Source organism: Sipha flava, unplaced genomic scaffold (genome assembly GCF_003268045.1).
Source record: "Sipha flava isolate LNK unplaced genomic scaffold, YSA_version1 232_pilon_pilon, whole genome shotgun sequence".
NCBI lineage: Eukaryota > Metazoa > Arthropoda > Insecta > Hemiptera > Aphididae > Sipha > Sipha flava.
The window spans coordinates 1,184,412-1,297,932 of record NW_020272869.1 but is presented as its reverse complement, the minus strand read 5'-3'; the positions used below and the strand labels follow the sequence as shown (position 1 = coordinate 1,297,932).

General features: G+C 31.5%; 4 protein-coding genes across 4 annotated transcripts; 2 read left to right on the top strand and 2 right to left on the bottom strand.

Moving 5' to 3' along the window:
* The first annotated feature begins 1,011 nt into the window (after nucleotides 1-1,011).
* On the top strand, nucleotides 1,012-1,416 carry LOC112683649. Its single transcript, XM_025554774.1, has 2 exons — nucleotides 1,012-1,191; nucleotides 1,288-1,416. The coding sequence occupies exons 1-2, from the start codon at nucleotides 1,012-1,014 to the stop codon at nucleotides 1,414-1,416; spliced, it is 309 nt and encodes a 102-aa protein (XP_025410559.1).
* Nucleotides 1,417-6,201: 4,785 nt separating this feature from the next.
* LOC112683644 (NADPH oxidase 5) lies at nucleotides 6,202-87,627 on the bottom strand. Its single transcript, XM_025554765.1, has 20 exons — nucleotides 87,360-87,627; nucleotides 79,925-80,384; nucleotides 36,156-36,250; nucleotides 28,469-28,580; nucleotides 13,344-13,444; nucleotides 13,090-13,210; nucleotides 12,164-12,314; nucleotides 11,365-11,575; nucleotides 9,334-9,560; nucleotides 8,884-9,072; nucleotides 8,604-8,797; nucleotides 8,200-8,521; nucleotides 7,962-8,136; nucleotides 7,736-7,902; nucleotides 7,515-7,650; nucleotides 7,211-7,436; nucleotides 7,036-7,152; nucleotides 6,766-6,975; nucleotides 6,471-6,674; nucleotides 6,202-6,399 (listed from the first exon to the last, which is right to left on the bottom strand). The coding sequence occupies exons 2-20, from the start codon at nucleotides 80,324-80,326 to the stop codon at nucleotides 6,202-6,204; spliced, it is 3,558 nt and encodes a 1,185-aa protein (XP_025410550.1). The 5' UTR covers nucleotides 80,327-80,384; nucleotides 87,360-87,627.
* Nucleotides 17,444-23,582, top strand: LOC112683645. Its single transcript, XM_025554766.1, has 5 exons — nucleotides 17,444-18,104; nucleotides 20,984-21,422; nucleotides 22,056-22,367; nucleotides 22,514-22,860; nucleotides 22,936-23,582. Exons 1-5 carry the CDS (start codon nucleotides 17,515-17,517, stop codon nucleotides 23,219-23,221), a joined length of 1,974 nt encoding a protein of 657 aa, XP_025410551.1. The 5' UTR covers nucleotides 17,444-17,514; the 3' UTR covers nucleotides 23,222-23,582.
* An 18,014-nt stretch (nucleotides 87,628-105,641) lies between the features above and the next one.
* Nucleotides 105,642-110,217, bottom strand: LOC112683684 (probable cytochrome P450 6a14). The gene is made up of 4 exons (XM_025554822.1): nucleotides 109,012-110,217; nucleotides 108,293-108,517; nucleotides 107,624-107,875; nucleotides 105,642-105,869 (listed from the first exon to the last, which is right to left on the bottom strand). The coding sequence occupies exons 1-4, from the start codon at nucleotides 109,931-109,933 to the stop codon at nucleotides 105,688-105,690; spliced, it is 1,581 nt and encodes a 526-aa protein (XP_025410607.1). The 5' UTR covers nucleotides 109,934-110,217; the 3' UTR covers nucleotides 105,642-105,687.
* Nucleotides 110,218-113,521: the final 3,304 nt, after the last annotated feature.

The window sequence follows — 113,521 nt, the reverse complement described above, 5'->3', positions numbered from 1 at the left end:
AGACCTAAAGATCCCAAATATCAACAAAACCGCCTCAACATACTACAATATATTTCGCTAAAAAATAAAATCATATTAAAATCCACTCAACATTAAGTTGACTTCAAAAATGTTACCCAAAAATTCTACCGGGTGCCTTAAATGAAAGTCTTCCAAAGACCTTTTGTAATTAAATTAAGTAAATCCAAAAATTGTAGCTGTGCGCCTTCCTTAAAATCAACAAAATTAATTTATTGTGTATTTATATTAATTACTTATTATACAAATACTGTATTAGATTGTAAATAATTCAATAAAAATAATTTAAAACAAGGTTTTTTTTAAAAAAATACATACATTTTATAAAACGAATACATATACTATTTAGTATTAAAAATAAATAATACACCATTTTTACTAAATAAATGTAACATTTTTGCAATACTTCATGCTAGTCTTGTTCATTTTAATACTTGTTTATATTTTTATTATTTTAATTAAACGCTATACGAATATATAACGGGAATGGATTTTAATTTAAATAAATATTTTTATGTAATAATAGCATCGGAAAGTTTTCGATATATGTATACGTTTCATTTAATTTCAAGTAATCTGATGCTAATTTATTTTAAATATTTTAGAATAATTAAATTTTTTTACAAATAAATACATAAATTATATAATATTGTAGAATTTCCGTGTATAGTTTTGTTATTTTACAAATAAATATACGTATTCTGTATTATTGAAGATTTCCATTTTTATTTTAGTATTTTGCGATACGATTAGGTTTCTGTACTGTACACCTTTGACATCAAACGACAACGATTCAATATCTTATCTAGTTATCTAAGTAGTAGGTAGTAATTTCAGTATATGAGTATATGCGTTCACTTTTCGATCACGTTATTTTCGTATTGTGTCCGTGTGTGTAGTTTGTATAATATAATATTATTAACTATTTAAATATGCCCAAAGTAGCTCGCACAAAAAGGTCAAAAGTTAGTATTTATTTGGAAGAAATTCCGAATGAAACTTTTAGGAGTGATGGACAAGTTTTATACTGTCAGTCTTGTGATAAATCAGTATTTATCGACCAACGTGGTCAAGTTATTCAGCACATCAATACCAGTAAACATAGAGTCAATAAAGACAGAAAGCTTATATTTCAACAAAATTTTATTTCTACATCATCCGCATCTACCAATAGTAAGTCAGTTTTTAATGATGATTTGTGTCGTGCACTAATACGTTCAGACATTCCTCTTTTTAAATTGAAAAATGTTGCATTTAAAAATGTTATGGAAAAATATACTGGTCATAAAATTCCCGACGAGAGTACACTTAGAAAAAATTATGTTATTGGGGTGTATGAAGAAATTATTTCGAAAATTCAAAATATCATTGGAGATGGCCCTATTTGGGTTGGAGTAGATGAAACAACAGACGCCGACGGTCGATGTATCGCAAATGTTACTGTAGGAAAATTGAGCACTGAACCATCTAAACCATTTTTATTGTGCTGTGAAGAATTAGATAAATGCAACCACAAAACTATATGTCAATTATTTAATAATGCAATGGGTGTTTTGTGGTCGAATGGTATAATACACAATAATGTACTTTTACTTTTAACGGACGCCGCGCCATATATGTGTAAGGTGGGAAAAGTGTTGGACACATTTTATCCAAGAGTAATACATTTAACTTGTCTAGTACATGGTTTTCATAGTATAGCTGAAACAATTAGATTTCAATTTTTAGAAGTTGATTAGTTAATTTCCAACGTAAAAAAAAATATTTTTAAAAGCGCCAAGTCGTATACAAACATTTAAAGATTTGTACCCGGATTTAACTCTACCTCCCGAGCCTATTATAACTCGATGGGGTACGTGGTTATCAGCTGTATTATATTATTCAAATAACTTTGAAAAGATTAAAAACGTTGTCTTAAATTTAGATCCCGAAGCTGCAATGGCAATAAAAAAAACTGTTGAGCTCATAGACAGTAAAAATTTGCAAAACAATTTAGCATTTATTTCGACTAATTTTGGATTTTTGGTTAATACTATTTCAAAATTAGAAACTTCTAAAATGCCACTAACGGAGAGCTTAGAAATAGTTTATAATGCCATAAAGCAATTAGAACGGGTTCCTGGAGAAATTGGAGTTTTGAACAATTCAAAATTTAAAAATGTATTGGAAAAAAAACACAGGTTTTAATACTGTAATGCCAATAAGACACATACTATTAAACAAAACTCCAAATAACAATTATTCAGAAATTGAATACACTCCAAAAGAAATAATGTGTATGAAATATGAACCTGTCACGTCCGTTGATGTGGAGAGGTCATTCAGCCGTTACAAAGCAATGTTAAGACCGAACCGCCGCCACTTTACATTTGACAATTTCAAGCTATATTTTGTTTCTAACTGTTTCCCACATAAAGACTACGATGATTCAGAATAGATTTTTAATTTTTTTATATTTTTTAATTAATTACTTAATAATTCTATGTTATTTTCAATTTAAAAATCTAAATATTATACATTTATAAATAAATATTTATTAAGTAATAAACAAATATATATTTAAATATTTTTAATTTTATACTAAATTAAAATCCGTTCCCTAATTATTACATTCCATTTAGTAAATTTGTATTTAGGTATTCAAAAATTGTTGGAAAATTTGGATTACTAATAATCTTACTGAAAATGTATTAAAAAAAAATTAATTTTTCGTTTTTATGACGTATAGATATTAAGATATATTCTTTATATATTCTTTCGAATGCATGAATATAACTTTTTTTTTTAAATCTTTCATCAACGAATACGATTTTAATTTTTAAGCGTATTTGTTCTAATAAAATTTACATAAATTTTCTTATCTATGACGCAGTAAATTTAAAAACGCGTGAAAAATAATATATGAAAAAAAAAAACGTGTTTGCAAATGAGTTATACCTGTGTTAACATTAAAATAAATAAATAAAAACAAAAAAAAACATAAATAAATAACATATGCTGTGTATACTTAAGTGCTAATGCAACTATAAATTATGAGAATTATATGTTTTAGAAAAAAAAAAAAAATATAAATGTGTATCAAAAAAGAAAAAAAAAATTTAGCGTAAATATTATACGAATGACTATTATTTTTTCTTATGCTCACTTTAAGAATGATTGGACATTTTTATTTTAACATAGTTTTTTATTTACTATTACATATCCATAGAAAGGAAATCATTAAAATCAGATTCATTAGCAATTCCATTATGAGTAATAAATTGTGTATAAAATACATTTTAAATAAACTTACGAACATATTTTACGCAATAGTTACATAAGTTTGGATTTAAATATACGTGAGAAACCTAAGCAAAAACGTGCGATGGTAATGTCTAATGAAAACACATCGTTTGTAAGAGATTGCAAAAATAATATTATAAACATAAAAAAAAAAATTCTATTACAATACTAAGATTAGTACAACAAAATTCCATTAATATATTTGGCATTCATTGCTCTATTTAGGTCCAGCATAGGAAAACGGTTACACAAACACACTTTAATCACACGTCTGAGTCCTATCGCAGTAGAAATGTGTTGTATTCAAATCTGTATCTGCCAGACTTATTCAACAATAAGTCGTAGTCTCATAGGCAGACAATTGAAAATGTATTATATAATCTATAAACTTTGTATATTGAGGATAATGTGAAATTAAAATACACTATATACACTTATTATACTATTTACTACTAAACCGTTGAGGATGTTGAAATTTCAATGGGGGGGTCCGGACCCGAATCCCACCCCTTGGGTACGTCCTTGGTTTACGCGGACCGGAAAATCGGTGTGATTTTTCGTTCGCTCCTCGTTAAGAAAACACAAGCCTATCGCGTTATGTTGTAGAAACGGTGCGATAGCAGTTGTTGTCGGACGTGCAAGTGCGCCGCGATGTTTGCTATGCAATGCAAACAGCGACGGGGCTATTGGGTGGGTGGGAAACGGGGGGAAATTGTCGTCGTTGCCGCTGATATTGTACGCGCGGAGCGAAAACGAACGAACGAACGGAAGGACGAACGTTTGTCGCGCGCGAGCAGCACCGACCGAAAGAAGAAGAAAAAACACTTCCGGCCGAGCGATAGACCAACGCGATGCGTTATCCGGTTGGTGCAGTCCGCGCCGTCGCGTCGGCGTTCTGGTGGTGGCTGGTGTCCACGGTCCGGTGCGATTCCCAGTCCGACACCGTGATGGAGAATATAGTGCGCAACGTGATGGCGAACGACATAAACTGGGCACCGGTGCTGATGACGCGGATCAAGCTGGATGAGAATCAGGTGAAAGGGAACGCGGCGGTCGAGCGACTGCTGAAAGAGGTGGGCTTGGAGAATGAGAAGATGATCGACGCGCTGCCGCTGATCAAGCGGCTGGCCAAGAGCCGCAGCTTCACCGGGTCCGAGCTCAAGTTCGGCGTGGACGTGCTGGGCTGCGCGCTGTCGTGCAAGCTGTCCAGCACCGTGGTGCTGCACACGTTCTTCGCTCATGCCTTGTCCAAACGCGAGTACGCGGACGTGCCCATGATCCGGTCCACCATGTCCAAAATTCAGGAGGCGGTGGCGATGTATGCGGACAAGGTGGCCGCGTTCGATCAACCGGTGTCGTTTTTCCGCCAGTACAACGACGCGATGAACGTGCTGTTCGCCAAGTTCTCCGTGGACGCCAATCTGCCGTTGACTGAGTTCACCGGGGTGCTTGGTGACCTAGTGGAAATGGGTCGGCAGGTGCTGCGCAACCGCTGCGAAGCCATGAATGAGCAGAAGATCGCCACCACGCACCGGGCCACCGGCTACAACGACTCGCTGTTCCAGGACATCGAGGAGGTGGACGAGCACGAGCTGCTCACCGTCATAGAGGACATGGAGCCGTACGATTACGTGGACATCGTCAGCGGTGGCTACGAGTTCTGGAAGAACACGTTCCGTATAAACAGCTACCGCGTCCAGGGCAACACGTCGGTGACAGACGAGAAGGACACAAACGACGAATCATAATATCCGAGTGGTGGTCGCTCACGTTTTACTTGCCACGTGTCCGACAGTGTATTGCAATTATTTATTGTGTATTTACGTTGCAGCACTTGACTTGTTTAAGCCCACGTGCAGTTGTATTATTTTTCACTATTTTTCTTTTTTTTAACTTAACCATCAGTAAAACCATTTTCATTTATTGCACTCCGACTTCAGGTAGGTACGATGTCACACATACATTATCAACACGTTATCGTTTTGTATATCACATTAGCATACTTAACGTTGTATAATTATGTATTTTCTTAATCTGTTCAATAACGCTTTTATGTATCCCTTATTTTTATGTAATTTATTATGTGTTTGGTTGTAATACAACTGGATTATTTAACGATATTATATGTGAATGAAAAATATACACTTATATCAAAACCTGTGATCTACAGTAATTAATTGATTATAACTATACGATATATATTAGATACTCTTATATTAGACAAAATAAAATACATTATTATGTACATCTTATAAAATTAATCTAATTATTTCTCATTATATAGGTAATATTATTTTTTTCGATCGTTGTTATGTTACAATTTTTTTGTACAGAAAATCCTCTTAAGGATTATCAACATTTTATAAAATGTTTGTAAAATATATTATCTTATGGTATTTCAGACATTTTCTTCGTTTTGGAACCCAATTTCTAATTTAATTAAGAACTTTTGTGGGAACAAAAATAACAAAATTATGCAATACCAGGTAAATATTTTCATTTCCATTTAATTAAAAATATTTTATAAGAGAATAAATTCTATCATGAAAAAAATTTATTTTGAATATCAATGGTTGAAATAATTGAATATATTTACACTTACAATTTAAACAATAATAAATAAACAATCAATGTTATTCATTATTACAATTTTTCTTATATAAAATTAAAATTCAGACAGAAAAATATCTTACTATGATAATAATAATGATTTTTTTATTATTAATGGTAACGATGTTATCTTATAAAATACTCGATTGCGATATGGTAACATATTTTGCAGTCTTCTCTTTGATAAAATGGTAACATTCATAGCTCGACTATATAAAGTTATTTATACATTTTTAAATTTCTCTGGTAAAATAACAAAGAGATAAGGCATTATCAAAGCATTTAAAATTTCTAGAAAACTTCTTTTCGGAAATCAAATCCGAATTGATCACATTTAACTCTAAGAAGTCTGCCGAGTTGTGGTGGGCCGCAGTAAAACACTGTGATTTTTCCTTTTTTCTGGTCTAATAATTGTTTGAAAACCTTGTCCCAGTTTGGCCTGCCTGCGTTGGTTCTAGTCTTCAAGCCCGTGATGAAATCTCTTTTTTCCTAAGATTGGTCAAGGCATTTGAATTAATAGTACTTTTGAATAATAGCTTTAAATTATTTTTTGTTCTCACCTTTTCGTGTAGCAAATCTAAAGCTAATTGGAGTCCAACGGCCTTCATATCGGTCTTTTGTAATGCCGATGTTATGTACATGTGCATCTCCAGGAACCTTTCCATGGCCCCACCGAGCTCAGCTTGTTCGATTTCAAGTTGTGACAGTAAATTTACGAACCATTCGAATGACCTTTGGTCCCGGTTGATCCAAAAGAAATCCACCTGTGCCACGGGACGATATCGTTAATTATTATTACTACTAATTACAAGATCAACTCTACGGTAACAGATCGCTTTCGGCACTATTTCTCACTTTTCTAAGATGCATCACCGTAGGTGGTATTTCACTTGCCCAAGTGTATTTACACTTCGGGCACGTATGACGAGCTTTCCAGTATCGGTGCATGATTGATTGCAATATAGATGCGAACGGCGTTACGCCAATACCCGTAGCTATCATCACTGCATGTTGGGCTCTGAATATGTGACTGGACGGTGCGCCGTACGGGCCAACCAAATATATCTAATATTCAAACATCATTCAGTGTAATATGCGAACAATGTCAGTCTAGATTAAACTCACTTCTAGTGGTTTGCCAACGGGATAATTTATGGGCGACTGACTACTATTGACTTCGTTCGATCTTTCTTTCGATTTGCTCTCGTTAGTTACAAACTCCATGCTACCGATATTAGATGCCTGAAGACATTTCGAATTGAATTAATTAAATTATTTATAGAACGTTATATAGACATACAGTTTCGATTGTGATGCTGTACGACGAGACTTTAGCTTCACAGTGTTCTAAGCTTGGTGTTTTGAATGCAATTATAGTTGGCTTGTGTCTCATGTACCGGAAACTTTGAGCCAATGATTTATTTTGAGGACTTAAATATGCCAGGCCTAAGGATTGGAGTCTTGCTCTCTTCATTTGACACTCGTCAAAACTCTTTTCGGATTCTGATCTCATATAAGTTCGTAAGCTGAAAACGAATATTCATATATTATTATTCGTGAATAGTATAAATGAAATGGTCAGATTTGAAATAATTAATATATACGCTAAAAGACGCTCTCTTTTTTTTATCCGGTTTTCCATATCAGGCATCGACAGTGATTTTGACAGTGGAGCTTTGTTAATCAAAACGAGTTTATGGAGATTAGTGTTGGGTGCTTTCTTGACTGATTTCCTTGCATCTTATAAAGTTACATTTAAATTATTCAGTTATAATACCTGATATTTTAATGATTACAATTTTAATTAAGAAAAAAATATTATTACCCATTGCAGATTTTGAATTTCCAGAAGTGATATCACTTTCGGAACCTCTAATATGAAAGTCTTCCGGCAAACTACTAAAACTCTGATTAGTATAACTGAAATCTTTCTTGTATTTTCCTTTGGTGGGTTCTTCCACAGTTCTTCCCGAAAATGTTCTCTGTAGAGATCTAGAAAATAATTAATCATTTATAATTTGAAACCACACTCAAAATAACGTCAAACATACGTTTGGAGTTTTTTCATTTTTGATGATTCCATTGTATCCACGGAGGAAGATTTACTATTAACCGTTTCAGGCAGTTCTTCATCGAGTAAGTGTAATTTATGTTGTTCTTCTTCGAAATATGAATACAATCGATTTGTCCACTCTCCAACTCCGCGAATATGTAACCACATGTAATCTGAACAACAATAAGTATCGATTACTATTCAATTTAAACATCAACCAGATGGGTTACATTTACCTTCTTGTTCCGGAGCACTACTAATTGTAAATGGATGCCATTCGTACTTGGCTATTGCTGGTATATTCACGAATACATAATCACCAGGATGGAAATCAAAATGTGGTGGTCTTTTTATCACTAAATGGGTGACTTTAGACGGTAAAAGTAGACCAGAGCTAATGTAAGTTTTTCCGTGTTCAGATCGCATCAACGAAAAGCGGTAAAAACGTTCACATAAGTATAAAAGGCCCGGAATTATCAACCATTTCCAAAAGTTTGGGCAGTGAAGAATTAACAATAAGTAAAAAGGCACGTAAAGTAAATGAGTCCAATAAAATATCTGAAAAAATTAATTAAACAGTAATTGGTTTGATCATAGGCGTAAAATCTTTGTACAATGTAGAATCAAATTGGATATAAACCTCGAAGCATCCTCCTCTACGAACGAATGGCTGCGAGCAAATAAACATCACAAACAGAATAATGATGAGCAATACGCCTGTGGGATTAGCATATCCAGGTATGAGTCCAAAAAGTTCCGGGTCGGTAGTGAAGAGCCATTCGGACACAGAGAATCCTTCGTAGTTTAAGTTTGGGTCATAAAATATAACGGTACCTATTACAGGCAAACATAAAGATACATGTAATACACAAAATTGTAATAACAAAATGAACGTAAATTACATTATTAGAAATACTTACTGAAATTCAACAGATGCATGCATGTGTGGAGAATACTATAACCGAATATGAAAAATCCTGTGATTTTATGAAAGTATATGTGTTGATCTAAAGGCAAAAACAATGAAAGTCCACGAGTTCTGAGGAACGTAATACAATGTCTTAACATAAGAACCAAAACAAATGTACAGTTGAAGTTTAAACACTGGCCTGTAAATTAATAATATATATTTGCATAATATTAAAAAAATAAAAACTTAAATAAGTACATATAGTATATTATAATGTGTACTAATTGTCAATTTTTTGGTTATAATACGCAGGTATTTTAATACAAATACAATGAGATACTGTAGGTGATTTTATTTGACATAATTATTATTTTATACATTACATGCATTTTGAACCAGATTAGTGATAAATTAGATGTAACAAGTGTAACAAATAAATTAATATACATGTCGTACTTACCACAAGCCCTAGCAAGAATCGTATACATATTAGAGTTGCGGTATGTGTAAATCCTAAAACCAAATAGTAGTACGTTGACGAGCACATAAACGGCCAAAAATATTAAATAGACATAATTGTTTCGCATGTACGGTAATGTCAGCTGATACGGTCGCAGTGATTTAAATTTTCCCCACGCAGATGCTGGCGGTTGTTTTGGTTTTGGTGGTACTAACCAGCGGTCTATGCTGAAAAACGACGAGGAATTTCCATGAACGAAAATCATTTTCAAATTGTAGAGCAGTGAACGCGCGAGCTGTAAAGAGTGTGTACGTCGATAGTCGAAAAAAAAAAATTCTTAAATTCCGACATGAATATGTCCGAGTCGAAGGTTCTCTGCGCTTCTTTAGCTCATTACAATTATAATGGTGTCGTTGGTTGTACTGACGTTCTAGAGCAATGGCGACAGTTGCTCTCGAGTCCGTCCGTATACCATCACTAATATATCGAGCCATGCATACTCGGAATTCTATTTATTCCTCTGCAGTTAAAAAAAATGAAAAAATTGTTCGGCTAAACACAAATATTTAATAAAAAAAAAAAAAAAAAAAAAACAATCCTTTAAAAAATGTTGTCGGTATTTTTTTCAACTCGTTTTCAAAATGATTCGATATGTTATTATGGTGCAGTTATCCGACATTGAACGTATCACGATAAAATTAACGTGGTTTGTTCTCGTTCCGTCCGTTGTTTATAAAATATGTAAATAAAAAATATAATTATTTGATATTTCAGAATAATACTTTTATCTTTTTCTGTGCAATTCAATAAAGTGCTTTCTATAAGAACGGAATTATGGAATTATAAAAATACCATTTAGATATATCATATACCGCGTGGCATTCGAGATGCATGCTTTAAATGTAAAGAGACATTTTAGACTTCCACGGCAGGATTAAAGGTTAAAGAGTCAACTAAAAGCAAACTTTGAAATGGTGTGACACAAAAAAATACGATTTTCTGAGTCAGGTTAGTCTGGATACTTCAGTTAAGGATGGGTATTGACAAATTAAACGGTATAAGCTAAATTACTTAACGAATTATTTTTTTTCCAGTGACTTGCGCTTATAACCAGTTAATTAATTGTTTATTACAACGTTTAATAAATTTAGTTTGTTTTCAAAACAATATTATTTTAGATACAATAGATTACAATATAAAAGTATACTTTTTTGTACAAATTACTATTAAAATAATAATAAAAAAAATAAAATAATCGAAATTGTGGAAGTATTGAATGTTCTATTTCTGAATTTCAATAGAGATCAAAAGTATAGTTTTATATAAATATCATATTATTAAATTAAAAAAAAAAAAAGTAACATATTTTTAACCAAGTTTATTACATGTTTTATTTTTATGTTTAGCTTTTTTAACTTTTATAAGTTAAAATAAAAAATAAATTACTTTTGACTTTAAACTTTCGTTTATTTAGATCAACGTTAATCCAATGAATAATTAGTTAAGTCGTTTGGTATTGACCCCGATATAGGTGCACTATAGTAGTAATCCGTAAGAGCACAATGATATCATCGTATAACCGTTGACAAACGTTCGATTTATGCGCGAGTGATACACATAATTTACACAAGTCACACCAGGAGAAGACATAGGAATTATTTATGAGGGGGGGGGGTCCAACATTTTTATTTTATCTGTTCTCTAATTATAATTATAGTTTAATTCAATACCAAAAAATTACTTTGTCAATATACTATAGTATGGTTTATACATCATAGGTATATTACGAGTATATAGTCTATAAACTTTGTATATTGAAGATAATGGAAAATTAAAATACACTATACACTATTATTATATTATTTACTATTAAACCGTTGAGTATGTAGAAATTTCAATGGGAGGGTTCTGGATACTACCCCCCCCCCCCTTGGGTACGCCCTTGAGTCACATGCATTATTATTCTAACCTAACCGCGCGTGGGGAACCATCGGGGATTACGCAAATAAAATTACACGTCCAATGCGTTACCTTATCGATAGGTTTTCCAACAACCCGTTGTGTTTTTGCAATTGGTTTTTGAGCGCTTCGTACGTTATGGCGCCTCTCGATTCGCTGTCAGCGTCTTCGAACAACGCCATGGTCAAGTCTTCCACTTGGTCTTCCGAAAACTGCATTCCGTTTTCTTCCATGCACGCTCGCATCACGTGTTGCAATTCTCGATGCTGTATAAGACCGTCGCCTAAAAAAAAAAAAAAAATATATATATATAAATCGTATCATCGCGAGTCCCCTCCTCCCTAACTCTATTTCCGAGAAATAATTCCTACGCTGTACGTAAACGTTCGTTCAACTACTAGTGTTTTCGTTAAACGGAAATAACAATATTATCGTTTTACACAGTACTTTACGCCCAATGGGGCGTGTGGTTTGTAATATTTTTAATTGGTACGTTTTATCCGACAATTTGTTACGTACATACGACTTCAACGTCATTCTACGTTTAATTAGATTGTCAATACAGCATATTTGAACAGAGAAAAATGCACGCTATTTTTCACATTAATTATATAATTTTAGAAAATCATGGCAAGATACCATAACTCATTTTTATTCGAAGTAATCGAATGGATTTCTCATAACGCGTAATATCGGATAAAAAAAATAGTTTGAAATGATTTTATATTTTAAAAAACACGGGTATCAAAAATAACTGCATCGTTCAATGATTATTTTGTACGTAGGTATTTATAATTGTACATATATTCAATCGAATTATTCTCATAAAATGTCTATATTATAGTACATGTTATGAGTTACAAGTACATACCATCCAAGTCATAGACTTTGAACAAAAATCGAATTTTGTCGTCTGGTGTTTGTCCTGCAAATTGGTGCATTGCATCAAGGAACTCGTGTAATGATATCGATCCAGAGTTATCTCTATCGAATATTTGAAATACGCGTTCAGTGAAGAATGGCTGAAATATAAAAATAGGAAAATTATTGGACTTCGTAACACTTAACATTCACAAAAATATATTTTATAATACAATTACTGTTCAAGTTTATCAAAAATATTGTATTTTAATAAAAATATGATTACTTACGAGAATGCATTACAAAATGGACTTTACAATTATATCTTAAGTGAAATAATTAGTATAATAAAATGGAATAATCACTATTATAAATATTAATTTTTTAATAAATTATTCATAGTATTTTTGGAAGGTTTTAAATATTTTCATAAATTATTATAGAAGTTCAAATAATTTTTTTATAAAATATTAACTGTTCTATTAATTAAACGTCTGATAAAATATTATAAGAATTTTTGTTTTAGTTCAAATATTATTTAAGTCTATATAGATAAATTGCTCAGATCTATACCAGTAAACCAGTTTTCTATAATATATTGATTTTATTATTATCTTGTCGATCTACAAATCTAAACACGGACCACTGTTTATGCAAATAAGCTGTTGAAAATAATATACATGTTTGTCCTTTTCGTTATAATTTGGTATTTTATAGCAAACTACTTCTGTAATGAAATAATATGCTTGAAAAACATATCAAAGTGAGACAGCTGATTTTGATTTTGAGTTAATAATTGAAATTTAAAAATTTAAATACCCAATTTCAATGTAACTATGATAAAAATATATTTCTTACATTCTATTATTAATATTTAATTATAATCGATACGGAATTTCTCTTATAATAAGTACAAATAATTAATATGTAACTTACATTTTTAGTTATTAAAATCTTATTGAAGTCATCTCGTTTGATTTCCATTTCATCTCCAACAGTCTGTCTAAATAACTGTTCTAGCCACATCAGATTTTCACTGTCAAACCCTGATTTCATTCTAAACAATATGATTATTTATTAAATGAAAAAAAATCCAATCGACTAATAAGCTTAATAATATACCATGAATAGTAGTGTATACATAAAATATATTATAAGCTTACTGTTTAATAAAATTTGCAATAAATTACCCGGAAGAGTATGTAATTGTAGTAATTAAATCCATTGCTTGTGAAGGCGTGATAATTCCGTCTGAATCTTTGTCAATGAGACGAAATAATTTTTCGACAATCTAATATGAAAAAATTAAAGACATACGGTGAATAATTGCATACATTGTTTTTGGATTAAAAAATAAACCATTTTAATTGAATACTCTTATAACAACATAATTATACGTAATAATTGTGTACATTTCACTCTTTACGGCTGTTGAAATGCATAAAAAAAATTTGGAACACACATGGAGCACATGAAATCAGATAACAATTATCATTATAATATCAGAAAGATTTGAGATAATATTTAAAAATAAACTTGGATACTTATATTACGCACCGATCGTCAAGCGCATAGACTCTTTTGCAAATTTATAAAATATCATATGACAGTTACGATATTAATTACATCTTAGTTCATAAAACCTTCACAGATTTAATTTTGTTTAATGCATAATTTTTTTCAGTCGAAACTATCAAAGTTCAAGAATATCAGGTTTCGGAAAATCATAACAACTCGTTATAGAAATATTGATAAGCTCGTTAATCGGAATGAACGTATTTTCTATATTTAAATGTACATACTTGAAGTCATCACAATTGTATAATATGTACTTTCGTGTATATAACTATATTTTGATTCAATTGACCATGAAAGTATATTATAACTACTAACTAACTAACTATTCGTTACAAACAATAATATGATACAAGAAATTAAGAAAAAAGTTAAACTATTTTTGATTGATAATACAATTATTCTTATAATAGTAAGGTATCATCCATTACGACGTCCTGGCAAATCCTTCTAACATAATTATATTTATAAGTGATGCATTTCAAATACGAGAATGACTTGTATGTTGAGAAGTATACCTGCATAATTTGGAGGAACTAGAATTATACTATTATTAAAATGTCTTTTGTAATATATAAATTTAAACCTATAATAAAAACATTTACGTTACATCAACCATTAAATAGTTATGCATACTCCAGCCGACAATTTACTGTTGTCATCATTACCATCAGTTGCTGACTGATCGCTATTATAACGACATAAACTTCAATTCGTTTTGAGCACGGTAATTATTTAAGAATTACGTAATTTTACTATTTATCGCCTGAAGGAACGGATCATTAATTCTATCCAGAAATATTACCAATTTTTAGATATATAAGAAGTTTTTAAAAAATTAGAAGTACGTTTAATGAATCTTTTTACACAACTGTCACTGTTTAAAAAAAAAAACTCAATATATGTTAAAAATATTGTTATTTCTTTGCCTCACTACTATACTCTTAAACATTATGTAGGTGTATTAGATAAAAATGTTAATATTCAAATGGCAGGAGTCACTTAGCTAAAAAAGTACTGATTGCGTAGGATCAGGTATGTAATAAAACATAATTAATTCAAAATCATCATACTCGTACCTAAGCAATTAAGTTTCTAAAAACATTGTATCACATTATAAAATATTACGTTTGTAATAATAAAAAACGAAATGTCGTTATTATTTTTATTTTTCTATACATTTGTTGTCTTATAATCACTGTCCACTATATCAATAATATCGTAAAATATCAATTTATTATGCTTGACATGAAAAATAACATATTAGATCGAATAACAGAATAACATTATCGAAAAATTTACTACGTAAAATAAACAGATTAAGTTAACAATTAAAAAAAACACACATCGACAACGTCATAATAATACTATAATACATATACAATAAATATTTACTGATTGAACTGTCACTCGTTCGTGTATTATATTGTAGTATATTTATATTAGATATTACATTTACTCCAGCAGTAGCAACAGTGATTAACGTGAAGCCTTTTCAATACTATTGGTAATACGCTATTTTTTTAATAAACAGGCCAGATGAACAACAATACGGTACTGTCTGTTAGAAACTGCTTTTAGATAGATTTAGTTTGTACGTCACAATATATACCGCTCCAAAGATGAACGCGCTTGACAAATAATTCGTACAATTATTGTAATCACGAGTGACCCATCAGGCACACCTGTTAAGTTGAAAAGCGAAAAATATTTTTTTATGCTACTAAATCGTATGCGTTTCGATATTTTTAAAAACGAAATTTTTAAATAACTTGTGAAATAATATTTGAGGTACGTATTTAGTTTTAAAACAATAATCCATCATATTTCATATAAAATTCGTAGAACAATGATAATAATATATAGAAGTGTCATCAAATGAAATTAGTATTTATCAAATAAAGCTGATTGCAATCATACCATGATATCTATTTGAAAAACGCAACAGCAAATTTAGTTAAATATGTATGTCGTAGGCATATAGTCAAATCAGGCATATATTTAAATAGCTCAATAACTGATAGAAAATTTATTTAAATTTTTAAAATAATTCAAAATTTTTTTTTATTATTTTTTTGCCTGACATGAAATTAATTTAACTAAATGTCTAGACAGATAGTGAAATTGCATAAACATTAAATTCTTTGACTATATGCCTAGACATTTAATAAAATTCCTGATTTAACTATATGCCTACGACATGTATACACACTGTAAAAAATAATTTGAAAAAGATTATTATTTTTCTGAAATTAGAAATTCAGGAAATTTTGATTTGATTATTTATAAATGCGAAAATACAACATAAATAATGGCACGTTTTATAAGTATAATCAACGTGGATATTTTGAATACAAGGGCACATTTAGCAATTTGTATATACGAGTATACTAAATTTTATAATCGACAATCACATACGATATAATTCAAAACGCAACATAATTTTGTATCATATTATATTTTAACGTAATTTTAACACAGTAATAGTAATAAGCTAGGTCAAGTTTATTAAATATGATTATTATTGTATTTAATTCCATTTAAAATAAACCCTTTAAATAAAATCCAAAAACTCTAACCCAACCCAATCCAAAAAAATTTATAATTAAAAGGTCAATACTGTGGTTCGCTTCATTGGATATTTTAAAAAAAAATCGCTGGACACCATAATGAACTATTATTTTATTTTTAAGGATTCATTTTTCAATATTAACATAGTGACCGAAATTTTTCAAAGTATATAATGGTGATAAATATTGTCTTGGTAAGTCACGTGTTATACATAACCATAAATTATCTGTTCGCACAGCTCTTGAATTGGAGATGATACAAGGGGGAATGCGACTACCGTTAATCTTAAATATTACACATTCGATATTGTAGTAGCCATATTTATAAACATAATAAAAAAATTATAATAAATTATAATATATAAATATAAATTATAATAAATAATGCTCCGGCTTCAGGGCAAGTATTACTTCACATGTACAACATATTTTACACGTTTCATGTGTGAAATTAAATGCACAACTCGTAGTTTATGTTTTTAATTTTATACGTACGTAAACAACACGATTCGTTAACATATCATCGTGAAATGTTCGATTTAGTAAAAACTATACAAGACGGTATCGCATGAACCAAGTTGTTAACAATCCGTTTCAAAAAACTTTCTAGGCTATTGTATGAAGTGCAATAATATATTCATATATAACATGAATAATTTGCAATGGCAGTGGTAAATCGTATTTCGTACATTTGAAACAAATATTTCCGTCTTATCCTGTATCCAACTAGAAATTGATCACTGCTAGAGTGGCGTAATTGGAGCATAATGTAATAGGGGTAGCATGAATAATTCTACTTAATTATTGAGCAAAATGCGTGAACCCGTTTCCTCCGTTATATTAATAATAACATATTATTATACTTGGTCAATGTAAAATGAAAATAAGTGTATATAATTCTTCTTATATTGGTAAATTGCATTCAATTCTAAGAATTTTAAGTTTTATTTCTATAATAACTACATATTTCACAATACATAATTTAACTCGCGTATTATTTTTATCCAAATAAAATAACGCGAAATTTTAAATACGCGATTTTCTACCAGCAGTACGAAAATATTAGGGGTTGTTAATACTTTTGCAACCCCCGGCATTGTATTAGGGCTCTACTAAAAATACGACGATATACGTCTCATACCGAATCAAGTTGCTGTGCGGTTTTAACGGTGTTACTATCCCGATCACTTTGGTTATTATACAATCTTTACAGCTGATGTTTTTCGCGGCCAACGGTGTCGTCGGGCGTCTGGGACCGATGCGAGTCATCGGTGGCGACGATAGATTGCGGACCGACACGACGAAAACGGACACGGTGGTGGGCATAATATTGGCCCTGGAGCAAAGCGCGACGTGGTTGGCCGAAGGGGTAATGATAGTGGCCACCGGCGGCGTGTGGTCAGACGACGACGATCCGCCGCGCCGCCTGTTGCGTGCGTTGCAGTCCAATGGCCCAGAGCAGCCCGTGTACATGGTGGACATAGCCCACCTTTTGGCTAACGTCCACCACGGAACAGTCACCGCGGACGTTGTGGACGCCACCGGTCGCTGGTTACCGGCCGTTTGTGCGCGGCCGGTCAGCTCCCCGATAGATACCACGTCTTTGTTGCCACCGCGGTCACGCTACGTCGTCCTGTTCCGGGATGGTGTGGGCCCGTGGCCCACACATGATTCGTTCAACGAACTGATCAGCCTAAACCGCACGTTCTGGGACACGGACGTCTACTACGTGATCGTAGTTCGCCAGTTCGACCCGGCCATTCGAAATATTGTATACACCGCGTGGCGCGATCTGTCCATCTACAAGTACGCACTGGTAGCCACTTGTTTGTCTTGCTCGGTATGAACCGTAAAAGGCATTGATTTAAGTACAAATAATGATTTTCTTACTTAAAGCTATATATAACATTAACAAAAATGTGACCTGCACTGAGATAACTGAGCGACTGTTTCCGTCGTAGGCGATACGAAGAAAATTTTACCTCGTGGGTGAGCGCGCCATTGTCGTCCGAATCGTAGAAAAACGTTCATGGGACGTAATCATATTTTGTGGTCAGCAAATCGGACACGGCCGAGTAAAAAGCCGTTTCAGAAACATTTCGATCATAGATTATCATCGGTATGTATTCTGTAGCTTTAGACAGGATCGAATTGTTTACCTTGGGATGAATGTCTTTTTGGCCGGAGAACCCATTCGCTCAGAAAATATTATTTTCTACAAACGTACAGATCAGATCTACTCTCGTTTCCGTATACATATAGTATGGTAGTGCTCTGTACGGTCCGTTATTTTAAAAGGACCAGACAGGACTTCAAATTTTACCAGGGGACCGAAGTCGGACCCGACCGGACTTTCGGTTCGATCTTAAAACATTTTTGACCGTTTATGGACCGTAAGGTTCAATTTGTATTAATCCAGACCGTACCATATGATGCGTTTAGTATTACACTGGATCAGAATACCCGACTTTATAAATAAATATTTACCTAAAGTTGTAGGTTTTTTTCGTTTTATTTGTTTACATAACAATACCTGTACTTAGATTTTAAGTATACTTGATATAGTATATCATGATTGGGACCGAACTGAAAATAATGCATTTGATCTGAGAACTGGACTGAACTACTCTTAAAAATTATTGAACCGGACCAAACCGATGATTCAATAGTTTTTGTATGTTAGGACCATACTAGACCGGACTATGCAGAACACTAGTGTACGGTGAAAATTTTTGAATTACAGCGGAATCCGATTTTTTCGCTGTACTGTTCAGTGTCCCAGACACGAAAAAGTATTGCCAACGGGACTTTGTTATAAGAAAAGTGCAGTACACCCGTAGTCGTGTACCGCGTGAGCATATCGCCTTCAATGAAACCATATGACCATATCGCCAATATCAGTGATGTGCCACCTTTTTTTGATCCATGACTCTCCAAATTAATTTGTCTCTACTAGGATACGTATAATAATGTACGGAAATGTATCATTTTTTCAATCGTTGTTAAACTATTAGTAGGTTAAGATTATAGAGTAGAGTCCTTAAGTTAGCGGTCATTAATCGAACTCGGACGTTTTCGGCTGACGTTTACAATACCGGCGATGGGGATACGATTATATTAAATTATCGTCCGACGATCACGGACAGTCGGTCAGTTTTCAGTGCCGTGGCACAAGCGAACGACGACCGACCGCGCGTGTTTCTACTGCACGTCTCCATCCGCACTGTTGTCCGATTCGTAGCACCGTGTGCTCGGAAAAACATCAAAATCGTGTCCCGTACACGGGTAAATGACATGATGATGCATTGCGGTCGCAGTCGTCGTGCGGAGTGTTCGAACGGATTGGTACAGCGCGCGTATTTGCCCAAAGAAACGTGATCCCCCGAGGTGGACGGACCGGCGCACACGGATTTGTTTTATTGGTCTCGTCGACGACTTAATAATTGATGAGTTCCTGGGAGGTTTGACGAAACGGTATCTCCGATGCAGACGGCTGCGGCGGGCCACCGGTAGACGTGGACGGGTGTGCAGCAGGTAGGTGGTGACGTACGGCTAGGTAGGCAGGCACAAGATGATCGATGGGGCGGAGAAGGGTGCGTGAACGCAGTGCGGCGGAAAATTAACGACGTGGACATTAGCGCGGAGAGAAAACCGGAATAACGTTAAATTATTATCGTCGTTTTGGGAACGGATGGATGTACCGTATTATGTATTGTAATAAAGCGGTACGCCGAATAAACCCGGAGACGCGCGTGCACACGTGTATCGGTCTGCAGACGTAACGTTACGTGATGCGCGCGCGTACGTCGACGTGCAACGTGTGTGCAACGAGTGGGCAGAACGGAAACGACGGAACACGGGTTTACAGGACGCGCGCGCGGCCCGACACCATAAATTAAATCCTTTAATGACGCGGAGAATATACGTGCGCGAGACACGTCCTCGTGAGCGATGCGCACCGCAGTGCACTTGCACAGGTACGCGTGTGTTATCCGAAAACACATACCTATGCCTGTGTTATACAGGCTGTACAAACGAGTACGATGGACCGTCCAACGATCGCAACACGTTCGTACGTATATCGCCGTACAGATGTACTTGTTTGATATTTGCACGCGATACAAGTGAAACTGTGTCCGCGCGCGTATCGCAGCACATCGTCGACGGGTCACCACCGCTGAACGTGTGGTACCGTCGGACCGACGTCGTGATGAACATTTTCACCGCGCCGCGGTCGTTTCGATTACTTTTGATTTGATCCTTTTCGCTCGAGACCACGGCCGAGAGATTTACGGACCACCTCGGTCTCGATGATTTTCGCTACGATAATGTCGGACCGATCCGATGATGATATTGAGTGTCGGGAAAACGTTTTTCACGAGCCTTCGCCGACGCCGTGATCAGGTATCGAGTAACAAAGTAATAATATTACCACCTTTCTGCATGTTATGTTGGTATATGAACTCGGAACGGATTGACGTCATACGCTTCGATAAAAACCGATAATTTTTATCAATATTACGTTTGCGATTCGTTGGCCCGTACGACGGTGACCAAAAAAATATCTACAAATGTCTAAAACGAAACTGCCAACGCCGTCGCGAACGTGGTGGTGACGGTTTTTATTTTATCCAAAATATTACCATGTTTTCGTCTTGAAATATAGTGTTTTTGTTAATTTTCAGGGTGATCGTGGTGACACCAACCGCGATCAAACTTCTCGACCCGTTCATTCGCGACACGATCGAAGGTCAGTTCACGAGCATACCGTTGTGGTCGCTGAAACGAATACCGGAAATGCTAGAGTCGCGGATCAAAAACCTTCACCGGTTACCGTTCCGAATCGTCATCAACAAACGAATACCAACGGTGATCCCGATGGAAGGTGGCGTTTACCTGGGGCAAGACGGAGCGTTCGCTGACGTCCTGGCCGCCAAAATGAATGCTACTCCGGTTTACATTTCCGATCCGTCGCCCAACGGTAGGATCACTTACGGATACAAGCGAAGGAACAACACGACTCACGGGACATTTGCCGGCGTGGTCGATGGCTTTGCCGACATTTCGGTCAACGGCCATTTTCTGAAAGACTACAACTGTTACTCGGCCGAGCTCACGAGACACGTTAGATGACAAGTATTTTTTTTAAAAAAAAAAACATAGGCCATTAGGTCATCTATGATTTTATAAACGTTGTTAGTTACGTACACGTTACACCGACGTAATAATAATAAATACTACGGGTGCCCTCGAGGAAGTTGTGTAGAAATCACCGTAAAACAGAAATCATAATTTATGACTCGCTAAAATGTCTAAAAACGAGTAAAATGTTTTTTTTTTTAATTTCAGACGTAACGAGTATAGTATATGTTAGTAACAGATTTCTGTTTGAATGATGCTAATAAAAACAAAAAAAACATATTTTACGACCGCTGTGGCTCGAGTCGAATGACAAAACGTTAATGAAACATTATTATGAAACTATTACAAACGTTACCCGTAAACAAATCGTCGTATATTTTCAATAGTCGTATCGATAAAAGGAAAATATAACAATTATAGCGAGTATCATACGGATTAGAAAAAAATATTTACAACGGTGTTCATAATGATTTATACAATTTTACATATTATAATGTTTTATACCGTAAAATACTAATCGGTGACCAAATGGAATAAATGCAAATCGTATATTTGTAATCGTTATGTTGTAACTTTCTAATATATTTGTTTGCATTGTCCGTTACACCCAAACAGATAACGAGTGATAAGGTGTGTTTGCTTTCACCCAAAGCTGGTGTAATTCCACCAATGATGACCGTGTTGATGAGTTTCCAAAGAGAAGTTTGGATGATGACGGCAATCACGTGCATAATAGTTACTGTCATATACTACGTGGCCACAGCGATCGACTCACGGCAGCCGAGACCTACGGGGTGCAACTTAGGACTGGAAATATACCGTATGTTTATCGGAGCACCCACGGATAAGATTTTCGCTTACTCTAGTCAGAGGATATTGACCGCGTTTTGTTTGATTTTTACACTTGTCATTCTAAATGCTTTTCAGGTGACTATTATATTCTATTGTAATACGACGAAAACCTCCGATACACCTACTTCTTTCGATTTTATCCACTGCATTGGTGTTATAATGATGATGGGTGTCCGTGCCAACGCAATCAATAACAATAAACGTTGACGTATATTTTACAGGGTTCTCTAGTAACGTTTTTAAGCACTCCGATGCACTATCCCGACATCAACACTTTTAAGGATCTAGAAGAGTCAGAACTGCCCATTCGCACATCCAGTATCAGTTTCAAAGAAATACTGATCAGTGATCCAAACTTAAAAGCTTTAGCTAACCGAGTCGAGAAATGGGCCAATGAAATTGATATTTATAATTCGGATGGACGTTTCGCTGGCTTTGAGCGGGTAAACGTCTTCAACTTAGAACATTTTAAAGACGTTTTATTTGTTGCCAACGAGAACAACACGCGTGTGCTACACACAATGAACGAATGCCTGATGTCCTATTTCATATCATATGTGGTTAACAGGTTGTGTTAAAATTAAATCACAGAATCGTTACATCCATCTAGAAATTTTAAAAACGAAATGTATTTTATTTTTAGAGATTCCCCGTACAAAAGGAGAATCAACATCCTACTGTCATGGATAGATCAGGCTGGACTAGTTCTTAAGTGGAACAGTGATGTTTCCAAGTACATATTTGATAAATACAAACCAATCAATCCCAAGGATTATGACACATCTAAGGTTTTTTCTGTCAGAGATCTCGAAATAGCATTCATTGTTCTATCGTTCGGAATTATCTTGAGCACTACTGTATTCCTCATTGAGATATGTACGTACAAACATTTTAAACAGTCTATACCACATTTTCCATTTTTACAATAATATATATAATTTTAATCAATATGCAAATTAATATTTTCTATTGTGGTACTGTTAATTGGAACAATAACGTAGATTTGTTTTTGGTAGGTTAAAATTCGTGTTTAAGCGTGTAATTCTTGTTTAGCTGATAATACGTAATTTATGCATAGATGCAAATAATATATAATAGTCAACAGTGTGACGATTTCATGGCAATTTAGTTTTTTTAATCTATACCTAAATTTTATAAGTAGCAAGTTTGTTATTGCAATTATTTAAAACAAAATGTTAATACCGTTAATACCGAGAATGTATAATTACCTATAATTTATTTGAAAAAATCTTGAACCTATGGAAGGATTAACCTTGATTATCACATTATTATTACATCACATTTCAATAATTATTTTCAAATGTTATTTATGGACAAATGTTTTTATTTTTTATGTTTTCTAATCGATTCTAACTGAACGTATCGATTTCAAAATGAAATGTACCTCTTATATCAAATATCTACTTAACAAAACAAAAAAAAAATAATAAAATTTGGTGAATATATTTTAAACAATTACAGCAAAAAATCTGACTTTCTTTTTTTTTCTACTGGACATATTTTTAATTGGTCAAGAAGTACTGCCTGCGGCTCTCAAATAGTAGTATGGTAAGAAATCAACCGTTTAACGTGTATGGGTGCAAACAAAAATCTAAAAATAATTGCTTTTTTAGGTTATATAAACGATGAAATATACTTATTTACATTATGATGTGATTTGTTAGAGACCTATACAATTACATAATGATTATGCGAACATAAAGAACGGCTTTAAGTTTGAAACTCATGAGGATCGTTTAGGCTGTATAAATTAATAAAGTAAATATATAAAACACATTAAATAAAATTATATTACTCTGATATATATAAACTTGAATTTCAGTCAAATTACACAAATAATTCCTTTCATCTCAAACTTATGACATCACTGATAAAAATTACCATATTTTATTATTAAACACACGACTTAAATGTATAGCAATAAACTCGATCATCTAACTGCTAAACCTTAATTTTGTTATTATTTCATCATTTTTATTATTCGAAAATGTAAAAAAACTGTGTTAATTATTCATATACGTTAACTGACAACAAACAACTATTACCACTGTATATCAAATAGTGTTCTTATACAAATCGATATATCACACCATTTTATTTTTAGTCGGCGACTTAAGCGTCAAAAACGGTGTGACGCTTCGATTCGTATGAGCATTTTGGAAAATATACTAATAGAGCAGTTTTACCATTCAAGATGATATTCTAAAAATAATTTGAATAAACAAGATATTGAAAATAAACAAAAAAAATTAAAAAAAAATCTGTATTGGGTGTGATCACAGTGAATTCACATATACTAGTGACCACATCAATTTCAGAAACACCCTGTGTATTAGTATTTCATACGTATATATCTGAACGAATTCGTCATCTCAGCCATCTTAGTACAGAACAGTTGCTAGTGAATTTTTAAATTTACTGTTTATTAATAAACACAATTATTTTATTTTCACGAAAACAAATTTACCCTGTGCGCCTACCTTTAGAAATTAAATGTTGGAATTAAACGAACAAAATGAAAATCGATCGGTAGAATTTAATTATCAGTTCCGTATATTATTTATGTACATATGGGTATGCATTTCAATTAAAAAATAGTATATTCGACGGTTGATTTTTTTATGATTGTTGCATTTTATTAAGACATTATACTTATTTGTCTCCGTGAGAATATTTTATTGTCATTTACATGTAGTCCAACGATTAGTCCGAGTTAATTAACTGCATGAAAACCGTGCACACAGAACCTATTTACTATCGAGTTTATAAATTATTCGGTTTCATTCTGATATCCATAAACGCTCGTCTTATTATGCGCTAGTACTTCGCGTACACTAATGCCGTGTAAGATTTTGTTATATGTGTACTACATATTTTGTTTTGTACCTTTGATTTGATCCCATCCAGTCCAAGATAAAAAAAAATGTAATAAAAAAAATAATAAAAAAAATATTAAAAAAAAAAGAAAAGAAAAGTCTTTTCACAACACCGATATACAATATATAATTAATATCAAATTGGTTCTCGTGTTGTAATCCGTTTCAGTATGATTCGCGTTTACAAGCGGTTGTTGGTAAAGGCCGGTGTAAAAAGATCATAAATAATCGAACTCGTTGGATTGTCTCGGTGAACACATACGACGTATATACCACATACTGTACACACAAATACACGTCGTATACGTATTATAAAATAAATGTGTACGATATGTATAATACATATAAACGTATAAATAATCATTGGCTCTGGTAGTTACGTTTTTATCTTTACCGGCAGATCGTTGTAATAAATTGCTGCACCCTGCGCGAGCACGTGACGCAATTTTTCAAAAGCGCACCGTAACGTTTTCACGCGCACCGAGATAATAATAATAATAATAACAATCATTATTATTATTAGTATACGATATACTTACCCGTACGTACACGACCCCCGTGCTTTCTCGACTGCTTGCGGAATCAAAACATCGGGAACGTGGAACAAAAATCTGTTACACCGAAGCGAAATGTTTTCTTAGGAGTGTTTAAAAATACTGTCCCCACGACGAATTAGAACCGAACGGAAATGGTTTATGAGTGTACTGCCTACACGTTGCGTTTTTATTTTTGTACGATCGTTTAACGTTTAAATGATCCGATGCAGGTTGCGCGACCGATAGAGTTTTGTTTCGTTTTATGCGTTTTTAAATGTTATATTACGAATTTAAATTATCCGACGAAATTGTACTATTTTCATGTATCGTAAAAATTAACGTTCCAAATATAATTTATGCCAGAACTTCAATATTATTAATCACACGGTAAACGTCAAAAATCTTATGGTATAAAATCATTGATTCACGATTTTTTTTATTTAATAAAATCGCAATAGCGATTTCATTAGAAATATCAATATTTTATGTTGATTGTTACGAGCATATATATACGATATTACAAAGTACTTGTACTAATGAAAACTACGTTTTAATTCAACCATAATGAGTTGAATTAAATACGATTAAAGTCGTAGAAAGAAAAGTCAAGTTTTTACTATTAAATCTAATAAGTACGAAATAATAATAGTTATTATTTAATGGGTTTACCACTCGGTAATAAACTAATATGTATTATATTTTATGGATATCGTTTAATAGTTTAATTAATGTGTTATCATTATATAACCGTTTGAGCAGCGAATACGAGAGAAAAAGTGTACGGATCGAGTGTCTACAATAAATAATGGCATATTGCCAGCGAAAAAAAAAACTAATTTGCACTTAACACGAAATATGGTTTAAAAAATCTACAACATTAAAAATAATCGTTATGACTGCGGAATATCAATAGACGGTCTTTAATAAAAAAAATAAAGCAAGATCATGTAGCTTTATTAAATATTTATGATAATTTCACAAAACCGATTAATTTAGTTATGTTACCGATAATGTACGAGCGAGGGGTATTTAAATAACGATCGATATTACAATGCGATAATATTGAGTTATAATTATTTTTTATTATTCATTAACTCGTTTAAATTTTGCAACGCTACAAAACGTACGCATTTGACCCAATTGTTGTATTTCTTTTTTTTTTATCTCTTTCTCTCTTTTTTTTTAATTACTCGTAATATCCATGATTGTACACAACATACATGGCCGCACGCCCTGTAATGCGCACATAACTTATTTGTAAAATCGAACATGTCCAGCTGAATGGGTGGGCTCGAACAAGATAAAGAAAAAAAAAATCCGATCAACCGTATAGCACCGGACAACGCGATATAATCGTGTTCGACATTGTCGTTTTTCATGTGCCCGACACTGTTGTTCGTTAACATACGACAATTATATATTGGCATGTGTCCGAAGTCACGGTCACTATCAACAGTTTTATCGGACAATATCACGGGTAAATACGTATATCAATAACGATCATAACAATAACACGAAAACACGAAAAGGACACTTTTACTATTTTGTAATATTGCCAACATGTACAACAGTAAATGCGATGTCGTTGGATAATAAAAAAAAACCGCCATTTTGATTATATAGTTTGAATTTATATATTATAAGCATTATTATAACTAAAATTTACACGATTTACCTGCACGCAAAGGGTTTCATTTTTTTCATCAACTTTTAAGATTCCTAAAACTACTATTGCACATTTGATTAACAATCATAGTTATTATTAACTCTCCGACTGTAAAAATACTATTTTTATCTTGTCTTTGGGGAGGTTTCAAATTAAATAATGACACTATGTAGCAATACATACTATATGGTCCGACATTGAATGTACAAACTAAAAAGTTGTATATCACTATCATGACTTGTATTGGTAGTATATATAAGCGGGGAATGCATATTATGCATATTCTTAATGCTAAGAAGGATACGTATGTACATTGTATACTAGTATGCTAAACAAGCCCTCAGCACTACTCTCTCTCATAGGGTACTTAAACGTCGTTAACATGCGTATGCTCGGCGATACTTATGAAGTAATTATTGTACAAGTAATTATTAGTATTTATTGATTTTTTTTTTTAATTTCAACCTACAAGATTTTCAATTAATTAAATTCATTATTAGGCGGAGTAAAATATCGTTTAGACACAATATCATTATGCAGCAAAATGTTATTATAATTATAATTTTTCGTATAATAGCCTATAGGCCATAAGGTACCTTATGGTATTATTACTATAATATTTGCTAACGAGGGGAATTGCAAGGGACCACAGTATAATCAGTACCAATTTAACGTAATTAAAAAATGTAATTTTACCTACACGTTTAGCGAAAGCACAGTATGAACAAAATTAAGTATAACGAGCAACATATGTATTCATAGTTTAATAGTTTACGAATGCTAGATCGTTACGAATTATATTTACTAAGATTGCGACGAATAAAAAACGTATTATTTGAAGAATACTTAAATTCTTCAATGAATCAATGAATGCGTTAATTAATTAAAAATATTTCGCCTCGTTTACACGCTTATATTTGGAATGTTCTCCGTCTTCGTGAGAAAACATCACGAAATTCTATTTTCGTTTCAATTATTATAATATTTGTCATTCGTATTTTTTTCTAATAATTATTTAAAGACTAAACAAGTACTATTTCGACCTTAATCATTGTGTTGTTATTTTATTGTACTTACGCCTTTTGCTTGGAATATTTGATAAAATTTTTGTAAGACTATTGGTTGATCGCCACACAGCACGTAAGCCACGCTTTCTAACTGTTCTGCCAAGTCTCCTTGCTTTTCTTCCCTGTTTAAATACAACACATTTCCATAAATTAATTTCATGTAACAGGTATGTTTTTTTTATAAATAATTAAATAAATAAATAAACTACAAAAACTATTTTAAATTGTATTTGGTTATTACATATTACATTTCATATTATTACAGTGTCGATTATTTGCTGATAAACACATAGTTCAACAGTGGTAAATCGAAAATGTAACAATAAGTAAGCAAAAGAAATTAAGTACATTACTATTATGAAAAAATACGTTTCTAAAAGTATTTCATAAAAGTTAATAGTTGATATTATACGAATAAAACCATATCAAATAGTAAAAAAATAAAAACCATATTAATTCAATTCCCGATTATCCTTGGACGTTTGGTCTAAGAAGCTGGTATTAAATATACAATTGTCTAACTTAATTAGACACTATAATTTACGTATGGATTTTAGAATTTTAATAAAAAAAAAAAAAAAATGTTTGTTATTTTATTTATTTGTTTTTTAACAGAAAATAAAACTCTAGATATTTTCAATAATTTTAATAGTTTCAATTTTTCGATGAAATTCAATAATTTTTAGCACACTCTTACACTACTTTGTATTTTAAGGAAATACCTTATCGTTAAATTTTGAATTATTTATTTATAATTATCAATAGGTAATGAATAATCGTTCAGAAAATAATAAAATTAATATAATATAAATTATTAAGTTTTTATAACATAATGCAATTTAAAACTAAAATAAATAAGATAATGTAAGTACCTGCACAACAAATTTAATCGCACACAAAAATGTTTTATAAAAAAAAATTAAGTTATGTTACCATGCAGGTAAATAAGTATTAAGTGTTGAGGATTTTAAAATTATAAGCCGAATAAATGTCGTCAGTGATTGAAATACAACTCTATTTCTGCATATAAAACTAGTAAAATATTGATTATCATACTACACATAACAGAATTGGGCATTCATTTAATAAAAAAACTATTTGATTAATTATTTGATAAAAAAATTATTTTTCACTTGATTACTCTTATTTAATTCTACTCACTGTTATAATTTTTTAAGATTATTAATTATTCTTGAATTATTTTTCATTATTTATCTATTCATTGTTCATTATTAAATAATTTTTTATTATTTATTTTACATAATCGTATTAAACTTTATAACAAAATAACTTGATGTTCCCATTTCTATTAATATCATTATTACTGTCACGACTATTTTTAGTATTATTAATATTATTGTTATATTATAATGGCATTATTATTTTTATTGTAGTAAATATTATATAGTTATTATATAAAAATTGAGTGTTATTTAAAATTATTTATTTAATTTGTTTATTTGGAATTATTTATTTATTCATAAAATAATCAGCTATTCATAATTTTTATTTGTTTTTGCCCAACTATAATATGAAATATTATTATTTCATAAATACGCAGTAAAACGAAGCCACTGCAGCTTATGAAAAAAAATAATCGAAGGCATTAATTGGTACACGTGATCTTACCTGTTACCAATACTATGTATAACTTCCTATCCATTATTTATGAATTATTTCTATACACATTTATTTTTATTATATTATTATTATTATTATTATTATTATTATATGAAATTTCTAGATGTTGGTTCTAGGACTGCTCCAGTCAACACAATAAATAACGTCCTACTTTATACTGCAACTAGTAAACGTAATTTTTTTCAATATATTGTACAATTTTGCATTGTAGCAATGAACATTTAATCCAAATTTTAAATTTTTCTCGGTGATTTTAGTTTTAAGTAAACAAATAATTTCTGAATCATTTTCGTATATTATTTTTACTTTAAAATATTATACTATTCTGTACTCAGAATTCTCTGCCTTCGCATTTGTTACTATTAATTGTAATAATAATAATAATATATTCTGGGATACGGTTTTTAAAGTGACGTTGTGTTTTACCTCGGTGAATAACATTTCATCCCAAGAGAAGGGAATATAGGTGGGATATACTAGTTACGGAGATCGTGAAATGATTTCGATAATTTTCACATAGATGTTAGACCAGTAATGATATAATATATACGGTGATTGGGCAATATTGCTGAAAATCGTCGCGTTTTTTAGTAGCACGTGTGCTCGCGATAAACGTCATCGCGGAAGACCGTTTCTCAATAAGGAGTGCCGGTATAACGGCAGCGGATTGCCACACATCGATCAGCGAACGAGTGGAAGTTCTGATAGGTATACGCATTAATGTACGCTTTCAGTCCCGGGCAATAGACCGAGTTTCCGACCCGACCAGATCAGAATCGGGATAAGGCGTGATCCCGCACGGCTATGATTATTATTCATTTAAATTTTTTTTCTTTTCACATTCAAAAACAAAAGAAACCTGTTCTGTCATGAACATTGCCGCCGCCGTGCTCCTTAAGTTGGAGGTGTCAAATTATTATTGTTGTTTACGGACTAGTGTTAATGATACGTGGTATGGTCTCGTCGATGCGACGTGCGTTGCCGGCCATGCCATATATTTGAAAACTAGGCGTATTATTATTATCATAATTTCATCATCTCGAGGATAAAAGAAACTGACCAAACGATACAAACGATCACGCGAGCAAATCAATGGTCTTCGTTTTTCGTAATTTTTTTCCATCTTGTTTTCTTCTATTTTTCGACTTTTTAAATTATTATCATTTCATTTACGTTTACGCTTACGTCGCACATACGTCTGTCGTCGTTGAATTTTCTGTACTGAAGTTGTTCACCACGCGAATATTAATAATAATAATAATAATAACATACATTTACCTATCATCAATATTTTACTTTTGGTCCCGGATCATTTCGATTACGATTGTGAATGATTTCTAATTCGAAGGCGTAATGCAGCGTATAGTTTTAAGAACTCGTGGATACTTTTCAAAACCAACCGGAACACAAGAATAGTTACAGCAGAGCGTAGTGGCTTTATTTTGTTTTATTTTTTTACCTCTCCATTGCACTTCGAATTATCTGTTCACTCACTCTACGGTTGTCCGCCGCACACCGCATGCTGGTGTTGGGACCTTACCAAGAAGATGATTTATACGTTTTCGTAGATACACTTACACAACTAGTTCTCCAGATCCGGACGAATTCGTAAAATCAAATCCTATGTCATGATACGTGAACGTGTTATTTTTGTTGTTGGCTTTCTACACGACGCGTACCTATTTCAGCCGGGGCGGCTACTGAATATTTATCAGCAGGTTAATAGGCGCGTTGCGGGAATCGTTGCACTTTATTGATCAATATTAAAAAAAATTACCACCAACCGGTTCTACCCACATCGCCGGCATTACTGATGTAGTCAGTCGCATTCGAGACATCATGATAACGGCTAATTAGAGCGATTAATAATTATTAAAAAAGAAAAACGTTATAAGAATGTGTATAGTTAGAAATGATATACGTTCGTACGCCGTATATTCATCGAAACGATAGCCGCTCGCGTATCCACATTATAATATTACAGTTAATATTTAAAATTCGAAACTTTTAATTTCACACAATGCAATCGTATGAGATTGACGAAAGAAAAAAAAAACATTAAACAAAAACTTGATAATAATAAGAAATGCGAATAATTAAATCAAAAATTACTATTACAATCGTATAAAACAACTTTTACTAGTTAAATGTACATTTTTATAAGCTCTGAAGAACAATATTTTTTAAACTAGGAAACAGGCACGTTATGTATAATATGCGTAATATAAGTAGTATTACAAAGAGTTTATAAATCGTTGTTCTTTGTCAAACGTCAGTCGTCAATTAATCAAAACAATATTTATAATCGGTTTGAGCACATTAAATATCACAAATGTTCAATAGATTAAGTATGAACACGTATAATGGAAATATGAAATGATTTTTCAACTGTTACATTATGAAAAAGTTATGTACTAAACAGCACAAAATAAAGCCACCTGCTAAGCATTAGTTCGCGACATGATTATCGGAGAATTCGATCTTGAAAACAGCTTGTGGTATACATGATAAATGCCGTGGGAAACATTGCACAGTAGTCTTATAGTCTTGGACACAAGTCAAAGCAGTCTGATAAGTATGATTAGTTGTAAAGCCACATGTTAACAACGATTTTCTTACAAGTAGCTAACCTAAATATCGTATATGATACATCGTATATGATACAGTCATAATATTATTAACGATTTGATATGCATAAGTTCAAATGAAATAAATTATAAAACTAAATTATTTTTTTCAATACTATTTGTTTTTGTCATTCTCATAACTATTTCGTTTATTTTAATTGACCAAAATCAATTCAGAGTAAAGTCATTGGAAAAGAAAAAGCTTATTATTTTTAATTTTAATTCATTCAATCTATAAAAAAAAATAAAAAAAACCATAAGCATGACTCAGTGACGTAACTGGGAAAAAATTTAGGGAGGGCAATATAATATATTTATTATAGGACATCGACACCTTTCCCTCTTACCAGTTAAAACATATTTTTATTGTATGTATTTTATACACTATATCTAATTGTTTGATTCTACAAAAATCTTTTAACTCATTTCATGGTTTAGATAAACATAAATTGTAGGTAGCAGGTACTAGGTACCGATATTGTTAAATAATACCCATAAGAGTTAATTAATAATAGGTGCTATTTGTACTGTTGGATTAACTGGGGAGGCAAAATTATACCTTTATTTCTCAAAAAATTGTCAGAGGGGCACTTGCCCCCCCCCCCATAATTACGCCACTGGCATGACTGATAACGAAGACGTGAAGATAAAAACGAACAGAGAATACACACCCTTTCAATGAACGCAATACAACATGGTTATATGTTGGAAAACAAAATTAAATATAAGTTGTTAATACTTGGATAATGACCTGGATTTAAGTTATTGTACATATTTTTATCATATATTAATTTAAATAAAGGTATATAAAGTACCTCTAAAAGTATATTACTCGCTGAAATAAATTCAATTAAAAATACAACATACAATTATTAAGTATACTGATGAATATGAATATTATAGATTATATAAATATATGAATAGGTATAAATGTTTATGACACTTTTTAATTGTTAAATTAAATGCAAAATTAACTCTATTATTGTTGAATATCCAGAAGTAACATTGTACATTTCTACCTGTTGATTCTCATTAAGTACTAGAATGTTTTTATATTGATTATGAATCAGACAATTGTTTTATTTTCTTTACCGACAATTAATTACTATGCAAATATCATTGACTCGTGTCACCTGGTTTCTATGCAAAATACATTTATTTAAACAGAAACTGGCATTGAGCCTATAATATGTATACTGCATACCAAAGGAAACGAGAAAAATAAAATAAAACACAAATAAAATGCAAAAATATAAATATCCACAACCACGCAACTCCATCAGCTTCAGTTACATCTGTTTTAATTAAATGTGAATCCAGTATAATTGTAAAATGTACATGTAGATATAAACGATACACATTCCTAATTGCTTTAATTGGATTTTAAATTTACATTTTGCTCTGTACATTACGAGAAGATAACTTATGTGTGATTAAAGTAATGAAATGTGCACTATATCACTGGTATCAAACGCATGCAAGTTTTACACACGAATGGTCAATTGCAGTTGGTTGTACGATTATTTATGCATACCTATTATATGTAATAAATGTAATTTATTTTGTCACTATTTTTAAAATTTTTTTTTTATTAAAATTATATCTTATGTGCTCAGGTGAGCACTATCACATAAAAAAAGAACAGTTATAATTTATATATATTTATAAGAAAAAAATTTTATAAGAAATATTTTTCTTAGATAGGAATTATTTGCTTTTTATTCATAACGTGTTTAATGTTTTTAGTTAATATGTTATAGTGGTAAAAGTTACTTTAACAAATTGAATACTAATTTGTATTATTAATGCTATATAGTGAATTTTATACAGTTTTATTACTTTTATAATTTGTGTAAAATATTTAATGGAAAATAAAATTTGTTAAAATTATGAAATACGTATATACATGAAGTACATGTATTTCGAATTTATCAATTACTTAAATGACTATAACAAAATGAAAAATGTTGATAAAATAAGTTATGTACATAGTTATTTTATCATTAACACTATTTACATTGTGTACGAATCTCGTACATAAGGAGTAAAAGTTGTACTCCGTTTGAGGGTAGTTTTTTCGTTACAATTATGGATTGTTATAGCAATAAAAAAAACTTCAGAAATCGTTCTTATTAAAAATTACAAAAACATCGCTTACATCATTTGTAGGTTATGCCATAAATTTAAAATTAAATTGTCATAATTACTAAAAAAGGGTAACATTTAATAATAATCAAATACTTTCTCGTATAAGTATTTCAAGTTACATTGATAAATAAAATATACACATTGATAATTTTAGCAATTTCAAAAAATTGGGTTTAAAAATGTAAGATCAGTTCTGTTTTAATTAAAAAAATATATATTTACTAATACAATCGAGTCACGATAACTCGAAGTTGAAAGGGGATAAAAATTCACTTTGAGATATGTATTATTCAAAATATCTAACTAATTTATAGGGGAAGAATTTTCTAGGGGAAAGAAACACAATTCAAGTTGTCAAGTTTTTCTAGTTATCGAGGTTCGAGTTATCGCAACTCGACTGTATTTATATCATCAATCCAACTGTAAGACATTATTATAGCTAACGCCTTTATCATTTAAATATAAACTGCTATATGCGCTATTAGATAAGATTTTAACAGAAATATTGTTTTAATCAATTAAATTGTTACTAGGTATGTAATTTAGTAATTGTCAGTAAATTTTTATTTAATAATAAAAATAAAATACACGAACTGAGAAGCATAATTTAATCAAGATAAATTAATGATTAATTTCCATGAAACATTTTAAATACGAAATACATTGTACGTGTAATAGTAAAATTTACTTAGTTAACACATTCTTATCTAAATATGTTTCATACTGCAATTATTATTGGACTGAATTATTATTATTATACAATGTTTATATATATTTTATTTTCATTTAAGTACATATTTACATACGTATAAGATTGTTTCACTTTTGAGTTTATAAGCAATTTTACTACGCCAACCGGTTAATCATATAATTGATGGAAAATATAATCACCTAGGATTGGCATTATCATTATAAAACACGATAGAAAAGGAGGCAAAAGATAAAAATATAGTTAGCTATGAATTATTTAATTTAAAAGTTTCCAGTAAATGAAACAAGTAAATTAATCTGCAATTTGTATCTCATGTAAATGTGGGTATACTCGGAAAACTCCGTGAAGATTTAGTCACGTGGTCAGCAATATAATATAAAGATTGTCTTAAGAAATCAATGACCCGGTATATGGTAATAATCAGGTTTTTTTTTCTTCTTAATTCCACGTGGTGATTTTCAATCACGCAGTTGAAAAATTAATTACTTTCGTAAATCTAATATCACAATATTATATTTTTATACACGAATATGAAACTTTTTTTTTTTTTTTAACTAAAACATACTCACAGCAGTCTCTCTTTCAGCGACTGTATCCATTGCTCCTGTCTGAGCACTTTTTCGTTATCTTTGTCGAACAGTTGAAACAGTATGGACAATACTTCCTGTTAACATAAAATCAGTAACGTCAGAAAAGCGAAACACTTCGTTTGTGTGTAGGCGCATGCCTTGCGTGTGGACATTATTTTACCCATTCGATTTGTCGCACACAAACTGTACATCGTAATGTTATACAAGTCGAATACGATACACGAACACATACACGCACACATTATCTCGTGGTGTACTTACGTTCGAGTAATGTGTAATGTGTTGAAATACGCATAATCGGTTTAAACGAAATGATTATTCACGGACCACGCGGGGGAAAAAACTCTCGAGACGTGCGTACGAGGTTAAAATGGAAAAAAAAATTAATCAAACGGTAGCCCGGAGTCCGTTCAACAGCCGTCGGGTCATGCGCGAGATGGTTAATGGTAGTGAATATTTTCGTATGCGTACGAGTGTAGCTCGTGTTTATATTGTGTTGCGCTCGGGCTGACGTTTGTCGGCCACCGAACGCAACAAATGGACCAGAATTAATTGAATTTATTTATTATCCTCGAGCCGGTTGATTAATGGACTCGCGCGGAACAGTACTAGAGTGCCTGCACGATTATGATATTCTTCCGCCCTTGCGTTCGTCAAAGACGCGCGCGGGTTCACAATAAAATTACGTATATTTTATGCGTCAGCCGACGGTCCGTTAACGTTAAATTTTTTTACGTGTAAAGTTCTACCGTTGAACCGTATCTTCGCGCATACTATTACGTAACGGGTACGGTGTCCGATCCGTGATGTCATTATTACACGTGTGACAAATTTCTTAGGTTCGAATGATTCCTCCCCCCCCCCCCCCCCCCCCCCCCCGACGTAAAAAACATTATAGTAATCAAATTAACCACGTGAAAATAATATCCCAGAGTTTGTGACTGTTTTTTTATTTTATCCTTTCTTATTCCCGCCGGTAATGGCGTACGCCGTTTAAATAATCGTAAATCAACTGTGCTCTCGTGATCCGAATGTTCGAATGATTGCAGTCAAATCCAGTCAAAAATATTTAAAATATGTATTTATTCAAATAATCGAACGTAAGAGGACAGACGGGGAAAAAAAACTATAAAAACGTTAATTTATGACAAACCCGTAACATTTATTGCAATGTTTTATCGTTCGAATAATTTATAACGTTCGATCTGATGTATGCGCTCATATCGACCCAATTTAGAGCGAACCCAAGTAATAAGCGCAAGAAAAAACTATACAAATTATGTAAATTAGTAGCACATTTTGTTTTTGAGCAAATTTTTTTTTTCTTTTCACGTCAATTGGCATTCACCCAATCCAATACATAAAAAACGTATTATAACATGCGGTGTCATATCCAGTCATGCGGGTGGTCCAGTTTTCGTATATGTATAACGTGACCCACAATAATAATAATTATCGTCCGGCCGAGGATTCAATTACGACCGCGGCACACGTACACCGCTATTACGTCGCACGGGACACGGTCGTTAATAATTAATATGTATTTTTCCGGATGCAGGTACGCACGCGGTGTTACGTTTACGTGATTGATTAGGGACACATTGCGTCGAAACGGTATCCATAATATTACAGTGAGGTGCAGCAGCGGCGTGTGTGTTTTAAACCGTCACCACGCGCTCACATATTACATGTCATTATAATATTATTATACCACAGATTTGTACAAGAACTAAAATTTAGTTTAACATTAATAATATTAGCCGACTGTCCTTTTAACAATGACGCTCGCGGTAGCCACGCGCTAATGTTCACCCGTAATTCCGGTGACTATACGACAATATATTAGAATGTTTGGAATATGGATTATTTGAGATTCAAGCACTTCATGTAGTATGAATCAAGTTGAGAGTGTTCATCGTAAGTTCCTGAAATTTGTGGCATATACATTAAAAATTGATCACCCAGAAGATTTGAAGCTAATATAATAATCTTTAGGCGTCTTATTGATGGTTTTATAGATTCTCCAGAACTACTAACTCAAATTAATTTCAAAATACCATCCGTTAATACTCGTCACATTTATCCATTTTCCCTGCCTACTTATACCACCAACTATGCAAAAAACCAACCATTATATAGAATGATAAACATATAGCCAATAAGGATCCATCAACTCTACTTTAAATTATCTTGTAAAAACAATATTTATTAATTAGTTATAATTGTATTAAATTAGGCGTGTCCCGTATTGTTATAAAATAAGTGTTATTGATACGGTATACCAATAGCATAGTCCTCCACGGAACTGTACGCGTTCGACACTGACGGTATGAAAATGATAAGAATTTGTAGACGTTGACCGAGTACAGTAACAAACGATGGACTGTTTCAGTGGCGTATTTAGGAATTTTTCATGGGGGGAGGGGGTTCAGCTAATTTTCCAAACACATTTGAGTGGGGGGCTCTGCCCACTTACTCTCCCAGCATAACATTTAAAAATAAATTCAATTTATTGCAATGCAATAATATAAGATCATTTTGATATTATGCTTAATTATTTTTGACTATATAAAATTTTATTTTAAAACAAAATCTAGCCAAAAATCTGTTAAACATTATGTATGTATATACCTTATGGTAACTTTATGATCGTTTAACACTTTTAAACCACGCACTTTTTTTTTTATTGATTACTACTTATCAAATATATTGTACTTATTTACGACAACTTTTATTTAATAAACATATTTTAGCAATGGTTCTTAATTTTTGTGCACATCAGAATCACTTTCAAGTTTACTCGCACATTCCATTTGAATGAAAATCCCTATAAAACAGCTGTCATTTGTGAGTAAATTTATTTTTAAGAAAGCAGATATATTTAAAAGTAATATCATATCGAGAAATACAGAAAATGAGACAACTTGATTAACTATATATAAAAAAAAATAGTTAAGGGTCGGGATCCATCCCCCATATCCTTCTCACCATAAAAAGACCATTTGGCTTTCTAGTTATTAAATAAATATGTTCCTTTATTACGGGTACATATACATTCCATATTATAGAGTGTGCAAGTGGAATCGAGCGGTCGTATTGCAATGAGGACGTATGCACGATATTATACTTCCGTGAATCGGCTACGATTCCGTTTTGATTACAAAACGGAAACAATATCATAGCTATTGCCATTATGTATGAGTGTTAATATTTTATGGTGTACATAAATATACTGATGGTATAAAATCGTAATTTGCTTATTCATCCGAAATACGCCTACAAAAACAAATATACACTTTTCCGAAGCGCTCGGGACCACCATCGTATAGGACAGGACGCGGGTATTTTTATAATACATGTGTAATAATGAAGTTCGTCGCGGAAAATCATCCTTCAATTCGGACTGTAGAGCGGTGGCTAAGTGCACAACACTTAAAATAAGACTTATACGGTTTATGGTATACATCCGTATGGGGATAGGCGTGATGAATTATGTCGGTAAACGGACTGGAGGAGAAAATATTCGTGCACGCATCGCAGGGCAGATAGGTACGAACTCTCACGCACGCGTACGTCTCCTGCGGCCGACGAAGCGAAAATGATTTGCGTGCACAGCCGTCGTGCATAATAATAATATTAATAACGCTGTAATATTTTGTTTTCGTTTTGCGCGAGGAGATTAACAATAATAGTAATAAGAATAATAAATACACCGGTGTGTTTTTTCGGCGTATACGCGCGTGTTGACGTTCAATCAAATCGTCGGAAACGCGTCGCGGGACCAGGAATGAAAAAAATCCATTAACGCACAAATGTATACACATCTGTAAACGGACGACCACTATAAACGCGGTACGTGCAATGCGATTTAATTATTATGCAAAATACGGTTTTCCTCTAATGACGGCACGTCGTACGGCATACGTAATTCGTAAACACACGTACACAATATACCGTACATAACGCATACAGGTATGTAGTATGTAGAATGTGTACCGGGTACGATAATATTGTGTTTTTATAATAGCACACATCCGTCGTTGTAAAACACGCGACCGATACGTTGTTATTATACGTTTTTTCGTGTGTTACCAACGAGAAAAATGCACGTACTTTTTACAATAAAAGTATCCGAGTAAAAACGACGTGTTATTCATTTCATGGGCGGGTCTTGAATGCAGTCCGGAAATCTAAGATATATTGTGTGTGAGCTCGCGCGTATTCGTATAAGCGTTGCGCGGTGGTGCACTCGTCCGGTCATCTCGCGGTCGCTTCATTAAAGCATTGGTTATTATTAGTGTTCGGAAGTTATACGAGTTGCGTATTGTTCTGTATGCTCTCGATTTGTAGCAGACCAAGCTAGAAATCCGATCTACACAATGTTGAGTTGAAAAATTAAAAATGCGTATTTTGCATATTTCGCAGGTTTTCATTGATTTTCGCATAGTTGTATGCATATTTAATGCTTCCTAAAAAAAATTATAATTCTTTCCATTCTTAACCGGTTTATATTAAATAACGCTAGTCGATTATGCGCCATATTTTAGTTTTTAATAATACGATTTTTTTAATTATAGGTTTTTAAAATTTACTAATTAAATTTTAATAAATAAATAATTATTTTTTTTTTTGCATATTTCACATTTTTTCATGCACACTTTAACATTTTTTCGTGCATGTTTACATGCATATTTTGCCTTTTTTGGCTCCTAAAACTCCGGAACCCTAGTTATTATTATTATTGTTCATATACTTTATTCTGGACGCGTTACGCTCGGTTTAACATGCTCGCGCGCGACAACGAGACAATCGGCACGCAGCGACAGTGTTCCCATACGTCCATGTAGATACACAACATTATTATATCATAAAGGCGCGTGCAGGGAACGGTACAACAAAGGTCTAACGATCGGTCTCGGTTGCTGCAGCAATCAATTCACACACGTGATATCATATCCCGTACTTATTTTATACACGTTTCGTAATTTGCATAGTATCGGCGTATCTCGAACGAGCACGCGTTTTTTCACGTGTCGTGTACTCGCGTAGATTATACTTAGAGCTCGGATCGCAATGCTCGACGAAACGGCTCGTACACATGTGTACACGTATTGTACAGGCACGTTATATATTCCATGTGGTGTATATAAATACGGGCAAAGTATCCACCGGACCAAGGGCGTCATTTGGGGGGGGGGCAGACTATGGCAAATGCCTCACTCTAAAAAATTTTAAAAAGTCGGCAATTCTTTGTCCGATGATCAAATGCTAAAATCGGCAAATAGTAAATATTTATTTAATATTTTGTACTCAGAAATCAAATAATATTCTCCTTTAAATACACGTTCAAGGTTTATTAAAAGTTGGGAAACACTGGCTCCTCCCCGTTTTATGACAATCATTATTACGCGAACCTTATAAATTTTATTTTTGGTATATTATATATTTCTATATATATATGATGTTTATAAAACAATTTTCGTGATATCGATACCATAAAAATTGAACTCATAAGCTATAAAAAAAATGTTAAAATCGTTCCTATTACCCCAAACTACGGTGCATTATATTTGAGATACAATTTTATGTTTTTATAAATAAGTTCTGTAAAGTATTAAATATACAAATATAAAATTATAAGTATTTATTTAATTAGATTTTATTTATTATTTCATTAAACCTATTGATAGGTAACTTAGAGCCTATAGGATAAGTAAATAAAATAATGTTTTACTATCTTTAATGTTATTATTTAATTGGGTTAGTTGAAACATTTCATGTTTTTTGTTTATCATCATAACATTATTCATTACTAATCCTTAGATGTTTTGTTCCCAAAAAATATTTTATTGATTATCTATCACATGGGCGTATTTAAGGGGGCGAAGGGACAATCACCCCCCTTCCCGAATCCGTATTTGAGGAATTAATTATATGACATACACAATTCAAATTTTTTTTAATAAGGATCATTTTATAACGAAATGAAATTACGCGAGGCTGTGAATACTGAACTGGTCTTTTTTGTCGGGTCCATACTTAGTGAAAAATAAAATAAGATACAATTGTAACTTTCAAAATACAAATAGGTGTTAAAAATAACTACACAAATGTCGATTATAAGGGGATCCGGCATTAGATTAAAAAAGAAACCACAAATATTAAGGATTTACCTGATTTAAATATCACCAAACATTTTACTTATAAATTTTGAACCTGAAATAAGAAAAGATTTGAATCACCCCCGCCCCTAGAAGTAAGTCTAAATAAACCCCTGTTTTATCGTCCATAAATATTAAATATTTAAATATAAAGGTAAATATAATTTTTTAAATATTATGAAATCGGCAAATTTAATTAGTTGCCTCACCCTTTCAAAAGTTGAAATGACGCCTCTGCACCCGGACCTCGACCGCACGTAGTCCTACGTCTCGCAGTAATACGGGATCGCTATAGAACTGCAATGTTCAATCAAAACTCTATTCGGCAATAATCGCTTCGTTTGTTAAAATGTTTTCGTTAAAAAATATATCTTTTCGAAGAATTTATTTGATGTTTTTTGTCTATGATAAATTTTGAACCATTTTAATTTATAGTATACACACTCATAATGACCTTAGGTAAATCAATTTAACGACCTATATAGTATATGAGCATACGTCATGACTGACCTACACTAGCATACCTATAATTGTTATTTACTATTTATTACTATTCAACATTATTACTAAACACTATTACTATTTCGAAGTAAAAAAAAAAAAAATTAGGTTTGAAAAAACCATCAATCGTCGTAATTCTGATGCTATTTATTTATTTTTTAATTTCGATGTATACTATACTAATTTAAAATTTACCTCAAGTTAGATACTAGAATTTAAAAATTGTTCTACCTATAAAAATGTAATTTTTGATAAATCCCTTTTATTGCGCTTAACCATAGTACCTGTTGTTTCCCAAAAATGTAAAATGAATAGGTATAGTAGTTTTGGATACACAATGATCAGTGTCTGCTAATGAGTGGTATATAAATTATATATAAATACTTATATTATTATTACTTATTATTGGAATACAAATCGTATAGCAAAATCGAACTTGAAAAAAAAAATTTTTTAACGAAATTTCCATTTGATCATTTTTTTTTCTTCAAATAACCATTAAATTCTTTAAATAAAGAATCCGTCTGTATTTAAAAATAGATCGCTATACACGTACATCGTATTATCTATATAGGCTGCAGTATAATGTAATACAAACGTACATTACGGGCTTATTTAAATACGCTTTATATAATAACGATAATAATACAACATTGCAGTTATATTATAATAAGGATAAAGTTTGTCCTGCGTGACGTTCTTGCCGCCGCATATACCTGCTTGTACACACGCGTCTGATCTCAAATGCGTAGAAGCGCACCTAAACCGACTTCTAGAATATATTTTATAAGTAGAATATATACAAAACAAAAATATATATTTATTTATATTTTTTTTTTCTAAACGCGGACGCAACGATATCGCCAACATTAGGTATTCCGATCGCACGCAAGTAGTAGTGTATAGTCACCGCGGTAAAGTTAACCGATTTATGTTTACGCGCGTCATAATGGTACCATAGAAAATCGTGGAACGTGTAAATATTACGCCGGCACAGCCATGACGACGACAACAATACAGTATAATATTATTATGATAATGCAATAGATAAATCGGTATATAAATTGTAAATATCGCGTGCGTGCGGACTTCGTATAGATCAATGACTGAATCGCGTTTATTTGCATCCGCGCCGCGACCCCGCCGGGACCGTAGTACCATATAATGTTCGTAATTTATTACCGTACGGTCCGCAGATGATAGATAGGTACCTGTATTACAATAATCCAATATTATAATAATAGTAATAATATTTCTGTTCTCATTACGGGTCAGCGGTATCGGTCGCGAAATCGTTGGGGCTTTTTTCCCCGACGATTTAATTACACGTGCCACGTATTGTTATTGTAATAATATTATAACCGTTCCCGTCGTGGTTGCACTACTACGGATGGACGCGGAAACCGTTTAAACACGAAATTTATAGGCGATTGTGTACGAGTAAAATACATCGTACACATGTGTACGATATTATAAATAGATAAACGATATGGTAAGTATTTTAATAATATGTACGCTGTTTGAATACGTAATAAAACGGGCTTATTTTATTATTGAACCGCTGGCCGAACGTTTGTTATCGTCGAGTTTGAGCTTACACTTTAATATTCGCAGGCAGTAAAATGGGAAACATTTTACCATAATTTCTGTACGAGAAGATATTCTCTATGTTCATCGACAACCTTGATTATCAATCAGATGATCATCCTGATCATGCAACAGGTTGAGAGTCAAGAAACACCGATTGAAAACAAAACTCGGAACGAAATCATAGGAAAGAGACTGAATGCTGTATCAAAATAATTATTTGATTATAGATGTTATCATGATCATTGATTCAAGATGATAATAATATAATATTTTATATATTATTATTTTTTATTTGTAATTGTAACTGAAGTCCTCTACGTAAACATGCCACTGTATCAAATCATAATGAAATATAATTTCGAAATCATTTTCATCTCTCAAGATTATCTATTGAAGTTAGCTGCTACTTTTATAAATGTTAATAAGTATAATAAAAATACTTCATGTGGCTCATGTTACCAATTCAACTTATCTATTTCGGTGGCTTTGGCTAAATGGTAATAACACTTTATAATTATGATAACAAATTTCCATTGTCAAGCACACTATCTAATTTAAATTGATAATTTGAATAATTTAGTAGACATCTGATTGATAATCACATTAATCGAATTGGACGAGGAACATTGAAATTCACCGGTTTGGTTATTGATTGATAATCGAGGTTATTGAGGAAAACACGGATCGTTATAATAGAAGTAGTCCTTAAGTGATTACATGTTAGGGAAACGCACATGAGTATGGTAGGTACATTGTTAAAACCAGCTAACAGCGAAGAAGATTATAATATTCTCGCGAAAATTATTTTATTAAGAAACACTGGTGTGCTCATTACACATATTTTGCTCGTGTGCTTATTCGTACCGTATTATAGTATAATATGGCAATACCTAATCAAACATTGTAGATTTGAAAGTGTGATTGAAATATTCAACAAACCGAATATTAAGTAATACCTACTTTTTTCAAGGGAATGCAAATTTTATACTTCATACACACACACACAAACTGACATATTCGTGTTACTTAAATTCCATAATATAATTTATGCGAAATAGAATGATATAGATACGCATTATTAATTATATTATATCAACCAATAACGAACGAAATACAATTTGTTCTTTAACTTATTATAATGATTCATTTGTTCATTTTTGTGGTTGCATACGTATAATTATACAACTTTTATTCACGTTCTGCACATGAAAAAAAGTCAAGTTAGTAAAATATAATACAATATTATTCTTACCGGTAGAACTTCACAAATAATACGCTAATTCATACGGCGGTAATTGACTCAAGACGCAAACGCAAAAGATGCAATAATTTTGATTTGTATATTATACACAGTCCGGCAAGGTTGCCGTTAATCATAATGTGGCCACAGAATTTAATATTATAGACAATTCACGAGTACGGAAAAAATAAATAATTATGTCAACATCAAGAAAAGGTCATTTGTACAGGTAGTGCATGTAACTACGTTATTATGTTTTATCAACAATACAGTCCAACTACTGTACTACTGTAATGCCAATTTCACTATTTACCATATATATAATTATGGGCAAGCATCCAAATTTTAGAGATTATTGCGGTTTTTCACATCGGCAACACACCCCGAAATTGAAAATATTTTTCTCATATAGCCCACGGTCATCGTGCGGCACGAACATTATAAATTATACAACCGTTGTTTATAGAAAAATTCAGGGGGACACAACTTTGTCCAATGGCTGCTCGAGGTCATTGTTAGCAAATCTTACTGGTCCCCTCCGGTGAATTTGGAAGGGAATACACTGTAAATACTTTCCAATTTGTTATACTTGCTGCTCACGGTAGTTTCCTGGGTTTCATGACTCAGGTTTAACCCTCTCTAGGGTGTCCAATTAAATCGTGATTCATGTAATTTTACATTCGTTTAAAAAAAGTACCGAACCAATCTAAAAATGTATGATATTCTTAAGGATTCTACAATAATCTTGTACTCAGAGAAACAACGTTCAAAACAGTGGTGTCGAACAAAATTTTAAATGGTCCGTTTAGTAGCCATTCAATTTCCAACTTACAACCCACTCCACCCAAGAACGTACTTTAATAGGATTAGAGAAAACCTCTTTCCAAAAATGCTTAACCTATTTAAGTATTTATTATAGCATTAATGTACTTAAACATTTTAAATAATAATTACTAGGGCGCAGATTTATATGCATTTGCATATTTATTCTAGTTGGTCGTATGATATGCTATGTCAGCACAACATTTTATTTTGTGATAACGATTTAAATTATCAAATTTTTTGAAAGCATTTTTTTTACATATATCGATATTTACCTATTTTTAATTTAAGGGTTTATATTACGTTTTTGATTAAATATTTTATCTTTTAGCACATATTTCAATGTTTTTTGTTTTATTTTTTTTTTGATATTTTTGAAATATTTACTATATACTGTAATGTAACGGGTAAATCTGTTAACGAAAAATATAGAAAAAATATTAACAAAAAATGAAGATTATGACATACTAAAATATTAAAAATTTTAAATTACGATAGTGAATAAATTCAAACCAGCGAAGATTTATCTCCAAATTAAATGATATATTTTATAAATATGCACCTATTACTCTTTTAGATTTAGAAAGATAATTTTCAAGATATAAAAATTTGTTGACTGACAAATGCCAATCAATGGTTCTTGAAAATATAACTAAAATGATTGTTATACAATGCAATGTGCATTTAGGAAGGAAAATTGCATTTTGGATATATTTTTGATATTAACCGATTTCTTTTTCTCTTATAAATAAAAACTACCTACAAAATGATTTTGGTTAGTAAATTCCTTAAATGAAAAAGAAAAAAGTATTTGCAACAGGTTTACATAATTTTAAATGTTATTTTTTTCTATCAATTATTATAATTAATTGTTCAAAAATTTAATTTTTTCCCTAAATTTCAAATGCATATTTATTTATTTACTTTAATGCATATACTTATGAATGATAAAGGTTTTTTTAGTGCCTATTAGTTGGTTTTTAATGCATGTAAATCCGCGTATATCCGCGTATCGGGCAATATTATAAATTATAGTTAGTGTATAAGTAATTGAATTAATTCACTTATTACTTGTATACTAATCCACCACAGAACCAATCACCACCCTAAGAATATGGTCTGGTTATGACCAAAATTTAAACCTCGAGTTCGGCGTTACTGGTTCTGAATAATTATTAACTTTATAATTAGAGAAAATTTACACTACGGGCTAATCAAATACTAATTATATGTATAAATTATACTCATAAAATATAATTAATTGGTGCTATTTAATTTGATTTGATTTACAGTATGTATGAAATTCAATTTAACCAATAAAATGTTTTCAAATATTATTTTGGGAAAGGATAATAAAAAAGAACTACAAAATACAAATTAATGATAAATGTAAAATTCATAATTCTGAATAACATATATTTTAAAAATTATTAGTTTTCAAATAGTAATTACTATTAATATAATTTTGAATGCCTAAATGATTTTAAGGATAAGCCTATTAAAGTGTTTTATTGGAACTTTCAGATATTTAGTTAAAAGGTTCGAGAATTTTTACAGAAAAATCATTTTTTCAAACCCGCAAAAGCTAACATAGATATTGTATGGATTTATGTCTGAATTTATTGTAGCCTTAAAGCTTTACCACCCTACTAAACACTGAACTTATTTGGTATACATACCAAGGGCGTATTTATTGGGGGGGGCTGGGATCACCCCTTGAAATGAAAAACACCTTTGTTAAAAATTGTTATTTTTGACACAGATATGTCTTAAGGCTGGGGGTTATTCCAAACATTTGTCGCGACACTGAGAATGTTGCTTATGCGATAATTTAAAATTTTATATTTATAAAATATTTTTATTCTTTTATGAAAATACGTGGTGAATTTTGAGTGACACTAATAAAATAATTGTTTATAACAATGTTGTTTTATATTTTTTTTTAAATTATAAATCATTAAAAAAAATTGAGTTTCTTATTTTTCTGATGATGTATAGACAGTCAAAGTCTTATAGTGTTCAAGTAATTTTGTCATAATAGTGTGCTTCTTTCTTCCCTTCTTCCCAAAAATTAAATAGATGATCCACTCCCTTCGAAATGAAATCCTATATACGCCACTGATATATACTGATAAGAATGAAAGAAAAAGGTTATTTTTTTAAACTTATCTGTTTTTGGATGGTAGTTGTTACTCATAAATCCATATAAGGTTAAAATATTGAGATCTCTTGCAGTTTTACGTTTAATTATTATAATATGTGGCGTGATTATAAAATAATACTCTTGGTATTAGGATTTGAATAAGTAACATTTAAATTTATTAGAAAACCGATTGTATGTAATCTGAGATCTCAGAAACCTATAAGCCTCCTACTTGTTTATTTTAAAATATAATTCCTTAAGTTTCTTATCTTTCAATCAAATACTGCATACAACAGTCCTACATTTCAATCTTTCGACGGTAGTTAAGAAACAATCAGCTTAAATAAGATTTGCTGTCCTCGGTGTTCTACATACTATGTGATTGAAATTAATAACGAACATAATAAATATTATAATACTTATTATTATAGTATGAAATCCATAGTACGAGCAGTTATAAAGTGCGTGTGAGCGTATGTGCATGTGCACGTGTTCATTTCGATTGTTTAATTTACACGCATAATCCTTAAACTATCGTAATATTTTATTTGTTAAAAATATTACGTCTCGATAACAATGGAATAACTATACCCGGTACTAAAATACATTTAAAACATAAGCTTTACTATCGTATAATCAGAGGTAAATTTCAAAATGAGCAGAGTAGGCAACTGTCAAAATTTAGGAAGTGGCAAATTTTGTAGTATTTTATTAAGATACATTATTCGTATAAAAAAAAAAAAAATTATTTATTTTGTATTATTTACAAAAAATGATGTAATTTTTATTTAATTTTTCAAACAATAGTTTTAAAAAGTTGTCTAAAAAATGCATCGGATTAATTTACTGTTATATTAAATAATTCGGACGGCAAATTTTTAGCACCTATAGCTGTAAAAAAGTTAAATCCATCTCTGTGTATAATTGTATAATCGTAATAATTCTGTACTTAGTGTTGAGTTTGCTCAAAAATGATGTAAATATTAATTTCTCGAGCTAAGGGTTAGAACGTGTATTTATGCTTTGTTAATGTTTGATTCGATTAAACGTAATGAAAAAGCATCTCCGAACAATTAACTGTGTTCGAGCATCATTTCGAATAGTATAATGCTTGTAATAATAATAATATTATTCAATATAATGTAATTCATGAATGAGTCCCCCCGGGACCTTGACACGCTTGTACTCGCGGATCGTGTCATTGTTATGTGTACTCCATCCTATCAATATAATAGTTATATAATAATTATAATTTCCACGTTACATTATGATAATCAGTTTCGGTCCGAGGTCGGCGGCCGTTGTATGGATACTGATGTGAAAACTCGACGAGAAGGACGCAAGACGTTCCGTCACGGTTGGATCGCCAGTGGGTCGGAAATCAGACACGTTTGGTACATGCACGCATGTTGACAGCAGCGTATCCATTTGTTGAAATCATTACAATGTGTACGAGCACTCTGTAGACAGGGCCTAACGGAAGGGGGGTCTAGGAGAGGGGGGTGTCATCCCCCCAACGAAAACACCAATCGGCAGTCGGACTTGTTTCATTATGGTCTAGAAGAACCTAATTTTACTTACGGAAAACAAATATTACATATTTCGTAATACAGTGTATACACGAATCAAATTTATATAACTACTTATTATTATATATATATACAAATATATAATTAAATTGTCAATTTTAAGAACGTGCGACACTGACACATATATACATGTTAAAAAGTAAAAATACGACTACATATAGTTAATTTTACTACATACATTGAGTAAAAAATTTGTAGTAGGCATTTTTCATATTATTAACCCCTCCCCTTGATTTTCTTCTTCGGGATGGTCCTGTCTGTAAAATAATCATGCGAACACCGCAGCCGAATACCGATCGTAAGGGGTGATAGGGGAGAGAGTAGGTAGGTCGAAAAAGGTTCAACATGGAAACGAAATGTAATAATAATAATAGTAATGATTAATAACGGTTATTATTGTTCAACACGAATAATACTCTCGCATAATGATCAGATCCCGAAATTTACTGCCATAGCGAAACAATGATCGTATACTTGAATAGCGCTTGGTGTTTCGAAGTTGTACGAAGTATACTGTAACCATTGTGAATAACTAATTTCGAGAAATATTTTATTATTATACATGTATCCGTTGCGTACATAGCAGATGTCTAAACAAAATTGTAACTGAAACCTACAATTATTTCTCGATTATCCGCGGTCTACGTAAATTTTAACATAGAATTGTGCCCACGTGATTTTTTGACCCACGATATCTAAAGGACCGCAATGCACCAAATGTATCATCGGGCACTCCACATTTAGGTATTCGCGTTATACGTCTTGTCGTGTGTCAATTGATGCAATCTACTTCTGCCACTATACGGCTATTAAACGACGTTTTTAAATAAAGAAAAATTCATAACATAATATATTATCTTATAGGTGGACACAATATTAATACACGTGTATTACATTGGAAACGTTGTTGTTGTTGTTTTAATTTCATTAATATCCAAGGCCTCGCTGAAATCTCCCCCAAGGACCTCGTGACCTGAATACCATTACATTTAAAGAAACCATTTCTAGGGATTCCATTTAGGTAGCTCACGTAGCTTATATTATATTATACACCTATTATGCAATATTTATAAATGCATAATATAAATACAAGACCGTTAATTCGGGATAATTATGATTTCCTTATGCAAACATGAACAGCCAAAGTTATTAGTTATTACGGTTTTACCACAGAAATATGGGTAGTAATTATATGCTAAACTTAAATGCAGCGACTCAGATAGTGTGCGATTTAAATTATCCGACTTTCCAATAGTATTCAATTAGAGGGCGATAAATTATGCATGACGGTGTCCACACAATTCGCCAACGGAGGGGTAAAATGAAATCAAAATTACGGTAAACGTACATATCAGAAAACTGACCTACCCACATACAATATATAAATACTGAATTTTTTGTATAATAATCTCATCATTTATCAAACACACCTTGATTTTCATCAGGCGTGGGTTTTCTCTTAACTTTACAATAATCATAACGTTACTCTACAATGAAATTGATATATATTATATAAAGATATCAATATCTATGCACTATTCTTGATACCGTTTTAGCCTTTAGTTAGTTTTATGTCTTCAAAACACACATGCACATACGTTGTGCATAGAAAAGCTCGTCTCAGACAGTTAGAAGAATACTCAAAGTCAACTGGAACAAATCAAAATAAACATTTTTCTCTTTGCGGCCTTTCGTTTTAAACAGAGCGTCCATCTAAGACAAATGCAATACTACAGTATTTGATTATTTACGTTTTAAATCGGTAAAATACTATTGAAAACGGTATGATTGAAAACGTTATTTTTTGTAACACAATTGAGAACGCTCTAGTTTTTTTTTCCAACATTGCCAAATATAATCGATCGATAATATGAGCACAATAATCTGTTGATATTCATCGGACTTTTATCGAATTAGCTGGATGTTAATAGTAACTTAGATACCAGATACGAGAGAATAACGGTTAGTCTTTACAGTCGTCACACAAACTATTCGTCTATTTGTATTAGATATTTTTATAAGTTCTACATATTTTACAATTTTTTTATACATACATACATGATACAGGTATTAGATATTTTTATAAGTCCTACATATTTTAAATTTTTATTCATATTATTAGGCGCTTATTTGTATACGATTATAATTGTTAGGTTACAACTTTTTTTCAAGAATATTTATTGTTTGTATACTGAATTTTTCAAAAGCCAAATAAATGATATGGGCAAACTATAGCATCGTTGCACATTAATTCGTTCTCAATCGTATCGTTTTTTGGGTTTTTTTTTGGGAGGGTCAGTTGTTTGTTCTTAGTTAATTTTAAGTGTTCTCAATTATTCGATAGCCTTTTCAATTTACTTATAAATCCATTTAACTTATGTCACTTATTATACAATATATATAAAACTATTTGAAAATATTATAACATGTGTGAAGTAATTCAAATATTAATTAAAATTCAAAAATTGTCAATTATTTTTATTATTATTCAATGGTTTGCATTGAACAAAAATAATATTTATTCGTTAAATCTTCTAGTTTTCAAACAGGAGTTATATAAAATGATATATCATATCAAATTATTAAACGAAACACGCGTCGTCAACCGTCATTTTTTAATTGATCATTCCATTAAACCGTAATTATAATCTAGACAAAAGGGTGTTAACATTGTGTCCGAAATAAAAACCAGCTGTTTAATGTTTATATCCGGTAGGCGTAAATAATATAGAGTGCTGACTCAAAATCTCTGTCACTATACTGGTCGTCAAACCACTTTAAAGTATACCGTTGTGGCAAATTTGATATCAGTGGCTTTCTTTGAAATCAATTATTATTATTATTTCTCTTTTTAACTATACGGATTACAGCATGAATATTGCGCAATGGTTGTCAGTTTTGACAGATCAATTTCGTTCAAATCGACTTGTAGTATAGTTTTTATAATCTTTTTTTCGGTTCTTGCTAACTGTTCTAATCCCCAAAAGTCCATCAGTTTTCCCCCACAAATGTCATCGTTGTTAAAACTTACCTCGCAACTCCCGTCCGAACATAACCGGTATTCACTTATGAAAACTACGTATAAATTAAATAGAGACAATTTTAAACATCAGTCATTTTTAGTCAGACAGCGTTTTTTGGAAAATAATAATTTGCATAACATTATCGTGACTTAAGTCCGACGAAACTAATGGACATGTCTTTTAATCAGAACAAATATATAAATATATACCGGGCGTATCAATAGTTCAGACAGATCTCTACGCGAGGAATGTAATATTTAAGACAGTTGATGATTGATGACATATGTGTATTATATATATACTATATAAGCACTCAAGTAACAAATATTCTAAAAAATCTATAATAATCATTCTTATAACTTGCAATCAACTGTTGTTTAAGTGTTATAAAATGTTAATTTAAACTCTTATACGAAAAGTCACATCATAAAACTATGAGTGATTCTAATTTAAAATAATAGCATTATTATTTTTAAAACTGGTATAAAAATATTTCAATAACATATCAGAAGAAAAATTACACTATGTTTGTCATAGCTTTACTAATTTATCAAAAGCACTAGAGCACTCAAAATCGAAATTTCTTGTTGAGTTACACAAAAAAAAATGAAGATACGCTTTAAATGTACGAATCACTTCTAATTTATTTAAAAATCATGTAGGTATTACAAACATTAAAAGTTAAAATATGAAATTCGAAAATTATCAATTAAGTATGTATTTTAAATTCACCGAGTCCTTTTTATTTTGTAAAAACAATTTTTTTGAATATTATAAATAACATTAATCGTGTTATTAAATTTTGATGCTAAATAAATTATATCCAATGATGAAAATACTTTTAAGACAAATATAGTTTTAAGAGTGTTAATATATTTTAACATTATCGTATTATTTCACATTACATTATACTAAATTATATGCATGAAAAATGTATATTAGACTCAAATGTAATACGTATATATCACTGTTATGAATATATCTAAATGATTACGAGAAATTCAAGTGTTTTGAAAATCAATTTACTTGTTTATTTGAGTTAAGTTTGAATATTGTCAATGATTCAGTTTATCTGACTTTGTATCATATAAAAAATAATAATAATAATAATAATAATAAATAGTTTAATTTAAACAAATCTGTATTCTTATAAAAAAATTATAATCTACAACTTTTACATCGATAAAATAGAAATTGTTTAACTTTAAAATAAAAGGGTAAAAAAACACTATGATTAGATTTAGTCCCTTCATTTAATACCCATAATCCGGTAGTATAATTATACGACTTTATTTAATTTAAAAAATGTAATATAACCCATTTTAACATTTGATAATTTTCAAGGGTTTATCTCAAATGTATAAATATGTACTATGAAAGGTCATTGGATCAATAAATCGTCGACGGAGATGTTTTTTTTTTTTTTTTGTAATACATATTATATATCTACATTGCGGTTTCATAAAGGTACATTACACGCATATTAATAATATCATTGCAGTGGATATAATTCTAAATAAACATCTAATGAACTAACAAATTGCATATGCATTTTTAATAAATGACTATATTTTTCGTATAAGTACTTTTCGAAGAACTGGTTTGCAACTACTCGCACTACTCGTATTTTATATACATTTTCGTATTATATTCTTAGTATATTATTATTGTTCTTTTTAATTACTAAAAAGTCTACTACCCGCCACACGTACAGATTAAAAGAAACCATTCGTGTAATCTTAACCCAGTTTGTACCATGTTTATTGTCAAACGTTCTGCAGTTGTGTAATAGAAACACGCGTATCGACGCGTCGTACGATTGCTTTGAATGCGGGCAAACCACAAAAACATATTGCTCTCGTTATCTGTATTTTTGGATTGTTTTTTACGTCAAAAAATGTAAATTATATTACATCAAACCAGTTTTACTGTAACAGTATGACGGATGATTGTTATAAAATAAAGCCACGGTGAAGAAAAAAATATCAAAAATAAAATTCAAACCCAATTAAAAACCATAATATCCCCAAGGCGTGGAGTCGATAAACGTTTATAATTTCAGTTGTAGGTGAATACAAGTATGGTAATAATGTATACTCCTTTATTCATAAAGTAGATTTGTCGGTTTGATTTTTTTTTTTTTTATAGATTCAATTAGGGCGTAATAAACGGATTGGCTGCAATTTTTGATTTCTAAAATCAAAAGCATTTGCCTTGAGGATCTTTGATTGAATAAACTATTTATTTTGTGTAAATACAATAACTGTATGTTTGTCTATGGGTGTATGTGAACTGTATTATCAAATATTTTTTTTATGGTAATTTAATAACCGAAAATGGTTTCAGTAATTACTAACTATTACAACAGGTACACTTAAACATAGATTATAATAAAACCATTAGTTTAAACTAGATTTTGTTCTATATATATATAAATATTTGAATTAAATTGCCCATATGATTTAAATGTTTGAATAATATATGACCACTAAAACAAAGATGCAAAATATACAAAAATGTCTACACGAAAATAAGGTACACATTAACATCAACTGCAATAGACATATAATTTCGTATGAGAGATTTATAGTAATGTTTAATAGTAATATTAATAGTAAAATAGCCGAAAACCAATGGAAATTAAGCGGAATAAATGGGCTAATTGTGGAGTTTATAATTAACTATGAGAACGTGATCACCCTTTTAAAGCATGATTTGTCCAATTCGAGGTGCATAGGCAAAAAAAAATAATTGTTTCCATTATGATATTATATCACGTGATAAAGATTCAGTCAATTATTTCAATATCATCCTATCGAGTAAACATTAAATCGCAGGTATTTACTTACTATAAGTCGTACACAAATAATTCGTAATTATTGAAATTTATAAAAGTATAAAAGGTATCTATAATAATGTACGTCGTCGTCAATTTACCACAACAGTAGTTTACCATTCTAGCATATTAACCTATTGAGATTCTAAATCTATAATAAAAGAGAAGGTATAACGAGGTTTTGAAGCAAATAAAATGTACACAGGTGGGCGCGTAAAAGAGATATAGCAAAAATACTTAACGATCGTAAAGATTTTCTACATATCTCCTCAGACAACATCGGAGCAAACTGGGTTTTCGTACGGTATACTTTATGTAAGTACGTACATACCCATATAGTTTACCTACGTGTAGGATGAGAATAATTAATATTATTTAAAGAAAAACATAAATGTACTCGGTATATTAGATTAACGATGATCCGAAGGTGGTGTACACGAACATTTACAGAAGCTAAACACGATGGAAATGTACTCTGTAGGCGACTATTCCCTATACATGGGACATAATTTTCGTACTCGGACGTTGATAAAAATCATAGCCGAGCCACGTCGAAACTGAATAAATTGGATAATATATTCGCGTTCTTCTTGCGGGAGTTATTACGACGACGAGACACTCAACGGTAGTCGGTCGCGATATTATGTCTTCGACTTCGTGATCGGATTAAAAAAAAAATCACAAAATGATGCGGTGCAAAAAATAATGACGTGCGTTAGAAAGCAAAATAAGATTTACCCAAATTATCATGTAACGTTCTATCGAAGCTAAAAATCTTATTATGTTACCGTCGTCGTATTTTCGAAAATAATTAACTCAACGTGATTATCACCCCGACGTCTGTAGTTTTCGTTTGGCATTAAAACGTGTGTTATTTTAAAGATCGCCAGTTGTGATATTATGTATATCTATGATATGTGTACCCACCCGTTAGATGATAATTTAAGAGTAGCCGAATTGGTTCCCATTTGACCGAATTGGTTCCCGTTTGTGTACAGGTAAAATAGTGTCAATTTTAATTTTTAACACAATTTACTTACACTATTAAAAATTAAAATCCAGCGGGCCAGTATATAGAAAGAAAAAACAAAATTTTAAAAGCTATATGTATGACATATAGACACAATTATTATATTAATAAGATAAAATAAAGAAATATAATACACTATAGATTACTAGAGACTAGCAAATTATCGATATTAAGATGACGATTGAAACTTTAAACAGCATTCAGACACTAAATTATATTAAATTTAGAAATAATAATAAAAGGAAACTTACTAGCAAACAGGAAAAAAGTAACAAATATTTGGAAAATTGTATGACTGACTGCATTAATAAAAAGATTACAAGTATTGAATATTTAAAGAAAATTAGCTTTGAATTAACAAATCATTTGTTTTGTATTTATTATATTTTATTATTTGTATTTAAAGTGATGATAAAATAACTTCCAAATCAATGATTTATATTTGTAAGTATTTTATAATTTTTTTTTAACACTTATTAACATACATTTTTAACCAAACCTACTTTTAAGTTGACAGTCCTGAGCCTGAAAAATTGAGAAGGAAAATGTGCGTAATTAAACGGGAACCAATTCGGCTATATTTAATAAAATACCTTTTTCAGACGGGAACCAATTCGGCATGTGGGTTTAGAGCTCAGGAACCAATTCGGTACCAGCTGATAATTCGACGACGGTCACTAATCCAAAGATTACATGATACACGCGTATCATGTACGCGTGTATTTAGTGCACGTGCACTCCTAATGAAACGATTAAAGGGATTAATTTTCGGATGAGGAGGCAAGAACGTCATACTATTACACGCGGACACAAATAAATTACCGGTAGGATCAATTTTGCGTCGGGCTGTGCGTAAAAACGACTTACAAATTACATGGGACTGGTCACGAGTACATTTTTAACAGATCTGTTAAACGTGTATATTATATGTATACGTGCATCTCACCCTTTCCGAGATTCCACCAGTGAAAATAATTATTTTGATAATGATTAGTATTATTATTGCTACCATTATTATTATGACCGTTATGCAAGCGAAAGATAATTATTAAAAACCGCGTGTCGTTATAACACCAATAGGTACCCATGTAATGGAAATAGTTACAAGAATTTTTTTTGAAACCGCATACTGTTATTGTAGGTAATTAGTACTATGGAACATTCCGAATTCGAAACCCGCCTACGAAACAAATTAAATACACGGCTGTATAGTGCGTATAATATGTATGTATTTAAAAAAGCTTCGTTACGTTATTATTATCATTAACCATTCGCCAACGTCCATTTGCGGCTAAAACCGTACAATATTTCTCGCTTTATTTTTAAGTGGACAATATGTTTACGATACCGACGGTATGTTAATTTCATCATTAATGCGAGTAGTAAATAATATATTGCGTACGGACGAATAAAAATGCATGTGTTGGTCGACAAAATTGAACAATCAAAATATTACACGAAAGTATAAACTATACTCTATTATTTTCATGAATAGCATATTATTTAATATCGTTGATTATCTTAACATTTTATTTAGTTTTATTTTATTTACTGAAGTAAAGACATTTAAATTACTTGCTGTAATAACTTTCATTGCATTAAATAAATATTTTAATTTTAATTATTTATTTATTATTTTCTATTTTAAGCCAATTCTATAGTTTGTGAAAATAATTTTTGTTAGATGTGATTTTGATTTTCGTAAACGACAACTTAACTACGGCCAAATATCTTAGCTCGTTCATCTATAATTGTCTCTTTATTTCTCGTATATAGCTAAAACAGGTACTTAAATAAGTAATATAACAAACTAAAATGCCAAACCATCTGAAAATTATTTTGAAAAACATTACTTTAGGATACAGGAATATATAAAATATACCAGAAACCAATATAAATATTAATAGATATAAAGTTTTCCGTTTAACGTAAAAAATCAATTTCAATACTTGTAACGACACTAAGTTTAATATCATCAAATCAATGAATTAACAATGAAAATTAATATATGCATACAAAACTTGAATTATACAATTTTTATATCCAAAAATATAATGATTAAAAAGCTGAAACCTATGGTTTGCAATTGAACAATATTTCAAGTTAATTTTTCTCTCTTAATTTGGTTAGCAAGGGTTAAAACAATAAAGATACATTTTGAGATAATTTATACATTCTGTATTTATATATAAAATTGTTTCAAAAAAATTATTTAAATTTCTCTAATTGAGCAAATATACATAAGCATAATATATTTAAATTATATAATGATCAGTAAATTTTTACACAGCACATTTTTACAGTACGCGTCATATAGCTCCAAGGTCATGGTAATCATAGAATCTTAGCATTATTAAGTCAGTTTATCTATAAAAGTAAAAAGTAAAATGTAAAATATAAAAAATAAACTAATTTTTATACTATCATTTCGAATAATATCTGTTTTGACGAGAATGTGAAATAGCTAATGAGTTAAGTTTTGAATTTGATAACGACAACGTACAAGTTATTTAATCGATATAAATATAGTAATACATTAAAAGATAGTATTATAAGTGTTCGCTAAATTTAATTAAAACATTCTTTTAAAAATGAGACGAGAAAAATATACGGTATGTATTTTTTTTAAATATACTTGACAATATATTTATACATATATATATTTAAACTCGCAAATGTTTTAAACAAACTGACTACAGGTGTTTTTTACGGAGATGAGTCATTTAGATTGCTCTACTTATTTGGTATAGCTTCCGATTACATATATATATATATATATATATATATATATATACATGTATATTTTTTCCATACGTTGTTCGAAAACCGGTCTAAGAATATTCGGAGCTCAACGTGAACAGAATGTTTGATGGCTGTAATAACAATATTATGTTTCTTTATTATTTTTTTACATCCATACGTATCAAAGCATAATAATTATAATGTAATTTTACTGTCCCCAACAAACTCGTATTACAAGTTTCGGTTTAGAAGAATCGAAACAAAGTATCTTATATACGTGTAACACCGATAGAAATTTACCAGAATGGTGGCTACCACAGTCAAGATTCCATCGAGATGTGATATTTTCGGGTAGATTTTGTACTATAGTAAATTAGTATTATAGCAAAATGGGATAGCAAAAATGATCGTAGAAAAATGTCGTCGACAAAATTTGGAGTATTAACGTCTGTGTCGAACATTGGTCGAATTAACGCATAACGCCGGGTTTCATTATTTATAAATATGTGTGAATTTTCAGCAGTTGGTGGCCTAGGTACCAGCTGTAACGTGTACGATAAACATCGACTGAAAACCGTACGAGAACAACTTTTAAATTAGCCATGGTCCTCTATAAAACCCGTAGACCTCAAATATATATGTGATAGAACATTATATGATATAGGTAGACAGCAACAATATTACTTATACATGTGCGTATTGAAGTACATATTACTATATTATACCGTTATACCGTGTTACTGGTAACCGCACTCTAGTGTATAACCGCACGAACACTCGTATAATGTGCCGTACTTACGAAAATATGCCAACGTATTTTATAAGTCTTCCCACGAGTTTATTTTAGTTTTACACTCAGCCGCACCAGCCTGCAGAGATCAATTGAAATCTGATAATCACCGTATTGCCTATAAAATTACATTATGTTGCCGGTAGCTGTTGGCTAAGTCCTAGCAGACTACCTTCAAATATCGCTAACAATATTATGCTTCGCCCACACTACACGTTTCCACGGTTCATCACGACTATCTACCGTACAATAGATTTATTCAGCTACTTTTTTTTCCCTCTCCAAACGTCAGTTTTCAATTCATCCGATGTACAGCGCAGAAAATTCACAAGAACGAAAAATCATTGACGTTTTCAAGACGTCAAAACATAAGTTTTACGATGGGAAAATGTGTAATAATAATAATAATATAGTATAGTTACTACTATAGATGTTGCGTTGACAATTTAAGGGCAATAACAACAATCGCGCCATTGTCTTGCTTTGTAAAAACCGACCCAGTTATTTGAAGTATCCATGATTGATACAGTTTTTTTTCTCGAAGAAGACGTGTAAGCGTACATAATATGTCTCATTTTATAATTGCTCGTAACTATATGTCCGTCACATGAATCAAAAGGGTCAGTGAATCAAACTTGGCCAGAACGATTTTTCTTTTTATACACGTTATATTGTTTTCCATAAGAGAATAGTTCTAAGATTTCAAGTACATTCTTTAAGACGCCCCTGAATTTGATACAAGAAGCTAGGCCGTTCAGTAAAAAAAAAAATACAGGTATTCACATCATAATAACAATATAAATATTTATACGTATAATAGTTTTTAGAATTTCTGAATATTAATTATTTTTACACAAGACCCTATTCGAATTCAAACCATATGAATTGCGATGTAAATACGCAATATTACCAAGATGTACAAAATCCTAACTGATCTACTAATCCCTACTGAAATGTGTAACCAATAAGACCCAGTTGGAGGCAGTTGAAATCGTTTACGTCAAAATAAGAAGAAGTTCTGATTATTCATATCAATATTGTTATTCTTAATCAAGGCCCCATTCGCGTGGTACAGACCTATCAAACGTACTTGAGACAAGAGGTCCATTGCACAGTAGTGAGGCAACGCGTAATCCGGCGAAAATCGCAACACCCTGACATGTGGGCGGTGCTTATGACACGTCTACACGTTCATTATTGGCGTTCAGATCCAAGGCGATCGCCACCTCTATATGCGAAAAGTGAACGCCGGCCGGCCCGTACTGTCAAGGTGACATATTATGGTAAAAGTTGATCGAAACCAGATCGAATACGATAAATGATATAAAAACAGAAACCGAAACAATATAATGTACTCTGTAGTAGTACAGTCGGGAATGTATGGTTCAAACAGACCAATGGAAATGATTATGTGGGAATGTGAAATATAAGATATGAGACAAAAAAAAAAAAAGGTAGCACAAAGTATTTTTATTATTATTTATTTACGAAACTTTAAGAGAGCCCGGGGAGCACGCTAGCTGTTGGCTATATAATATATAATGTATCTGTATACTATTCGATTCAAAAATTGAGTCGGCGATAAATCCTTTAAAAATATTATCATACAGATCTGGGTTCGTATAATATTATAACCTTTGGCATTATTTGTAGTCACCACATAAAATATTAAAAATTAAACGGGAATTGACATGATCGGGGCGTGATATAATTTAACAGCTTAGTTTAACGCGAGACACAACTGACGCGCCGAAACTACTAAAATATGATTGTAAGTTTCAAACTTAATGTTTTCGGCTCGCCCGCGGGTATGAGAAACCGATTTCACATATCTTCTCCGGGATATCTTGTGGAGTCGAACGCTGATGTTTCCATTTTAGGAATTCGCACTTAACATTTATTATTATTTTTATTTGAAGGCGCGTTCCTTCAACAAAATCGAATGACATGGTTATCTATTGATATTTTGATCGATTTATATTACGATAAGTAGGTGTTAAACAAAAAAAATTTTTTGGTATAAAAAAAAATAATTTGAAAATCAAGTAGTGCATATTAGTCAACATTTTTTGTAAATCCATTTTTGATATTCGTCATAAATACAACAATATAGTTACTGTAAGAATAACACATAATACATACTCTTATTTATTGTACGTATTATTGATGTGTACGTTGCGCGTGTATGTGTTTATAATATATTATTACGAAAAATTAGCTATTACACTTTTGTAGTCACTAGGCGTCATCTTATAAATTCACATTTTTTGTATTTAAATTATCATAACACATATAACTTGATGAAATATTGACTAGAGTACTAGACCAGTTTCTAAGAGTCTTGGGCTTAATTGTGATTTATACGATGTGTTTTACTTACATTCACATAACAGCCGTAAAGCGTTATATCTATGTTTGTGTGTAAACATCCCGACGGTGGAGTTACACGTATAACGATACTTGTTTACCGTTGTTATACACATACACTCACATACAAATACACTCACATGCGCGCGCTCGTGAGTTTACCAGACGTAGTGTGATCGGCACGAAAGAAAATTTCAAAAATGTACGTTTTAAACAGTTATCGATCCTAGTCTCATTTAAGTTTAATTGTCTAGGTTCACGTGCAGGTAAATTTATATTGTGACACAAACTACGTGACAAACACTTGCCTTCTAGATGGAATCGTATATAACGGGAATACAACAGCGCAATTATGAGATCAAAGTGTTTTTTTTTTCTTATTCAGATTGTCATCGGCGATTTATGTAGAAATTGAATACAACTAATAAGGTTACTATAAAAAATTGTATTTCACTGACGCACTTATGCGCTGTATAGTATAATATTATGCGTTCTGCGCCGCGCATAGTCCCGTATAATATATTTACAGAAATTATTACTAAGTGATTACATTCACCTCAAACCTCGAAACTAATAATTATTATTGCGCATAAAACATATTATAGATATACTGCTATGCGCTCAATATTAATTATTAAGCATAAAACGTCTGACACATTGTTACGGTGAAATATACGATTACGTTCGTCTATGAAATTGAAACACTGAAAGATTTCTAATTTTTTTCTAAATCTTTATCCCATAATTTACAACAAACACAATAGTACACGGACATAGTTAATTTTCCCCCATAAAATGATTGAATAAAAGTAAGTTTTATATTTTCTGAGCAAACCTTTTACAGCATAAACATGTATATATATATGTGTGTGTGTGTGTGTGTGAGTGTGTATATGTATATTGGATTAACATTAACACTTGTACAATATTTATCTCTACACGCCACACAAGCTTAAGACGTATCATTAAGAAACGAAACATTTGCATACTATATTTAATAACTTTTGATCATTAGTGTAAATAATACCAGTATATTTTATTTATTTATTTTAGTATAACGTCTCAAATATTTATGCTAAATATTATCAAGTAAATCTATACACTTATGGTTTCTGTGCACAATAAACGAATCGAAATTAATGCTTATGTACAATTATAATTAATAGACACATTTATGAAGGCCTATAATATTATGCAACTTTATTGAAATACCTATTTTAAGTGAATGAAGATTTACAACGTTATAAAGGTCGAAAACGTTTTCACAGTACACACATTTTAACATCGATGAATCAAAATTGCACCACGTGTTAACAAATTATGTAAATAATAAATTAATGCTTGAAACCGTTTTTAATAAGCAAAACGAACAGTTTTGATTGGTCGCCATGCACGCGCATGGGCAATAGAAGAGATAGTAGTCGAGTGACCAATAAATAATAGTGAATATAATATTATGAAGATATTATGAGCATATTAAAATGGGCTTGAGATAATATTATAATAACGCATATGTATACGTATAATTTTACTATACTATACACTTGACAGATTTTTAGAACATAAATCGATAAATCGTGTATTTTTATATATATAGCTTCTAGGCAGTTAAAAATGCATTCATCTAGGTAATATATACATGCGAGAATTTTATACAGTTTACAAAATAATTATTTTTTGAATCGTGACAACCCGAGACGTTATTATTATTATTATTTAAGCTTGAAAAAATCGACATCAGTTAGCACTCTATTAAGTGTAGAGTATTATTCAAAATAAAGTTATAAATTTTACTGTGACAACTTATCTCAGCGGTTCCCAAACTGTGCACCGCGGTGCCCTAGGGGCACCACGACCACTTTCTAAGGGCACCGTAGTCTACGGTTCATAACAAATAGTTTAAAATGTATAAAATTGTTTTTCCTTATTGTTTTCATAAAAGCATTATAGCAAATAATGTAATATTTTCTATTGTATAATCGGATATTCTCATTTTAACCTTAGAATATTTTTATATAATAATTATAATCATAAAAACAATCATTTTTACTTACCTATTTTTTAAGTTTAAAAATGCATTAATTTATAACTAAGTTAATTTTTATTAAAATTAATAAAATTGGTCATCAATAGATTTTCTTTTGTTCTGTCTTTAATGTTATTCACAGCCAGAGCCACATGACTAAATTGGATCCAAAAAAAAGGCACCGCAGGAAAAAAAATTTAGGAACCGCTGACTTAACTGCTCGTAAACACATACTTGGCCTAATTATGCACATTTATAATCGGATATAATTATTTTTATTGATAATAATATCCATAGAATAGGGTTTATAATAATTTATTAATTGACACTAAGTGAAATTATCATCGATATATCTCTGCTCGGCTGGTATTTTAAATCGTTATGAAGCGTGTCAAGACCTAATTTTAAGAGTTGACCACTAGGTCAAATTCAGTGCTATGTAAAGCTAAATTTACACTCTCATCACATTTGCAATAATATATATATTAATTTAACCAACAAAAAAATCATAATGGATATCTTATAAAAAATGATAATTTTTATATGTTTGAAACACACTACTTGGTAACAATGGAACTATAATAATACTTAAAAAAAGTTTAATAAAACAACATTAACAGGATTATTATACATTTTAATTTTAAAATTAAAGCTTTAGTTGGTTTAATACACTTTCAACTAGCCGTGTTACGTTGTGGTGGGTCAAGTTGGCCCACATTCGATGGCAACCGAATCCATATACGAACATGTGAGCGCATATGAGTTTATTATAAAAAATATATAATTCGTTATACATACCTAAATTATGCACACATATACACGCACTCGCACACAATACACGCATATGCACGTAAACGCAAATAATATATTTGCGTGTTTTAGTATATTATATCACACATACAGAGGCGTTTCGTAGGCTTAGACACCGGAGGGAAGCTATTAAAAATGATAAAACCTGTTATTATATAGTATCTCTCTGCCGACCACAAACGTTATCACCTATCTTTTGTGGTCCACAAAGTCCGAAAAACCGGTATGCACGCCACCATTATTCACGTCCGACGTCGTAAACCTTGCACGAGTTCTATAGAAAAGCATAATATTTTTTCCTCGGTTTCCTTGGTGAACAAAGTGAACAAAATGCCAATACAACAAGACTCGTGCGTCATAGCATCGATGAACACATGTAGTCACTAATCGATTTGTACATCCGTTGAAAGAACGAATTTAACCGATTTCGGGCCAAATGGCTATTTCCTTTTAACATATGGTTAGTTGACAAATGTCGACAGTCAACAACCTTTCAGCGTTTCATATCAGACACGCACGATAAAGCTTCGCATCATTATTGGAAATCTCCACGAGATAAGTGTTTTACAATATTATATTCCTTTCAGACAAAACTCAAATAACGAAACTAAAAAATAAAAACATAATATCTACAATTCTACACTATTATGTTTACAATTTACACATCGCTGGTATATAATATTTTTGTTGAAAAAAAAATAAGTGCTTGATAATTTCATTTAAAAATGCTATTTTTTAGTAACTGTGACTATTAATTATTGTAAATGGATAATAGTAAAAATTCTAAATCGTAATAAAAATATTTATAGATTTATTTTTTCGAGTAAAATGTTTCAAATTAAAGCTTTTATTGTAATGTTATAGTGTTAATGTATTATTTATGTAAATATATAGATACATTATTTCAAACACTTAACGGTTTTTAGTTGTTTTAATTAATCCATTTCTGAACATTGCTTTAAATACATATAATGTTGAGATGATAATATTTGTATTTAAAATCGAAATAACTAATCCTCAAATTTGAGTGGCCTCATTAATCTCCCTGTAATTTTCTACCAATCCTTACGATCTATACTCGTAAGTCATGACTCGTTCAAATCAAAAACTTAATAGAAATACGATAATATCAGTCTTTATGATAATTTTTTTTCCATTAAAATTTTACAAAATAATGAATATTAAAATAGGTCGAGGATACATAATCACTTATTATATATTATTATAAGCATTAACTAATTAAAAGAGTTTATTATAATATAAAATTTTTTGGTTTTGATATAATTTTTTTTATATATTATTTAGCTTTTATTAAAAATGTTACTGAAAAATATGATAATTTTTTTTATTTGTATAATATAACGATTTTTTATGAATACATTTGATAAAACTGTTATAAAACAAGTCTGTCAAATCTGTCAGATGTATTTAATAACGTTCAAAATATTACAGAAACACTGTTAGTTACATTTTTTACTTATTATAAAAGACATAATAATGCAATTTAATTAATTAATTACTAATACGAGATTTTAATTTAAAAATTTTTTTTTAGTAATATAAATTTTATAAATATTAGTATAATACCGAGAAAAATTGTAGTTCATAAACATGTACGCTCATTTTAAATGACTTTTTTATCATTCGTGTTTTATAACACTTCTTTCTGGTTATTTATAACTATTCCGATTTTAATGTATTAACTAAAACCTACTCATGTCATCATCAGAATTTTCAACTATGAAGTCATCAAATACATTAATCACTAAATACACACATGATACATTATATCATAATTTTCAAAAAATATAAATTCAAAATATCTAAACATTAAACGTGATATTAATAATCATTTTTATTGGATATTTTTTATTTGTTGATTCTTATTATAACTACCTAATTCGTTCGCAGTATATTTATTAAATTAGAAAACCATTCTATAAAAAAAAACTATTTTCATCAAATTTCATTAAACATACTTTTATATTTTTTTTCTTTTGCTATACTTAGCACTAAAGATTATATAAGTACACCTATTAAAATAGTATTCATATTTAAACTGCTGAAAGAAAAATTATTGTAGCAAATAAAAATAATTAATAACTCTCAATATTGATTTAATAAGTGATAAGTAAAAATATAATGAATGCATAAACTAATAATATCAAATTTAATTAATATACGAGTACAAATATTCGTGTAATAAACCATGTGTTTGATAATGTAGTTAATTAAAATATAAAAGTTGTAGACTATAATCATTATAGAGACCTATAACAAAATTAGAACATTTAACTACCAATTAAAATTATATTTATTTTTTCAATTAGAACATAATTGTGTTAGGTATGTGAATTATGATAAATGATAATGAACAATGATTAAATGTGAACACGTAAAGTGATAATTATTATAATAATAAAAAGTCCAATAGCAGATCCAAGAGGACAATTTATAAAAAAATAAAATAAAAAAAACAAGAAGTTAACAGCGGGTATCTAATTTGTCATTAAAAATATATTATAATTATTATAAATGTTACTATACGTATGAATGCATAGCATATAAATAAACTGTCAGTGAATAAATCGCACAGTAAAAAAAACAATTCGGTTCATGAGAAAAAAATTCTCAGAAAATATTTTCATTTTTTGAAAATTATATAAACTAGTTAATGTATTTTTTTACGTCAAATATTTAAAACAACTTTTTAATTAAGTAGGTATTAAGGTATTGAGATATGTCACGTTGTATTTATACTTTTATATTAGTTACCTATTTTGTTTATTGTTAGAAAAAACAGCTTCACGCTCCTACACGGTGGGATTCAAACATATCAGTTTAGTTTAGCCTCAAATAATGAAATTTAAATAATATGACTGTATAAAAGTTCGATTTTAAAATTACTGAAAACTGAGCATCGGAGGACAAAAAACTTGTTGCGAATAAGATGTTAGTCGAATAATTACTAAAAAATAATTATACCTAATTGATTGCGATCTAACATCGTGTGATGTTACTAGTTTATACTGTATGAAAACTATTGAGAATCGAGGTATCAAACATTACAATTATTATGTGTAATGAACTGTAAATAGGTACTATAAAACACAACCATATGTTGTCGGTTTCAGATGTAAATTTTTAATCTTATTCATGTACAAAAACTAAACGTTGTGAAGTCATCAAACAAAGAACTACGTGCCGTGTTCCACAGAATATTAACAGTGATCGGAGAAATAATGTTTATTGTTTCTAAGGAGCCGATATATCCGTTGGTTGATGGAGTTATAATAATTGAAAACGGACAGAAGCGTAGAGAATAGAAAAAAAAACTTTTTAGTATATTTCAATAAGCAGTCACTGTCGTCATTAGACGAACACTGCAGTTTTGGCCAGTGGTTTGACAACAAGGTGTACATCGGACGAAAAGCCTAAGTGTGTTTCATCTTCAACAACATTAGATTATTATGCACAAACACAACACGCGCGCGCGTTCGTCTGGTTCGGTTCAGCCGATAAATCATTTCTGTCGACGGCGCGACCGTCGTCGCCGCCGGTAGCCCTCCGTTGCAGTTCAAACGAAATGCCGTTATGTTTAAACACGAGTAAAATACTGACAAGCGGTCGGTTTCATCACTTGTAGTGCAATTACGAAGATGTTTGTTTTTTGGATATAGATTAGACGGAGCAGAACAATTTATTAACATTAATTATAATTTTGATATTTTAGCCGATATCGTTATTGCTATTACATTATTATTTCTGACAATCGTTACGACTACCTAGCTGAAAAAATGGAAAAAAGTAACAGAAGGAAATCCAACACACGCCGCGCGTCGTGTGTAATCTGGGCGAGAATCAAGGGTGTCCGAGAACACAACGTTTTACCCGGAGTCGACATGAACTTCGTGTAGTGCCGGAGTCGTGATCGTGTATTTTTCGACTCATTACTTATCGCGCACGGTGGGGGCATAACCGATATATTATTTATTGCCAGGTAGAAACGCTGCACGAAACGGTCGCTGGACTCGTCACATTGTTGCGATCAAGGACCTCTTTCATATAGAATAATAATAATAATAATAATAAAAAAAAAAAAAAAGGACATGAAAAGAAACAGAAAGATTGCTTTTCTTACACGTGATCGTATATAAACGAATTATTATTATAGCACATCACGAACACGTTAAATCAAAAATCCCCGTAACAAGGGGTTATATGCTCACACGATGACGTCACGCAGGGGCGTGTTCGACTCAACGCGTGTACGACCCCCTCTAAATCCGTTAATTGGGCAATACGTCCGTGGTAGTTAATTTATTTCGTTTTTAAATGTACCTACAGGTGTAAAACTAATCACTGGACAAAAACAGATTGTGTTTTATACGGTAATACGTGCTATAATATCCATACGTACCGGCGATCCTTATCGTACAAGCAAGTTGCGTAATAAATTATAATATTTACAATGCCTGCATGCGTGACCCACTGCAGTGCTCAAAACCAACATAAACAATAATAGTACCTTGTATGTCATCACATGTGTGCTGAAAAATTATTTTAAAAATGATATATATTTAGTTTTCGAGTATCATCGAAAAAATATTATTTCGATAAACACAATAACCTGTGTACAGAGTTGCGCGTAAAATAAAATATGAATCTTTCGTTCATGAACGCATAAAATATCGTATTTGGTTTATTTGACGAATCCTTGTGTTCATCTAAGATTCGTTTTAAGATAAAATTATTATATATTGTAAATTTTCAATAGGAATACACGGCTAGGTGTATCAATTACACCGAAAATGTAATAATTAATGATCTTATCAATACTTATAAAGAGCTATACAAACACACCGCGCTACAAGCAATATATATTATTTTATTACACGTGTGTCACTTACGGCCGAGCTAAGGTAGCTACTATGCGGCGGTTGCTTTTTTATTTAATTATTATTATAGCAGTCGAATTGTTAAAAATACGAGTACTATATATATATATAATGACAATAATTATAAATCAAGACACTTGTATTCTCGCTGGTTAATTAAAATAGATTAAAATGGCTAAAGGGTTAAAACGCCATCATTATTCACACGTTTTGTTTTAATTATTTTAAATCGTGCATTTTTTTTTAACGGTTCGTAGTAGTCGTATACGTGATAGACATTAACTTAATGAAGACTGATTATAGCTATCAAAATTTTTTTTATTAATTATTACACCAGGTGAATTATTTAGCTGGAAACCTCGTGCATCAGTACTTTATTTTTGATCTACACACCATCATTTCTAATAGTATAATAATCTAATAAAAAAATCACGGAATAATCCGTTAAAAGCTGTTCAATGCAATGTACTGCATGGGTCTAACGGGGAAATAAATGTTAATGTCAGCCCACGAATAGCACCCGTACTTCAAGATTTTAATGAAGATTTCAATGGGCAAAATAATGAATTATAACAAATAATAACAAAAAAGCAGGAAAAATTAACCGCAGTGCAAATTTCTGACGTTGATTTATACCATCTTTATGGATCCGCGGAGAACTATATGTCCAGAGGTCGACAATAATGTAACATTATACAACGGGACCCTCGAGATAAACGGTAATAACTTGAAATAGAAATGCATTTGTTTTTATGTTTTTTTTTATTTTTTCAGATGCATTTATCCGGAATCACGGCGGTCAGTGGTTTTTATTTGCACTGGGGTGGTGGTCCATTTGCAAACAATGGGCGACGTGCATTTCGCCGGGTAATTAGATCCAGTGCCGTTCTGTCTGGAGGCGACAGGTTTAACGGATTTATGAACTCCTCTGTTCAGTTAGTTTAGTCCTCCATTCGATATATTATTTGAATATGTGAAATTGTCAGAATGTCAGATGATCGAATAATCAAACAATACATAAAAGAGAAAAAATTCCACACGAAAAATATTGTACACAGTGAACGCGTATCGATCGATATTCAGTCATATTTTATTATAACAACCTCCAAGAGAACCGAAAATAGTTGTGATACTAAATTATCGTTTAAACATTACTGAATGGTTGGTTAGTTGTACGAACCCACTATGTTATAGGTAACACCGGGTATCGATAGAAAATGAGTAGGTACAACGTCTTAATTTCCGACATCATTTCGTTCATTACATACCGTTTGCACTACGAGTAAAATGTTTTTTGGACAACTTGTAGTTATTTAATTTATTTGATTCATGAAATCAGTCCATCATGTATTCAAAATAAAATTTAAAAAATACAAAAAAAAAAAGCTTTTAAATGTTTTCTACGTTATTAAGAGTCTGTTATTTATAATTTGTTTTATTGAATATTAAACAATTAATTGTTATCAACAATACGAGTACCAGAGTAGAAATCATTTTTTTTATAGAATAAAATAATAGTAATAAATATATCTAAATATCTCTCATTTTTGATTTTTTCTTTCTTTCACAAGACACAATCGAACATTTATAAATAAAATTTTATAAATCAGTAAAGCACATTATTAAATACCATTTTACGCATTGTGAACTATTTATTCGGATTAATTTATTGATCATTAAAATTAAAATAGTATAAATATAAGTGTATAATGTTATAAATAAAATGTCTCATAATTAAATAATAATTCCATAAAATATACTAAGAAATATTGGTCTTATAACAGTTTTACAAGCACGTAAATTATAAAGTTCTGCCATTGGAATTCAAACGTATCAAATTAACACAATAAAAATCATTCTGTCAATACTACTAATAACCGAAACATAAACAAGCAATTTCCTTATTAAATGTGTAACGTATAAAGTCATCGTGTTATTTTATTGATCAAATGTGTCCACGAATTATCTCGTATTAAAAAAAATAATAAGACTATAAATTCATTAATTAAGTGATTAATAAATCAATACGGTTGTAAAATCTTATTAATGTATATATGAATAGACACATATTTATTTATTAAACTGGTCACAGACTTTCAAATAAAATGAAAAATTTAATAGCTCAACAAATGTATTCTAAACAAAATTCTTTAAAACAGTGTTTTACATTACTCGTGGTAACATTTGAGCGCATGACACATATTTATTTGATAATGAAAGATACATACATAGCAGAAAATTTCCAATCTTCCCACTGTGAAACTTAAGTTTGAATACTAACTAGTTTCTATAACGTAACTAATTTTAAAATTATTATGTTTCCAAACATTTAACGTCCTACTAGAATAATAAATCACATAAATAATATTTTGATCGAATTAGAATTATTTGTTTTATAACGATAAACTTATAAAAATAAACTATAAATATGAAAAATTATTCTTTATATTTTAATAGCATTAGAGAAAATGTATTTTAAACAATAAGTATTTTTATATTTTATCAAGTTGATTTCTAGATTATTCTATATTTAATTCGACCTCATTAACTATGTGGTTTATTTTTTATTTCGTATTTTTATTGGGATTATGTTAATTTTTGAATTCGATTATAGTATGACAGTCACATATATGCTCAACTCGCTCTAATTATCGAATTTATCGTTGAAAATAATGTATACCCAAAGTTGGACGTTCATATTTGCATAACGGGATAAAATACACGCAACACCCGTAGTCAAGTGTTGTAAATACATATGTCAGCGTATGTGTGTGTGAGTTTGTGAGCATATGTAAATAAATAAATAAAAACGAATACACATGGACTCGTTTATAACCATTATTGCTTTATAATTCAGTAACTACAAATGAATAATATGGTTAAGATTGATTAAGTATAACGAATAAAAGTAAATCATTGCACTAGTTTAACTAAAATGTAATATTATGATGCATAAACAAGTTCATATACTTGTGCTGCTTTTTTTATGTTTAATAATATTCAAAATCACTCTTTGCTTACTATAGTTTTCAGTTAATCTAAATAATTGATAAATTTTTTTTTTTTATACATAATGTCATAGTGCATTAACTTAACACTAAATAGAATAATTATGATTTTTGAAATATGTATAAATAAAAACGTTATAATTTACAGTTCTGTTACAATTATTTCATACAAATTACCTGAATTCATTATTTTTTTTTTTTTAACAAAATTATTACTCGTTAAATCGAATATATTTTCAAACATTATAACTTCCCACCAACCCACGAAGCGTTCATACATAATTAATAAACTATAGTTCTCAAATTTTAAAACAAAATTCAAATTGAATCTATTAAATAAACAGGCAATAATATGCGTTAAATTATAAATTATCAGCTCACGCATGTTAATAAAATAAAAAACATAAAATCATGTTGTTTTCAAAAACGGAGAACTAAAAAAAATCTCAACAATTATTACAATTTCGAAATTAATCTGCAGAGGTTTTAATAAAGCATTAAATATTTGCTTAGAACGAAGTACGTAGTACATACAACTGGTTATACCCACACTTTAAATCTATTGCCACTACGTCAATATTGTATCGTTTATCTGATTCTAAAAACAAACCGAAAACTGTGTTAATATAATACACCCCGAAGTCACAGGGACGCGAATGGTAATATCGGGTTCCGCATTAAAATAGATATACTGTCCAATTACGAGTGTTTCGAAAGTTTCGTACATGATACGAATAGCAAATCAACCTGGATTCACCTTTTTCAGAGTTAGGTACACACTACTGGTTTCAAACGCGAATGCGATAAAAGGGTGTTGCGGACAATATCATTATCGGACTTAATAAAATATTATTATAGACTTTAACGAACGTGATCTTAAACAACATTTCGTAATCCATATATATTTACAACCATTGTCATACATCATTTATTTTTCTACAAGCTATTAAGGCGGCTTTTCAACACAAACTTGGTGCCGCCCTGTCTATGTGATTATAAAATATAGCAAAACCAAGCGATTATATTATAATAATATATACCGACTGAAGTCATGCGAATGAAAGTTATTGAAAATACATTTTAAAGCCCAGTGTGCGTATATTGGTTAGACGTATACGATAATACATTATACTAAAAGGAAATAACCATCAGCAGTCATTTTTTTTTTTTTTATGGTTCTTGAATGATTTTTAACGAATGATTTTTTTATACAACATTATACGATAGTGACATATTATGATTGTACACGTCCGTCAAACCCTCTGCGTTAGCTTGTAACAAATCAAAAATGTCTTAAATCGTCATTGAAAAGATAAATGTCACTTAATATAGATATTTATATTAATATATAGCAATATTTATTGTTTTTAAAAAAACCTACGTATAACTATGCTTTCGTATTAAATGATTGTTTATACGAGATAAAAAAAAAACTTTCGTCTACGTAGGAATAAAATATTGTATTCAAATCAAGACTGTACGAAATACCGTGCAGTCGGAAAACGAGATTGAAATATCACACTACTATCATAATATATATGCAAATAATAAATTCGTACGCGATATAACGATGGCATCACGGTAGAACGCCTATTTCACACCTATAAAACCTATCCAAGAACTGCTGCCCGTAAAAACGTGCTTTTATTTTGTGTAGCCAAATTATTTTTCTCTACCGCGCGTACACGAGACGAACGTTTTTTAAGTTTTTCGTGTCAAACACCGTATAAAATATGAACGCGTTAACGAATGTATTAAATTTCGTTTTGATTATGATAGCGAAACCCGTTTTTTTTTCATTCCGTCCGGGAAACCAATATTTTTTCGATTTTATTCGTTACGAAAGAGTTTATTGGATAATCGCACGAAAGCGGCCGCACCGAAAACATTAACCGGCCCGCCAATCCAAAGGTATTCCGGACTGCCGCGCGTTCTTAACAATATCCGTGGGTATTGTTGCGCGGTTCAACGCACCCGTTCAACGCGTATTTTTCACAAAAAATAATCCAACGCGGTTGTCGGTATAAAAAATTGCTCCGGTCTCCCGTAACGTGTAGCTGTGATGCCGCCGCGTCGTTATTAATATCGTTATTAATCGTTGTCGTCCGTTGTCCGGACGAACGTGTTCGCGCGTACGAGTGCATTGTATCGGCGATTTTCGTCCAAAAGCGACGAAATGGCCGCGCGCAAACGGGGCAACGACCACCGAGCTATATAGTCGGGGAGACGAGATGGATCGGCCGCGCGAAGAAGACACGGTTATTAGCGAACGCGCGGCGGTATCACCTATGACCCGCCGGACATTTTGTCGGCGCAACAGACAAATGAGTCGGTTTGTACCTGCGCACTCTCCACTTTCTAACCGCACGCGTACGTTATCCGTACGTGGGCACGGGCGCGGGTGGCCGTCTCGCACTCGGCCGGTTGCGCGAGCTCGCACCGGCACCAGCGCCCGTGTGTCATTATGATAATGCGCTACACGATTTGTTAATTGTTAACACGAAAACAATAGCTCCTCGGTCGCGCTGTAAGTGTATGCGCGCGCCGCACACGCGTACTCGAAAACACACTGTTGCGTGTGTGCACACACACCGCTCGCACGTCGCGGCCGGGGATTCGTTCGGATCTTCTTGTCCCCCGCCGTCACCGCCACGGCCGATTTATTTGATCGCGTACGCCGCCGCAACATCGCCGTCCGTTGTCTGTCGAACACAATTGTTTCCACGTAATGTATTCAATACTGTTATTCGTCTGCGGGCCGCGGTGCGTACCGTCCGTTCGAGCCGAAAAACCCGTCGTTTCGTTTACCCGACCGGGTCTAAAACGATCCACCCGTTCCAAACGGGAGATTTTGCGACGTACACTGTGCGTGGTCGAATTGCCTTTTAAAAATGTATTCATCCACGTGTTTCTGTAAACGGTATAAGCCGAGATTTGCTCGCATAAATAATGAGACTCCCGTTTAACATTTTGTGCTGCACGCGGAGTGCGTCCGTATTCGTACGCTCCTCGCACGTGGTACGTAACAAAATACTTCCGGCAGAACGACGAAAAACATGGATAGGTGCGCGAACCGTCGAAAATCCCGGAGTATCGCAGACGGAACAATAATAAACGGTTGTTCTCTCGCGTGCCTTGTGTTGTCCGCGCGTCGCATCGAATGGTTCGGATTTTCGTTGCCGACTGTGTAATATAATATTGCCACGGTTATGAGATCGAAATTCCGATGCGTTTCGGACGCGAGAAAACAGTCGATGCGACTACGTTGTTTTACGGCCGATCGGCAGACGAGGCATAAATAATAAAGACAATAACAGTACAAGTTTTATCTTACGATTGTCCGTTATGTACGTCGGCACGGGCCGTGACAAGTTAATATACGTTTAATTATTTGTTATCGTATCATTGTTGTCTATGAACATTATTATGTCTCTGTTTTTTATTTCCCCCTAGCCGTCCGTCACGGGCGGCGGCGATACCATCAATATTTTCTGATTTTCTTCGCAACGCAGACCGTTTAAAGCGTCGATGATACGTGTCATGATTCATTTCTTTCTCCAACCGAACACGCCTAACTCGCAGAAATGCACACGTGCACAGAAGGCGTATTATATGCACTGAACTCCGCAACGAAGTGCGTTTGAATGCAATGCACGCGCGCGTCCCTCGCCCATTTCCCGTGAATTTCCTTATAAAACTGTCGTCGACGTCGAACGGCGAGTTTAATGGGATGTTGGGCGTTATTTTCCGATGCGTGCGAATCGTTTTATGCTAATGAAACTGTCCGACGGTTTTTATTTATTATATTATTTTTGCATCCGTAGTGTATACGCACCCCCTGCTAGGGAACGTTTATAAAAGCGAAACACGTACAACGTTTCTACCTTTATCGAATGATGTTAGGAGATATTATATTATTACGAAACGCAATAGCGTCTTGATAATGAGTAGGTATGACCGCATAGGTGTCCAACATAATACGGCTAGCCGGCGGGCCGAGGAACGTTTTGGCTCGTGACACGGTTTCAAACTGGCTGCGATCGGTCAGATAAGACGTAGTTCATTCGTTTTTTTTTTAATGAATTTAAACCGAACAGAACAAAAACCACGAGTCAATAACTATTTAAAAAAACACAATAATTAATATTTTATATCCTATACCACCAGTTTATGAGGCTCAGTAAGTTTATAGCCCGATATAACATATCTACTTATCATATTTTAATATTAAAATTAATTAAACATTTTTAATGACATTTACGTTAATTCTAGTTGATTTATGAGTATATATGTACACACACACATGCGCGAACAAGTATATATATATATATAAATGTAGTTCATAATTCAATTGATTTTTTTCTTGTATCATTTTATATTTAGAAAGTAGAACAATTAAGAAAAATTAATACTGCCTCCATATATTATTTAGTAACATAGATTTATTCTAATCTAATCCATTAAATAGTTATTACGATTATTAATCTTTCGATAATATTTTGGATTCGATAAATCTATGTTCAATGAAATATAACGAAGGACGGTCATGTATCAATAGAACATTGGTCTGAAAAAATAATAAGAATAATAGTAAAATGGTCTAGAGCTAACTCCATATGACGATAAAAAGCAAATGATTGAATAATAACCACGGTAGATAAATAAATAATAAGAGATAGGGCAAAAAATATCTTTAAAAATAGATGTTTCAAAATTACTTATAATATACTTTTTCTATCATTTTATACGCTATATATAGCTGTTACTTATCGAGAAAGTTCATGATACATTTCATTCGAAGTTTCTAAAAATTTTTTTACGTATGAACTGTAAGGCAATTTAATAAATCCTTTATATAATCAATAAATAGTATTGAAGCTATTGTAATAAATATTATCAGTAAAATAAATAATTTTGACAAAACAAAATTCTATAGAATAATATTTGGAAACCGATTTACAACACTAGCATAAAAAATGATGGCAGTTCCTCCGAATAAATAGGCACACCTTAATTGTTTGTCATCGTAAAATGTCAATAAATCAAAAGACAATATTTTATAATTTCATAAAAAAAACCATTAGAAATTGTACGAATATTTTTGAATCGAACGAAAAAGTTAGATTCAACTTTTTCCGCTGCGCACACTTGAATTTGTATTTTAAACAAGTCAATTCGAACGCGACCCTCTAATACAGTTAGACAGTTATGAATTAAACGGCGAAGACGATTTAGGCTTACATTTCGAGTGATGAATAAGTTCAAACCCTGTACAATGCGTCGTCTAATCGATTCGTCCCACGTGCAGTCGGTCGCGGAACGGTAAACGGTAGAAACACGTTGTGGTACAACCCAGAGGCTAGAAGCGTCTGGAGTCGCAGGAAGGTCAAAACGATTTCGCATGCACCCGGCTAATGGCATCAGCCACCAGCAGAGTTGTAGGGCTATGGACAGTGGCGTGGCGATGTGGATAATCGAGAAACAGTCGCCTCTCAATTTTTGGGGGTTGGGTGGTTATTGATAAAATATACTTGCTTCTGAAAAATTTTGAGTTCGCCACGCAACTGGCTACAAGGGACGCGCAACAACTACTGTATATTAACACGGTGCACGACCGGGTTCCAATGACTGGTAAGGTTTGCGCGGATCGCGTTGTCGAATCATACCCGTGTGGGAAAGAAGATCCTGCGTACGTCGCGCGAACCGTCCGAGTGAACCGAGTGTGACAAAAATTCGAGACGAGATTAGTGTACTATCGAATTACACGTCGTCGAAAACACGTTTGATATTTAGGCGGTTTTTTAAACCGGGTTCACGTTACAACGGATTTTTTTTTTTTAGAACACGTGGTACAATTACGACAAACACGTCAACGCGAGAGAATAAAGTACGGTACCGATGCGTTCCTTACGCTAACCGCACCCGTCGGATCTTGTTCGTATCGATGTTGATCCATCACGTCCGTCGTCGTGTGGGATCCGAATTGAAGTCGACGAGCAAAGTTGAACGAATTCTCGGCTACCACGAAAACGCGCAATAAACCGACATGAACGTGACCGCGCGTCGTTCGGCCTATCGGCACGCGAGACGACGAGACACGACGCGGCATCACTACACGCTAAGCACTAAACCCCTGTCGCTCTATTAAAACGGAAAAATAAGGAGCACCGACCTTGTTCAGTATGCCGCGCTTGAAGTTCTCCCGGGTGTACTTCCCGTTGACGCTTTCCAGTTCCAGGTGTTGCGCACACTTCCTCAACATAGACGTCCTTTCCCGTTCCTTGATGCTCTCCATCTCCATCGTCGACATGCTCGGCTGCTGCTTGCTCGTCAGGTCCACGCTCACCATACCGTCCGTCAACGACCGTCTTGTCTCGTTGGACTCCCGGCCGCCGCCGCTAGCGACAACGCTACTCGGACAGCACGGTTCCATGTCATCGTTGCGCGAGTACTTGCGGTTGCCTTGCGGGTCAGCGTCCCACGTCACCGACATGTCGCCGAGCCGGCCCAACGACTTGCGCCGCATGGCGGCTGCGTCGTCCGCCGCTGCGCGTGTCGCGTTTTGCTGGTCCATGGTACCTTGCGCCCGCGGTGTGTGTGAGTGTACGGTGCGTTCCCCGTCTAACACATCTCTGAAACGGAAACGATATTATTGTAACGTGGTCCGGCGGTGTATCCATATCGGTTTTTTTTTTCGTTTTTTTTAAACCAGCGTTTCCCAAACCGGGGTCCGCGAACGGAAATGAAGAGTACATAAAGTACCTATCTATAAAAACGAAAATACTGATGTAATATTCGTATTACATAGGAAATACTGTTGATAATAAATACATTATCGAAGTAGTTATCATTGAAAAGCAATTAATACTAGAGACTAACTGATCGCGTTGGTTTATCGTTATTTATCATAAAAATATGCGCATTTAAATCAGAAAATAAAGCAATCAATTTAGTATTATTTGTTATTGTTCTTAATTTTTATTTGTATTAAGGGCTCCGCGATCATTTTTATTATCTCTAAGGGCTTCGGCAGATAAATAGTTTGGGAAATGCTGTCTTAAACAATATAAAATACATGGGTACACCGTTTTTTGAATCGGGCACGCACACCGGATGGCTACTAACACGGCGTGGGGCACAAATAGCGCGGGACGAAGAGTGAATGCGTTTTCACAGCGTTGAGTTTAATTGACAAAAAAACTATTTGGATAAGGTACAGATAATTTCATAGAAAAATTATGGGCGATTGTAAACTCCACCAGTTTTTTTTGTGTTTTGCCTGTAAATCCTTTCGTACTATGAAATTCATAGTCATCTAAGAAATTAATTTTATAAAAGTCAACCGAATGTTCATATTTTTATTAAAGTTCTTATCGAATTTCAAACCCATACTTATATAAAACTAAATAGTAAATCTCAAGTAAATAAGCGAAAAAATAAATAGGTACACTAATGGAGTAATACAATACTTAGAATATTAACAAATTGTATCACATCATTTTAGTTTACATACATGACATAACTATATATTTTTGGATTATAGATATAATGATTATTTATTATGATTTTTTTTACCATAATTTAAATATTTAATGTGAATGATATGATATTATATTATATTATATTATAATTTTTTTTAATAATGTATCATATTAATTTTATACTACTACTTGATTTTCTTCACTGACGAAGTTTATATGAACTGAATTTCACGTAATTTTTGTCAGTGGCAGAGTTTTACCTATTTTTTTTTTCTGGCGGAGTTTATATGCGCCCAAAAATTATTTAGATAAAGATAAAAAATATTATTTTAATCTAGATAAAAATAATACTAAAACGTTATTTAAGTTATTATTATTATCCACAGTTAATCTATCTTCGGTGCATACGATCAAAATACCATTCACTATTTACATTATCAAACTTTATTTAAGAAAATTTTTTTATGATTCATTATTATTTGCATTTATTTTGGTTTTTTTTTTTTATGTTCTCTAATCGAGCACTTCAAAAAATAAAATACATTCTTAATACGACACAGTAAAACAGTCCGTCGAAAACAATCTCAGAGCCCACATATGAACGATCACTTTACTTAAGAAGGCATTCTCGCTTAAGCTGATCGAATATAAAATCTATTTTCGTTTTTTCTTATTTTTATGCGCCTATACGTGAATAATATGTTCTACATTTCGTTATTACTCGCATCATTTATGAACACCAAAAACATCGTGGTATAAATATATAAATGTATAGGTATAATATATCTGCTATATACATAATTTATGATTTGCATAGAACGCGCAATATTACAGCGTAATAAACATTTTATGCGCAAACTGTTGTACGGGTACACGGGATAGGCTATACGTTATTATTGCTATCTTGGCAAAACAAAAACAAAATTTCATACTATATCGTATCGAGTTAGAAGTCAACGCATATTATTTATTCATCTATCATCGATTACGATTTATCACCGAACGTTTTCAAATCCAAACGATATGTTACTGTGGCGCGTATAGGTACGTTTCGAATCTTATTACCCGATGACCGGTTAGGATTTCGTGAGTAGCCCGCCCAATCGATTTTTTTTTCTATTTGCATTGTTCAAATAAACATCCACGTGCGCGCATGCACACACACACACACACACACACACACACGCATACACGCATACACATGTTCACATCATTTCGCTGTCAGATTGATCTCTGTACGGTTTCCAAAACGGCACAGCAGTCGGTCGGTCGGTCGGTATTATTATATTATTATTATTTTAATTTATTTTTATTTTTATTGTTGATTGATCGACGATTAAAACGATGTATAGGTACTTTATCGATTCCATCACCGTAACAAGAGCAGTTCGGTGTAAGTTTGTACAAACGCAGGCACGATGTTTCCTTCATGTAGAAACCGATGTCGTGTGTCTGAAGCCGACTGGCCATAAGTCTCAAAAAGAAGAACGCTTGTATTGTAGTCACACAAGTCACGAATCGCTGGCACTTATACTAACAGTAAATAATGACGCTAAAAAGAAATGTTTGTACAGAGATTGACGTCTGACAACAATTTTACTAATACAGAGTCAAAAGCAATTAAAAAAACTGTTGTTGTAGGACTAACCTTTTTAGACAAGTAGTGAATTCGACGCTTTTATATTTATTCTTCAAATAAAATCAAAGTCATAGTACACGCGTGTAATACAATACCTACAATGAAAATTATTTATCAACTAAACCATTTAAAACACATTATCTATGATACACGTTTGGTAAAAATAACGTAAAGTAACTTTGTTGTAAGAAAAGTGCGTTTTTTAAAATTATCTTTTATTTAATATTTCTTCGAATGACTATTTATAAAAATATTAAAGAAAATATTATTTCAATAAATTCCGAAATTTTAATTATTTAGTTAATATATACAGTTTTTTTATTAGAACACATTGAAAAAAAAAATGATTTAACAATAATAATTATAATAATATTATTAACTATAGTACAATTAGTAATAATTACGGTTGAAAAATGTGTTAAAATGAAGAAACCGTTTTACATTCCATAAACGGTTTCACTTGTAAATACGTAATGTCCGATGAATAATGATTGCCATCGATCTTTCGTGGTTTTATTAAATTATATAACTTTTCCCTTCATTCCATGGAATTATGTTGGTTTATTTTACAATTAGCAAATATTTTCTACATATCCAATACTTCGTCTTCGCGGATATCGATTATTTTTATTTTAAGAGTTAAGTCGAATTCAGTGAAAAAGCGCCATAACAACTTGCACAATGAAGTTTACGACCACATTTAAAATCAATGACGTTGAACAATCTTAAAACGTTTTCCTTGTAAACAAACGGTCGTATTTATAAAACATTAAAAAACCACTGTTAAACGGTATATTAACTAATTTGCATAGGTAGCTGAAACCTTTTATCGTTCCGAGCACATAATATTCATTCGTCTTAATTGTTCTATGAATGTCCGAAGTTTATTTATTCACGCATGTGAATACATACTAAGTATTTGCGTGTATTGTATATGCAAACACCAAAACGCTAAGAATACCTTTAGACTTGAGAAATACATATTTTTTTTTTAATTTTTTAATTTATTATATTGTAAAGAGGGATTCTCGAGATACAGTTATTCTACAATTCTACGTTTAAATCAAACCTATTACGTGTATCAGCTATTATAAAAGTTATTTATTGTATTGAAATTGCAACTGATATGGTGGAAATAAAAAATTATATTTGTAATCGAATCATTTTTATTCTTTATTGTATTATGTAAACAAGGCAGAAAAGTTATAATTTATTTTGTCCAAATAAATGTTAAATAAATGTTTTATTATTATCTAAATTTTATTACTCAATCAGGTACAGTGTTATCAAAACGTTATTAAAACCTTGTTGATGAGTTGATCAACGTATATCGCTCGGAAATGTTTTTTCTCAAATGGAAAATGTAATGCGAAATAATAATGACATTAAGGGAATACTGTGGTATGAACCTCGTGGGCAAGTATCCAAGTACTAGTTCTGGTCTGCGATGAATATTTAATACGTATGTACAGGCATCATTACGTGGTGTTAAGTGTATGGAAAACACCTATAAGACTGGTGAAAAAACATTTTATACCAGTCTACAATTGGACGAGGTGCAAAATTACTAAAAAGGATAAGCTGTACGTTGTCGGATACGATAAAGTGTTGATTGCCAAGTGAACGTAAAAGCTTACGCGTTCGCGCAACACGTATGATTTGCGTACCCGCCAGTGGCGTATATAGGGGGGGGGGGGCCTAGTGGGCTACAGCCTCCCTCCCGAAATGTTTTAAAAAACTTAAAATTGATTTTAAACGTATGTTATATTTTAATGGTGCTTTATGCTTATTTAGAATTTGCGTCCAACGTCAATTCGTTTTGTGACATTCTGCAAATGAAATGTAGATAAGTACCTACTGTGTCTTGTTAGTAGTTCATAGATAGCAGTGGTAAATTAACTCTGTCCATAGTAGCCCCTCCCGAAAATATTTTCTTTATATGCGACTGGTACCCGCGTTATTTCCGAAGTAGCGGTCTCGCGTGCGCACGCCTCGGTTGATCATTTTCATGCGCGCGGTCGTCAGCGGACAAATTAGTCCGGTGCGTGATTTTCCCGCGCGCGCGCGCACCGTTCGACCGCTGCGCATGTAATCATAACACGCGCGCGCGACCATAATTACCGCCCGGTACAGCGGTACACATAATCGAGCGCCCGCAAACGATCGATAGTGCCGGGTTGTGATCGAAGTGGAAAAAAAAAATCCACGAGGTGTACGGCGAACAAGTACACGAATGAATATGCCCCACACGGGTAGTACCTGTTGTAGTGTTTGCACACGACCGCCGTTGCGGTCGTGACCGGCTAAATATTTATAATGAAACCGCCGCGGCCATTCGTAGCCCGCAGACACGTTCGCGAGACACCGATCGACTTCGATCGGATCTTTGTGAATCGAAAAGAGTTTCATAAATACCGTGAAAAGCTGTACGACGCGCGTACGTCATGGCGTTTTCGTTGCGATCGATCGTCGAAAACGTTACTCTCGTCGCCGGGCACTGGAAATGTGTGTTAACGTGGTCGAAACGATTTCCGCGTTAAACAGGTTGTCCGACCATTAGATCATTTATAGTGATGGTGGTGATCAGGACCGACATGATTTTCGTAGAAAACAATTATTGTTTATTTTTTATTTTTATGTATATTTTTTCGTCTTCCTCCCGACGGAATATCGGTTATCGGTCACCGGTAATCCCGGTAATCAATCATATGATTCTACAACTGCAAATAAACGTAACAGATAAGGAGAGAAAAAATATCCAAGGCATAACATACGGTTAGGTATACTAGGTACGCGTAGTTGGACGGCTATTAATTTTCGCGTTAATACCTGCAGGTCTAATTTATTCCGGGTAAAACAGAATGGTATAAATCGAAAACTTGATCCACATACGGTTATTATTTTACGTTCGGAGCGATATTTCTCAACGTAATATCGCATGTTATGTGTTAGCGCATACTTGTCGAAGAATATTGATTGAGATATCTTTGTATAAATATATGTAAATATTTTTCAGACGATATTTTACTGTCAAACAATGGAAATAACACGTTTGATAGTGTTGTTGAAAAAAAATAAAATAAAATACAGCCATTGGTTTTACAAAAATTGTTTTGTTTTACATAACTCAATAATTACGTTTGCAACAACTAATATCTGACCAAATAATAAATAACTCTAGGTCAGATAAACGATTATAATACCAAATATTTAACCATCATCTATCAAAACACTGCTTACGATTTAAATGTTAATACTATGTGATCACGATTAATTAAACTTGAAAAATAAATAATATAATTTTAAATTAAGTTCCTGTATTAAACTTATATAGATAATTTTTAGTGATAATGATTGTGTTATTAGTTTTTCAATTTTTAATCTAATGAATATCAGTTTAAATGCTATACAAAGGTATTTCATAAAAATAAAAAAATAAAACTAAGAATCAAGTTTAAGTATTGAAATATTTTTAAGATTTGTTTAATAATTCATTAATATGAATAATATGAAAACCATATATTGTATTAAATAATATAAGATTGTAATAAGCTGAAATGTATTTCTAATTTAAATATAATATATTTAAATTAATAGGTTTTTATTTCGTATATATATATTTATTAGTAGCAATGTTTTTTTAAGAATTTAACTAAATAGTAAATAAGAATTAAGTATTGAATTAAAATATTTTAATTTTACACGACATGAGTTTTGTATTTGCCATTGATTTTTTCAAGTTGTATACAATAATTATTGACATAAAATAACCATATTATTAAAAAAAATAATAAATTTTAATAATTTATAGTATAAGCCTTTTTATTATATATTCAATATTATATATAATATAATATAAGCAATTCATTTAAATTCTAATTCAAAACGTATTTTAGCTTTCATAAAGTTACATTAAACGCTTATATATTTAAAATTGTTAATCATAGTTAATACAAAATTTGTTTGATAACAGTACATTTTTTAAAAATAAATAATTTTGACGATATTTTTGTATAAAATTAAGTATATACAATATACTGATTATAAACATTACGTAGGTACATTGTAATCAATAATTTTTTTTTAATGATTTTCTTAATTCGACTGTTTTATTTACTCAAAATTGCAATTTATTTTTTTAAAACAATGTCGTATGATTTATCCCTAATCATGATTATTACTGCTAACATTTTTCTGAATATACTATACTATTGCAATACTATTGAATATATATATTTAAAAGGATTAACATTGATGTGAATTATTTATTCGGTTATTTCAAAATATTATATTGTACGTCATGTTAAAACATATAATCTATAAATTCGTCACAGTAACAAGATGATAAGAACAATAATAATGGTCAATCGGACAAAATACAATACGTACAACATCAAATTGCATATAATTTTTAGTACACTAAAAACGAAATTGTACACGACGTACGAAATAGTTGAATATCAAGAGTCAAGATGAACAAAACTCACCTCAATTTTAATCCAGATTTTAATCCAATAACATAAACGAAATGCTGCGTGTCGGTATGAACGCACAACAGATAAAATCACAACGAAAATACCGTCGCACTGAACGGAGAAGAGAAAAAAAAATTAAACTGGAAACGAAGACCAACGTAGGGAAATGCCGAAACCGAAAGTTAACCGATAAACTAGACGAACTCGTGTAATATATTTTGCGTGTCGGGTGACCGGAGCCGACAATTGGTAACTGGTGGTCTAAAACTCGTCTTCCAGGTACCCAGCATCCCGCGACAAGGCGGTATCCGTTCCTCTCTCTGCCCCTTCCCTTGTTTGTTTTGTTTTCTACACACTGCCCATTTGAATACGATACACACACGCACCGCGAGACTATCTAATGTGTAACGTTCAGCTAATAGGACACCGTGTCGCACAAGGATTTCAGTGAAAATCATGACAACTCAAGGCGATCGCGCGCGCGCGCCCGCGGACTGGCCAATCGGACCTTTGATCGCGTCCGATTCGTCGATATATTTTCCCTCTAGTGTTCTAAACAAAAACGTCGATACGGATTGTTGCGATACTATTACGTCGTGCGGGTTATACTCACTATCGAGTTCTTGGAACGTCGACAGATTATTCATAACGGCTAGTAATGGAATTATTTGTTAAATACCGATCGAAGATAATAAGTTTTTACTCACAATAATAAACACGTCCGATTTCTGATCGGTAATGAAATCGATAGTTGCGTTAACCTATTCGTGTACTACATGTACACGGTCAAATATAACATATATATTTTATTTTGGAATCATAAGACTGTACGAAATATTAGTTTGATTACGCGTATTTTTAAGATCTCAGAAATTTAGTTCGTTAAATAATATGAGTGTATACTCCTTGGTAATACTCCCATTTTCGTAAAACTTCCTGATAGCCAAAATCTCGCTTAGTCTGGATTGTCCTTTATAGCATATATCTCTAAAGATAATAATAGATAAATATAAAAGCCGTTTATAATAAGTCGTAGAAATAAAACGTATGGCAAAATTACGTCCGGGTAACCGCACCATTATTACTGCGGCGATTTCAAACGTTTCATTTCTTTCCAACCTATGTTATATTATAATTATATTAACAACCGTATGGCTTTTCTCGTCCTTGTGCGGTACAAGGAAAACGTGTTAAAACCAAACGAAACGTGTTATATTGTGTACTTATCTCTCTTGCGTGCACCGCAACTCGACGGATCATAATATCCTCAGACATAAAACCAAACTTCTATCGACATTTATTTTTTCACGGCTGAACCACGAAATCCGATCGTTTTCTGTAACAATAATTATACCGCACCGTTAGTGCTCACGAATTCCAGGGACCGTTGTTGTACAATATTCCCATGGTGTGTTTACAGTGTTGGGACCGCTGCGGAACGTATCAATTGATTTTAAAACGGTCGCCGTACACATTAATTGACACTTGATGACAAGAAGTTAGAGGGTATGTATAAGATTCCGGTTGAGCGATGGCAGTGGCGGTCACTTCCACAAACGGACAAAACCGCATGTTAATACGATCAGTAGGGTCATAAAGTATACCGCGGGAAACGGGAAGCCGCCATCAATGTTCGATACACATACTATATACGTGTGTGGTTTCATTTTCTTTTTTCTTTTTTTTTTTTTAATCGTATATCATTTCAGGTATAAAAAAAAAGAGAATGAGAAAATAAAACATTAACAAGTATTGCCTATAATGTCGTGGGACAGCGAAAACAAAAGTCGTAACATGTGTTGTGTACATGTATCGCGTAATATCACGTTGACGATAAAAACCGTTTAAAGAGGAAACCATATTCAAAGGAGAAGTGAACAATTAATATTTACCCCAATAATGTACCAATGCTTTAACTTGACTCGTCTATCGACTTATATACGATATGATCATTTTATTTTATTATTATACACGAATTGCAAATAATTGAACTCATTTTTTCGAAAATTTTATACTTATTCACAATCAAAATAAATTTATTCAAGTATTGTTATTAAATTATATGAACTTGATCTTTGTTTATTTGGTAATTGTTTTAACATTATGTTCACTGAATATTTCAGCGTTTATCAGTTTCTTTATTATTGAAAAGTGTTAATATAACTACACGTAAAGATTTTCTAATTGGAACAGTGAAGTGAGTATCATATTATACAGGTAGGTTAGGAATTTAATTTTAAAATTAGAATTTTAGAATATATAGTCTGAGGCCTCGTGTATACCAACAATTTTGAAATACTTGTACATTGATTTACAATTGAATATTAATAACATAAAAAAAAATTATGTTTAGTTTAATATTATGTTAAATGTAGCTAGTGAGCTTTTTGTCAGACATTTATCGACCTTCTTAAAATTTTTTTTAAGGATTGTGAATTACACGTCGAGTAAAATATTTATATCGGTTTGTTATCCTAGTCCATCATAGGAATTCACAAGATAAGTATTTGAAAAGTTCTAATTAGTAATACTAGTGTGCGGTTATCCAATTAAAGTGGAATTTTTGCGCGAGTTTTGATTGACATTTTTTTTTTTTTTTTAACCACAACTACTAGTAATACTTGTTATCTTATGTATGTATTGAATATTAACGTAACAAAGGTTAGAACAGTTAACGTATTAGAAGTTACCATGGTCTTAATTGATAATTGATTCATCAGAATACATATATTATTATTTACTATAATTATGTATAATAAAGATATATAAATCAAATAAGAATAATTAGTTAAATAATATTTATAAAATAAAAATATTAACTACTTGTACATCATTTTTTTTACTTATAAAAATATTTAAATTCTTAGATTTGTTGATATACATTTAATTTAAGATGAGTTTCGATGATAAAATACATAATATAAATTAAAATATAAAAACACAAAATTTATAAATGTATATTGCGTTCAACAATTTAAATATACTAACTATATAAATATTTTTAAAAAATTAATTTAATTAAATATTGGAATATAATACATTCATAGAAAACAAACACAAAACAATACAAACTTTTAATTTTTGGGCGATAAATTTTATTAAGATGATTCAATTAAAACAACGTATTCTACATTTTATCACCCATCAAAATTATATGTTAATATTTGTACGTTCTTGAAATATCAAAAGAATAATTAATTTATGAATCGAACAATTAAATTTTTTACTGAATTGAAAATAAGATTGAAAGGATACATTAAATATTCTGAGCACATGTCTGAGAGCTGTGAAAGACACGCAATACAAATACTAACCGGATTCTATACGTCAGTTTTTTTTTTTTTTTTTATATAAAGCATGTTTTTTTTTATAAACATCTAAAACTCGAAGCTAAGGTAGTTACTATAATACAAACTATTTTAAGTTATACAATTAATTGTTTAAGAGTAGTTAATTTTTATTTAAATAGATAATCATAGAATTAATTTGATTATTACATTATAAATAATTTTCAGATAGTAAAGTAAAAAAATCATTAAAAACTAAATTAAATTCTATATATAACTATCAACATTAATATTAAAGGTCTTACTAACATATATATTTTATGATTTTCCCAAGAAAAAACCCATCAAATTGTGACACAATTCACTCCGAATATCCATCTCAATACTTAACTATTTTGAACCAAATACATTTTAAATATCGTTAAATATGAAAAAAAAATATATTTTTTGATTTGCAACAAATTACAAAATAATTGATTTGAATCAATGTTTAAAACGAGGGTTATTTTGATTTTGTTTTTTTAGGGAGATTAGTTCAATATTAACTCGGGCTTAAAGAAAAATCGTTTACATCATTAGTTTCTGTAGAAATATACCAAAACACAATAAAATAATTTTAAAAAATACAATAAATTAATGATTTTCTTATTTGTTATCTACGTTATAATTATACTGGATCAATATTTTTAATATTATCGTTATCCTATGCGTTGTAAAAAATTTTACGATTAACCAGTTTCATTATTTATTTATTACTGTACCTATAGTTATATTGTTATTTATATTATTGTTATTTTAATTTCTTGCATTTCTATGGCTCATAACGAGTATAAAAACATTTATAACTAAATAGCCCCCTGGATACTTATGATAAAATATGAAGAATACTTTATATGTATATATAATACATAATTATAGATCTATATATTAATTCTTGTTTTCGCAATACATGTTTTAATTTATTAAATTGAAATTAATTTTATAGTCATTGAACAATATAATATATTTAAATTTTTAACTATTGGCTGTAATTTTTTAAACACATTTCTATAATAATTTCTTTTAAAAAAAATATTAAAACACGACTAATGGCTATGTACGATTAAAATTTAATAAAATCAGTCAGAACAATGCAATGCAATGCGATTTATTGCAATTACAATTCAATTTAAAAATATCAAAGAAAAACATTAAACAAAAATATTTACAAAATAGAAAATTTTAATTATTTTTAAAATAAATTCGTAGTTTATTTTATTTAATTAAATTAATAGTTCTGAATTCATCAACATTTCAAAAATGTTAAAGTATTCATTATCGCAGGATTGATTAGATAGATGATATTGATTAAATTTACAAATTTTTCATTGTCTAAATTTGACGTTTTATTATGGTATGTTATAATTTCATTCGTGAGGATATTGACAGATAAAATTGAAATGTGTGATGATAATCATGAATATCAAACTGAAGAAGTGAATAATATCACGAATTATTCATTTCAAAGCATTTTTCTACTGTAATATGTATAGCCAATTATTTTCAAAATCATAAGTGAAAGCTTTTTCTATCGATTTTGAGTACAAAAAAAAAAAAAATCGAAAAATACTCTTAAGTATATAATATAGTAAACAATTTAAAATAATTATAAATGTATAATATTTATCATAATTTGTAAAAGTAAAATAATAATATAAAACATTATTTGAATCGAAGTGAATAAGATCAGACGAGTGTTCAACGTTCGGTATTAATACACATTTTATCCGTAAAACTGTTTAACATATACGTCCGTGTAACAATCCAAAATAGTAGACCAGCTAATGTGTGAAGAATTTCTGTTTTTTTTTTTTTTTTACATAAAATTTTATGACTTTCTGTCAAGATAACGAGACTGAGTGTTCACACAGATTCCACCTTGCTAGTATGTACGAATACTTCTGTTGACGATGTTGGTTTACTATAACGATTTATAGTAATATACCCGCTGTAAATATAATTATTAATTCGTGTGATTATAATCGTGTGGTATACCATTTATTTATGTATTTGTGGAATTCGGTAATTATTTGAGCAATCAAATGTTTTTAAAAGTTTTATAGTTTTAATTTCATTATGAATGTGGATTGATATAATAATAGTAATAATTTTTTGCACACATTCATCTCTTTAATAGCGTGCTTCAATAATGCATTTAGCCGATAAAGTAGTCACTGGTAGAAAACGACTTCGTAAACAAAAATGGTTTTTGTGAGCTGTAAGGTCTAAGTAATTAAATTGAATATTTATCTGTAGTTTGATTTTATTTATTTATTTATTTTTTTTTTTTTTGAGTGACAAACAATGGAAAACATACAATATGAGAAGAAATTAAAATCGAGAAATAGAATAGGAAAGAAAAAAAAAAGGGAAAATAGATAGAAAATAAATAATTCGTGGGCCAATAATTGTCTTTAAATTAAAAAAATAAGGAAAATACACTTTAAAGAAAATAAAAACCTATGTCAGACAATAACATAAAAAAACACTAACTTTAAATTTACAGTAGAATTTAATGTAAACAAGTAAAAACAAAAAGTATAGAAGCAAAGAAAACGATACAACATAATATTTTCGAATTAAAATCAAGATTAACTATAAATAAAAGAGAACGCAGTCAGTGTGCTCAATTTCTAAGTGATAATATGGATGAAATCAATAATTAATATTACTGTTCAAAAATCATTCTGTATGTTCTCAACTACCTGTCTATGAATTTATGCTCTGAAGATGGATCCTAAAACGAATCCGAAATATCAATACAAATGACACGATTGAAGACATGAATACATCCAGTAAAGGGATTATTATTTTGGTAGTGTCAAATCAAAATGTAACTATAATTAACTCATATATATTATATACTCGTATTTTAATGTACTAGTTAATATTCTAATAATAATTATTTGTCTAAGCATTATTTTTACTTATTTTAAAACAACAGATAACGAAAATAATATAATATTTAACTAAAAAAATTTATATTGAATAAAATCTATAATTATTATATAAATTACTGTAATATTCAATTACTTAATTAATCATCAAAATAAATTTAAAATAAAAATAAAAAATTGTCAATTGTAGGATAAATTGGATTTACGATAGTTGAGTGGGCCTGCGTAGGTGCAGTAGAGTTACTCACTTATCAAAATATAAATTCGATATAATTATTTTGCAACACAAATTAAATAGTTCCAAATTCAAATATTTGCTTTAAATTTAAATAAATAATAAATCGAATGGAAATTGAAGTATTTATTATGTATTATATGTGTTTGTGATCATACTGGTCCGGTTTAGATTAAGCAAATCCCGCCTACACAATTTGTTTTCTTGTCAGTGCACTTTCATTGCGCAGCAATAAATCTATATACTTCAAAACAATTTCAATCCGTATCCTAGAGCGTCTACGAAAAATAATTTTTTAGAGTATGAGATAACAAACGTATAAATCGAATAATATCTCACCTAGCTTCATTATTCAATGATTTATGATTCTATCACACAATCCGATTTAGCATAAGTAGCTGAACAAGCAGCAATTTGCGTCTGATTTAGATCATAGTCATTTTGAACTGAAAAATTCGGCGGTTTCATTTTGGAGGAGTTCTGGTCGGCTTGGGTAAGCTCGTGGTTCGCCGGGCCACGCACCGTGGAAACTCGCCTCGTGGAAACTGTAATTTATTTCTCTTCATATTTCTACTCATCTAGAAATAACAGCCTATTTTATATATCTTCTGGTAGTGAGGTTACGAAATTACAAGTTTTTTGTATTTTCAAATAGTTAAATGAATACATTTACCATCCACCTACCGCGGCGAGAAGCACATAATATTTTGTTGGTCGATTTTTCAGCGAATATTTTAATCGATGTATATTTAGGGTAAATTGAATAACTGTCAATTGGAAAATAATCAGGAATTCAAGCAGTATGTTCTAATAAAATTGATAATAATTTCACACCCAATATAACTGGTGCGTGATTTCAACTACCACGGTTGGTACGCAATAATAATGAATTAATAAATTATTTATATGCCAATGTAACACGACGATGTTCAATATAGAAAGAATACGGTATGAAGTCACGTGTATTTAAGATGATCCAAACTGCAGTATACGATGATGAATAGTTCGTTTTCGTAACAGCGGCTAATATTACGATAGTACAGCCTACGTCAGTACTATCGCAATATTACTTACGTTGAACTTCATTGTTTCCGTAGTCTTGGTCAAAAGATCATTGCCAAGTCGGAGGCAATGCTATTAATTTCATCGAAACACAATGTACACGTTTACTGTTGTCAACTCGACTATTATGTTACGGAGGTGCTCATATGCCGCGCAAAAACGGTAACTGTGGCAACAACGACATACTCGTGACCAAGCGTTCATTTTTTTTTTTTCGTGCGACTTGATAACACAGCTATTATAATATTGTAGACGCATCATTTCCATTCACGTGATTTAATTAACATTGGATTACGCAAACTCTTTTGTTGTTTACGCAAACAATTGATTTAAGTCTTCATGTTCGCAAAACTTCATGTAAGTGTTATGGCTAGTGTGGCCGAAAAACGATTTTACTAAAGATTAGCCGGTCAATCATCGTTTTAACCAATGCTATGTTAACATTTTAATCCACCTTATCCATAAAAAATTAACATCCAGCTGCATATAACTAATGAACAAATAACATTACCCAAACAAGTAATGTAACGATATAAGTCACGCGAAAAGTTTCAATTTAAAAATAGATACCTATTCGTACTTTAAAAAAATAGAATAGATTAATTCATTTTTTTTATTTAATCATCACTTCACGTTAGAAGCATACCCAGGAATTTCTTATGTGGGGGAGGTCCAAAATTTTTATTTTATCTCCAATTATAATTATAGTTTAACTCAATACCAACAAATTACTGTTAATATACTATAGTATGGCTTATACACTATAGGTATATTATATAATCTATAAACTTTGTATATTGAAGATAATAGGAAATTAAAATACACGATATACTATTATTATACTATTTACTATTAAATCTTTGAGTATGTAGAAATTTCAATGGGGGTCCGGACCCGACCCCTCCTTATGTACGTCCTTGCTTCACGTTAAACTGTTATGGTATTTTTGAATTACTTACTCGTAATACAGATCAATTTATACATTTAAATTTTTTTATTTATACAACCACCTTTACAAAAAAATTTATGAAAACCTTGACCTCCTGATAATGACTGATATAATTCGATGTTTTTCATCGTACTCAAAATGTATATGTGTTTCGTATAATATTTTGTACAAATCTTCATTTTTTCACGTAATATAAAATTTTTCCTTTACGTAGGTTCAGTGAGTTTTCCTTCGTCTCCAATCTGAATGGCATCGGTTAGTTCAACGATGTTTTTATCGCAACTAATCTCGCGCACTTCACTACATTAATAATGCCGCTATATTTTTCAGACGTAAAGAACCACTGTTATCTTCCCTTTTACTAGAACTTATTTTAATTACATTTTCATATAATAGATTTTCGGAGTTAATTTTTTTTCAAATTACACCTAATATTAAGATCACAGACGATAAATAGACAACATACGATTTTAAACAGACGAAATACATAGCTGAAAAATCTGAGTATAATATTACTTACCATGTGCATGGTCTACCTCTGTCCAACTATCCAAGATATGAATACAAATTTAAATTTAGTTTTTATTGTATGGCTAATGTTATATAGTTATTAGCCGAAAGCGGTTGGTTAGATTACCCATTTGTATTGGAGGCTAAAAAAAAAACCGAAAATTTCACATTAATCAATAGCATTGGCTAAATTTGTAATTAGTCAGTTAATCTTATGTTTAGTTATCCTTTGATTACTAGACATCGTTATGTACATAATAATAATATATGTATATTTTATTTAATTAGTGTAAACGGATAAACGCGTGGTAATATTTACTCATTTTATCTTATGCAATTAGATAAAACGTTAAAATTGTTTATCTTTTAAAAACAAAAATACGCACAATGTCTCCAGGATTATTTATGATCCTGAATAGCAAAAGATACGGATCCTTATTGGCGTTCGTTATTATTCATTTTAGTGGTCCATTAACTATAAGTAATTTATAATGCTGTGTGTTACCTAGTATATCCTTAGATTAAAATTTTCTTAAGTGTGGTAATATAATATGACATAATATGTACTAAATTATATTACTAATTATAATTTAATTCTTCACGTTAATAATTGAACTTTTTTTGGCTGGAACATTTAAATTTATTTTTATATATTTTTATTAATTTTTTTTCTTATTTTTTTCTTCTTTTTAAAATGGAGAAAAAAATATCTCAAAAAGGTGCTACGTGTATATATGATATTGCATGGACATATTTCAACAATTTCAATTAAACAAAAGTACTTAGTTAAGTCAATTATTGATAATCTGTGTGTTGAAAATATACATTTATAAATTATTTTTATTATTTATTATTATTATGTAATCACACATGTATATATATATGTACTTTTCATAAATATTAGATTAATAATTTAAAATAATATAACATTTATAGATAATATAAAATGTATTTATTTATTTCATGTGTTACGTATTAACTGTATTCGTATTTATATAATATAGGAGGGCTGTTGTCTTAAAGATCACTACTCCTCATAAAAAATAAAAATAATATATAATAATTAAAAAAAAGAAAAGCCCAGGAATAATGTAAATAAGCTAATATAGTGGTTACAGAATCTTTAAACCATTAATTTCTAAAACGTATTTTTTTAATGGACAATATATTAGGACTAGCTGAATAACCCAGCCTAGCAACGGACTGTATACGGACGGAATGTATACTATTTTGGATTAAAGCAATTTTATACTACTTCAATGTAGACATGTAAGCATATAATTGTGGCGTTTATTTATTTATATTTACTACATACTTTACTTCTTGTTGGGTACAGTTCGATAGTTAACGAGAATAGTCTCAACTTTTCTAGAATATTCGAGACGGACAGGTAGGCCGCGTGCACATTTGATAGCATTGCGCGGTGAGCGATGGGCGATAAGCGGCGGGCGTTGACAAAAATAAATCAAACACGGTAATTTTATCAGAACTGTGATCATACTGATTCCGGGCGTTGAGCGTTTGCGATGCGCTGTGCCGATGCGTTGTTTATATTTCAAGACGACTTGATTTGTGAGCGTTGTTGTTGGGCGTTGTATTTATATTTTGCATTGGTATTAATTAAAATGTGTTTTATAAAACATCATGTGCTCTCAAAAAGTACATTTTACAAATGCAAGTCGAAAACTTCTCATAACAGAAGTGCAGGGAAAACCATCTTTATGGAATGATAAGACACCCCGATTATAAAAAACCTGAAAAAACAATAAATTGTGGCATGAAATTGGAGCTGTTGTATATTTTCCAGTTAGGAATAGGTAATATTATATTATTATGGTTTTTTTATTAAATTTGTTTGTTTTTTGTTTATTTTTTAAACCTTAGAAGTCTTAATACAGTTGTTTTATAGATACAGATTTTATAAAATATTTAAAGGAGAATGTTTAATAAAAACAATTTCAATATTTATACTGAATACCTACCTACATAATAATATAATAATTAAAACAAAATCGTATTTAATGACTTACCTTAGAGTGACATAAAGTCACTCAGCCGCAGAAATTTTGAAATTTTTTGAAATTTGTCACCGGATTTGTTAATTTGAATTGACCTTTAGATAGAAGAAAATCAAAGGTTTCTATTGACATATGTAAAAATTTGAAAAATCTCTCGATCAAGTCTTAATTCTTCATATACATGATGGAACTTGCCTAGAACACTTCGTTTTTTATTCATTTCGTGAACACATATTTTTTTTTTTAGTTAAGAGGTGTAGTCTTTGCAAAAACGAATTTTCGAACAATAAAATACGACGAACTTCCGAACTTAGTGCCATGGTGCTCTAAGTCACTACACTAAAATAAAATAATGATGTAAGCAACGTTCATCGCGTGCTGTTTAGTGTGCACACTTCATCGGTCACCGCTCAACGCTCGCCGCTCATCGCTCATCGCTCACCACGCAACGCTCTCCAACGTGCACGCGACCGTACGGTCTTCTTATCTATCTTAGGTATTGTCTCGAATATTCTAGAACTGACCTATCGTTCCTACCTGCCTTCTAACCCGGTGGCGACCGGTTGTAAATTCAAGTCGTCATCACCACGTAGACACAGTTTATTTTAATCCGTTGTGCGATTATATTATTACTGCTGTGTTCGGTTTTTCTTTTGTTGTATACGTTAGTTGTTGCCGCGTTTTGATTATAATAAAGATCTTATAATTTAAAACCGTTCGCTTTTTGTTCTGTGATATTTTATATCCGGCACCAATTGAAGTGTGGTCACCCCGACCAATTTTGGATTCGGGACCTTGCTCAAACACTTCTCAATGTAATTATTAAAATCAACATGTAAAACAAATTGAAATATTTCCTGGGTAACCGAAAATTGAAAAATATATATGTAAATCCCCACCCATTCAATTAACCAAAACTATTGACCATTAGAAATGGGATTTTCGAAAATTATTTTCTATTGAACCTAGAAATAGTAATAAGTATATTCCTTTGCCATTTCAAATAAATGATGTGGTAATTTCGGGTAACCAATCGGTAAGTGAATGGTATTTGAATTTTAATATAAATAGATTATCGCTTTCGGTTGACCATTAACTTGTAGTAAAACGATAATTCATATAAGTGCATTAAGTTTCATTCACTTTTCATAATATTAAGGTCCATTGTATATTTATACATAGAATATATGTTACGGTGTCCAATCTTAAACAATATAGTCTTGCGGTATAACAGTGTTTTACAAATATCCGCGCGTCCGATGATAAATATTTATACTCGAATAAAACGTTGTAGGAACTCGAGCGCAACTGTGGAATGGCTTTCGATCGAATTCAATCGGATTTCATATCTATAAAAATTTTAGATTCTTATCGCGAGACCGGAAAATTCCACAAGCGGTATTATTAAGATTATGTCGATTTAGTCTTGACATTCCTTGGACACGGTTTAAAACGTGAGATGAACGGCAACTCCAACCAGCCGGTATCGGTAATCGAAAAGCGGCTGTTCAAACACGTGGTAAAAACCTGCGCAGCCATACAAGTAAATAACGCAGCGTATACGAAAAACATTTAAATCGTAATGTTCCTATCGAAATATTTGCGTTGTTTGCGACTGCACAAAACATCGTACACGATTTGTTGTTTGGCTAGCAACACCGAATGACCCATAACCAGAGGCAGATATGGGGGGAGAGATCTAGTAGGTCAGCTGATACACAACTAATATATATTGACAAAATTGTTCATTTGAAGACTTATAGTTTTTAAGTATGTCGACTATGGATTGATACTAGACTAGAGAAAATGTCTCATTTGCCATCCTTCAAATGATGCCACTGGTTTAATTGTTTAGTACAGTAAGATGGAATCTTACAAAAAATAATGTAAATGTTAATGTTTTCAATGATAATTATGAATAAACTTAAAAACACTTATTATATGATCATATTGTTTTTTCTTTTATTACAAAGCGTACATTTATAATTCAATTTCAGCTCTAATTAGTGCACTCTTGAAATAACCTGACCCACAGTTCTCTAATTGTGGACTCGTCCCTGCCCATATCGCATGTGTTTTTTGATCGTGGACAGCGTTTCAGCTCGTACACCAGAGGCTTGTGACTTGGGCTCAGTCACGAGTCGCACACGACAATGGAAGTGAGTAATATGCAACATGTGATACATAACACGTGCGCTACAAGTGTAGTGCATTCGGGTCGTAGAACGCGTTTGAGAAAATCATTATGGACGTGAACACGGTATTATTATTCACGTGAGTTGGTCGGGACTTGGAAGTCTGTGCTAATGTTTTGGAACTCAGGTTTCGTGATAATGCGACAGTTGGTAATAGCCATATTGTTTTTGTGCTTATTACTAAAGAATTTTACCCCGACACTCCCATATCCGAGCAGCTAAAAGGAGGCTAAGCCGGTTGCGTAAATAGTCTCTTTAAAAATATTTATAGCTGGTCATAGTTTGAGATCTTGTTCAGTATACTGTGAAAGCATAACATTTCAAGACGTTTGACTGAGTTACGGTTTATTATTTTCATAGTCTTTCGTAAATTGTTCGGGAAAAAGCCGGTATGATATAAACCTAATTATTATTAATTAATAATTATTAATTTTTTTAGAGAAAACAACGGAAAGGAACTAGCTTAAAATTGAGATGAGTGGAGGTAATTGATTATTGTAGCAATGGACCTAAATTATCCGTAAAAGCCAATAAAGAAAGAAATTAACTTTTAGTGTTACAGATCTTTAACAAACTTTTGGCTGCCGAAATCCATTTCTTCCATTACACTTTGTCTCTAGGTGTGTCAACATTCCAACTCTGTCACGGCTATTCTGTCTCCATCGACCATATCATATCAACATTTGTTTAGGGCGACTACTACACCGTAACTTTTTATCTCATTTCTTTGTTAATACGATTCTTCTTCTTCTCCTTCGCCTTCGCCTTTCTTCAAATATTTGGAGTCGACCACCCTTGTTCTTAATCTCCACTCATCTCAATTTTCTACATCTACTACGTACAGGCCAACCAGCCCTCATATCATTCTCAATCGTATTCAACCATCTCTTTTTTGATCTCTCTTCCTTTTTCCCTTCAACGTTAATTTTAATAACCACTCTTACTGCTTTTGTTTCCTTTCGCTTCATCACATGCCCAAACCATTGAAGTGTATTTCTCTCATCCTGTCCATTAACGATGCTACACCAATAATGCCTCTCATATATTCGTTCATTGTTCCTTATTCTATTTTCTCTTGTCATTCCACTCATCAATCTAAGCAATCTCATTTCTGCAAAACTCATACTCTATTCTATTTTCCTGTCCACCACTCAGTACTCCAAACAGCATGTTTATAGCTGTTAATGGTATTACAAATTTAATAAAAACACTATTGTATTCATCATTTCTAAATTATGTTAAACTCACTGACTCTTTTATTGAACTTGTTAAGTTTAACTATACTTTTTCCCCTTTCCCATTATAATTGCTTCGATGAAAACAATAAGTAAAATCCCTTTAAGATACGCTATGAGGCTTCTCAACGGTTATCCGAATACTTATTGCAAAGACGAATGTTTCGAGTAAGGGACAAAATTTATCATATTTTAATGATACACAACAATTATAGACGTTTCGTGTTTTATATCTACAACTGCAACTGAAATTTTAGATAATTACATAAATTGTCAAAATTGTAATAAAAACTTTGAGGTTTATAGTTTAGGATTCCGATTAAGTACTTTCATTACCAATGATAATGTGGTTCAAAAATTATATTGAACTTAACTTGAAATTGCTTGAATTATAATCCAATTGCATTCGGGCATAAAAAATTATTATACAATAAAAATATCATGAAATCACATTATTATATATTTTTAATTTTGAAATGTCCTAAAGAATCAAGAAACCATATTATTTTAAGTAATACAACTTCAACAATACATCGAACTTTACTCAAATATGTAATAACAACATTTTAATGCATTATTTCTTTTTAATGCCTTAATGCCTGAATGTCAAGAAAATAATGAAAATGCATTAAACGTTGAGACAGCGAAGGCAGCGCTATCTAGAAGATTTTACAGTAATTAGGTTCGGTGCCGGTACACGATAAGTACAAGTATTGATTATAGAATAGATTCTATCTTAGATATTCTATTCTTAAAACTATTCTATAATCAATGGTACAAGGTACGCGCACATGATTGGATCTGCGCCGGGACAAATCTCAATGTTCCAAGTGCTTACCACGCATGCGCCAGGACTTTTCCGCACAATTTTTGAAATATAAAATATTTTGTCATGCGTTGACTAATATTGGAAGTCAGTAGCTCCAACTAAATTTAGATATTCTAGTATCTTTATTTTTTAAAATGCAATATTTGACCAATATCATAAGTCAATAAAATGGACTTGTACATAGTGGCTCATTGTGAATATATTGAGCAATTGTATACAATTTGTTGTGGATTAGTATTGTTATATTATAAATAATAACACAAACATATTTTATAGTCCTTAATTGTTAACTGTATAAATATTAAGCATTAGGATACAACAGGGGCGTATTTAGACTAACTTCTTGGGGGGGGGGGCTCAATTTTTTCTTTAATTTAGGCTTAAAATTTACAAGTAAAATTTTTGGTAACATTTACATAAATCAGGTGAATCTTTAATACTTGTGGTTTTTTTTTCTAATGCCAGATCCACTTAGAATTCGCTTTTGTGTAGTTATTTTTTAACACCTGCCTGTGTTTTGAAAATTACGTTTGTGTTTTATTTGATTTTTTTACTAAATATGAATCCGATAAAAAGCCCAATTCAGTATTTATAGCCACGCGTAATTTGATTTCGTTTTAAAATTATCTATATTAAAAAAATTTGAAATGTGTAGGTATCCCAAATATAATAAATTCCTTAAATACGGTTTCAGGAGGGACGATCGCCCCTTTGCCACCCCCCTTAAAATACGTCCCTGAGATACAATAAGATAAGTGTATCATATACTTAGTATTTGGTAATGATTTATTAATATTATAAATGATTTATTAATATTTAGTATCATATATGATACTAAATTTCAACAGATAGGTAATAAAATATTATCAAAAAATCTTTAATAGATAAATATAATGATATATTAATTGTGAAGACAAGTTTAATCATACTTACTTATAGTTTTGAAAAATGAAAATATTGACTAATAACCATTTCATATTATTTTTAGGTATTTATGTATATTGCATTATTATTTTTTGTATTTTTGTGTATTATTGTACAATGTTTATTTTACTATTAATTATTAACGAAATAGGAAAGTCGATGTTGTATTATTAATTATTAGAGTGGCGTACACAAGATTTTTCAATTGGGGGGGGGGGACTTGAAAATAAATATTTAAATTAAATGCTAAATATACATACATACTTTTATACTGCTGTTATAATAATACTTTACAGTTTACTTAAATGGACAAAGTACACATGAATATAAGATTTATAAAATCAAAAATTAGATCAAATATGGCCATAGTAGATATATAACCAAAATTAACAATGTACAGAATAAATAAAATACAGTGTACAATATACATTTAATAGTACATACTCGCTATATAAACATTATGGGAATTATCTTTATACGGATAACACAATACTATCTTGCCAGAAGGCAGCAACTGACAAGTGTAGTAAGACCACAGATTAGATTCTAATCAGTTTTCGTTATTGATATAGGCAGTGGCAGTGGCGTGCCGAGATAAAAATGTTTTTGATGCCAATTGCAAAGTCTAGTTTACCACCCAGCCACCCATATTTAAATTCATATTATTATTATACATATATTATATACATATTATTATCCAACAACCACCCACCCCTTTTTAACTTAGACCTATATCATATCATATCTATATCATTTAGACCTATATTCAGTACGCCACTGGACCACGGTCTTAGAAGATATCTTCTAAATCAGCGGTTCCCAAACTTTTTTTTCCGCGGTGCCTTTTTTTGGACCCAATTTAGCCACGGTGCCCTGGCTTTGAATAACATTAAAGACAGAAACAAATTAAGATCTATTGATAACCAATTTTATTAATTTTAATAAAATTTAACTTAGTAATAAATTAATGCATTTTTAAGCATAAAAATTAGATAAATAAAAATGATTGTTATTATGATTATAATTATTATATAAAAATATTATAAGGTTAAAATGAGGATAGTTATATTGATTATATAATAGAAAATATTACATTATTTTCTATAAAGTTTTTACGAAAACAATAAGAAAAAACAATCTTACACATTTTAAACTATTTGTTATGAACCGTAGATTACGGTGCCCTTAGAAAGTGGTTGTGGTGCCCTTAGGGCACCGCGGTGCAGTTTGGGAACCCTGTTTTAAATCCATAATATAGGCTATAATTTATATCGTCGATATAGATTGTAGACTATAGTCTATATATCTTTGTTTTTTTTCCTTCTAGTTTTTCTTTGATTTAGTAGTTGCATAAAAATATACAGGACTGAACATGACAAAGCCGGAGAGTGTGGGAGGAATGCCGATGAGCAACACAACTGAGTAGTGTGTTACTAAAATAGATATTAAATTAATATGTGTAGCTACTTAATACTAACGATGGGAAATTAAATTATTACGACCTAAGTGTAGTATATTTAATATTTATATGAATACACCATATTATTTGCTCACAAAAAAAAATAATAATACGTCAATAGGGAGGGGGGCTTCAGCCCGTTAGTCCACCCCCTGCGTATGCCACTGAATTATTATTATACTCGGTTAAGTATAGAAATCATTTATAAGAAACTATGTTGTCAACATATGAGTAGATACTAATAAGTCTTTATTATCTATGGTTGTAAAAATGCTAAATTTTATATTATTAAGAACATTAAATTCCGAGTCCTAGTTATAACTAACTGAAGATTTATATTTCTGATAATAACTTTCTGCTAAATAATTTTAATGCATCCCAAATCTAACGCGATATTTATGCTAGAAGGAATTTTTTTTTTTTTCCGTTTTTAAACCGACGACGGCCCCGAAACTGTTTCTCGCATTGCTTCGTGGCCAACGCTAGAAGGAATTAAGAAAACAAATAGGTACATGTTTTCAATTTTCAAATATGTTATAAATAAAAATCATAAAAAAATATAATTTTATTGCTTATTTGTTTACACTAATTTATTTAAAAGCAAATAATGTAAGAAATATAATTTGATAAAAATTAAAATATTTAAAAATGTTTTTATAATAATATTATATAATAATAAAATGTATCGTCTGGTCAACTCGTTAATTGTCGTTGTGAACTGCGATTGGTTTGAAACACAACCAAAGATCATTTTTTGGAGAAAGAAATCCAGTCGGAGCTTTTACTTGTATAGGGATTTCGGTTTTTTTGCAAGGCATAACTTCGTATTTTTGTAGGATTATTGATACGGCCAGTTTCAATTCCAACTCGGCTAATCGTTTTCCTAAAACACATAAACAAGTGACATACAAATCGATTAGACAATCGTGTGTGAAATTAGCCTCTCAAATTTATTAATTTAACGTGTTAAATATGTACGCATTATAGTGTCAAAAGTTCATTCAGTTTTCTTATGGTCAATACATTTGAACACCAATGAAAATCGCTATCTGTTCTGTGGCAAAACTTTAGCGTATTACATGGAGTCATTGCAAAATGTATACTATAACAAGGGTGAAAAATCGTTTCGTTTGGATTGTTGAAAAGGATCATTGGAACTTTTCCTGATTGAGGGAATAAGCATAAATTAAAAAAGTATATACAATTAGGGCTGAACACATGAATATTAATTTTGAGTTATAAAAATGAGTGTACAAGTAAATAATGTAGTAAATATATCTCATATATAGATATCATATGTATATGTTACGGTAAAAGATGAATATTGGTGAATGTCATCATTCTCCGGTGAATGACGTCTTTTACCAAAATGATTCGATTATGTAGGTAAATGATGTAAAAAACCAGATTTTAAATTCAAATGTACATCTTTCACCGGTCATTGATGTCATTTACCAAAACTGGTGGTAAATGATGATAAATCACAAATAATACACTGATTTTTTTACTATAGGTACTATTTATAAAAATGATTTATTGTTAAAATAAAAAAATAATAAAATAATAAAATACGCGCATATTACAAATTATTTATTTGTACAATTTTGGTTACTATGAAATTTTGAACTGCACAACATTTCCACTGCATTGTAAGCACATTTTTTAGTACCACAACCAGTTTTGCAGTTGCATCGATTAAATCCTTGATGACCAGCTATTCCTTGTCCTGCTGCTTCTCTTAATGTTATTTCCCTGTCTAATTTTTTTCATGGCTTCATCTAGCTCTAGAAATTTTTCTTTACATAGAGAAATTTGTGCTCGTGTATATTTGTGTTTCAAAACCCCATATTCTGTCATTTTTGTCATACATTTTTACAAATCTGTATATATAAAAATTTCGTGTCACGATGTATGTTCGCGATAATCTCCGAAACTACTGGACCGATTTTGCTGAAATTTTTTACACCGTGTGTAATTTGGTCCAACTTAAAATATAGGATAGTTTTTTTTCAAATTTTTTAATATTTTAAATATTTTAATTAACTTTTTAATAAATGTGTATAATTGCATGGTGTATTTCATTTTGCATAATATTTTGAGCTTTTCCAATAGCGATAAAAGTTTCTGGATCTAATTTTGAAATAATTTCTTGTATTTTCGTACGAAGAAGACGTATGAATGATGAAATGATAAAAATATTTAAAAATTAGTGAAATATGTAAAAATATGTAATTATGCCAAAATATGTAAAATAAAAGTATCATAATTTTAATAGGAATAATTTAAATCATAAACATTTCTTATCGAATCTTAAATATCTCGTTTTAATAAAAATATGCATTTACATATAAATCCGTTCTCTAGTTATCCCTTTTAGTGTGATAAGTAATTAGTACTCCAAAAATATGGTGGCTGAATTTTGTTTACACTTAGAAGTGACTATTCTGATTTCATTAATTCTGTGGTAGTATGTTTAAGTAAATTTCTAATCAATAGTAGTTAAATGATGAACAGGTAGGAGCGAAGGAATATCAAAACAGTTTAGGTAAACAACTGAAAAAAAATCCTATTACATACATCGTTATGAACAACGTGTTTTCAAGGGGTTTCAAGTGTTTAAATTTTAAAAACTGTTACCTAGGCACAACCGAGGCCCGTTGCCAAACGGCAGGTAAGTGCCGTTTGGTCGTTTAGATTTTTCTTCCTCGGAGAATCTCTCTGGATCGAATTTGAAAGGATCGGGATAATATTTCGGGTCGTGGTGAATGCTGTATGTCGGTATAACAATCTTTTCTCCTTTTCTGATAACCAATGACATATCGGGTACTTTATAATCTTCCGTCGCTTCTCTGAACAACATTAACGTGATCGAGTACAAACGGGAAACCTCTGAAACGCAATAATTAATTTTTTTAATCAAAATGAGGGCTGCAGTCTGATGTATATGTAAACTATTATAATATATATACTGTAAGATTAAAAATATTCTTATGAAAGGCTTTAGTATTATCAATCATCTTGCCGATTTTACGTGTTGGTCGCTTATGTTATTGTAATATAGTAAATAGTGTATTTTGATTCTATTAACTTCTATATAAAATAAATATCAGCGATACATGATTATTTTCTGATGGCTGAATAGAAATTAGGACATAAAGTTATCCAATAACCTTTAGTGAGTATAATATATAAAAAAAACACAAAAATATGATGTCAATATTAAGTATGTCGCCCACATTCACATATATATATATATGTATACATACAAGTAACGCTGTAATTATATACTATTATAAAATGAATTACCTTCCGAAACCTTATTCAGGTAATGAAGATCAGCAATACAGTTGTAGCTTAACTGTCCACCATTTTTCTTAATAACTGTGATAATTTCCTCACGTACTTTATTCTGAACGTCCTTATTCAGTGCTAATTCATACAGCATAAAACTTATTGTGATTGACACGATTTCGGAGCCGGCCACAAACAGTAGGATTGCGTTTGAGACAATGTCCAATTCTGTGAACTTGGCTGCAAAACGTGTAATCATAACGATTTACAATATTTTGAACACTCGAAAATCAATTGTTTTGTAAAACGAACTTTTACAGTTTTGGGGTAGCGTATAATTAAAACGTGGAGCAAAAATATACGATAGTCGAAACAAAACCGTCTATAATGCGTTACAGTGGTATAGGGAAGTTTTATAAGGACCTAACCACATATTATGTATCATATTTGTATGGTTTGCAAATAATTTGTTTCCCGATTTTAAAGTTTATATATTGAATTATAAAGGAGCGGTATTTTATGTTTAGAAATCATCCTTTAATACATGCTCGAAACTGTATTGCGTAACTATTTGTATCATGTAAAATTATTTATAAATTAATTAACAATAACAATTATCTCTGTGAAAATTGTCGTACACGGATTCGCACTTGACCCCTTGTCAACGAAATAACTTTGGAAGGGACAAAGTGCTTAGAAGGTACCACGTTATACGTTCGTTTGTCCGTCTATACCTTTGTCGGTTAAGTCACCACCGTCAAGCACCAATTCTTTCCTTGCTTGCATAAGAGTCTGCGCCACGTCGTTTCCGACCACATTATTCTCGTGTCTGTACCTGATAAGGTCGGTAAAAACCGCACGGTAGAAGTTGATCGAGTCCTCCGGAAACTGTTTCAGCCCAAAGAACTGCACCAGTCTCGGGCACAACATGATCAGCATTTGAACGACTATTTGCCGGATGCGTGACTGAAACATCTTGTTACCGTATTTTATGAACTCCGAGGTCTGGTCCAGCTTAAGGCCAAACGCGCACGTGGCTATGACGTTAGTAGAGAAATTGGCGGTCAACTTCTTGAACTCTATCCCTTCGCCGTCAGACACAGACATCTGCTGGTCGATGGTCATGGTCAACCGGTCCACGCACTCGACGATCCGGTCTTGCGCGTCCTTTAGCCGGTTCGTTGTGAACCCCGGGCTGAGCTTCTGGCGCATTGTCTTCCATCGGTCGCCTTTCAGGAAAAACAGGCTACCAGCCAGCACGTTGTTCTCCGGGCTAGTGTTCATCCCGCGACTGTTGAAGTGTCCGAAGTCACGGACGGTGATGCGACTGATCAGTTCAGGGTCGCGGGCTAATAGGAGCGGCGTAGTCATTTGGTACATGCCGCACACCTTTTCGCCGGCGAACCGCTTGTACGCGCGGTCGAAGAATTCTTGTGGGGATTCGATCCCCGTTAATATGCGGAACGCGTTGCCGAACAGCGGCATCGGCCGATCGTGCGGCACGTTCGCGATTCGCCAACGGTCGTGGCCGGACGTGGAGAAACGGTACAAGAGCACGAAGACGACTACCGCGGCCACCACTGTCCAACCGAACACCGGGTCCAACAACCAGTTAGCCGCGATGGTGGCAGACCGATCGTTCGCGACGTCGTCCATCGTTGAAACGATCGCGCGCGAAACACGTGCAGAGGTAACGCGAGAGCGGCAGGAATAGTTACGTCTAAGTACTGTTATGCGACAGGACCAGTACAAGAAGATATAGGGAAAAGCCGATTCGACAGCGGTGGTATTAAACGACACGTCTGAATGGGCATGCACGCATTCGGTTTTTTTATAGACGATAACGTATGAGGTGAGTCTAAAAATGCGTAAATACTAAGTCTAACTTTATGTTTATGCGACGAGTGGCAGTAAAGTGGACGGACGTTGTACGTGCGTGCTTACGATATACATGAATCATGCCGTCATTGACGCACCCATTTACGAACTACGTATTAGTTATTATCAGTGCGATATCGCCCACTTGCCGGCAATTGAGAAGTTACGAGGGACGATGAACATGTGTTGGGTGGTAGGGGGAACTATGCATGTCTTGGGTGGTAGGATAGTGTTTAGCATAATATTTACTAATATTAAATAATTGTAAAATATTTAGCAAAAATATTTACATTAGGACTTAAAACTGAAAAAAAGTAAAAATTGAAACACATATATTTTGCTGAGATTCATGCCATGACTTTTTTTATCGTAATAATTTTTAAATAATATAGTTTCACCTATTTATCAATAAATTAAACCTGAAGTAAATTATATAAATACCCATCAAAATAGGTCGACATGCGTTTGATTATCTGTAATTGTTTTCAGTAAAATATCTTTAAAATATTATTTTCAAGCAATTCATTTAATTTTTTATTTTTATGAGGAGTTGAAAAAATGTTGTTTCTAAACGGATCGCTGCTTAAAAAAGGTTGAGAACCACTGTATTAGACGAAGAGTGTTTAGTTTTGTTACGGTTAAAAATAAAGTGCTAAAGCAATTGTAATACATTAATGTTGTTGACCTTGTGATTAATTTGAATTTATTTAAAATTAATTTGAATATGTATTATGATTGCGTACGTTTTACCTACCCAAATTTAGTGCAATGTTGCTCATGGGCGCCCATTGGGGGGGGAGCAAGACAAGGCCCTCCCTCCCTGAAAAAATATTATGAACTTGTATCTCAATAAATATTACCATAATATTACTTTATTACCGAGGCAAATTATTTGTTGATATCACTTTTAATATATGAAATAAGTATAAAAATATACTCATTGTTATCATATATTAACATCATAGATAAGTCGTAGTTTCAACTACTAGTTTGTATTCCGTATAGATACCTATACGTAAAATTATTTAATTTATTTAATTTAATTTAATTATTTTATCAGACAAAACTGACTGAATTTTAGTCGTCCACTTTCTGTGTGACATTATATTTTAGTGCTCATTACTATGTGCTCATTACATTAGTGATTATTCAATATTATTTTTTAAAATTTTCAATTTTTACTATAAATATTCGATCGTTTTAATTAAAAAAAAAATCTGATGAAGATAATGCATCTGCTGTGCTTGAGCTACACACATCGAAAAATACAAGTGTTTCTGCTCAAGTAAATTCAAACCCGGAATGTTCTACGTCAATAAATAGGGTACCTACATTAACTATTAATTATACGCCAAATGATTGTGAGTCATATCCACATTTAGGATTTTATATTAATGAATCAAATTTATCAGATGAACTTAAATATAAATTACTTACAAAATCATATGTTCCTTCTGATAGTTGTGATTTTAAAAATGACAGTATTGCACAAAAAAGGAATTTTAAAATAGAATGGCTTAAACAATATCGATGGTTAGTTTATTCTAGACGTTTAAAAGACGGCTTATGGAAGCATTGTTTTTCATCCTGTCGTTAAAAGAGGATCATTAGGAACATTAATTGTTAGTGAATTTACCAATTATAAAGATTTTCATTTTCACGCAAAAAAACATATACTATCTGAATGGCATAGAGATTCGGTTTCTCAATCAACAGATTTTTTTAAAATTATATCCAACAAAGAAAAAAGTGTTATAGATCAATTAAATACTGCTCAACACTCACAAATTGAACAAAATAAAAAAAAAAAAGCTAGTCCCGATTTTGTCATCAATAATATTTTGTGCGATATATGCGAAATTTTCATAATCTTTTAAATTTCGTGTTGAATCTGGAGATAGTGTTCTGTCTGAGCATTTATCAACATGTCATAGTAAAGCTAAATATACCTCACTTTGCATTCAAAGTTAATTAATTTTATTATATGGAAATGTATTATGTGATCAAATTGTTCGAAAAGTAAATAATAGCTTGAGTTTTTCACTGTTAGCTGACGAAACTTCCGATATTGCTGGCATTGAACAACTTTCGATTGGTGTTCGTTATGTTGATAGTTTAAAAACTATAAGAAAAAAATTCATAGGATTTAGTGTACAATAAACATTAGATGCAGTTGGTATAGGTACTTCTATTTTGATTTCTGTTGAAAAATACGGTTGGGATATGAATTAACTTGTTGGCTTGGGTTTTGACAGATGTTCAGTAATGACTGGAAAGGAAAATAGAGTTCAGAAAATAATTTGTGATAAATATTCTAAAGCAACATTTTTTCACTGTGCTTCGCATAGAATTAATCTGGTTGTAAATGATTTGAATGCAGTGACAAAAATACAAAATACTGTAGGAGTTATTATAGAAGTTATTAATTTTTTATCAAATTTTATATCAAAATGTATGTTCCACAACTCAAAGAGTGTCAATCAGGGATGGACGCATGCAAATAGTCGGGTGATGAGGTTTCAATAAATATCATAATCTTAATATTGTTATTTATCAATCTTTAATGATAAATATATAATTGTTAATAATAATATTTCGTGGGGAGGTTCTCATCGCAGTGAATAGCCCAACAGCGAGTATTCCGGCGGTGAAACAATCGGGTCCAGAAAAAAACAGTTATTGGAAGTCAATAAGAAATGTGTAAAATTTAATTAATTTGCTTCAATGAATTATAAACTAAAGCACTTCTTAAATATAATAGTTGTATAATATTGTCAATATTTTGAGAATGTATCAAGGTAACTATTAACATAGTAGCATAGTAGTAGTAATCTTGTAATACATTACTAATTTTTGTAGTAATAATGATTTCTGTAAAGAAAATTATGACCAACATTCTGCATAATAGTTATACATAATGAATAAGCATATTCTATTATATAATATAATTTCATAATTATCACATTTCATTTAATTAGAAAATAGTTTTGATTAGTGTGGCTATGCATAAAAAATAAAATGACTAATATTGGTGTTTTTTAAATTATTGTAGTAGATCATGGTAATGAACATAGTGAATTTAATAATGTCATTGAGTTTTTAAGAAACCAAACTTGGTCATATATATGTCATTATTTTTAAAATTGCACCTGTTTCAAGCTACAAATGATTCTGATTTTCCATTTGTATCAAAAAAAGTATTTTTTCGAAAAGATAGTGTCATATTATGGATAAGTTTTTGTAAATCAACTAATAAACTTTTCTGTTTTATTTATTTGACGATTTTTGGGTTGGACTTCAAGAGACTGATTTTTCAGCTAACGCTTACACCAAAAGCAAGTACAGAAATAGGCTGGATGCAACTCC

Bases quoted from the DNA above. Each gene is read 5' to 3' on its own strand.
- LOC112683684 (XM_025554822.1), bottom strand. From the start codon at position 109,933: ATGGACGACGTCGCGAACGATCGGTCTGCCACCATCGCGGCTAACTGG. The intron at 107,876-108,292 runs GTAATTCATTTT...ATTGCGTTTCAG, and splicing joins CCTGAATAAGGTTTCGGAAG to AGGTTTCCCGTTTGTACTCG. The intron at 105,870-107,623 runs GTAACAGTTTTT...TATGTGTTTTAG, and splicing joins CGGGCCTCGGTTGTGCCTAG to GAAAACGATTAGCCGAGTTG.
- LOC112683645 (XM_025554766.1), top strand. From the start codon at position 17,515: ATGTTTTTCGCGGCCAACGGTGTCGTCGGGCGTCTGGGACCGATGCGA. The intron at 18,105-20,983 runs GTACGCACTGGT...GTTAATTTTCAG, and splicing joins CGCGATCTGTCCATCTACAA to GGTGATCGTGGTGACACCAA. The intron at 22,861-22,935 runs GTTGTGTTAAAA...TTTTATTTTTAG, and splicing joins ATATCATATGTGGTTAACAG to AGATTCCCCGTACAAAAGGA.
- LOC112683644 (XM_025554765.1), bottom strand. From the start codon at position 80,326: ATGGACCAGCAAAACGCGACACGCGCAGCGGCGGACGACGCAGCCGCC. The intron at 8,522-8,603 runs GTTTATATCCAA...TAATTTTTTCAG, and splicing joins GTAGAGGAGGATGCTTCGAG to ATATTTTATTGGACTCATTT. The intron at 7,651-7,735 runs GTAATAATATTT...TAACTTTATAAG, and splicing joins AAATTCAAAATCTGCAATGG to ATGCAAGGAAATCAGTCAAG.
- LOC112683649 (XM_025554774.1), top strand. From the start codon at position 1,012: ATGAAACTTTTAGGAGTGATGGACAAGTTTTATACTGTCAGTCTTGTG. The intron at 1,192-1,287 runs GTAAGTCAGTTT...AAAATGTTATGG, and splicing joins ATCATCCGCATCTACCAATA to AAAAATATACTGGTCATAAA.